At 37.2% G+C, this 127,500-nt stretch overlaps 7 protein-coding genes across 44 annotated transcripts in view; 1 reads left to right on the forward strand and 6 right to left on the reverse strand.

Moving 5' to 3' along the window:
- Nuak1 (Nuak family kinase 1) overlaps positions 1-10,901 on the reverse strand; it is a 137,172-nt gene extending 126,271 nt beyond the window's left edge. For 12 of the 14 annotated variants that reach the window (XM_067088591.1, XM_067088588.1, XM_067088586.1 and 9 more), the window contains exon 1: positions 9,323-10,901. The gene's annotated coding sequence lies outside the window, so the exon portion shown is untranslated. The remainder of the gene's footprint in view (positions 1-9,322) is intronic. The other 2 variants (XM_067088579.1, XM_067088593.1) reach the window with 2 other exon arrangements.
- A 4,739-nt stretch (positions 10,902-15,640) lies between these two features.
- On the reverse strand, positions 15,641-27,412 carry LOC136829955 (uncharacterized). Its single transcript, XM_067089130.1, has 5 exons — positions 27,405-27,412; positions 21,643-21,736; positions 20,960-21,211; positions 18,023-18,171; positions 15,641-15,881 (listed from the first exon to the last, which is right to left on the reverse strand). The coding sequence occupies exons 1-5, from the start codon at positions 27,410-27,412 to the stop codon at positions 15,641-15,643; spliced, it is 744 nt and encodes a 247-aa protein (XP_066945231.1).
- LOC136829749 (KICSTOR complex protein ITFG2-like) lies at positions 26,080-40,585 on the reverse strand. Its single transcript, XM_067088594.1, has 3 exons — positions 40,308-40,585; positions 33,222-35,147; positions 26,080-27,721 (listed from the first exon to the last, which is right to left on the reverse strand). Exons 2-3 carry the CDS (start codon positions 34,476-34,478, stop codon positions 27,512-27,514), a joined length of 1,467 nt encoding a protein of 488 aa, XP_066944695.1. The 5' UTR covers positions 34,479-35,147; positions 40,308-40,585; the 3' UTR covers positions 26,080-27,511.
- Positions 34,537-35,070, reverse strand: LOC136829956 (mitochondrial inner membrane protease subunit 2). The gene has a single exon (XM_067089131.1). It carries the CDS (start codon positions 35,068-35,070, stop codon positions 34,537-34,539), a length of 534 nt encoding a protein of 177 aa, XP_066945232.1.
- A 784-nt stretch (positions 40,586-41,369) lies between the features above and the next one.
- Positions 41,370-63,631, reverse strand: LOC136829751 (nucleoside diphosphate kinase homolog 5-like). 2 transcript variants are annotated; one of them, XM_067088596.1, is made up of 6 exons: positions 63,615-63,631; positions 54,814-55,279; positions 54,086-54,212; positions 53,211-53,396; positions 46,490-46,587; positions 41,370-45,804 (listed from the first exon to the last, which is right to left on the reverse strand). In XM_067088596.1, exons 2-6 carry the CDS (start codon positions 54,928-54,930, stop codon positions 45,724-45,726), a joined length of 609 nt encoding a protein of 202 aa, XP_066944697.1. In that variant the 5' UTR covers positions 54,931-55,279; positions 63,615-63,631; the 3' UTR covers positions 41,370-45,723. The 2 variants fall into 2 exon arrangements, with proteins under 2 accessions (XP_066944697.1, XP_066944698.1); XM_067088597.1 differs by lacking the exon at positions 63,615-63,631 and adding an exon at positions 58,400-59,379.
- A 369-nt stretch (positions 63,632-64,000) lies between these two features.
- Tim23 (translocase of inner mitochondrial membrane 23) lies at positions 64,001-75,410 on the forward strand. 2 transcript variants are annotated; one of them, XR_010850469.1, is made up of 5 exons: positions 64,001-64,218; positions 67,936-68,082; positions 70,109-70,211; positions 74,399-74,841; positions 75,069-75,410. XR_010850469.1 is itself a non-coding variant. In XM_067088595.1 (4 exons), exons 1-4 carry the CDS (start codon positions 64,134-64,136, stop codon positions 74,688-74,690), a joined length of 627 nt encoding a protein of 208 aa, XP_066944696.1. In that variant the 5' UTR covers positions 64,001-64,133; the 3' UTR covers positions 74,691-75,410. The 2 variants fall into 2 exon arrangements, 1 of the variants encoding a protein (XP_066944696.1); XM_067088595.1 differs by having other exon boundaries at positions 74,399-75,410.
- Positions 75,411-110,763: 35,353 nt separating this feature from the next.
- Hk (Hyperkinetic) overlaps positions 110,764-127,500 on the reverse strand; it is a 489,203-nt gene continuing 472,466 nt past the window's right edge. For 12 of the 23 annotated variants that reach the window (XR_010850478.1, XR_010850481.1, XR_010850477.1 and 9 more), the window contains 3 exons: positions 116,617-116,826; positions 112,549-112,705; positions 110,764-110,856 (listed from right to left, as the gene is read on the reverse strand). Coding sequence is in view for 11 of the 23 variants with exons in the window: in XM_067088608.1 (XP_066944709.1) it covers positions 112,604-112,705; positions 116,617-116,826 (312 nt within the window). In the remaining 12 variants the exon portion in view is untranslated. The remainder of the gene's footprint in view (positions 110,857-112,548; positions 112,706-116,616; positions 116,827-127,500) is intronic. The other 11 variants (XM_067088608.1, XM_067088607.1, XM_067088601.1 and 8 more) reach the window with 1 other exon arrangement.

Raw genomic sequence — 127,500 nt, forward strand, 5'->3', positions numbered from 1 at the left:
ATCCTACGAGAACAAAGAGCTATTCATGAAAGAGGAAAATCACGTTCTGGTACAACACACACACAACGGCGCCATCCATAACAGCACACGTTCATTTAAACCACGCCACAGGTGCGATACATTGGTCTAATGTTACTACTTCCATTATACCGGTAACGGGAACTCGGTACAATTATCTTCTGCTTATAAATGGAATCACTGGCGGTCAGAAATTCCCTTGTAGTGTTTCAGAACTAATATATTCAAGTCCTATCATAGGTAGGGCGAGAGTTTAGCATACTAATATACTGTGAGGTCGGCAAACCCTACCCCCAAAAGCAGCCCAACCAAAGTTGGACGCGCCAAAATATAACTTATCTTCTTTCTATTTTTTAACATTGTGACGTATTGTCCTCGTGAATTGTTTGCTTTCTTAAAGCGCGGATCTTTTGAAAGCAACCCAGTCCCCTTAATGTGCCAAGCAAGATTGTTCAACTAGGTCTGTAAACCTTCCCTGACTGCTTACTACAGTTTATTAGAATCGGAATATATTTAGGCCCCAAGGCCAAGCGCGGGGACCTACGAGGTCATTAAGCACTGAGAATGTTGAAACAACTGGTAGCAGAGGGTGGAAAGTAAGATGGAAGAATGAGAATATGAACGGGGGTATAGTAAGAGGAATGAAAGGGGTTGCAGCTAGGGGTCGTAGGGACGCTGCAAAGAACATGAAGTAATCCCTACAGTGCACTGCGGGAGGCGCACTGACGGCACTGCGCCCCTACGGAAACTTTTTAGTAGGAAACTATATCATTACAGATCTGTTACTGTCGGCATCTAGTGTCTCCAGTAATTAATACGTGTAAGAACAAATTCACGGACTATTGCAGTCCGTACATTGCCTAGCAATCAAGCAGCCAGTTCTCTAATTATTTCTAAATAAAACCAACTATATTCTAGTTTAAATGTTAGGTCTAAATCATAAAAAATCAGTTTAAATACTTCTCGCTACCTGGACAAACACACCACTTCGGCAAAAACAGATATAGCCTACATACAGCACATAGACTGGGTACCCTGGAATAAAACATTAGTCCCAAAAGTAGTGGTACTATTACCAATGAACTTCAGGAATGATAAACATGGTATACCCACTAAAACCAGCACCCGAGGCTAAGATGCTAAAACACTGCCTTTAGCGGAACCAGTTGATGGTCGCAGAAAATGCCCGCCAACTCTTGAGAGAGAGAGAGAGAGAGAGAGAGAGAGAGAGAGAGAGAGAGAGAGAGAGAGAGAGAGAGAGAGAGAGAGAGAGATTAGCAGGTCACAGAAAAATTTGTCGGGACGGATTGTGACCTAAGGCATTTTCTGACATGGACTTAGTTTTATCTATGGCGTAGCGCATTCCGATTGGAAGAATACAGACACGTCCTGTCCGTACCACGTTCTGACTGGCTGACTGGACATTAAGGAAAATTACTACAGGAAGTGTCTATACTTTTATAAATTTTCCTTTTACAAACGATAAACGCGTTGCTTAACTGTGATGGCACATCTGATTTTAAAATAGTAAAAAAAATTAATTTTACAATTATAATGATTATTGCAATGTACAGATTTCTACCAGAAGAGCGTTGGATACAGAAAGATACATATGTCTATTTGCCAATCATTCGTAAAATTCACGAGAGAGAGAGAGAGAGAGAGAGAGAGAGAGAGAGAAAAATACAGAGAGAGAAGGAGAGAGAGAGAGAGAGATGCTGATGCTAGAGTTAACATATGAGAACAAGATCATATTTTAAACATAGCTGACTTTATAGTAGGCCTAAAGTTTATTTCACCGTGAAGCATTGAAAAATAACATCATACCAATTTTCAGGGAATAGACACGCTGGGGATGGTTCGACACAACTACAAGGAGTAACTCTTTTGACACCTTGTTTTGCATAAGAGAAACCGTTAGAGATCAGTTATTTACAGTGCATAGAAACCGTTACATTTCACATTATACAGATGCACAGGAACCAATATGATTAAAAGTGAACGTTGGCAGCTGAACAGAAACCGTTACGTATAAAAATGAACTCTACAAGATGTGGAGGCGTGAGGCGCATGCGTGGGCATTTATAGGAGTTTGGCCATAGTCCTAGTTAACCTTAAATTTGCTGCCCACCTAAGTGGGTACTGACATTTAAAGAGAGAGAGAGAGAGAGAGAGAGAGAGAGGAGAGAGGGGATATCAGCCTATGTGGGCGGCTACAATGTCCTACTGAGGGCGGGAACATGGCCGGCAATCTTGCCATGAATTAGACACGGCAATATATTTAACCAAAATGGTCGTTCTACATTTGCAAAGGACGGGGAAAGTGCTCGTATAAATATGCACCTAATTCAGACATAATCTAATTAAAACGGCTTACACGAGAGAGAGAGAGAGAGAGAGAGAGAAACTTGCTTGCCAGGTGCATCGGTCATGATAACTTTCTTTGACCCATTCAAAGTGGCTTCGATTATAATGACTACCTTATGATGATTGTAATTATGTCTGGATAATCTTGGTGACTGCGATATAGCTTTGCTGAGAATAATGATGGGCAAAATATTATAATGATTAACTGAAAATTATCTTTATTATAATGATGGATTATACTGTACATACTCACAGAATAATGAAATACCTTAAGATATAATCGATAAAATGATGACCAGAATATAAAAAGTGACAATGATTATTATCAAAATATAACAATAACGAGTACAATGATCACAATATCAAAAGCTACCATTAATAATTTAAGCTTAAAATGACGACAGCTACAATGAGCTGTAATCACTACACCAAAGGTACGAGATGATTATCGATAATAATCATATTGAAACTTTTAATTAAGGTAATAATTTAGCACTTAAATAATGCCTATTGTAACTTTTTTAAAAAATAATTAAATATAACTCATTATCATTTGCTTTCTATGATAACAGAAATTTTTAAAAATAATTCATACACTAATTGATCCATTTTATAGGCCTATAATGGCCTGTTTTAAGAGAATCGAGAGAGAGAGAGAGAGAGTTTGGTTTAAATTGCAATAATAGTCAAGATCACAGTCATACCTTCAAAATTAGTACTATCATTATTAATGAAGTGAAATCCATTATTATTATCAGTATTATTTACCCAGCCGATTCGCAAAACAAGATAATTGCACCTAAAATATGTTGTTCCATCTTTACAGGCCAAAGCGAGGGTCCAGTACCTAGCTAAGCTTGGTACAACACCTAGAGTTGCCTGGGACAAAAAACAGGTTTCCACAACTAGCTTTGCCTCCTACGTGGAGGAGCAGAAATAAAGCACTTTCTCTCTCTCTCTCTCTCTCTCTCTCTCTCTCTCTCTCTCTCTCTCTCTCTCTCTCTCTCTCTCTCTCTCTCTCCTACGAGCAGTATGCATGCAATGCCTATGTTTGCCTGGCAACAGACGGGAGTTACAAGCGATTCACGTATCTTATGCAGATGTATATAAAATAATACATTAAGGCTTTATGTAGAGAGAGAGAGAGAGAGAGAGAGAGAGAGAGAGAGAGAGAGAGAGCACATACATGTTTGTACTCCCCGGCTAAATAGGCCTAGGACCTAGGAATACTTCATTTTGCATCCTTTCCATAAATAACTTAATATTTCGAAGATGTATTCTTCGCAGGGTACACCATTTACAGTGTACCTTGAACGGCCCACCGTGGACAGTACTCTAAGACCGCAGCTGCAGTGCTTTAAACCTTGTACTTCAGGTCTCTCATTATAGCTCTCCAACTTCTTAAACCTCTCGTTTAGCCTAATCTAGAATCTGCAGTTACTTCGATTTTCCTAAAACACTCATTTCACTTCGAAAGGACAGAGGTTTTCGACGAATCGATCACTATGAACTGCAGAGTTAAACTGCATCGTTAACAAGATCGACATTTTATTCAGACAAATCGACCACCTCATATTACGCAATGGACCAGACCACAGGTAAATCAGTCACCCCAGGTATCGGTAAAGGTTAGGTTATCTAATCAAGCTCCAGTTTTACTTGGCGTCCCACAAGGAACAGTTTTTTAAGACCAGTTCCACTTACTTTTTTTTTCAACCGTCAAGATATTGACCGCAATCTGCAACAGACAGTTTTATCGTCTATGATATCAGAATTTCTATGCCTAAAGAAATAACGTACTTTCATATTGTGTGAGAGAGAGAGAGAGAGAGAGAGAGAGAGAGAGAGAGAGAGAGAGAGAGAGAGAGAGAGAGAGAGAGAGCAATACTTCGACTTGGATAATTTACATGAAAAAAATGGGTAACTCACAGTTCTATCGTCTATGCTATCAGAATTTCTAGGCCTATAAAATAAAAGTTATTTCAAAATGTGTGTGTGAGAGAGAGAGAGAGAGAGAGAGAGAGAGAGAGAGAGAGAGAGAGAGAGAGAGAGAGAGTCACCAATACTTCAAATTGTATTAGATATTTTCAGTTTTTCAGAATGGGTAACTGACAGTTCTATCGTCAATATCACTATATTTTCTAGGCCTATAGAATGAGAGTAATTTCAAACTCAGAGAGAGAGAGAGAGAGAGAGAGAGAGAGAGAGAGAGAGAGAGAGAGAGAGAGAGAGAGAGACTCATAACTCCACACTGTATTTGATAATTTACATTTTAAAAAGGGACAACTGGCAGTTCTATCGTCTATACTAATCAGAATTTCTAGGCCTATAGAATGATAGTAACTTCAAAATGAGAGAGAGATAATCAGAAATCCGATATATAGGCCTACCTGAACCTGCTTTGAGATACGAGACACTCTGTCAGGTATAATAAGTCTTCCCCTTGTTGACCCGTGACGTCACCAAAGACGACAAGAATACAATGGCCGTGTAATTACCGACACTAATTAATGGCGTTATTAGCGGCTTTGTCTGTCACAAAGAAACATCCCCTGCCGGATATACAGCCAGGCGGGAAAGAATATTAAAGAAACAAATAAATTGTTTTTTTTTTGATTTTTTCTTTATCTACGTATCTGTATATAATAATTTGCAAAGTCCCTTTTTAGTTTTACTTTTTTCCCGTTTTCCAATATCTACTGTCTATCAAACTTCTACTCACACACACACACACACACAAACATACACACACACATATACATATATAAACTGCAAAAACACAAGACAAATAATTCTATAATAATTTACGGGATACAGAGACACCAATAACGACAGAAATCGCAAGAAATCACGAGCTGTCAAGGAAACAGAAAATAAACCACAATAACTGCAACCTACAAGGTGCTGAGAGAGAGAGAGAGAGAGAGAGAGAGAAGAGAGAGAGAGAGAGAGAGAGAGAGAGAGAAGAGAGAGAGAGAGAGAAATAAGTTATTTCCTCAGAACACGTCACGGTTCGTGCTTTATTACAACAGTCTAGACTCTCTAGGCACTCTGCTGGTGTTTCAGTTACTTACGAAGAATCACACGAGCTAAAATGTTTCGTTTTTCACTACATTAAAAGTAATGTTTCAAGCTAAAATTTGTAGTGTATGCAGGGATTTAAATGGATTTAAATTCTGATGAGCTAAGACTTCAAAAAAGCATGAGCACTGGTGTTAATTTTAATATTTGGATAAACCTAATTTTGATAAAAGATTCAGAATTCTTCTACAACTCGATTAGTGTACAGCAGTCTTTGAACACACTGGAACTAATTTACGAAAGGCTTTAATCTTAGCCGTTTCATGTTTTATTTATGTAAGTTTTATAATGGAAGTTACCAAGAAACAGATGTATATGTATACTGAATACATTATATAATTTATATAGAAATGTTTAACATTAATGGTTATCTTTCTTTCCAGAAAATTAAGGGCAGGCCGTTCTGCTTGTAGGCGTACTTGATAAAAAATAAGCCTAACCCTGATTAAAAAAAAAAACTTACGGGTGTCATTTTCCCCATAATCACTATAAAAAAATCTGATAGACCTACCTGATACAAAGGTCAGACTGTAACTGTATATCTTCACATTTATGCTTTAGGCCTGTTTAAAAATGCGTTAAAACAAGTCACGTAGATTTTATCAGCCTACAAACACGCCATTATGATAGCAGTAGGCCTAGCGCATAATAAACTATTTTCTTTTTTCAATAGTTTCAGTATATAGCCTACTTAACAAGGCAAATTAATTCCATATTTCTGCTAAAAAGCGACATTTTTTACGTGGGCTTACTATAAATAAGGAAGGAATATCTTGTAGTACTGTAATAATTTTAAGTTTGAGATGTCAGTGATAAGCCTCACCCAAAAAAATAAGGGAGGGGTGTGAGGGGCCACCATCAAAAGAACCCACACACACACACCCCCTCCCTCTGGGACCACCAATCCATAACACACCCGACCCATTCGCATGGATGTAAAAGGGAGAAGAGAAATTAAAAGGGTCCATATGGGAATTCTCTAGGCGTGAGAGATAGGCAAGTCTATATTTGGGGGCTGTAGGGCCAACGGGGATTTTTTAAGGGCCTACGAGGATAATGCTCAAGACAAAGTCTCTCTCTCTCTCTCTCTCTCTCAGCGCCTGTTCCGTAGGACGACCCTGACAGAAGCAACAACCTGAGGGCGGAGTTCCAAATGGGGAGAATGAAACCGCTCGCAGAAGGGCGTCAGCCTGCATACCATTTTTGGAGGTGGAGATGTAGCCCTTCGTCTACAGGAGAGAGAGAGAGAGAGAGAGAGAGAGAGAGAGAGAGAGAGAGAGAGAGAGAGAGCGCAGTGTCAAAGCACTGACATACAATGAGGTTGCTTACCCCCGTGAACTTTCCACCTTGGCTGCGTCCCACAACAGTCGACGTAATCGCTTTTCCGGACATACGCCTAAATAATTTATTACCCGGACATGGAGGAATCGATCAGGAAAAGAGAAAAGAGGATTAAATACTAATTAGGATCCGATTAGCCTACAAGCTCCTAAAGATTCCGTCGATTAGGCCTAAGCTGCTAATGCGGATTCTACCAATCGTTCACCATAATAGCATTCTTCAAATGCCAACATTCGAATCGGCCAGTGAGAGAGAGAGAGAGAGAGAGAGAGAGAGAGTAGTCAGGGAACTTACATAAGCGACTTGCTTCCGTAAGGCAAGGTCATTCTTAGTTTTTACCTTAATTAGAAAAATCTCGTTACTTTCTGTTAAAACAATGTTAAAATGTGAATTACACTGACCAAATAAACAACAATAACAACTGAACACCTAAAGGTTAATGACGTAGCCACAAAACCCGTATTATCAGTATGCTGACACTAGACTCAACTTAGTGCATATTGATTGATAAATAAATTAAATAAATAAAATTTGTCCTTCCATTGATTCTTGTCTGACTAGTGGGACTTTAATTTCTTTGTATTTTTCAAAGAACACTGCTGGGCATAGGCTAAGTGGTGTTCTAGAACTTTTGTTAACCCAGTTATGGCGATTTGTGGTAGTTAACATTCTACTTAGAATGACGCAGGTACGAACTATATACCTTAGTTAAAACACAGCAATGTTTTAAAATATTAAAATAAATTAAATCTGAGGGCAGACTTTAAACAAATAAAAATATATCCTCACAATTAGTTTAATTTAAGAAACAACAAAACAATATAAAAGTAATGACGTCAGCATTTCCTGAGAGCATATTTATGCTAAATGCCTCTGGCATTTCGTAAAAAACTCTTACTTTTATATATAAATGCTTCTTTTTATAATGTACAGGGTTGATACTGAATGTCACAAGGACTCAACAAGGCTGCAACAAACTCTCTCTCTCTCTCTCTCTCTCTCTCTCTCTCTGTGCACTTACTAAACATCTGACCTTTCCCTGGAACCTGACAAAGGAAAAACTTCACAGAGCCGCCTTCTAAAATTAGGATGTATATGTATGTATATATATATATATATATATATATATATATATATATATATATATATATATATATCAATTATGGATGGGTTCGATTTAAATGGCATCTGCTATCACCTTCCCATTAACTTCCTGTCCAATATTCGATTTAAAAAAATGTTTTTACGGATGAGTCAAGCCTTGCATGAATACTAGCAAGCGAATGAGCCTTCGGGTACTGCAAACCACCGTCAAGTATCTTTTGACAATTCCAAAACGTTACTTTTAACTTAATCCTGCTGATAAACAAACCAATAATCATAACAACAATAATAATAATAAGCCGACAATGACAGCTTCAATGACTTGACTTCAAGCGCACGGCTAATTAAGAGGCAACGCGCACACGCGCGCACATTGCTTTAATTAGGCGCCATTACGAAACCGCCGGCTAAAACTAGTAAATCCGAATAGCCGTTAATTACCACAGGAACACAAGCGGTATTACTTAGTATTAACAACAAATTCGGATGTTAAAACTGTGGGAATATCTTTATACTGTCGATAAATGCTAGGTCCATATACCAAAAATATGGTAATGGGCAAGTTACTATGCTTATGAGCTATCACAATCATGAATGTTATTCAGGAACAGCCATTCTGAAATACATTAAAAATAATATATTAAAGGCTGTTTAAAGTTTAAACCCAACTTGAATCAGTTATGGATTCAAACTAGCCTGGGTCGTCATCTAACCTCACAAAACCTAATGTCTGAATAAATATTTAATTTATACTTGAAAAAAACAGGTTTTTGAGTAAATACATAGAAATATTAACTTCCAAATACTCAAGAGGTTAACAAATAGGCCTAATGAATGATTCAACCTCGGCTGCATAGGTCTAGGGGTGTAGAAAGCCGAGCTCTTTCAGGGAAGGAAAATAAGCTGGCCTAAGGTCCTATTCTACCCCAGGGCAGATGAAAACGAGAATAATGTTCCACAAAAGGATTTTGTTAACAATAAATCCGATAGCATATTTATTCCGAAATATATTTAACGGTTGTAACGTAATTTTTTTCCTGGGGGGGGGTTAAACGTAGGAACCCAGGTAAGAGGTATCATTATAGCACACCTGTGTGGGTGTTACGAAAGTATGGGCATTTAACTTGTGTAGTTTCAATGGATTTATAAGATTTAATGTGATTTATATATATATATATATATATATATATATATATATATATATATATATATATATATATATATATATTATAAATGTTACAGGTTACTAGGCCTACAATAATTATGGCATTTTTAAAATAAATCCCTGTAGACCTACAGTTTAAATTTCTTCAAAATAAATATTATTATTTATAAAAATAAATTTCAAACCATCCAGACCATCCATCTGCTAATATCCAAAAAAAAAAAAAATAACAAACTATTTACTCACTTTAGCGGTACTTCCTTCGTAGACTCAAAAATGAAAGGTGAAGTGTAAAGAGCTTCGGGTTTCACGCTGCCCGTGCTAAGTATCTCTACACTTCACGCCCATGGGCCAACGCCCGCACAGGCCACCATTTCGCGGGCGCGCGGGCGGAGTATGCCAAGCACAAAACATCATTTGTCGAGGATGCCACTCATCGGGTGGTGCTATGAAGTCAATCAATAGACACGAAAAGCTCCCGTCACGCCTTCTTCGGGGCCTTCGTCAGAAGGCAAGATGGGTGCGAGGAAGGTGGGGGGGGGAGAGGGGAGGGGGGGAATTTAAACCGGTGCTTCAGTTATAAGCTTAATATAAACACACCTCCATCCACACGACGAGGAAACTTAAATAACCAATCCTTCCTCCTCCTACTCCTCCTCTCCCTCTCTCCTTTTCCTCACTTGTATTTCAGCACTTCGCAGAGTAGTCTCGCCGGCGGCGGCGCCTTCTGCGTGAGGCCCACGCCCGAGCCGAACCGAAGAAAAAAAGGGGTGTTCCTTCGTGGTGTTTTTTCCCCCCGTAGCACGCATACACACACAAACACACACGACCCGTGCGGTACTCACAACCTAGACTGGGTTCTCCTTCCTCGCAGCAGCACTTGGCCCACCCGAGACTGCCAAATTTACCAAGTCGGTCCCCGGGAGTAAAAATAGCCCTTGTCTCTCTCTCTCTCTCTCACTCTGCCTCCCTCAGACCACACTCCCCACACTATTTCTCCCTTGCTACTGCAACACGCAGAAGAACGCCTTCCACATATTCTCAGCTGCACTGACACCCACAACATACAATGCACACATTCGCCGGCACACGCACATACGGACAAACACACACATACACATGAAAATGTTGATGATGATGATCTCATATCGGCCACCCACACCCCTCTGATATGGCAGTATCTGGCAGCTTGCGTGCTTATGACCGTTCGGTCATTACATTTCGACTGCGTTGTTGTCCTGCGGAAAGCTTATGCCAAATGGAAACGGCATTAATTCATCGCATCACATCGACAGCAAAATTGGCGATAATGGCCTAAAAATACATCGCTTGCATTCTCGACTTAAATGAAGAATTTGGCAACAGTTCGGGTGAGAAGCCAACTCAGAGATTTCCGTGGTACAAAAACTGTTGCTTCTTGTTCGACAAGGGCGGTAACTTTCTTTAATCTCGTCATATTTCGACATGTTAAAATGTAACTCGACCCCCGGTTTGTTCGTCGTGTCCTTGCGGACAAAATTAGCGGCAAAATAAGGCAGTGAGCAAACACCTGAAGAAGGCAATCACAATGAAAGTTGCTACCTAGTAAATATTGACTCATTTCTGGGACGGGATGTGCGCAGTCATCAGAACATTCAGAAGCGTATCATTATAATTTTCATTTTTAGCATCGTCGAGCTGCCATACGTGATACAGAAGCCAATTACGCATTAAGTTTCTGTAATCTGATCCAGGGCCCACTGAAAGATCACCTTGCCACGCGAGATGTTTTTTATTCTTAAACGACTAGAAAACAGCGGACGAAGTCAAGGTTCGCCTCCATACTGCCATATTGAAAGAGGACACCTCTTATTTACGTAGTTTCTTTTTTACTAGCATACTGTGATTGCTTTGAGCTAGCTACCACATTCTAATAATTCCTCCTATTATATACACTTTAAGTTTGCACTCGTAGGAGTAAATTTACACCGTAAAACAGGAACAGCCCTTTTGACAACATAAACACGGCCGAGCTTTAGATAACGTAAAGCATTCAAAGTTTCTTGCTCATCTTGTCATGATTGCTCTCTCTCTCTCTCTCTCTCTCTCTCTCTCTCTCTCTCTCTCTCTCTCTCTCTCTCTCTCTCTCTCTCTCTCTTGGCACAACAGTGTAGGGTAGGCAATGTAGAATACGTGTGGATACTTTCAAAACCCTTTTTATGTTCGATTAATTAGCATGTATATATAAATTTTGAGAATGGTCTTAATGTCAACATTTCAATAACATTCTTTCGAGTGCGCATACTTGTTATTTTCATTTTTAGTTTAAACCTTTTATACCTATATATATATATATATATATATATATATATATATATATATATATATATATATATATATATATATATATTATATATATATGTGTGTGTGTGTGTGTGTGTGTGTGTGTGTGTGTGTGTGTGTGTGTGTGTGTGTGTGTGTGTGACATTTTAAGCTATCAATTATGAGCCCACAAATAAGCCAATGATATCTAAATAATTTTACCTTGGGAATAAATTACACCCAAAGGGAATGATGAATCTGATAAGACCCGGATTTAAACCATATGCCTCTTGTTAGAGTCGCAAAACTGCTATACATATACTTACTTATAAAACTTGTTAGAAACAGACATACCCAAATGTCACACAATATAAGAAGAAACTTCATTAAGATTGAACAAATGGATTCAAACATTTAAGAAGCAAGTTGCCATCCGGGAATGAGATGGTCCATACTATTAAAGTTGCTGGACATGGGTCCTGCTAGAATCTGCTTGTCATGGGGACATGTATTAAGAGCTACCAAACTAAGTATCTACAACAGCATCTACGTTATGAATAAGAGACTTGGGTCACTAGGTGTCTGGGACAGAAAATGATTGTATATAAGGAAGTAATATTAAGAAGAAAAACTAGATCTGACTGATATAAAAGAAAGGTTAAAGAGCCTTTGTACTATAATAAATATGAACTCAGATACACAGTCACACTATTACATTCCTACTTCTAGTTTCATAACTACCACAAAATCAATATCAAAACTAATGCTGCCACTATGAATATCTACGTAATACTGTACATCAAGTTTCTGTGTCATTTTGATTTGCCATCATCCAGCCAAAAGCCAGCATCTATTACCCTAGACCCTAAACAAGGTGACACTTTAGTATGAACTTCATAACATCCAGAAAGTCAGGATGGAAGGAATATGGAATTTTGGCCCAAGGGCTAGAGCTGGGACCTATGAGGTCATTCAGCACTGAAAGGGAAATTGATAGTCCAAAGGTTTGAAAGGTGTAACAGGAGGAAAACCTGCAGTTGCACTATGAAACAATTGTTAGGAGAGGGCGGCAAGAAAGATGTACGAAAGAGAATATGAATGGAGGTACAGTGAAAGGAATGGAAGGAGTTGCAGCTAGGGGCCAAAGGGACGCTGCATAGAACCTCAAGTAACGCCTACAGAGCACCATATGAGGTGCACTGACGGCACTAACCCCCTACAGGGCATAAAGTCAGGACCTGATGTCTCGACCCTTCCTTGAATTGTCCTCATTTTTGACGGCATGGGGACACTAGCTGTGAGACTGATCTATTAACAGAAAGTTTTAGCCCTTAAATACTTTCCAGCTACATTACAGTATATAAATCTCTTAAGCTGAATTTCAAGTGTAAACTACAGATCAGTTTAGAGTAGGAACTTTGTGGCATTGCTGTTAGCTGTAAGGTACTGTATCTAGAAACTGTTCAGCTGCAGGCTAGAGTTTTTGTTAGAAAGCCAGACGTCCAAGGTGTCAGCAAAGTTGAGGTATTATTTGCACTGACCTTGTGAGAGTTAAGCACTTCAATTTGGTGGTTTGGTTAAACTACCTGATAATACTGTAATAATAAAAGCTCAACCTTATGGATTCCTGTCCAGAACAACTGTTTTGGGGCATTCCGTATTATGAATGCAATTCACAGCTAGCCTATATTCTCAAAATTCTCCTGGAATGGACACCAGCGAGCAGTACTACAAAACTCATTCCTACTATTATTACACTGGCACTCAGACAATTTTGTTTTGTATGGTAACTGCTCATATTAAAAGACAGAAAAATTAACAATACAAATAAAAACAAAAAGATAGATATCATCAACCAGTCGTTGAAAAATGTCAGTGATGTTCATGCCATGATGCATGGGGATTTAAAAGACACATTGCTACTTCTTGCAAAGTTACAAGCACCAACACCCAAAATGCTGACAGGAAATTGTTCCACAGGTTTTTGCATAAATACAATCAGCTGTGGTATCTTTCAACAAGAGTCTACATTATGAGCACCAGTGTTTGGGAAAAGGACACTACTAAACAACTTTCTCAAAAGTGTAAAGATCCCAGCAGTTGTAGAAAAGACAAATCTGAAGCACAAGGTTTTCATACTTTCCTCTCTGCAGATGAGCAGTAGAGGATTACGTTTTAGTCGAGGTGTGAAAAATGATGCTTGGACTGAAAGGTACTGTACCTCCCAATCCTGACTTAAGAACCAGTGACTGGTTAAATCTAAAAATCTATGAAGGGTAACAACAACTTCATATGAATGGAACATGAGTTACATCATCTGCATACTGTACTCTTATTTTCAAGAACATCAATCACTTCACAAGTTAACATCACAGCTCTTCCAACAATACCAGTGGAACACAATGCATGATTGGTTTAACCTCACCGTAAATACCATCTTCAACTTCATGTAGCCAGTTAGTTACAAAACTCCAATGGACCGGATAATTCCTCTTCATAAAGAGTATTCTTTTTCAGTGGGTGGCATTTCTTAGCTAATCCATCTCGTTACCATTTTTGGACAATTTAGTCTACTGTACTTAAATAAATGATAGTCTTGTTAGTACTATATTATAATTTTTATAACAGTACTTGACAATATATAATCTTCAGATAGTTTCTCTAAGGATCAATTATTACGTATTAACTTTGCCTATTAACTTTTTATCAAAATTCAGGACTGAATTCTGTTAATTTATTCTGCTTTCTTCCTCAACACAAAAGCAGACAAAAGATAATACTGTACAAATACAAAAGGATGGCGGTCATCTTTTTTACCTTTGCTTTAAGAATTTTTTATATAATAAAAAGATTAACTTCTCTTTTTTTCTATGGTCTGTAATAAAGCTTCAATTTTTGCAGCTTGGTACTATCACAGAGGCTGAATGATTTATTTCGGGAGCTATCAGAACTGCTGTTATTCTACATTAGTTCAACCAGACAACTAAGTCAACTCTAGACATTCACAAGGCGAGGCAATGGGATTTCATCTTAAATCTCAAGTCTGAGAATGCCAGAGTTACACAGTTATCTAATGAGCATGTGAGGGAACTGTTCCCTAGTTTGCTCATGGCATTCACAAGTGGTTACCTAAACTTGCTTCTCAAAATATAAATCAAAGCAATCTGGGACTGATGTAATACACATCTTTTTCCATCATTGTATGATATCGTCACCAGTCATTTATCTTTTTTTTTTTGGGAGAGAGAGGCAAAATGTGCCATTCTTATCTAGATTTACAGAGGACAAAAACAAGCTATTTACATTTCCTACCGAACAGCTACACCTGCTGCAGTATGATGCAGAATAATATGGATTAACTCTTAACTTTACCCCACTTCTGTGGGTAGCGACGATATACTTTCAATGAAGAGATGTTCAATTAAACCAAAAGTTAATGAAGAAAACAGACAGGAACTGTCAAACAATTTGATGCCTTGTGAATGATTGAAAATAAAAAACTGGATAAAATACATTTTGCAGATTGGTATGTCAATGTATCCATAAAAGTACCATATTTTCCTCTTATAATAGCATCCCCATAATTAAGAAAAAAGGAACTCGCAGACTTTAAAACTGTTAGGCCTCATTGTGACCCCATGCCATCTACACAGACCTCCATATTCTGTTGCTCATTTGTAAATGCAATAAAATACTGATTTTGGGATGAGGTTTTTATCCCCACACCCAAGAAAGGAATTGTGTCACAGCAAAGGAAGATATGTAACAATTATTTATTCCCCAAGTATATACAAACCCTAGTTAGAGAGTATAACGGAAAGGAATGTTGATGAATATCACAATACGTATATCACAGTTTCCTTAGAAACTACTTTGCTACAATATATCACAATTCATCCCAGAAACAACCAATGCATAGAGTTTCTACACCCAAATTTAACAAAGAAGTGTTCCAGCATATATCACTATGTAAGTTTACATATATACTTTCATGTTATATTGTTATATATTCAGGTATAAAATCCAGTACATTAGATTCAACTATTATATATAACTTGATTCTTTAGCATAGAAAAGTAAGGACCCAGTAATATTCATATGATAAAATATTTTTCTTACAATCTTGATAGCTGTCTAGCTGCAATGGACATTATTAAACTCTGACTAGCAAATGTTTGGCAATATCTCAAGTGCCTGACAGTACAGGCTTCTAAATAATCAATGTTGTTCTTTATAATATTCAACAATAATCCTCTTTCCCTGTCAAAGATCAGCCTTTGTGCCAGTAAGAGCTTTGATAATCAAGTCAACAGATGGCCTGTCACTTGGTGTTTTACTCCTGTAAGCAAACAACAACCTGCCCTCCTCATCTAAGATGAAATCTCCACCCATCTGATGAGGATCATCTTTTACATCAGCATACGCCTGGGGAAGAGGCTCGTTCTTTGCCAGTTTTCCCCCGTAGTAGCTCAAAGAGGCTGCGTTCCAAACAAGGTCAATTGATCTGGAAAAAAGGAACACAAAAACTGGAGCGCACCATTAGAGACCTTTATCAATTAAGGAGGTGAACAAAATTTTCTTTGACATTCTTGCTGACCTTTTGTCTTCAAGCCTCATGGGAACTGACAGAAGAGAACACCAATGAATAGATAACTAACAGACCAATTCTAACCTGACATTTACATAAGTGTAATAGATAACTAATAGACCAATTCTAACCTGACATTTACATAAGTGTAACACTTCTTATTATTGAGTTTTAAATCAAAAAAACCTTCAAATTATGATTATTCTGCCATTTTGGGGCCATATTTCTTCTCTTCCTAATTGTCTAATTTCTGATGAATTTTTCAACTACTGTTAATCTTTGTTTTCATAAGTTTTTTTAATTACATATTATCATCATCTGCTTTTGAATTTCATTCTTTTTATCTATTTTGGTTTTCTTAAACATTAGCATTATGTGGAAGTTTGCTTACATAATTAATGGTCTTTTAGGCTTCTTACATCTGAATATAAGCACATTTTGTATAATGAAATACTAACATCCTCTTATTATTAGCTAAGTATGCATTTTCCTAAAAATCCTGTTCCATCCCCCCCCAACCAGCAGAGATACTTTACAAAATATTTACAAAATGACAAAATCTGTCAATTTAATAAAAATACTGCACATGAAAAACAACATAAGATTTGCCAGGGCTTGGAAAGCTTTTAAGGAATCTGTCCCATGCATTTAGTGTGACAGTATACTACTTTCTATAAGCTATTCTCTCAAAATTATTCTAATTAATACCACTACTCTACTACTTCTACATTATCATTACTACTATTACTACTACTACCAATACCACTAATTGGCTGTCTTCTCAGTAATCATATCTCAAATGTCTTCATACAACTCCAAGATCTTACATACAGAAATATTTCCCTATACACTACTTCTACCACTTACAGTCCTACAGTCTTCATACTAATGATTCTTTGCCAGTGTTAGACAAAGGCAACGGGAGGCAATGTACCTGTTCATGACTAATTTGTGATATATGGCCAACAATAACAAGCAATCAAAATTGTAATGAGGAGCTGTTCTGGGAAGCATGGAAATTGTTAGCCTTAAATCCTTGAATATATTACACTTCCTGCTGAATAGCATTAATGATGCTGTGATATCATTTAACTCACCTTGCTCCATCAACTGCCTATAGAGTAAAAGATAATACTGATATAGCTACGAGAGCCTTCTTTAAAATATAGTAGTGATATCCACAGGCACATTACTCTTAGGTAGTTTTACCATCTGCCAGTACAGTGACCCCTCTATAACTCACAGGTATGCTTTTGATTTTGAGATTTTATTATTTTTGCATTGTTTAACTGGACCTGTCTCAGTCAGAAACCTTCACAGCTCACTGGGCTGGCATTCAATCTGAGATAGCTCCCACAGTGACCACAAGGACGATCAGTGACAGAGGAAGATAAACGTTAATTTCGGACAAGACTAAATGGATAATGAAAATCCAAAACAAGAATGAAGAATAAAATATCTTAAAATGCAGCACTTACCATTCCTAAGAAATGTTTCTAACAATCATTTTGGACTGTATAATGCCCAAAATATTTTAGCATTTTTCATTCCAAATGACCTAAATAGTCACTCACGCTAATATTTAAATTCAAGCAACAGTGCAAGTACAGTAATCATTGGTCAAATGAAAATAACTGAAACATAATAAAAATTAATACTGTATACAATTCAGAAGGGGACTGACACAATAAAAAAAAGTACACAGCTTCCAACTACAAATTATATACATCACACGACAATGGCATGTCAACTGGAGTCCTCATCTTTCCAGTCTTTAAAACAAAATAGCAAAAGGACAATCCTAGTATATGTGGTAAGTACATTAAATCCTTCAAGAGATATATACCAAGGCTCTTGGTTACTTCCATAAAAGAAAATATAAAAAAAGTTGTACAGTAATTACTCACTGTTTCTAGAATAGTCTAGGTTTCTGTATTCATATATGAAAAACTCATCCCAGCAGTTTCTGAAAGTTACCACTGAATATTCTCATAACAGAAATAGTGATTCAAGTAAAATACTCTTCTTTATCACAAGAATGCTAAAAAATAACATACCTTCTGAGACCCAAATCCTTGTATAAGGCACGAGATGGATTAGTGAAGTAAGGGAAAGGACAGTTAGTCTCTAACATCCATCTTTCAGCACCGACAACATCTCCAAAAGTTATGACAACTACCTGACAGCCAGCTCCAGAAAGTTCCTCCTAAATAGAAAAGAAAAAAGTAGAAATCATCACCAAAGCAATTGCTAACAGATTAATTTGCTGAAAGAATGTAACACTCATACAGACACCATTCTACTTACGAATGATTTACGTTCCGGACGGCCGTTTGTACGTTGAATTGTTTGTAAGTTGGTTACTGTACTCTTCATTCCTATATAGATACAGAATGATATAAAGTCAATACAGTACTATACATTTTTTCATCCTAAAACATAATACAGTACACGTACACTACATACAGTACTGTATGTACAGATCAGGCAAGCAAAACAAAACTTGAACTTAGAGGTGGCAAAGGGGAGCTCTCTGAACACAATTTTAATTTGTAATCCCATTTATTTGCATCTCAGACTGTTTGTAAGTAGGATGGTGTGTGATGTACAGTAAATGAAGTACAATCAGTTAGACTGCCATAAACCTACCTACTTCTCATAACAAGCAACTGGAGAACTGATTACGTGTTAATAAAATATCATTAACTTTACTCTGTAATGAGAAGCAGGAATGCAGGACCATCTGTGTACTAAAAGGTATGGAGCCCTTGTTGAGATGTGTTACATTTTTCTTCTATGTTACAACTAATCAAAGCACACACTGGAACTCACTGCACACAACAAAGTAATCACAAGAATTAATGAAACCCATGGGCAAAGATCTTGTGATGTTATAAACATATGTAGAACAAATTATAACCTTCCAATATTTCATTTGATTATCCTTAAAAGTTTCACATAAACTATTTTATGAAAAAAGGGATTTTGACAAGGGAAAAATCTATTTCTGGGGGAAGAACTGTGTCACCCAGTGAAATGGTTCCAATAGCACACATTTCTAGGTATAACTATTGCTAAATATACCAGAGAAAAAGCTATCCATAACGCCAGGGTTACTACCCCTGGATCGATCACCACAATGGTGTCGGTATGCACTAGGGGTGAGTGGTAACCACTATCACAGGTCTTCATCCTAGAAATAAACTGTATTGTGAAAGGTACTCATGAAAATGGCAAGAAATACCCAGTTTTTGTTCCTTTCAAGTTCACATCCTGTCCTAGTTCATTGTCATCATAACCTAGTTACAAATAAAAGTTCACACCTTGTCCTAGTTCATCGTCATCGTAACCTAGTTATGGGATTATCATTATTATTATTATTACCAGTAAATGGTTACAGGATCTGCAAAGGAGAACTACAGGAAGACAAAAAGAGGGCTTTCAAAATTACAAATATATGAAAGCCAATAACTGTCATTATCTTCGGGAACCTGGAAATGTGACATGCAATGAACTTACAAAATGGAATGAATATGTCTTTGGACACACTTAGTAAAGTTACAGCTGGATAAAATCAGAACACCCTTCTAAAATACAGTACAGTACAAGCTTAGTACTATACAGGTTATACGATGATTAATATCTATGTGCATGTTGAATCCATGTATGGCCAAAAATATTACCAGTTAATAGCCAGTTTTAACTGTTAACTAGTGTTAATGGTGAGAACAAACGATCGCACTAAAAATACCATTACTACCCTGATAACCAAACATCAGAATTTTGGAAAATTCCAATACCTCATAGTGATGGCTAACCAGCCATTGAGAGAAGTTCTATTTCTCATACTTACCTTGTACATAGCTCATGTTTTGTTTGGTTCGCTTTACATTCCAGCTCCTCAATGAACTTGCTTTTGTTTTTAATCACCTCATCACTCTTTGACCAAAGGTGGTATCAGTAACAAAACACTGTGAAATTAAACTGTAGACAGATGTATGCCTATGACATTTACTATTTCAGTACAAGAATATAATCACACTATGCCTTCTACGTGTGCAGGTGTATTACTAAAATAAAGAGCCTACCTAATGTGCAATGCATATATATTTCAAACAAACATTTACTGGCAATATATAAAAATGAGCAACCAATTCACAATATCCTAAACCCCAATAATGTCCCTATGAATCAGGACATGTGGCAGTGAGAGAAGCAGGTAGATCTTCATGGGAACTCCCTTACTCCCAAAACCAAAGAACAGAGGGGGCATGACAGTCTCCTAAGTGACCTAGGATCAACAGGCTGGCTTCCTGATGATGAATTCATTTAGTGACAAGAGTTCCATCTTCAGCAGCTCATTCAGTAAACAGAGATTAAGCTTGGTAGCTACTATGAACAAAACCATTTACTTCGCATGAAAACTACATAAAGTATTAAAATAACTTTGTTTAAACTCCATTTGCATGAATCAATGTTTTTTAAGAAGTACCATTCATCCTCTCTTTGTCAACTTACTGTACTGCTATACCATTTTGCTTTGCAGGTACAACCAAATAACAGGACCTGAGTACAATGCAAGTGAGAGAAAAAAATGCCTCTGCAATGAGACTTTTGCACTCATTCACTAAATATATTGTCCAAATAGTGCCACTATGAGGTACTTTGGAATTCCAAGCATGCTCTAACTTCCAACTTATGACAGATTTTGTTATGACAATAATCTGTACTCAGAAAAAAAATTCTAAAAATTTCAGAATTTTATCTTCAGTATTTCTCATGAGTTCTGTAAAATAGTGAAATCTTACCTTATTCCCATAAAAAATGCAAACAGTTAAACTACCTTAATACAGCACTAGTATACGTACATGTATGCATCACTAAACCTACACTTATTCTCTTACATCTTGTTTAATTATTGACCTCACCTGTCTTCCTGCAAGCTCGCGGACATGGTTACGTCAGGGTAGTCAAGCAAAGTGCCTGTTTAGCACCAGCAATGTTGAGGTCTGACCGAATGAAGACAAGATATCCTTCAAGTCAACTATTTTATAATTTGAAGTTCTGGCCTTCTCATCACCTTGAGGGACAGACAAAGAGATGCAGTTCCCACTAATGTCTTCTCCTGCAGGGACACAAGTGAAAGAGATCTCCTTACTTATAACATCTCCTATGTTTGGCATGACATGATCTCTTTCTTTGAACTCCTTTGCCTCTACTGATCTTAAAAATCCACTCCATTCAGCCTGTAAAATAAGATTTTACTCTTACAAATGTTTATCTATATTTATTAAAATGAGTTTCTGTCATAAATTTAAGATGGCATTTCTTTTTTGTGTAATGATCAAATATTAGCATTACCAGACTACAAACAAAAGGTGATATCACATGGCTGGCTGTATGACTTCTCTAATACATTCAACATTTGTTTGAAATACTGTACTTGATCATGAAAAATTACACCAAAACAATCTGCAACTATGTTTTCTACTCTTAATTTATTACATTTCCCAATTATAACTTGATTATGTGGGATATTTGCTAATAGTTATCTTACATTTACAGACCAATGCTCTCATTTATTTTCAGAAAAAAACCCTTAGAAACTAGTACTCTCTTGCTCTGTATGTCATAACGAGTATCCAGCAATGAATATGATCTTGTAATATAAAGATACCTCTACATCCAAAAGTTTCTCAGCTGCTTTTGTGACTTCTAAACACTGCTGACCAATAGCCTTCTCCAAGGACTCTCGATCTTCATAACCACTCCTAAAAATAAGAACATTTTGAACTTATAAAAATATGATTAATTACATAAATAAGTAAATAAAGTACTGTACTTGAAAAGAAGCAAATAAAGTAATAGTAGTACCTGAAACTGGCTCGGTGCTTCAGCAATAATGCACTGGTTTGTAATCATAAAGAAAAATTCTGCAACTCATTCAAGGACCAGAGAAAACAACAGGTCCTGGAATGCAGGGGTAACCTTCATCTCAAGTCCAGCAAGGAAGAGGTTTCTGCTGAATGAAGGAACTAAAATAAACGGGAAGGAGTTGGTGGAATCACGGAAAAAGGTGGATGAATAGGAATAATGAAGCCTGATAAAGAAGGAGCAGGTAATGAAGAGACCAGGATAAAGCTCCCAGGAGTAACAGGAATTTTGTCTACAGAGGGAGACTTCCACAGAGGTGAAGCCACAGAGGTGAAGCCTCCTCAGGTGAGAAGACTGAGAGGGTCAAGAACACAGGCAGTCAAAGCCACTTACCCTGGGCAACCTTGACATGAGGAGGTGGCATTGCAGTAGCTTCACCAGATGAGACTCTAGCCTTGACAGTCATGAAAGTGTTGCAATGAGATGAGGAAGTCAGAGGAATCACCAAGTGTGGTGCTGGATGCACAAAATTTATATACCAGCTTCTGAGTGTCAGCCCCATACAAACTGGACAAGTGTTCTCAGGGAATCACTGCTGGCACCTAAATGAAGAACACTAAATGTGGATTCTTATGCAGAGATAACATAACAGCGCTGCTGAAATTACCATCCCTGCCCACATTATGATGAAGTATGAGTAAAGTTCAAGTTTCCCATAAAACTACAGCAAATATGGGAAAGGATACAAATCAACAGGAGAATGCAAAATATCTGAAAGCAATTAAAGCTAACACAAGGACACAAGGTAATGAACAATACAGATATGGAGAACCACAGGTAGCCATTACTGTGTACATTGGAAACGAAGAAAAATATTTACAAACACTTCTGATAAAGACTAACGGAAAGGAAAACTTACTCTACACAGCTCCCAAGCTAAACAAAGGCAAAAACTGAAAACCAAGTAAAAATTACATACTGCTGAAATTAAATAAATATGTCGTTAACCATGAAAATACTGACACACTGAAACCCGCTAGCATTCACAGGAACTGAGAGTGACGTGAATACCACCAATCAAAGGGTAAAAAAATGCCAACTTAGCAATAAATTCTCTAAAAAATATGTAAAACACATCAAAGAGAAGCAAAATGAGAAAAAATCTGAATGGCTACAAATGGAGACCACAACACAATAATGGCGACCAACAGTGACAATCTTGGGAAGTTCAGCAGCAAACTGACTTCGGCAAAGTCACACAGAGAAATGGTGCCTCGTCTTCCGAATTAAAGGAGCAATTTGGTGTAACTGGTAACTGTTCACACAGAGTAAGGCTAATTATCATGAATGGGTTTGTAATGACAATATGTAATGCTTTCTATAAAGCCATTATGTTATCTGTGGAATTTCATTTATGCAGTGAGAATAAAAAATATATACATTACTTTACTCTGTAACGTGTATGCAATTACTGCTCCATAAAGCAAGTCTATCAATAAAATACAAAGCATTATACATAGTCACCATCATACGGCAGTATTTCTACATTTTTTGCAAGGATCAATTTACCTTAAGACCAGGTCAGCATCATTATAAATACCCTTTACTTCTATTGTAACTTCCCTTCTGTCTATCATGCACTCTCAGATGGTTTGGTTATTAAGGCTCTTCCCTTTTAACATACAAGCAATCCCCGGGTTACCACGGGTTCGGCTTAAGATGTTCCGAGCTTATGATGCTCTTCAAATATATTCAGCAAAAATTATTTCCCGGGTTACAACACAAGTTCCAAAGTTACAATGCTGATGACACTGATCCCTTGGAAGAAATATGGCTCCAAAATGGCAGAATGGTCAAAATTTGGAGGTCTTTTTAGGAAAACTCAATGAAAATGCAGATTACATCATTTTCAAGACACTTAAAGGATTAAAAGTAAGGTTTTCGTACAATTTTCGACAATTTTCGGCTTACGACGCGGCGTCGGAATGGAACCCGTCGTAAACCGGGGACTACCTGTACATTACTCCTCTGTCAAGCCAGAGACTTCCATGTCTCCCTTTCCTCATGTCTTCCAGGAGAGCTGAATTATTTACCCCTTGCAAAAGCATAGCCTATCTGTATATTTTTCACTAACCTAGCATCCTCCATTTTCTTCTCACAATCAAACCATCTCAAAACAATAATCCATCTTTTCACTTATATTAGGAATTATACCACAAACACCCATGCAAAAATATATATATATACAGTATCTTGGCACCTTGACATTACTATGTAAAAAATGAGGAAAAATACATACTGCTTGAACAGTGCTCCGTAGATTCCTAGTCCACCACACAAGATACCAATGCCTCCACTTACAAACTGGCCCTCATTTTCTGAAACAAAAATAATGATAGTAATAATAGTAGTGGTAGTACAGTAGTAGCAGTAATAACATCAACAATAATGATGACAAACATCAAACATTACATGAATGCCCTGAAATTGGATAAAAAATGTTTCCTTCTTGGCCCCAAAAAATACCAAATGGGTCTAACCTATTCTATTCATCTTTGCTGTTCTTCCCCTCCTTGCTTCTTAGTACTGAAGTATTTTCCCTTCGCAACTAGATGGTTAAAGTTCTGGTCTAACCCCCTTGCGTTGAAAGCCTGAAGTCTCCAATTTAGCAAAGGGAATACAGAATATAGAATTTAGGCCAAAGGCCAAGCACTGGGACCTATGAGGTCATTTAGCACTGAAATGGAAACTGACAGTCAAAAGGTTTGAAAGGTGTAACAGAAGGAAAACCTCACAGTTGCACTATGAATCAATTGTTAGGAGAGGGTGTAACATTAGATGGACGAAAGAGAATATGAACAGAGTTACAGTAAAAGGAATGAAAGGGGTTGCTGCTAGGGGCAGAAGGGACACTGCAAAGAACCTTCAGTGATGCCTACAATGCACCGCATACGCATAAAGTGCGCAATGGAGAGCAAACTTATCAAGCTGAATGATTGCTTTAGCAATAGGTATCATCATTATCATTATATATAAAATGACTTAACAAAACTACTGACTACCTAAGGAAACTGTACTGCTTTCTGACTAAAAAGAAAAACATCTTTAACATTCTCTTGAACTGTCACTTTGGACACACGTTACCCAGTGTCCTCCAAGTGAGCAGTTGATTTTAGAAATACCTTTTGGAATAAACTTTTGTATATCTCTCACTTATACATTGCGGAGATGAAAGCAAATGTCATCCCCTTCCATAAATCATAAGTCCAATTTCCATCCTCTGACATTTTTAAGTTTTCATAATAAAAACATTATCATTGTCTTTTACTGTAATTTTATTAGTTTAAAAGGCTCATAAACACTTTTTACATAACAAAACCATATAACTTGATTAATAATCTGTAATCATGTTTCTCAAGCTAACTTTCATGCTTCAGATATCAATTGCAGTGCCCATACCTACTTGGCAACCAATTCATTCCTCTAGTTTTGGTTTACTGTGCAGTACTTAGTTATAAGAGGCTGCTTTTTAAAATTCAATCTGATTTTCTGTGATTGGAGTATCATATCATAAAGATATTCCTCATTTTCTTCACCTTCATCCATTATCTGCTTCGATGTCTTTTAGTAACATACTTGTCTTAAAACTTGAATCTCTAGAATACGCCATTTGCTTTTCTGTGGTATTACTTCTAGTTCCATACAAATCCTTATTGCAAATTGATAAACTGATAGCCATACCACTGTAATACATTTACTTCAATGAAAACTTTATACAGAACTTTTATTGTTCACCTTATCATGCATGTCAAAGTTACTTTAATTCTTCCTCTCCACAGATTTGTGATATAAACAACAGATCTCGACCACTTTTCTCAAACTGACCATAGATAAAAGATGAAGACTGCAGGCGCTTTGAGGTCCTTTAGCTTACATTGTACTGTAAAATTTATTACCTTTTTCATGTGACCTTCAGTTATAATATATACCCTATACAGTAGTCACCATTTGACTGAGTCACTGCTTCAGTTGAGTGGTTTCGGAAAGCATTTACTGCCTAGGATATCAAAGCAAGGAAAACTGACTTAAGAATAGTGAGAACTACTCTGATCTACTAATGTTTTCAAGGTTGTCCTCATCAGAGAACATTAGGCGACATTCTCCGAGCGGTATCTTCCACAGGTTATTCTGCATCTAGAGGACCAATCACATGAACTAATTCGAAATTGAAACTACTGCATTTCTTTGTATATAATCTTTATTAATAAATCAGACAATAACAAGTAAAAGATCTACATTATTTACATAACTACCAACAGTTGCTTCAGCTGAGAGCAACAATTATAAAACTTCACACAAAAAAACATGGCTTTGACCTTGAGGAAAAAATTACGGTGGTAATCTGGTTACAGAGAGAGCTATGGGAATATGACATTATAATTAAATACAGCATACACAAAATTTCCACGTGAACAAATAAAAAAAAACTGAGGTAATTTCTACCGAAACGTAAGAAATTTGCAAAACAAAAGACTTACAATGGCACCACTTGAAATGAAAAAAATTGGCAGAGTATCCATGGTAATTAGCCATACAATACAGTACAGGTACATTCTTTGTCGTTAATTTGCATCTTAAACTGAAAAACAACTCATTTTATTTCTTGAACAAAACATGTGCTGTCCTAACAAATAATCGTAATGTATCATGTTCCATACAAACTTAAATTCTGATAAATGGGATGCCTCTTGGAAATTGCCGACTGTTTTAAAATTTCCAGCTTTTTCAGATGTTCCTTAAATTACCTAATATGAAAAGAGTTGAATTGTTCCGGTAAATTTCTGGTTCAGGATACTCTTGGAAAATGAAAAGGTGGTTGCACGAGCTTTACAAATTATTCCTGTGTACACATATGACTGGTTAGAAGTAATGTGAAGTAATATTATACTGTATTAGGTAATATTACAGTAAGTAAAGCCATTGTTTATGGTATTTTACAGAATTGTTTAACAACTGAAGGCACTGATTTAAAACTCAGTGTGAAGTTTGAGTAGTAAAGTGGAATTTAGCATCTAATGAATCTCACTTTACTATTCAAACTTCACACTGGCTTTTACACCAATGTCTTCACATTGCCAGCATTTGAATTCCTGAAAAACTAGAAAGCTGGAAATTAATTAGAAGTTACATATTGTAACCTAATGTCATAGGCTCGTGAACAACCACTTGCAATTTTGTGACTCTCAAATGGTTCTCTTTACTATAATACTATCTCACATTACTTCTAGCCAGTTATATGTATACAACGAAATACTTTATAAAACTTTTGTAATCACAACTTCACTTTCTAATTGAATCCTGACTTCAAGCAAAAACCTTGTGAAAATATCAGATACAGAAGCAAGTTAACACACTCAGCCAACCTCTCATAAACCTGTACCACTAAGACAGATCAAAGTAAAGCATGAGTGATAAAGGACAATATTAAGGTTCTCAGTGTTTGCACTTCTTCATGGATCCTACGATACGGTTCAAGAGATTCCTATTTCGTTACCATTAACTCACCTTAGCATTATGCGCTATAAACAGCAACACTAAAACTGACAGAATGCTGCAGACTTTTGCTACGAGGCTCCATGAGACAAAATTAGTACAAAAGTGTAGTTAACTATTTACTTTACTTTCCCATATAACAAGTAATGATTAACTGCTTTCAGTTTCGACTGATCGCTAGCATCAATGCCCATTTTTTCTAGGAAGTGCTTGTACCTGGGTTCATTCTTCAAAACCTCCGTAACTGTTGTGGTGACGATATGTGGCATTGTGATGTCAGGGTACAGAAAGATGCGATTGTTGAACGTAACGTAGACGAGGGAAGGCACCTACGGGGGGAGAGTCAACCTATGAATTTATCTAAAGCAATTTCAACAAACAGTTTTATAAATATAGCAGGATGATCATCAACAAATGGCTTCATAAATGTAATGGGATAATTATTATCAAACAGCTTAACCAGTCAAATAGTTTAACCCGACTACTGTACTGAAAGTGGAAGCAATGAAAGCATAACAAAAGTTAGCTAATAACAATTTATGAGACAAAAGTCCTGCCTTATTAATTACTACATGAATCAAATTCAAAAGCTGAGCAACGACTTCAGAGTCAAACGAAACATTTGACAGATTCCTTCAACTAAACAGATTGACCCTTTTTAATAGTTTTAAAGCCTTTCTGAGTAATCAACTTGTACTTAATGAGACCACAGACTCAAGACCATTTCACAGCAAACTTCTAAAACAGCTCTGATGTACTCATTTTTATGTGCATATCATTACTTGTTTAACGAAGGATAAAGTGCTAAATAAGAGTTTATATTTGTAAAACAATTACTATTGATAAGAAAGATCTTGCTCGAGGAGGGTCCTTGCCCCCTAATCCTCCTCCTCACTAAACAAATGAACTCTCTCAAAGTGCCAAAGGCCACAGATGTTTACCAACTGGAAGAAGTGATTAAGAGCACGCCTTGTTGACTTCTTTTATTCATGTGTGAAATGTATCTCTTGCAAATTTGTTATACATCCATTCAAATTTCAAACCTCAACCACTCCATTACTTGGAAGATGGCAATCTAATTGAGACATTTTCAGGATTCACTCATCCAACTGGAAATCAAAACAAAGCTGTTAAGGGTACCTCAAATTCAGTTTACCTCCTAAGTCTTTACTTGGATCATATACATCTAATCCTTGTTGACGTTTCTTGATCTACTGGCGGTGGCCTTGGAGGGTTTAAGGATATGGAAATGAAAAGAATTTATGAAGACGAAGGCAATTAAATAACCATCCATCTACCTTCATTAACTGGCACCATCAGAAAGTGTCTGGGCCTTAGTCTTGCTCAGAAATTGACTAGTAGGCTCTGAGGAGCAATACTCTACAACCAAAACAAAAATAACTGTTTTATGCCAATTCACCCAGAGGAAGCATTAATGGAGATTAAGTCTATGCAGTTGGGTCTGCACAATCTAATACTTTTCAGGGACCTCTGGCATGTCTTCATTTTCTCCTACAGTTAGTCAGCGCAAGAATAATTAGAAGTACTTCTACAACATCTCTTTGTGGAGACTTTTTCTCCTATGAAGTCAAGGACAAAGTAGACCTACCAATAACCAGCTTCTCTCACAGAAGTAATGTTCATCTTGGTCTCTTGCACTCAAGTGTAGACATTTTAACAACCAGCAATGTGGAATTTTTTATGGTAATGGTTGGTGTCACAAAGCTGGCTTGTTGTCAGAAAAAATTCTCAAACATTTTTTTCAACCCTCCCTCAGAATGAACAGAAATTACCTTACTTCAATGTGAAGGCAATAAAGCTCACTGACCATTTTTGAAAATATCAACATGCAGACTGCCTCAAGAATAAATTCCTTGAGAAAGACTTGTCTTTGAGGTTTATAAGGCTTTGAACCATTGGGATGGGTCCCAATACATTAGTAGACCTGAAGGATGAGGTGTCTTTCTTTTTTCTCTCTTTAAATATTCAGCTGAAAACCTTCATGGACAGAGTCAACATACTATGAACCAAAGAGAGCTTTAAGAGAGAGAGATCAGAGAGAGAGAGAGAGAGAGAGAGAGAGAGAGAGAGAGAGAGAGAGAGAGAGAGAGAGAGAGAGAGAGAGAGAGAGAGAGAGAGAGAGAGAGAGGTGATCAATAAGTAAATATGAGGAGATGCAAAACAAAACCAATACAGTTGAATTCAAGAGACATCAGCAAAAATCAAGAAAGAATATGCCCCTCGCTTAAACATTTGGAGATCTTAAGATTCCCCAACTGCACTAAACAAACTATTCCACATTTTAGTTGCAGCCAAGATAAAACTTCCAGCAAACTGAATGGTATTAAACCTGATAGTATTAGAAAATGACACACTCATTGCAGCAGCAGCCTACCTAGTGTTGTGAGCAAAAATAGCTAGGTCAGGTGGAGAAGAGCATACGTAAAGGATGTTTGTCGTTGTCATATATTTTGTGCAACAAACATAATGAACTTGCTTTACATCTATGCCTTATGCCAACACTAAGAGTTGGCAAAATAAACTTAACTGATGACATAATTCTATCAAAGAGTTTGAGATGAGAGTCAGCACCCACAGACTGCACTGGAGAACAGCACTCCATACAAAACAAAAAGTCACTGACATTTATAACCATAAAATTTAAATGTAAATGAGGATGCAAAGGCGAAAGTTTTCTGAATCGACTAACTATCATATGCTGAGTTTTAGAAGGTTAAGCTTAATGCCCCAAAGCCTATTAAACTCCCCAGATTTTTATAATGAAAAAATGCTTAAGGCTGAGAGCATTTGCAAGATTCAATCATTTTAAGAATAACTCCCTGGATAGTATCTATAGCAGTAACAAAGATTACAAAGCATAGCTCAATTTACTTGACATCCATCCAAGTTCACCATGATTCCATTCTAAATTTTTGAGATCCTGTCTACAGCTGCTTGAAAAATGTCTGTTGCAAAGCAAGTTGGTTTTGTCCAAACCCAAAAGTTCAGTATTTAAACACATGAAACCAAGAGTAGGACTGATCCAGTCTTACAGCAATGAATAGAACAAGGAAAGTCCTTTTTAGAATTTATGACTGAAGGATACATGACCTGGCCAATGGTCTGGATACCTGACCAGAAGTGTTTCCTTTTAAAGGGATTGTTTTGTGATGAGAGCCACAATGCTGTTGAATGCCTGATAGCCTGAGAAGCTGAGGTATGAACCCATCACTTTGCTAAATCTTGAGAGAGAGAGGAGAGCGAGATAAATTCCTACACTGCAAAGATTTCATATATTTGTCCTTCTTCTTGTTGAAAAGGTAAAATCTTTTTAACCAAGGACAGCCCTAATGGAATGTTAGTGATGAACAAAACTCTCCTCATTATTGCTGGCTGACTACATCTCTCTCGGCTGGAAATTGACCAGTTCTTAGAAGAGGTCTTTCCTTGCAGCGCAAGTTATTCTCTCATGTTCAGCCTTTCCTTTTCTGATGCACAGCTCCTGCACACAATCACTATGCTCACTACCTTAAATCCATGGATACTACTAGTCTTGGTAACCCTTCAAAGAACAGACTGAAACCACTCAAAACAGGGAAAGTGTCTTCCCGATATAACTTTACAGTCATTGTTACCAGTCAGGTATCATATTTTTACATTCCCAAATATGGCCAAACCTCCAAAGGCTCCAACACTACCCAACTTGGGGCCTACATGCAAGTCAAGGAAAACTGCAAGGTAAATTTTTCTGACACAGATGCCAAGGACACTTTTTCCCCTCCAGTTACAATAAGTTTCAATGAAGGTCTTGAACTTTTTTGCATGACTTGTCATCTTCCAAGTCATTATGGGGATACATGACATCTACACTTCCTCCGAGAAGATGCCACACTTGCTTTTGTACAAAAAGAAAAACAAGATGTTATGATAAAGGGGCAGAACAGTATGAAGTGGCCACACCTTAGCCATAGGAAAATTAATCCCAAACAAGACCATGCCTCTTGAAGAAATAAATAAAAGCAATCCCAAACCAAATGGTATGGTAGAGACACAAATACATACTCATTGCAAAAACCATGCACTGAACCTTGCACACCACATGATTTTTACTGGTTGGCAGCACAAGTATCACAAACCAACACTCCAGGATACATGTTGGAGTCTCACAAAAGCATAATAAATGATGAGAAACTGTACAACAAGCTCCCTAGTACCAACAGTCTTTTGTGAAGTTTAACGGGTGGGGTTCCTAAGAGGAGAAAAATTAACATTTTTACCTATTTAAGTACATAAATATTTAATAAAAAAGCTGATGTACATTTTTGTTTCTCTGATCAAATTTTTAGACATTTGTTTGGTATTTCTCTGATCAAATTTTCAGGCATTTGTTTGGTTGTAAGTGTTGATGGATGCAAACCAAGTGGGCTGTCAGACCAGGTCAATTTCCAAAACAGTCACCAAACCAATCTAACCACATTTCTCATCACCTCATCACCACTGTCATAAATGTATTTATGTTGGCTTTGCCCTTTACACTGTAGTGTTAATAAGTGAGTTAAGAGGGAACCTATAACCTAACCACTCTCCTACAATCTCATAATTGAGAGCAACTGAAATTAAAGAGCAATGAAACAAATCCATGAGTACAACATTAGCCTAACAGCGTGAAAGAAAATGCCACTTGATGAAAAAGAAAGAGAGAAGGCTCGCTGTGAACAAAAATCTTTTTCCTATAATGTGTTGAAACATTTTCAAAACTGTCGTAGAAGAGGTTTTAAAATATTTTAGGCCTTTGAGTTACAATGAAGCTTTCCATTACTAAAAAATTACCAGGCCTTTCAATAAAAAAAAGTTTAATAAGCTTTGAAGAAGAGAGAGAGAGAGAGAGAGAGAGAGAGAGAGAGAGAGAGAGAGAGAGAGAGAGAGAGAGAGAGAGAGAGAATTAACAGTAAAAAAAACCTTACAGGTATAACCATTTTTTCAAAAGATTCAGAGACAATATAAAAACCTGGAAAAATCAAGCTACCAATGACTACAAGCTTTTAAAAAATATTTGTGTATGGTTTTTGGACTCAGATAAACTAGAGAATGTAAAAATAAAGATGATATATGCCTGAAGAGTACAGTTGCCCTCACTACATCCGGTCATAGCACATGTTATGTTGAAGATCCTGTTTTCACCTAAGCAGTCTACTGTATAAGCAATACTCAATGGCAAGCACCCTCCCATGAAAAATAGCAAAAAAACTACAAAAACATATTACTCCATTGCATTTGCAAATGACATGATAAAAAGGGACAATTAATCAAATATATAGGTTCTTACAAAAGCATACAGAAAAGCACTACAAAATTTCCAAAAGAGGACAGGTTTATTTTTAAGTGTACAGATATACTTAACCCTCAGGGGGACACAACAGGAGTGATATGTTGATTCCGGAAACTTCAAGGATGCGACCAAAATTTCTATTTTTCTTTCCTATTATCCCTAAACTAATCTGAGGGCATGAGTGGCAAGCAAATTGGCATGAACTGATTCAAAGCAGTGAGCTATGTTAGTATCCTCATCTCTACTGGGAAGAATCACAAAACTACAAAATTAATTAATAAGAATCACTAGTGTCTCCTCTCTCTCTTTCTCACAGAAATGCTTTTGGATATTGAATTCATGACTACAATATTTTAGAGAGGACCTGTAGTGTCTGAAAGGTTTAAAAGTCAAAAGGAAGGAGTGTCTCTACCTCAGACAGTCTGAGTAATGCATACAGAAAGTCAAGCAAAACTGCTTATACAGTACAGTAAAATGGTCCCGATACACAACGTACATACCTGTTTTCCTTTGATCCCATACAGGCCAGCCTTAAAAGTGTTGACGTGGTGTGGGAATGTAAACCGCACGCAGTACATATTGTCGTACACAATGTAAGTGTTGCCATCCCATGCGCAAGCTATCACCTCATCCTTGCCATTCTGTGTGACATCCATTGCATGGACAGCAAACAACTGATGATCCACTTGCAGATTCCACTTGATTTTGCCATCGTGCACCAGCATCAAGGTGCCATCTAATGTAGCTACAGCAAATCCGACTGAAGGCTTTGGAGAGTGTTCTTGGTGATTGGATGATGAAGCACCATCACCCCCTTCCTCGTTAACATCAGTGGAGTGCTTTCTCTGGCCATACCCAGAACTCAAATGAGACTTCACAAAACCAAAGCTACTGGAAAACTCCAGGTTATTTCCGTCCTCCCCAATGGCTTCGAATTTACCACCTCCATTCCCTTCGCCATCCGAGTTGTATCTAAATCTATCTAGTCTTATGTTGCCTACAATCTGGGTTTCAATTTGGGGATTACGAAGTCTGGCTGAGCTTAACCCATGATAAAAGACAGACATTTTTGTCAGCACTTCCCACGGCACATTTTCGTCAAAGGGATCCTGGTCACTATCTTCATGAGTTCGCGCTTTAAGGGTGAAATAAGTGCCCCCCGGCTGTGCTGCAAGAACGGAAGGGCTGCCGTCACTGCACTCACTCAATGAAATATTTCCTATCTGGTCCACTAACTCCCATTTGCTCTGCCCAACTAGTTTCCCATTTAACTTTCCTCCAACTACATTGCCTATATTAATCCAACGGTATGTGCGCACAACACGGTCAGTCAGCCCCACGACCATTTCTGCTAACCCGTCGCCATTGACGTCCCCAACTAATATTTCTTTAACATTAGCAGGAATGTGTTGAACATGGACAGGCTGCAATTCTCCTTTATCCTGCAATGGGTCACCTAGCTGTACATTCTCAAAATCGTAAATGTAACATATGCCACAGCCAGTGGCTGCAATTAACACGTTATGACCAAAGTTAAAGATGTCCCCAACCGCCACAGCTGTTACCATCCCTAAATCTGTGAAGACATGGACTGGCCTGGACTTTTCACCTTTGAAAATAGCTAGGACCCCCTTCACATTGCCTACAATGAGTTCATTTTGGCCATCATTATCAACGTCACCAAGACAGATGGCATTCTTGCTAATATTGCCTTCAAACTCAAATTCCATGTGATTAACAAATGACACCACCCTCATGTTGCCGACCTACACTACTGAAATTTCCAAAATCTTAAATATCTAATCTAATCAAAGGTTAATCCTCAGTATCCAAACATTCCTGTTCATCTATCTCAGAGACATGACCTGCAACGCCCAGCAGATTGAGAGGTATGCGTTCATGGGGGAGCTCACTCTCGAGCCTTTTCCAGCGCTCTGGTGGCCAGACGATTCTTGATGCTTTCGCAGTTATCAGTCCGACAGCAACTGGGCCGAAGAAATTTGAGTCCAGTGAATGACCTGTGTGGTCCCCTTCTACCCAGCAATGGCCTTCAGGAACTCTCACATACCTACTCTTGTAACTCAGCGTACGAATCAGATCCCCCTCCAAGGCGATGATGCGTTTTATAATTTTCTGACCAGGGTCTTTAGGCGAGATGAGTGACACCATGTCACCACGGTTGTAGCTGAATGAGCGAGAACTCCACCGACTCAAAAACACAAAGTCACTTTTCCCATTTTCAGGATTTAAGGCTGGTTGCATAGAAATACCTTCCACTTTGGCTACATACCCAAAACAGTCTACAAAGGTGACACCAATGGGAATGCCAACTGCCACAGCACGCAACATTAGGAAAACAGTCCCCAATGCCCAATAAACTTTGTGTTAACAAGATGGCTCACAAGTAGTGCAGAAGATTGTCTAACCTGAAAGAGAAAAGAAAAAGGACATGAGACCATAGGTTTATTCATTCTTGTTGATATAACTGCACAAAATGCATTAATTTTTAAACTAGTATAGTATGATAATAACATAAGGGACAAAGACATAAGCTATATGACACATGATGCAGGATTCTAATGTGGGTATTTCTAGTAGGGGGTTCCAACATCAACCCTACAGCTAAAAATGCCTAACTGATAAAGTTACCAATATACTGTACTATACACAACCTCCACCAAACTATCTTACACCTTTCACTTAAAAACATTACTCTTTAATCAGCATTTTCTTTGAAGCTTCAATTTCAAGTCAATGGCCCCTGTGGGCTTGTTCCATATGAATGGGTTCATCTTCTGAATCTCCACTTTGAGAATACTTCTGGGGTACTTGGCATCAATTAAAGGGATGGATCAATAATCAAAATTACAGCAAAAGTTATAACATTACTGGTTCCTTGTTGGTTACTACTGCTAGGCAATGAAGAATTAGAGGAATTTATTTCATAGAAATTCATTTCTCGTGTATTCCACAGTAAGCTGTAGGTCCCGTCGCTAGGTAACCAATTGGTTCTTACTCTATAGCCCTAATCAGCTCAGTGGTCTGGTTAAACTAAGGTAATCATAAACATTAATATTACAGCGACAGTGTACATAGGTCAAAGACTCATGCTAGGTTTAAATGAATCATTGTGTATCATCTGAGCTGCAACACTATTCCTATAAAACAAAAATAAGTTAATAAAATGGACATTTTGGATTTTTGCTGACAAACAGAGCATAACTGCTTTGCTAACATGCTCATAGCCTTACCCCAACAACAAGAGCTAATAACTTAACCAATTTGTATCAGTTTGCACGATGCTAAAACCTGGTCCTATTTGTAAGCACATGATGTAACATAAGCAACTACAGGCTGTCCCCAGTTAACGGTGGGGGTTCTGTTCCCATCCGAGCGCCACTAACTGACAATTGCCGCTGACCGAAAATCGGTGATAATGGCACTGAAAACCCCACTTAACAGCACCATTAACCGGATATCGGCATGGATAAACCACTTACAGCACTGAAAATCACTTGTAGGCACCGAAAATCGCTTACTGGCACTGAAAATCCAGTTAATGACATTGCTAGCCAAGCGCCTTAACACTGAAACACCGTTAACCAACGCCGCCAGTAAGCAGGGACTGTCTGTACAGTAACTCCCAAGCGCCATAACACTGAAATGCCGTTAACCGATGCCGCTGGTAAGTGGGGGCTGCCTGTATAGCAAGGAGTTACATAAACTATATCTGGTTTTACAACTTCAACAATAACAAAGTTAAGTAACAATGATAACCTAATTTTTGGGAATAAAACCACTCACAGCCCTTTGATAAAAATATGAAGTCCTTACGAGTATGGCAAAAGATGTTGCCACATTTGATATGTGCCTGTCCCCTACAATTCCAGGTGCATTTATCAAAATTCATTATAATACGCAATATGGCCCTAAAATGATAATAAAAAAACTGACATAACTGGGGGTAGTTTTGGGGATATCATAATAAATCAACCCACCTGAAAATGTGGTAGTGCCTTTCTCATAATGAACACAATATGACATGCCTTAATTTTACATACATATACTAGGGCTGGCACAAAAGTAGGCTACAGATAAAGAAAACCTGAGTGCATTTTTGGTGGACATAAAAAATGGGCATCAGTTTCAATAGAATACTTCCAGATAAAGAAAACTTGAGTGCATTTTTGGTGGACATACAAAATGGGAAACAGTTTCAATAGAATACTTCCAGACAAGACATAACAGAGGTCTGCCACCAGCTAAGATAAGCATCAGTTTACTTTGTTATACATGCTAGGCTTATTTGGTAAATGCAATTTACAAGCAGCCATTCACTTTTCTGGTTCTGTGGCTTTTCAGCACCTCTTTGACTAAAATAAGTAAAGGCTAGTAAGTCCTCTGCATGCCACAAAATGCACTACCTGTACAAAACAACATAACTTTTGGGTACAGTCAAATTACAACCTAAGCATAGTAAGAAAAGCTGTTTTACCAAAGAGTGGGTAACTGAAAATTTAAAATGCAGAAGATGTATGGAATTATTTTTGTCACAATAATAACAAATTTGGCCTAACCAAATTGAATAAGCACTATAAAGCTGCGTTTTTAAAAATGAATTAACATAAAACCTTGAAACAGGCTGAAGAGTGCGCTCTGAATAAATGGGGTTTGCCAAATTCCTTCATATAAAGCATTCATAAGAATTTTCCACATAGGCCTAATGCTTTTTGCAAATTGCATCCTGGCCTATCAATCTCCATCACAACTAGGGCACCACACCCTATCTGACTCATCTTTACACTCTGTTCAAAAGGCACAGGACTTTAAGTCTGGGAAACCCTTAGAATAGGCAGTGAATCAATCTTGAGGAACACATCACTAGTTGGGCTATCGTAAATTTCTACTAAATTAAGACACATGACTAGCAGGGTAACCTACTCAAACACTTCAATTGGTGGAATCCAAGCTGGTCCTCACAGTGTTTTAGTGGATATTGATAAATACCCCAAATTCAGTTACCACAAGGGCAAACTGGATAAGAACTCACAAACCATCTCAAGAATCAATAACATCAAACGGGTAAGTTGCTGAGGGGATTTGGTCAGTGAAATCCAGCTCCCTCAGACAATTTATGTCTGGCAAGGCGCCCTAGGAGCTATTATACTGAGATCGATGATCTGTTAGGTTAGTGTGTAATTCAAGTTCAGCTAAACAGTGCAGTAGAATAACTTGGCAAGTAACTTGGAACAATTCTATTTCTAGTTGTTGAATGATAGGCTAGGTACTGGTATCTATTGACACTGATACATATTTAAACTGAGAATCAATATTGCTGCTTATGTGATAAATCAGTCACATATTTCAGGATTATCACATGACAGCATAAGACTAGTTGAGTTTTGCAGGAAAATACTGGCAGTCATTTTTCAAAGTAATTTAGTTTACACTGTAATGCAGTGTTCAGTGACTCATCTTTCACTTATTTTTAAAGACTGAGCTTATCATTCACACAGTTTGGTGCAACTTGTGACATCAATATAAAGCTGTGAATATGCTCTGCTGCATGATTTGCTCTAAAATGTTCTTCCTGGGTTTAATACAAAATGCTGTTCGTTCTTTTGCATGTTATCAGCCATAAAAGTGCAAGTAGGGTCAGTCTGGTGGTGGTTACATGAGACTTCCATTCAGTTTTTATATGGGTGTGTGAATACATTATTAATTCACTAATTCAACCTACCCAAAGCTACGAAACGACACTGCCATTACAGTGTCATCTATAAAATTTAGTTATTTATATCATTGACAAAATCTGATATTCATTTCTGTTGGAAATTGCTTAGATAACCACTACAAAGCCTATGGAGGAATCCCAGTGAGAAGCCAGTTTTGGGGTCAGGTTAAGTGAGGCAGGATCCAGCATTTTTATTATACTAGGTTGCCGAATATCCTTGTTTTTTACTCACTTTTGTTCCTTTGATTTCCTCCACACCCCTGGTTTTCTACTGGTTCACCAATCATCATTCGAGATTGGGGGTGTGGAGGGCATTTATAGTGGGTTAGCAAATCATTTTTGAGGGAAATTAATATCCAATTTGTCAGAATCCCACCAAACCCTGTTAGAATTCCCATATTTCAACAGTGTTTTTAATGAATGGTTTAATGACCAGTACCTTGGCTATACAACTCTTTATAAGCCTAGCTGTTGTCTTTCAATGATGCACCAAAAGAAAATTTAAATAAATTACAAATGATTTACTATTAGAATTGAAGGCAGAACTGCAAAGGAGTTGCATCCATTAGGCCCACTTCCATGGATCACACCTTGGTTAAAAGCAAATCAAAGATATTTCAACAAAAATGCATCCTAACCTATCCAAGAGTGCCATGCTCAGTAATTCTACAGATGAGCTCCATGCAGAGATATTGTTCATTAATAAAATTTTATATCTAAAAAAAAAAATACAATATGGTGTATAAAATGCTGTACAGGTGAAACCGTTTGAGAAATCTACAATTTTTTGCCTTCATTTTTACGTTCATCCCCAAGGGGCTGGTAGTATCTAAGGTGGCCCACGGAGCTTTCCTGGAGAATTATCCCACACCCAGACCAAGCTGGGCTCAGAGGGAGGGCTTTGGCCCCTCTGGAAACCCCAATGTTAGTTCATTCATAGTAGAACTATTCTGCAGTATTAGCGAATTACAAAGCTAATTAATAAAAAACATAATGTCTCCTCAAAAATTCAACAAGGTCAGTTGAGGACAACGGACACAGGTTCCGTCAATGAAAACACACCTAACCTTTCCTAAGATGTTGTGTCCTCCTATTTATGCAGCCTAGCCTAAGCCTGCAATTTGTGTCTAAGCCATGCCAAGCAGTAATAATAACACCAAGTGGTAATCCTACAGTTTAGGGGTCCAACGGGTAGTTTGCAGGACTGCGGGACTACCCCCGAACGGAAGCTAGGTCCATTGTCTCTGGTGTTTAGTGTTCCTTGGGTGGGGGCCTTCAGCCCCCAGCCAGGCCAAGGAAGAGCGCCCTAAGTGAGATTAGGAAGGTAAGATCTGGTTAGGCCAGGACCTGGCTTTTAGGAAAGGTTAGGTCTGTATACGTATGCAGAACCCGTCCCGTCGTTCTACACTCGCCCGAGTCCAAATACACTCCATATGTAAAATCAAGATCGGCACACAGATTACCCAAATATTTATTGAATCATGGAAAACAATGAAGAAAAATGAGCAGTTTATCTGCTTACAGAAGCAGAGATTGTAAAAAAAAAAAAAGGGAGGGAATGTAAATATACATCAACATGTCTTAAGGGATATGGACCCATCGAATTTCGAGAAAATCGTAAATTTCTGCTTCTGTGGGGTAAGCAGAAACCAAGCCTAGCCTAGGGTGGTCCAAGCAATTTCGATATTCGGCTGGGATAAATTCAATCTAGATGGGTTGGTTTTGGGCCTATTCAATAACTGAAAAGAAGTTTACTGAAGCTTCTGCTTAATAACGCCAATTTACGTTCGTCTAATTGATACTCGGGCCACTCAACATGGCCAGCCTAATAACGTCTCTTAGGTCATCTCACCTTGAAATTTCTGCCGTGCCCTTAATAAAAGGTCTTCCAGGTCCTGCGATGCTTTCTCAAGGGCGCCTCTCAACGACGCCGCATCAGTCATAGTGAAATAAAAGAAGATTTAGTGGAAACTTTTACGATTTCTAAGCAAAACAACAACAAGAGATATCTGGGATCTTCTTCTTCTCTCACTTGGCAACAGAAACTTTGGCCTTGGCCAAAGTTTGTTTATCTTCGCGTTTATCTTTCTTTTTTCTTCTCCTTCTTCTTCTTCTTTCAGGTTGCCGTTGTTTTTATCAGATGAACAAAGTAACGGATTAATAGAATGCTATTTAGGAAGGTTTAATAATATATATTAACAGCGTAATAAAGCCAGACCAAACTTTGTTTATCTTAGTTTTATCTTCATTCTTCTTCCAGGTTGCAATTATTTTTTTTTATCAGATCAAAAAAAGTAGCGGACTACAGAATGATATTTAGGAAGGTTTACTGAATATCAATAGCGTAATTAAAATAAGGGTGAGGTTAAAATTGTATGCGGTTAAAGAGTATTGCATATCAACAGTTGCATTTTCTATCATTGAAAGACTAACTACGTAGAATATAGGTTAATAAAGCCAACTGATTAAGTCTACAGAGGATTAGCTTGTTAAAGACAGTCTCAAGTTGTTATTTGAGCCAACATGCACTTCGAATGTTAGCTTTAGACCCTTTCAAGTTGCCGCTCCACGACTGTGCAATAAGCTCCCACTTGAATCAAGACTGAAAATGTCAAGCTTTTCAATAGAAAATTAAAGACTTTCTCTTTTGAGAGTTATGGCGGTATAGATTTGACACTTCATATGGACTACGCTGTATAAAGCTCAGACTCCCTCTGCGTTATTATATATATTGAGTGGGACTTCAGAGGGAAAAAAACAGTAAACAGTAACCTGTTTTAAACTGTTTAATTCACTGGTCAACATATAATAATTGGTAATGGTTATAAACAGTAGTATCCTCGCCTCACCAGCGGGAGATCAAGAGTTCGAATCCCAACAAAATCTCTAAGTTTCAGGACAATGAAATTCATCAATTTGTTTATATTTATTCATTGTGAGGCACAAAAGGATTTATAGTATTAAATCAAATAGCTTTTACGATAACTACAGTTCACATTTTTGCATGCATACAGTTAGCTTGACAAATATACAAATATGCACTTTACGTACGAGTATATATACTAGATATCTTTATCCACAATCATGCATATATATATATATATATATATATATATATATATATATATATGTGTGTGTGTGTGTGTGTGTATATTGTGTATGTGTATGTACGTATGCTGACATATATACTCACTTAAATATGTAGATAGCATTGTCAGTTTATTCCAGTCAATCTTACATTGTACTGCGCTGCAGAACTTAGAATAAAATTCTAGTAACAATGACAAACGATATAACTATTGTGACATGGTAAAATAGTACAACAATCTAAAACAGTATATAGAGAGAAAGAAAGAAAAAAATAATTTTTAAGAGAAAGATGGGAAGAAAATAATAACAAATGATAACAGGAGAAAGGGCAGAGATTAACACTTAGAGAAAGAAAGTAAATAAAGAATAGTTAAAGTTAACACAAAGAATATTATAGAAAATACGAAAAATAGAAGTGGAAAATATTTTTGAGAAAAAAATAACAACAGGACTTGGAAACGAGAGAAGGGGGGGAATGTATTTATAAAATTACATCTAAAAAAAAACAATAAGTAACCTAACACCTACCAGGTACTTACAAACAAGCCTTAAATGATTAATACATAATCTTATAACCTTAAATTATCATTGTTATTAATTTTCTTTAATGAATCACACGCACACATATCTTACGATTTCATATGATCATAATCCAGTAGTTAGATTAAGAGGGTTTATACTAGCAGTTGCCTGCAAGAGAGAGAGAGAGAGAGAGAGAGAGAGAGAGAGAGAGAGAGAGAGAGAGAGAGAGAGAGAGATCCCAAGTTCTAAGTAGGCTTGTAGGCTTTGATATAACTCAGCCCAGCCATTCGACAGTTCAGGTGAGAAATCTTGACTCTCTCTCTCTCTCTCTCTCTCTCTCTCTCTCTCTCTCTCTCTCTCTCATATTCCATTCTCCATTTTCACTACCCCTAACCCTACACAATCGATAACTGATAGTTCATTGTGCAATCACAAATAAAAAATAATTCTTTTAAAACAGTACGATAGTTCTACAGTACGATTACTGTCAGCCGCATCCAACACTTTCAGTTAAAAGCATTCATGTCAGACTAGATCATTCCACTTTATTCTAATACACATCAACAACATTTGCTAAAACAAGTTTTTTTTTATACTGATCACTTATTAAATATTCAAAATTCAGTCTGATGTATAACACACGTCCTTCGATCTTATCACCATTTCTTCGTTTTAACGTGCTCTTTTCCCATTTTTATATGGGGTAAGCACGGTGCCTTCATTTTGAAGGACTTTGATTCGAAAATTAAATAACAAAAATAATCGTATTTACTTTGGATTCGTTAAAATACCAGTTAATTGCATAAGTGTTTTTCAAATGATGCGGGAGAATGTAAAAGTTATTTTTTTTACTTTGACCACAGCAATATGCGTAGGCCTATAAACCTGCTTAACATCGCCAGTATTTTATGATATTGGTACGGTCGCCTATTAATATTAGCCTAAGGTCAGCATTTAGTCTTTGCTGTCACCTTCAAAATGAATTATTATCTTACTTAGAGAAAAAAAGCCTTAATATTAGATACGATTTGGGTTCGAAAACCGTTGGAACAGCTTTGGACGGAGTGAATCTTTCTGGTCAACGGCTTTTAAAATTTTTCCTTTTAAACATCTTGTCAAAAAAAAGATATCTTGCTGTTGTTATTATTATTACTACTATTAAAATTATCGCTATTAAGGCTAGAAGGGATTGTTCTGTGATCAATGAAAAGGATTAGTAACAGGACGAAATCTATTGATCGCAGCAGCCAACCAGGATGCGTTCTCGTAGCACCTAAGAGACGTAAACGGGACTGTTCTTGTAATGCACAATACCTAGGAACTGACGTCATCAATGGTAATTCAGCACTTTGGTCGTGAGTGAATTCTCACATAAAACATTTAAAACATGCAATTTCTACTCTAACTGTGACATCTTACTCTAAGTGGTCAGTCTTAAATGCTAATTGTGTTTACTTCCGTGGTATACCAGGACACATAAGATATAACTGTATTCGATAATCTTGCTGTGTTGAAATGATTCCAACATACAGATTCCTATCTAGTGGGGGCGTTTCTTTAACACTAATATTTAAATTTCATCAAAATACCCTCTTGCGGTGTTTTGTATAGGCCTAAAATTTAGAATCCAACAAATATTCCTACCTAACTTTCATGTTTCAAGTCTAAGATTTAGGGTACAAATATATCACGTATACAAACAGAAGGCGTGATGACATTTGAACAATAACAATCTTAAATGAAATCGTATTCTGTAGCTTTTTGTAGAAACTAAGTTCATCATTTAAATCTCTTGGTAAATATAAATAACTCTCCAACTTTCAAGACAAAATCTAACGATTGCTAACCAAACAATAACTAATAAGGGATAATACTTTGACCTTTTAAACTGACTAAAAAGAGCACTGTTTTCAGACAGTTCTGTATCTTGGACGGTAATGGCGGGAGGACAGACACTTTCTGGTAGAAGAATGTGTACGTTTTTCACCACCTTGAAATTTATTCAAGAGCACCTCTGCTCATTCATTAAAAATTGGCCTGCTTTACAACTGTAAAAATTCACTGAACCCAAGAAATGAAATGAAAATACACCCACATTAAAAAAAATGTCAAAATCTGCTAGTGCCCTGAAAAATGTATTACAGATCCGACAAACCAACTTGAACCACACGATAAACTTCTTTTGAAAGAGCAGTTTTGAAGTTAGTGACTGAAAGCAGCTAAAGTAACATAACATTACAATTTTTAAAAATGGTAGATCAGTTACTGAGTCTTCTAGCTAGCCACTATGTGAAGTAGCCTGAACAACCTTGGTATTAGATTTTCACAGGGCTAAGTCAGTTAGCTCTTGCATTATGCAATAAATTATGCGTCCATTGTAATTATCTGACAAAAGTTTTGTCATTGATAATTACTGTTGAGTTTGTCAACTCATAAACAACAGTTAGACCAAAATATACAACTTATTAAAAAAAAAAAGCATTCTTAGAAGCAATGTTTGTTACTTTCAAGCAACTGTTTAAACAAAGTTTGCTCACAGACAAACAGTCATTAGACACAAAGGTCGTTCACTGGCAAAATACTCATCGGATGCAATGTTTGGGCACTGGATAATACTAAACGGATGCAAAGATTGTTCAAGGAGAAACAATCATTACAAGGGGTTTTGTTGGGACTAAGTTCTGGAGCTATTGGGAGCTCAGCTCAACTAAGCTCCACTCTATCTCGAACTGGAGGGTTAACACACGGATAGTGTCTAGGCCTAACAGTGGAATCATCAGGCGGTAACCTTTGCACTGTCTGTCTGTACTCAACTGTACTGTTCAAGACTGATACAAGGGTACTGTCAAGACCTAAGTATGAAATCGTTATGAGCTTTGACACTGTAATGAAGTTTAAACGATTGAAGTTGGGATACTGTTGCAACCAAGTTGTGGAACTGTTGGGAGCTCAATTAAACTTCACTCTGTACAAAACAGAATAATTCGAACTGATACTGGGCTATTGTCAAGTGTCAAGACCAAGATGTGGATTTTTTGGGAACTACACTCTGTTATCACCTGTAAAGTTTAACAATATTGATACTGAGATACTGTTGTGATCAAGGTCGGAGTTTCAATCTCCTTCACTCTGTTTCAGACTGCAATGTTTGATAGATTGAATCTGTAAAATCTTAGAAAACTTTACTCAACTCTAGTCTATCTGCATTAATTTTCAAATGGGAAAAATACTATTCTATAAAATAAGCCATCTGTGCTGATCCTGAATAAATTCTAACGACATTTCTGTAAATGATAGTAATTTTAGTCAATTATCAAGTTAATTATTAAAATGGATGAATGTAAGGGCCTAGTACCAAGCACCTCTGGTACAACTGTTAATAGTCTTTGAAGAGTTGTTTATACGTTCAACCCATAACGGTAAACCTAATTGTAAAATCTCTCATTTAAATACCTTCCTTATATTACAAGACGAGCAAGATATTTGTACCTTACAGTATCACAACAACTAGGGGTGATTTGTGGCCGACGCAAACTTCCCAAAATGGAGTTTCTAAACTTGTCCAGTTTGTACAGGACCAGGACTTGGTTTGACTCTGAAAGGATCCTGGTCAGAGTTACCCCTTCTGGAAAGGGGTGGACTGAACCTCTGGGTTATTAGTGACTAGGGGCTGGTTTGTTTGGGTTGTTGACAAGCAACCAGTCAGCTAACCAGACGATGGGGTCATCTGGTCTTACCTGGAGGAATAAAATGGCTGGTTAACAGAACTGATATTGTTTTGCTGGACACCTTTCCAGTAATTTTACATAAGACATATCTATATTTTCAAGTGTTAAGACACAAATAGCTCATAACATTACTCAGAAGATGAACCCTATTCATATGCAACAAGCCCACAGGAGACACTGACTGGAAATTCAAGCTTCCAGAGAATATGGTGTTCATTTGAAAGAAGTGGCAGAAGGTAATAGGAAATACAGAAAGAAGTGACTACTTGTCAGAAAAAAGATAAGTGAACAAATTATTAATTAAATTAATAATAAAGTCACTGTACCTGGGGAATAACTTACACCCAAAGGATATATATTATACATGATTGGTGCCCTTAACCAGACCAAAATTCAAACCTATGCATCTACGGGTTAAAACCAGGTTGTCAAGTGATCAAATTTACTCACTGCCTTCAAACCTATGTACTTATGGATTAAAACCAGGTTGTCAAGAGACCAAATTCACTCACTGTCTTCAAACCTATGTACTTATGAATTAAAACCAGAGTGCCGAGTGGCCAAATTCATTCACTGTCACCCTAGGTCCAACCCCAAAATCGCATAGGTTCGAATCATGGTCTGCGTAGGGCCATATATATTTAATTTTCTGTGGGTTATATGTAAACATGTAAACATTAGACTTCCCCCTTACCTTGCACAGTTCAGTAAGAGCCCGGACGAGCGTAGGCGAAACAGCATGACTCAAATATTCTTTAGCTCCCTCCCCTGTCAACCCGGCTTCCAGAGTTACTGTTCGGAAAAAGAAGAAGAAGAAGAACGGGAAATCGATAAGACCTCATCAATAATTCGTTGTGACGACCAATACGTGAGGTATGGTTATGAAACGCCCACCCAACCCCGCCCTCCCCTGCTTTTGGTGACGTGGGACGGGACACATGGACGTTGATGGTTCTCCTGGAATGCGAGCTGGAAGAAATCAATCAAAATTGGCTGGAAGAATGATAGACCTTTAATGTCGCCGGCGAATGGAGGTTATATCGGTGTCTGCTCCTCGCCGCGTTGACGTCATCTGGGGGGGGTCATAGAGTCTACGAAATGATACGTATAAAAACAAGACATAATAATAATAATAATAATAATAATAATAATAATAATAATAATAATAATAATAATAATAATAATAATAATAATAATAATAATAATAATAATAATAATAATAAAAGTCCAGCCTTCTTTAGAACCAACTGTACTTCTTCCAAAGAACGGCGACCATCCGCCAACAAGCACAGCTCATTTGAAAGCAAGCAAAAACGATTGTCTGCAAGCGAGAGGCAACCTGAAACCAACAAGCAAAGAGCATCAAGCACCAATCAAAAGGCAGTAACCTGCAAGCAACAAGAAGAACTTTCATCCACAAGCAAAAAAAGGAAAATCCACAATCTGCGTCAGAAACTGACAAGCAAAAGCCACCATCTGCAAGCAACAAGCAAGAAAATTACCATCTGCATTCACCTGGAACCCAGCAACAAGCAAAATACACGCAGTGTGTCAGTCGCAAGCATCGTATGTAAACGAGAATCACCCCCTTCCCCCTGCTCCAAAAGCAGCACTTTAATGCAAATTGATTTCCCGAAGGAAGAGAGCGCCAAGTGGCCCTCTCGTCAAGTGGCAAGCGACTCAAGGTCGAACGATCAACGGAAAGACGCGTGCGAATCGACCGTATGAACAAGCAAGGCCGCTTTGAAGTGCAGGTTTGACAGAAGAAAAATGTCATGAGCGAAACTCCTTCTTTTGTGAGAAGGTGTCAAACAAACATTATTATCTAAAGACGGTCATTACTAGGCCTTTGAGAGAGAGAGAGAGAGAGAGAGAGAGAGAGAGAGAGAGAGAGAGAGAGAGTACCGTTGCGTGTGAGGCTTCAATCATCACGGACTTTTCTCTAATCAGCAAAGTTAAGGAAGGGAGATCTTTCATATTCAATCAATGACTGTCGTGACTGGACATTCCCTAAGTCTAGCTAAAAGAAGAGAAAAATCTTTATATTTACAATATTCAAAGTCTATCGTGAATCAATGTTTTTCAATCGTTGCAAAATAATTACTATCATCAAGGGATATTATTTTATTTTGAAAGGAATTTTAATTCCTTACTATACACATCTTCATAAAAAAATGGGTACCTTGCTTTATTGCTTTTACGAATCTTTATTAAAGTATCATGTCAAATATTAGTTTTGTCATCAAAGTAAATGAAAAACTGGTGAGATACCATTTATCTTTAATGTAAAATATGTGTTCTATCTCAATAAAACTTTCAACAATTTTTAAGTAATATTTATGATCTTGAAAGTAATTCTTAAAATTCTTTGAATTTAAGTTGTTTTCAAATAGCGGCAAACTTCATTAGTAATCATATTTCTGTAACTTCTATTAATACAAAATCATTGCTAATGGTTCCTTTTAATGTATACAACAGTATGCAAACGATGCTGACATTTACTTAGACAATTTGTAGCTATGGAAACAATCTTGTTTTTTATTCTTCTACCCTAAATTTTAATGAAACCTGGCAAGTAAATTCCGTAGATTAAATATGCAAACTTCCCACTTCGAGTACCCTTTGTGTATCTTAAGTCAATAGCAGGGGGGTATGCCCCTCTCCATTCTCTCCTAGGGCCTTCGACTTTCTTTTCTTTCTTAAAGATCATTTCTCTGATGAGAAACTGGGACTATTCTATCCTGACCAAATATAATCATTTACACACACACAAAATATATATACAGTATATAGTGTATAATATATATATATATATATATATATATATATATATATATATATATATATTATATATATATATATATATATATATATATATATATATATATATATATATATATATATAAAATTTCACCTTTAAAGGGTTGCAAACCCCATGCCTTTCATAATCCCCTGCAACCCACCAGTCAACTAACTACCAGGAACACAATTCAAAGCTTGGGTGAACAGAGTTGCAATAAAATTTTTCAGGAAATAGGCCTAAATCATCATGGGATCAGTGTAATTTCAAAGGAAGCATTACAGCCATCTTTTCAGAAACACAGAGGTAGAAAATTCCGAAGCGTGGTAGTAGATGAGGAGCAGCCAAGGTTTTGGGGACCTGGGAAAACGGAAGCAGATGTAGATTTCCAAAGTTTGGCAGCAGAATGGACAGAGCATGTTATAAGAATGACAGAATACTGACAGATGGGTGGGAGAGAGGATTCCACAGCCTAGTAAAGGAGGAAACGGAGTAAGGGAACATGCAAGTGTGGATGGAATTCTGGAGCTTGGTTACATGAAGCAGGAACACAGAAGAAAGAAGGGGAATTCCTCAATGCAAGAATCATCCAGGGGGGTTAATTAAAGTCCTGTTATCTGCGTGCTTTATTGAACGAATTACAATGTCAGCCGACAATTGAACTGTGACAGATATTGCATAGAAGTTAATAAAGTGTACATAGAACTCTCTGAAGTTCACATAGAATTCTATAAAAACCACAGAGAGTTCTATGAAGTGTTCACAAAAACCTATAAACTCATATAAATCTATGTAATGTACAAAGATGTACTGACACAGAAATCTATGAAATGCCCATAGATTTTTGAGGTGTACATAGAAATCTGATACAACAGGCAGAAATCTGTGAATGTACTTAGAAAGCTATGGGATATATATATATATATATATATATATATATATATATATATATATATATATATATATATATATATATATATATATATATATATATATATATATATATTAGTCACTCAAGTGCACATAGAAATTCATGAAAATGCATAAATATCTATGAACTGCACGTCAATGACCGTGAAAATTGCACAGGTAGCAAGGATACACCATAGAAATCTATGAAGAGTACATAGAGATCTATGAATTGCACACTGCAATCTTTGAAATGGACATAGAAATATACTAGGTGTCTATAAAACTATGTAAGTTATACACGGTAATGTATGTAATGTCAACTGCCTAAACGTACATAGAAGTTACTGAGATATACATGGAAATCTATGAATTTTACATGTTATTTCATTACATTTGGGTCATTTGAAGCTAAGAATTTTGTTTTCATAGGAAATTATCTACAATAACATTTACTAGGAGGAGATACAATTATCTGAGAGTGATAACAATAAAATGAATAATTTTGACAAAACATTATATTCAATAATCAAAAGGGATACAATTAAATTTTTGGTTAATAACTGTAACAATTACAATTGACAAAAACATCTAAGCATAAAATTCTATTTTCTATTTCACACGTATCGGTCAAGTTGGCCTTAATGAGAACAGTGATTTTTGTCTACAAATGCCAATTATTTGTGCACAAATAATTCTTGTATTAAAATTCTGGTTGGGATGGAATAACTTTATATTATAAAAATTAGGTTTTTTGTATGAAATTAACAAATTTTTGAAATGGAAACTGAATTTACAACAAAAAGGTAAATAGAATTTGCATAAATTTTCGTTATTTAATAGAGCAAAATAGCTAATCAAGTAATCAAGTGTAATATATATATATATATATATATATATATATATATATATATATATATATATATATATATATATATATATATATATATATATATATATATATATATATATATATATAGAGAGAGAGAGAGAGAGAGAGAGAGAGAGAGAGAGAGAGAGAGAGAGAGAGAGAGAGAGAGAGAGAGAGAGAGAGACTTAATAAGAGAATCATGTACCTAGTAGTTAGGTCCCTGTGATGCAACCAGGGTAAAAAAAGGGCAGTAGTGAAAGCCCACTGGTCCTCGCCACGATTGGTAAAGGAGAATTTGCAGATATGTGGAAAAAAATAGATAAGATTTCTTTAAAATTCATCTCTAGAGTGAATGACCAAGTAAAATAGAAAGATGAAATGGCGAATGATTGAATAAATATACAAAATAAGAGGAGAGACCCGCTAACACAAAGGTCCACTTTTCATCATGTATTCATTACGAGCCGTTGCAAAGGCGCATCCCCTCAATTACTACTGCTATCCATAACCATCGACCGGCCACTCCTCCCAACCAATACAAGACAATGACGTTGCAAAATCAATAACATGAGGAATAAGTAGAAGAAGAAGAAGAAGAAGGGGAGAAACATGTCAGGTGAATAAGAATCGATAATGGACTTACATGCACCTGAATAAAATATGTATTCCGAGCTCAATAAAAGAACGTAATTTGAAATATTTGGAATGCCTCTCTAAGTCCCTAACTCTGACAGGTATTCAATTCACGACCCAGGCCAACAGAGACTCAATGGATTTTAATGAAGTGTGGCCATATTGCTCCACCCTTACCTGGGATTCGAACCCAGTCAGACCACGACAAGTACTTAACTCTAATTGAGAATGTCTCCTGTCATTACAATTTTTTCTCAAAATGTTTTGAACAAAAATATGACCCTGGTGGAAAAGGAGGGAAGGAAATGCAATAAATAAGTAAATAAATAAATAAATATGTAGTTAGCCATAACTGGAATAAAGATAAATATTAACTTCTTATTCCTCCTAACTTCATGCAACAGTCCTAAGAAGTCTGGTGCGAGCAGTAATGCCTGACAGAAGCTAGCATTAAGCGTGAACGAGCGAGAGGTGAACTTATTTCAGTGAAAAAAAAAAAGGTGTCAAGCTGTCTTTTACAAAATGCCTTCCGCCAACTAAGTGATGTTGTGAGTTAGCACATTCTAGTGCAAAAATAAGTGACAGTGCAAAAGCGCTCCAGTGCGGTTTAGCTGCAGAAAATTTTTCCCATTCTTCTGTGTTTATGGTTCCCATAATCTTCCCGGTGAAGCTAAACCCCACCCCATAGTCTCATGTCCTTCTAAAAAGATCGATGAAGACAAAAATTACGATCAATATCAGCACTAAAGAAAGATGATGTATTCGCGTGTCACATATGTTTAGAGAGATTTACAGTAATCCAATAACGTCTATTTACAGAAATTTCAGGAGCTACAACACACAAATAGGGGTGATCTTTGGTATGACTACATGTTTAGGATGAAACAGCGTTTACTTTCATCTTAATTATTTATTTACCACATAGTTATCCGTTAATGAGAATGCCAATTATGATAAAAAGGCTGAAGTAAAGCTTCTTTCAATTAAGCACTAAAATGCGCACACAAAGGCAGACCACAACCCTCAATGCTACAAAGTGGCTGGCTATATAGGTCTACTATGGGAGTTGGGTTGAGTGCGCTATCCACCTACAATACCGATTATATCTTTACGTGAGCTGCGGATTAAGCAGATAGTTTTAAAGCTATTTAAAGCTACTGAATAAAATTGTGTATAAAGACAGTTTCCGGATGTTTCCGTCCTTATAAGCCGAATAAGAAATCATATCCAATCTTTAGAATTTGACCTGTGCTTACCATCGCTGTCACAGCGCGTGCACTTAATGTATTCCCACACAGATATATTAAGAAAATTACGTGTACGAAGTGACAGATGCCTATATACTATGCAATCTATCTACTGCAATTATAAAAGTTATCTATTGTAAATGCAAAAACGTAAGAGAAGGCGTTCTTTGTAGGTTTCAGAAGCGTAAGAGAAAGCGTTCTTGGTAGGTTTCAGAAGCGTAAGAGAAAGCGTTCTTGGTAGGTTTCAGAAGCGTAAGAGAAAAGCGTCCTTTGTAGGTTTCACAAAGATAAGTTTGTCGTCTAATTGTAAACAAAAAGAGCAAGTTAATTCAGTTTCTCTACATCACACAAGTCCTCCCTTTCTTTGGCAAATTCTTTGGTATTAAGTCTTTGTATTATTCGTATTACAAACATTCATTCCCATCGTCCTATCAAGTTTTATTCTAAGATTCTTGAAATCGGTCTGTTCCGAACTTTTGGTTACTCAGCCATAGACCTATATAATACACCATACAACATGTACTGCAGTGAACAACAATATATCTTTTTCATTAATTTTTATCATGCAATTCCAAAGCAACAGCTAAAAAGCTATTGAATTACTATTGAAGAGATAGGAAACATTATAGCGGGAAAATAAATTGATGCCATGGCCTGAGAAAAACATTTGGCAGTGTTCGATAGACAAAATGCATTTTTATTCTGTGGTTGTGACACTGTATTTGAAAAGTGCCTTTCGGTGGAAGTCCAGTGAAGAGATTCATTTTAATAAGTAGTGGTAGCAATTAGTAGAAGCAGTTGTAACAGCAGCAGAAGAAGATATTGGAGCAGACACCAAATCTGTCCAAAGCGAACACCTCCGGTAAACAATGAAAAAACGAAAAAGCTCCAGTCGTGCGCATGCTCAGAGCGTTTCTTCTTCTGCCATTCCTTTTATTTTAATCCGAGTACTCACAGTCAGGGAAGAAGAACTTGATCTCTCGCTGGGCTGAAGTTACGGAATCGGACCCGTGGGCTGCATTGTGGGAGTCGTTGTTCGGGTCTCCGAATCTGGCCCGGATGGAGTCTGGTGCTTGTTGGCGGGCCTGTGACACCTTCGTGGGGCCCAAGACGCTTCGCCAGTGCGTGATCGCATCGTCACCTGTTGAAGGAGCTGGTTTAAACATCGACGATCACTTGAAGGATTCAATGGCTCTCGTTACCAATTCCCACATCTCGAAAGAATCAAACCAAAACTAACTCTAGAGCACATTTACTGCTGAAATAAAATCTTGGATTCAACTGAAAACCTAACAATCCCTACTTATGCTTTGGCCAACAACTTCTCCAATAAATTTCTTTGAAGTCCATAAATTTCTCTGGTAGATTTATTTTTAGGCTGCTTTATGCCAGCACGGATTCTTGTTTTCAGGCAGCCCGCAAAATCACTTTATGAATATTGCTTCATTTAATTTTAATGCTTAAAAAAAGGCTGAAAAAGCATGCCAAATAAATTAGCGAGAGCTATTATACATTTACAAATTACCACTAAGAGCCAATAATAATAATAATAATAATAATAATAATAATAATAATAATAATAATAAATAATAATAATAATAATAATAATAATAAGCAATTAACATTAACCCTTCACGGGGTTATTCTTGCTAATAAAATTGAAGAGAACAAACTTAATTTTATTAACATTAATCTCAAACAAACACAAACACATCTAGAAATAATAGACCAAAAAACACACACACAAAAAAAATTACTCAAGTATTTTGAAATATTTACAAGAAAAAGCCTCCACAGTACTAAGTGAGCAACAACAACAGCAAACCCTACCAGCCAGGATGAACGCCAGGACCTCTCCAGAGGACATGTACTGCACCAGGGACTCGTAGAAGGGCTTCCCTCGGTGCTCGGCGTAGAACTCTTCAGCCTCCGGGCGGGAGAGGCGCGTTCGCCGACGCTGAAGGGGGAAAAAGGGCATATGGTCGCGTTTACTCAATATTAAGCCCCTTTCTATTCAAAACCATTTGAACACTTCTATCCAACACTTTCTAGGTATTTTCTTTCTTTCCTCAAGGGAACTATTCCGAATTATATACTTTTCGTTATGTACATTTCATCAATCTACATTCTGCCATTCTCTCTACATGACAGAACCATCTCAAGACTCTGATCTACTTTTCGCATAAGCTCATCTTATGTATAAAAATCTGCAACACAACATTAGGTGTTACTGCTTTATGTAAAGATCTTGAATGAGATAGAACGGCTTAGCTGAAATAATATGAAGTGAAAAATTTAAAATTTAAGCTAAACTTTATATACCCTTCAATATTCAATTTTAATATTGTGTTACTATAAGATATATCAAAAAGAATACAGAGATTTATTTTAAATAGTCAACTGGAGGTGTGAAGTTGATTTAAATGCTTTACAAGAAATATTACTAAGATATGATGAGAGAGAGAGAGAGAGAGAGAGAGAGAGAGAGAGAGAGAGAGAGAGAGAGAGAAACTTCAAGTTGCTAACACCAAGAACGAAAAGTAGCCAAGACTTCTCACCTCGACTATTGTAAACCCCTCCTGCTGGATAACTTTCTCGATCTCCGCCGCCCTGTTCATAGCATCTGGCTTAATCATGGCCAGAGTCCTCTGGATCTTGTCTGTGGCCATTTTCATTGAAGGTTGGTCTTATGGACGGCAAAAAATGCGAGGCTTATCTCCCGGTACCTGGGGACCACTAGCTAAGGGGAAAAGGGGGCGTTTGTTTTTGGTTTACGTTCGAAATCTGTCGATTACGACTCTGGCTTCGGCGTCCCAGTTCACGCTGTTGCGAAATGCTTTATAAAGTGTCTGTTCCTCTGCTGGATGTGCTCTGTCAAAGCTATCAACTGCTTCAGATTTGTCTTTGGTGTAAAGAGGAAGTTTTGTTGGATTTTCTTGACTCTTGTTACTACCAAACCTGAACACACCAAGTATTGCTGCTGTAGTTGGTCTTTCGTGTAATCAACTGAAATGTGTAATGAACCTGTAAAAGACAAACAAACGTCAAAAGGGCAAGTAATAGCAAAATAAACTACACGAAAAAAGAAAAGCAATGAAATCACACTCATGCCATAGATTTAACACTAAAATTTACGTTTTAATCAGTCTCAATCCTACTTTCTTTTCTTAACATCTTGAGCATAACTCGGAACGCTGATACCTTCAGTTCCTACCTAGCTTTTGAGCTTAAATATTTACATGGCTACTTTTTGAATTTCTCCTCGCCAAAGCCATTTCTTTTTAATTCGATTTGTCATTTGACTTCCCTTTCCTAATCTTTATGTCGAACATTTTATAAGACAAAATCTGATTTCTCTAAAACTAGCAAGTCAAAGGCAAACAAATATTGTCAGAAACAGTCAAAATATAGTAAATATTACAGCAATTTTCATTAACTGTCATCCACAGCGTCACTTTGATTCGTCTCCTTCTTGAACCTAAGGAACACCGCTGCCCAAAAAAAGGCCCAGAGGCTATGCAAATATTGAGATAATTGTTATTCTAAACTGGTTAAAATGGCACGTAGCAAAGTTAAAGTCACAGGAGTTGGACAGCTAAGAAACTAAGGGCTATAAATGATACGTAAATACCAGAGATCAATGCAGAAGGAAATCACAGGCTCTGGAATGTTCTTCCTGACTACGTTCTCTCTACCTCACTTTGAACATTTGCAAGACCTCTACGTTACCCCATACAGTGCACTCCACAAAGTTTACAGTGCGCCACAGTTAATGGCCAAGCACAGGTCACCATACAACCTCTAAATCACTCCATACAGTGCAGTATGTAACATTCAGGTAACTGCTCAACACAGACCACCATACAACCAAATTTTCCAGCGCCTTCACTCCTCTGTATGGTAAACAGTTGGTTAGCTGGCTGGGTAGGGTTTAGCTAGCTTAAGGCAGCACGGGCGTACAATGAGGCGAGGTTATGAGCAGCAAGTATGGCAAGGTGTTGGAGGGGGGGACCTTTGGACTCTGCTCACTCAAGAGAGATGTCAGGTACACCATTCCTCTGTGCTGAAAGCTAGAGAACAAGACATTCTGTCTTGTTTCTTAAGAAAATGCACATAATAATAATAATAATAATAATAATAATAATAATAATAATAATAATAATAATAATACACAGATATGTTAAGCCTTAGTTTAGAGGGTATTGAAGTTTTTGGACGGCAAGATCAGAGATCCATAAAATAAAGGAAATGAAGTACAAAGATTTAAGAAGTAACAGTTAGAGGTGTTGGACAGCAAGACTGAAGAGAGGAAGCAGGAATGGATGAAAACTAAAGGCTAAAATGTGGCTGAACCTAGGGATCGAAAGGACACTGCAAACACCCTGCAGTAATGCCTGCAGTGCACCACGTGAGATGCATTGAGGCTCTAACCCACCACGGGGACTCAAGGACGCTAAAGAATGTTTCCCAACTGACCTACCTTTCCATAGGATGGCCCCGTAGTTTGGTATCCTGACGAAGGATGCTAACTGAAGAAGTACTATGCAAATTAACAGCTGACCTAGTCTGACCTAGCCTTTCATCTTTACTGACTCTTGGGTCAAAGGCACGAGAGAGCGCAAGAAGTATTGAATAAATTTTAACACATGGAAAGGAATATTAAGAATGTACTCCATATAACGTAACCTTTAATTTTTGGCAAGATGGATTTCATGGCTACTAGGCATCCAAATATCATTTGCTTTTGGGGATAATAATCCCTTGTTCCCTTCAGCACAGATGACCACCACTTTTGTGACACCGGTGTCATACACCAATCAATCAATAAATAAATTAACTATAGTCTTAGTTGTTCCTGTCAATTCTATTATTTTATGACTGTTATTAGTCCAGTCAATGGCAACAGTTAATTTACTGTTCCTCTCCTTATTTATATTACTACAAACAATACTGAGCAGCAGCAATAGTAATCTTTTCCTAATCTCCTCAACTAGTCCTATACGCGTCCGCCGAACACGGGATATACCTTATCCCAGGCCCCTTGGCAAAACGGAATGGTAGGGAGCAGCTGGACAGAAAGGTTGGACCTAACCAAACCTGAATTCTACGGCAGCCCCTTAATAATATTACGATTATAATTATAAATAAGGGAAGACAGAATAAGCCGGCAAAATCCAGAGCACGTGATGCATACGTCACGGTGTTACGTCACGACTCGGAGGCTAATGTATAAAAATTCAGGAGAATTTCGGGAAAACAAGCTAGACTAAGAGCGTAAGACGTTACTCTCTCTCACACACACACAAATCTATATGTGTGCGTGTGTGTGAGTGTATGTACATTATTATCTTAATAATAACCAGAATGCATTCAGAACACTAAGCAAAATCCTGAGAGAGAGAGAGAGAGAGAGAGAGAGAGAGAGAGAGAGAGAGAGAGAGAGAGGCCCTAAAAGGGTAACTCTTAAAGCCTAAAGAGATCAACCCATTTGAATAACAAATGATTATCGAATCAAGATTAAAAATATATAACAAATAACACTGGCTAGGCCAGTTCGCCAGTCCAAGTCGGCAGTCACATTAATAAATTCAACAGTTCAAATAATCTGACTGTTGCTTATTTTCGTTGAATTATTAGAATACAGGACAGGCACCCCTAACTAGACCAGAGTGACTTACAGTCAAATGAACATTATTAGACTGTCCAGTCACCGCGTTCATCATTAACGTACGAATCCCTGGTTGCTATAAATACGACAGCACTTTTATATCGTCAGAATAAGAAGGTAAATAAAAAATGGTAACCTTGCGTTTGCATGATGAACCAGCCACTCTGAATAGAGTGTCATTGCACAGAGTTGAGAAGCATGACTATTATATTTCGGCGGAAATTTTCTCACCCACTGATCGAATTCACGCCACGAATCTTCTCTCAATGAAAAACCCGATCACTTTAATACTACCGTGCATTGCTTGAAAGTGCGTAGTCCGTGTTTCTAAAGAGCCTTTTCGCTTTTTTAAAACGAACGGATATTTTGTCCTTTATTGCTCGCGACATCGAAAAGCGAACGCAGAAAACGGAAGGGGCGTAATGACATAACACTTCTAAGCTAAAAACACCAGAGAATGGCTCGTATCAACATACCTAAAAAAAATGGAATTGATTTGATGTATGTTGCGAAGGGATGACACACATCCACTTTGCCCAGTTGCTCCACTACTACCCCGTAAGACTTGGGCTAGGCGACGATCGTGGGAGTTGCCATCGTTCGCCTGTCCTTCGTCGAGAAGAATTACCTATCGATTTTTTTAGGCTCCTCCTGTCTCTTTTCTATGTAACTCTCTGTTATGGATCGATTTATTGATGACGATTCACCAGGCATTTTATCACGTCCGCCATTTCTGCAAGGAGACGCCGCTAGGAGAAGCCTTATCAACTCCCTTGCTTGCTGACTTTAATTATCGTGACAGGCAACTGCACCTATCTCTGAGCGCCGAATTTTTCGAACGGTTTGCGATAAATAATGGTAAATGTTGCATTCCCATGGGAGTCGTGTTTTCACTATCATTATTCAGAGGAATAAACAAATTCTCGCATTAAAATAAACATGTTTCGACAATGGTTCCCGGATAATGTAGAGTACAATGTCCAAACTTGTCGTGTCCAAGTAGGCTGATGAATTCTAAAAACGGACGCAAGCGACTGAAATGATTCCGTTCACGGAAGCCGTAGCATGCAGGAACAAAATTCTTCACTCCGGGATTATTTTCGTTTCTTATCGCGTCTTAATAATATTGCACCGATTTGTCGACGCTATTTAATGATCATTGCACTTTACTCCCTTAACAGAATATGCTTCTTCGCGCCGCCAAACGGTGGAATGCCGCCCAGGGCCTCTTCAGAGCAAAGTAGATCTATGGATAAAAGGCTAATTACCACTACTTTCAGTCACCCGATATTGCAAAAACCGATCAAATTTCGGAAGCCTTGACGATGATGTGTGGGTCCCTCGGGAGGGGATGCAACGAAAAAATCTGCTTTTTCAAAGTATCCTTAAGAACGAGTTTAGCCTAATCACACTCGCCTGGACGTTTTCAGCCGAACAACCACTTCAGCGCTTCAGGGACACAACTTCATTGTATGCTTGATCACCCGTTTCCAAGGCAGATTATGACTAATGCACATGTCGGTCTGGGAAAAGAATCTTTATTTTTGTACGTTGGCGGAAATTCCTCAGTAATTTCTATAAGCAACAGCTTGCTCGTGGCGTTAGTAACTTACAGTTCTGTGAACTTTATCTGTCCTTATTGAAAAAAGGTGGGTGGTGGGGGTGAGATAAGATAATAAGCAATATGTGAGGTTTGGTTACCCGGCGCTACCGAACACGTGTTTAGACTTTGGAGGACATTCCTCATTTTATTCAATTCGAGCAACATACGATTTTGTTTTGTTCAGGCATACAAACACACGCATATATGTGTATGTGTGTGTGTGTGTGTGAGAGAGAGAGAGAGAGAGAGAGAGAGAGAGAGAGAGAGAGAGAAGAATTAAATTTAACACGTACGGCCATGTTTGCTTGATCTAATAAGGGTGCCAGACATATATCATAAGAAACCCTTAACTGCTATATAATTTGGTCGTCCATGAATCCGTAATCGTTAAAGGAGAGAGAGAGAGAGAGAGAGAGAGAGAGAGAGAGAGAGAGAGAGAGAGAGAGAGAGAGAGAGAGAGACGATGGGGAGGGGGATTATAGGAAAACAAAGTATTTTAATATAACATCAATGCTTGTAAAAAAAATATAAGAAAGGAAATGACATGCAGAGAGAGAGAGAGAGAGAGAGAGAGAGAGAGAGAGAGAGAGAGAGAGAGAGAGAGAGAGAGACGAGACGAGAGGGAGGGGGATAATAGGAAAACAAAGTATTTTAATGTAACACCAATGCTTGAAAAAATAGAAAGGAAATGACATGCAGAGAGAGAGAGAGAGAGAGAGAGAGAGAGAGAGAGAGAGAGAGAGGAAATAACTTTTAATAATTGCACAGACCAATATAACGAACAGTGTTGGTCTTATCAAGTGTCAAGACCACGTGGTAATACACACATACACACGCACAAGCTATATATATATATATATATATATATATATATATATATATATATATATATATATATATATATATATATATATATATATATATATATATATATATATATATATATATATATATATATATATATATATATATAGCGACCACGTGGTCTCAAGTTCAATTGTACATGCATTGCCTGTGGCTTGTAAATTTTCGTGTTAATGTTTTTAGTTTACTTTGTGAAATTATTTTTTTTACTGATCTACCCTCGTGCTATGTGTTATACAAATACTTAATTTACTTGATTATAATAAATGGTCACCTTTCCTCTCAAAAATTTCCACTGATCTATTCCTTATTTATGTAAATACACACCCACCCACCCACCCCACACATGCACACATGCACATATTTGTGTGTGTATATATATATTATATATATATATATATATATATATATATATATATATATATATATATATATATATATATATATATATATATATATATATATATATATATATGTATATATATATATATATATATATATATATATATATATATGAATATAAAGAAGGATCAGAATACTGAAAAAAAAAACAAAAGGTAAGGTAAACATTTTCAATTAAGTAAACTGAAAACATTAACATAAATTAGAATGAAAAGCATAAACAACCCACAAACAATGTTTGTAGACTAAGCAGTAGTTCAAAACTATTTTTGCACATGCGCACAAACACCGTCGGCACACGCGTCGCATGCAGCGAATAAACACTGTTTTAAGAATGACAAGTAAGAAATACGAAGAAGTTTCTTCGGCGCGATCGAGTTTTCTGTACAGCCGCTACAGCGTGTAATCAAGGCCACCGAAAATAGATCTATCTTTCGGTGGTCTCGGTATGGTGCTGTATGAGGCGCGGCCCATGAAACTTTAACCACGGCCCGGTGGTGGCCTATCCTATATCGTTACCAGAAGCATGATTATGGCTAACTTTAACCTTAAGTAAAATAAAAATAAAAAAAACTAATAAAAAAAAAGGGCTGCAATTTGGTATGTTTGATGATTGGAGGGTGGGTGACCAACATACCAATTTGCAGCCCTCTAGCCTCAGGAGTTTTTAAGATCTCAGGGCGGACAGGAAAAGTGCTGGCGGACAGACAAAGCCGGCACAATTAGTTTTCTTTATAGAAAACTAAAAAGTAACTTGTAAATAAATATATATAAATATATATATATATATATATATATATATATATATATATATATATATATATATATATATATATATATATATATATATATATATATATATATATATATATATATATATATATATATATATATATATATATTTTATGCAGGTTTCGTTGAACGATTAATGACCGGGAACTTGACCTATTTTGATATTGGTTCTTTCCAGTGTTCTGTATTCACACTTTACTTCACTACTCGAAGTTCGTAGAATTATAAAAGAAAGCCACTTCTTAATCATTTCTTTTATTTTTGTCTCCGTAGCGAGCTTTCGGACTATACTTCGTCCATAATCATGCTACTCTAAAATATTTACATCATATAATGACCAAACATAATAATTACAAATGAGTAAACAATTGGTTAAAACATTACAGTCATCATGGAATCATTGTTACCATGTATAACAAATCAAAGAATAGGTAACTGTCAATGATTAAAACAACGGAACGCCTATACAAAGAATTGGGCTGTTTAACAAATCAAAAATAAACGAACACATATCTATGTACTTTCATGTATGGGTATAAAACTAGAAAAAAAAAGGTCAGTGCTTAAAAGGAAGGTTTCATGTCTTTTATCAAGATGGTTTCTGTAATCCATCAAGTACCCTACAGAATTGAAACTACATAGATTTTTTGAACATAGATTATTTACACATTCAGTAAGCGGTCTTTTCGTTATTTCTGTTTCGCCGTGAAAGTCTACTAGGCGATTTTTTATTGATCCTCTCTGTGTGTGCATGCGAAATCTCTCTCCGGCAGTGTAAGTGGTTTATCCAATACGAGCGGAGGAATTACATCCTACCCAGCTGCAGGAATATTGATATACCACGTGATGACTGTTGGGAAACTACCCCCTAAAGCTGGTCTGTTGCGAATGAATGGATTTTTTAATTTCTTATTTTTATAGTAAATCCACTAGCCGATCCAGGGCGTGGGTGGGGGCCACGTCCCCCACCCTCATGAAAAATAACAAAATAATAATATTGAAGATTTAGATAATAAATGATTAACATAAAAATGGGAAAAAAATTAAAAAATCTATTATAGAAATATGTATGTGTATATATATACATATATATACTTTATTCAAAAAGTCTTTTGCAGTTTCATCTGTGACTTCCATAGGAGAAATATTATTTGTTATTTGTTTTATTCTGGTAATTTCATTGTGGAAGGAATCCCGGTCACTGCTAACCCTATACCCTCCATGTAATAATGTCTTAATTACTCTCATTCTGTATTTTTCGGGGCAAACACCATTGAAATTAACACAATCTTCGAGATTAGTTGATTTTACATACACCGAAATGCTGAACATTTTCTAATTATATGTCTATGCATAAAAGTACATATCTGTATGTTCGTTTCTTTGTGATTTGTTAAACATCTAATTCTCCGTATAGGTGTTCCGTTTTTTTTTTAACCATTGACAATTACCTATTCTTTGATTTGTTGCAAGTTAACAATAATTCCATGACAATTGTAATATTTCAACCACTTGTTTACTTATTTGTAATTATTATGTTTGGTCATGAAATGATGTGAATATTTTAGTTTAGCATGGTTATGGACGAAGTACAGTCCGGAAGCTCGCTATGGAGACAAACATAAAAGGAATGTTTAACGAACACTCGAACAGTTAAAAATAGAATGTTCACTATTCACACAAACACTTGCAAACTTAGGAAATCGAAAGCACATGACTTCATAAGTGATATCATGCAGTGCATTACAGTATAAAGCAGGCAGTATTTTAAAAGTAAAATTTCTTCAGTATTCCAAATCAAAATTTCATCTTTCATCATAAACTTGGTTTTAAATTTATTTTAGAAATAATTTCTATATCTGTATTCTTGTTTCATGAGGGTCATTATTGGTATTAGAATCATCAAGCACTCAGAACTTCAGAAGTTCAAGCAAATATGCAGTGCATTACTACCTTAATACTACTATACTCTTTGCATTTTAATACATTTTTATCCAGGTAAGCAATTAATTTAGAAACTAGCTACGTACGTAATCTACAGTAGAACACCGTCATGACGGATAGCAATATTGCGATTACGTAATGCTCCCGTGATACCCCATAGAGATTGAGAATCATGGACGCTCGAGTCTCCGGCCGGAAACTAAGGTCTGATGACGTAACGTAATTCCATGTGTCGAAATAATCATTTTTAACGCGAAAATTAACGTAAATTAGCTTAAATAATTAATTTTGTTGTTGTTTTTTAACGTTGATAAGTAAATTAACTCATTTTTGCCAGGCGAATGAAAGCAGCGAGCCAATCAAAACCCGGAAAAGAAAGTAGCTCGGGGAATCCTCGCTCGTGATTGGTCGTGAAGTTGCCACACAGCCCCAGCCGACGAGACTCTTTTATGAATGGGGGAGTCGTCCATTCAGTGTCGTTTACGCTCCTTGCGTAGCAGACGGTCCCCGAAGGCGCTCCTCCGTTGTTTTGATCCTGGCGCCCCACCAAGCCGACGAGTCTGTCCTTGATTAATAAGTGTGAAATAGGAAGCTAGATTTAAAAAATGAATATGGATAACAGGAGCGGAGGGATCCTGGGATTAGTCAGACCATCCTACGGCGCTTCAGACCCCGGGATGAATGTTCCACGTGAGTAATTAATTTATTTTTTTTTCATGTTGACAATTACGTGTGCGTAGTTTCCCCCCCCCTGCGATGAAGCCTTACCGTAGTTTTCCTCTTATTTATATTTCTTCCTAGTTGAGGCGTATTTGATAATACTGTTAGGCAAAATATGACGCCAATTACAATCGCCTCATAATTCTAAGTCGGTGTTTTGTGCTTCTCCCACCCTGAGGCTATAGCCGAATTTCCCTAGTTACCGGACCTCAGGGGGGGCGAACCTTAGACACAGGGTGGGGCGAGAGCAAGATACGGGCTAATTGTACAATTTAAAATCATCTTAAATATATAAAAGAAGATATAGACCAAGAAGCTGTAAATTGCAAACTACGTGATTCTTATCACGTGTAGGTAAGGTGTAGGTATTCACGTGTAGGTAAGGTGTAGGCCTGTAGGGTAATCAGTTCTCTAGACCTGTCATAAAACATGATGAAAAAAAAGTCGTAAGGCCAATTAAAGCATTGTATCGTAACCTTCATCTTTACAAACCTAACTCGTGTATTAGGTAGCAGGTGTTACCTAACGTAGACACGTCCTAACCATGCGTGACTAGGAGCCTCGCCTTCTATATAGGCCACATCCTCAACCTTGAACTCATTGTCCTATTGTGTCCTAGCTCTTATCGAACAGACAGACACTGACGAACGCCCGTCTCATGGACGTTTAGCAAGTGGCTTACACTACCAAAACAATATTCCAGGGTAATTCTAAGCCGGCTGTCTGCGGCGAGCTAGACTATGGCAGTTGACGTTTTTCTATGTTATTTTACTTGCTTTACAATAATTTACAGTAATATTTTGTCGGCCGGCTGTAACTAAACCGTAATTGACCTTTGAAGACTACACGACTTGAATTACCTAACGCGGGGTAGGTCTAAGACGGCATTCCGCGGCGAGCCCACCACCCCCCTCCATAGCTAATATGGCAAAATTGTAGCCAGAAAACAGCCCTACGGTACGTGAGGTTGGTATCTGTAGGGGTGTTTACTGGTTACAATTTTGCCTTATTAGCTATGGAGAGGGGTGGGGGGGCTTGCTGCGGAATGCCGGCTTAGATCTACACTGTTGGTAGTGTAGCCTTCAAAAGTCAATTACCGTTTAGTTACAGCCGGCCGACAAAATATTACTTTAAATTCTTGTAAAGCAAGTAAAATAACGTAGGAAAACGTCAATTACCTTAGTCTAGCTCACCGCGGACAGCCGGCTTAGAATCACCTATTCCAGAAGTGAGAGAACACTTTGATAAAAGCCAATATTACATTGTGATGTAATTCTTCACAGTTTTATAAGTAGGTTCATTTAAACCTGAAAGTGGGGTAATGCTGTCGGGTCTTGGCCGTTTCGGCCGTAAGTCATTTAGGCTGTAACACCCAAACTGGCAAACGGCCAAAATGGGTATATGTATTACTTTTATCCCTGAGGGGTAGTACTAAATACGGCGTTACTGGGAGCTTCCTCCATGTCTTACCTCCATGTCTTACAGCCTAAACTTCATAGGGCCCAAAGTTGTGATGGCCTAACAGGTTCACGGCCTAATCGTCCCAAAATTTTTCCATCAGTGTCCCTTGTGCGGTGCACTGTAGGCATTACTCTAGGTTCATTGCAGCATACCTTCAGTCCCTAGCTGCAATCTTTCTTTTCTTTAACTGTACCTCCTTTCATATTCTCTCTCCATCTTGCTTTCCACCCTCTCGTAACAATTGATTCGTAGTGCTGCTGTGAGGTTTTCCTCCTGTTACACCTTTCAAACCTTTTACTGCCAATTTCCGTTTCAGCGCTGGATGACCTCATAGGTCCCAGTGCTTGGCCTTTGGCCTAAATTTTATATTCAATTCAGTTCAGTTAATTGGTTTAGACTAGCCCCTTGCATACTGTGTTAAAAAAAGTAAGTTTTAAATGGCCATCATTCAACAGTTTGCAATTTTTGAGGAAAAGTGTAGTATTATCTACATGAATACTAATGTAGGCTACAGTTTATAAACCTTGATATTCAAATTGTTTAGGTGTAGCATACTGGAATTGTCAGCTAATCTTAGCAATTGCTCAAGGTATTCTTAAATTTTTTGCTGTATAGGCTAGTCCTACTTAATCTTTACTTAGTAGCAGAATAGCCTGTTATGTATTATGGGCCTGTATTTAGATATCAAAATATTGGCCATTGCTACTTGGATGTCAGGATACTGTCTTCGTATTTGGCACTTGGGTAACTTAGGACCCCTAGCCTACCAAGGTAAAGAGGAAACGTAAGAATGGACAATATATAGAATGATTTGTGCCATTTAAGACAGGGGAGCAGTGCCTGTGCAGAGTTAAATATACCTTAGTTTAACCAGACCACTGAGCTGATTAACAGCTCTCCTAGGGCTGGCCCGAAGGATTTAGACTTATTTTACGTGGCTAAGAACCAGTTGGTTACCTAGCAACGGGACCTACAGCTTATTGTGGAATCTGAACCATATTGAATTTCTGTCACCAAAAATAAATTCCTCTAATTCTTCATTGGCCGGCCGGAGACTGGAAAGCGGTCCCAGCAGAGTGCTAGCCGAGAACTATACCGAACTGTTCAATGAATTATATACCTGTGCAGGGTGTATATCATATTAAGTTATTTGATGATGCCAAAATTTACCTTCCTCTTCTGATCAAATTGAGGTGGTTGTGATATTTTTGGAATAAATTTATAAAGTCGTAACTTGGCTTTGAGAATTTTGTTGAATATATTGGCACGATGAAAGTTGTAACAAAACTGTATATTCCCTAGATGGGATTGCCCTTTAGGCATGGAGTTAACTGTAAGGAAAATTATAATTGAAAGTGGTTAAACCAGGAGGGTAAAAGTTCTAAAAATTTGCCTTTTATTTTTTGTAGGCTACATGCAATGAAGTTCTTTGTGGTACTGTAATTTATTCTCATTTTGCTTTGTATAAATCGTTGGAATGGGCTGTGATGAATATGGCTATCATTTTTTAGTTTGAAGGTATCCAAGGGTTCAACTTTTTAGGGATTCATGTGATATAGCATCTTTAAATGGAATCACAGGCCACAGCCTGTCATTCATATCCATAGAAATTTCTCATTGTCTGTTTTTTTGTAAAATACATTAGGCTGGCCCACATGACCCAGTCCCTAAGTTGAGAAAAAGCAGATTATCGCCAGCACACCAGCAGCTTAAACAGTCTGTGTACAGTAAATTAATTTTAACCAGATGGGCACATATTGACAAAAATTCCTTCAGGGAAATGTCAGTCAACATTTGTGAGGTTAAATTTGTTGCAATATAAGTGCTGTTGGGTTAATCCTGGGAATGAATAATTTTTGACTGCTGGTACTAAATGACAATAAGTTTGATGCCAAGTAATCTTAGTCTTAATAGTAGGTATTTAGTAGAGTACTGTTTGCAGTTTTTGATGTTACCCAGTTGCAGTTAAATGCTTTTTAGATTATAGGGGGTACAGTTTGGTTCGTTACAGACTGTTTAAAAAAGGTTACTTCAACTTACTGTGTATGTTAATTTTGAAGATTACATACTACCTTGTTAGTAAATATGACCTTTCAAACCATTTTACTGTCAATTTCCATTTCAGTGCTGAATGACATCATGGGTCCCAGTGCTTGGCCTTTGGCCTAAATTTTATATTCTATTCTATTCAGTTCCTTTTACTAAAGTTGCATTACTTCATTACAGTAACATCCAGTCCTGGAATGTCACAACTCTCTCCATACCTCAACTTTGATCCTGCGTATCTACAAACTAGTCAACCAGAGTTTATATCCTTAGAGGGAGCGTCACAGAAACGAGGAAGATTTGAACTAGCATTTTCACAAATAGGAGGTAAAGTATGGTTGATCTGTTTACTATGCAGCTATGTTTTTTGTCAGATATAAAATTTGTTGATTAATCTGGTGGCTAGCAGTTTTCAGATTAGCCTCTTGACAAGATACCTAAATGGTCAAGGTGTTGTGGTCACAGAACATGACAGCTAAGTTTTGTATCACTTTGCACATATATTGATATGCATTAAAGCATCTTTGAACCATTTTCTTGATCAATTAGTCCTTGGTATCTAAATTGAGATCGCTTGAAGCTGATCTGTGAAGTTCAAACATCTTAGAGGAAAAATGTATGATGAGTTACTTGTATGCTGTAAGTTTACTTTGCTCCATGATGTGTTCTGGAGATTCATTGTGGATGGTAAAAAAAAGTGTTGCCACACTTATAATGCTGTTGCAAGCCGATTCAATTTATTTTGTAACAGGAAAAGGGAACTGCTTGTATCAATAACTGCTTGCAGCTTTACTATAATATAATTTGGGAGTGTAAGTACTGTTGGAAGACATTGAAAACACGAGTTTCCTGCGATGCATGGTGACCCCACCAGCAGCTCATTAAAAATTGTCCTAAAGTTTCTACCTACTAGATGCTACAAGGAACACTGTTAATTGAATGCTCTGATAATAAAGATTAAATACTGGGCAGTGTTGACCCTCTTGGTACAGCAGATTTTGCCTACTGGTACCCTTCAAATGATTAGTGCTTATAAACTCAGAACACAAGTAGAGATGATGATATGGATGTAGGTATTGAAATTGAACTTTGAGGAGAATTACAAGTTAAGAAATCATCCAGTGATACAAACTTGATTCCATTGTTGAGTAAGGTTGACTCTTGGTTCAGGTAGTTTACTTTAAATGATTAAAACCTGGAGTGCACAGTGTATCAATCACAAGGAAATAAAAAATTGTAAACACTGAATATTTAATGTTTTCTTTAGGAATGAACACTACTTTGTTTTGTTGGCAGCATCCGAAGGTACAAGGGTTAACCCAATTCTGGGAAGAGTGCTTGAAAGGCAGCTGTGATACTTGGATGGTTATTAGATACCAGATGTAAGAGTGTCAAATTGTTTAGGCTTTGTTGTCTGATATAAAAACTTTCCATGCATAGTAAGATGTGATGAGTATTGCATCAGATAAAGAATTGAGTTTTTGTGAGGTATGGCCTCGTGCCCCGTGTATATACCATTAACTGATCTGTAATAGTTTTTTCCATTTTATTTTGAATTTGAGAGAAGTACTTTTACAACGTAACTTAGTAGCATAATACTATTTTTCCCTTTCTGTTTTTGGAGTAAGTTAGGTTAGGTTCATCTTACATAAAGACTAAATTTTATGAATACCTGATGGGAATTTTTAGGCTATGATAGTCTAGGGGGTATAACTTCATAAATCCCAATTTAATTAAGTGCCCGTAATGAGCATGGAATTCAATGTAATCTTTTATAGATTGTAAGCAGCAGTCATAGCTGAGTAGCGCTGTGTAGGAGCTGAGTTTGTGCTGACTTCGTCTTGTTGCTTTGCATGCCAAAGGATGGGATAGTTTAGGGGATTTGTTTACTCAAGAGATTAGGGAAACCTTGTTAATAATGTTCATATATCAGATTTTACTGGATAGAGGGTTTGAAAATTGAGTTTTCTCCATTCCTGTTGTAACTCATCAGGTCTAGGTCTTTGTCTGTGCCTTTTAATCTTGGTAATCTGGGCATTCATACTGGTTCTCATCCTGCTGCTCCCATATGTACATATCACACTACTCATTTTTGAAGATTAAATATTTTTGATGATTGTTTATGCCCAAACTAGTACAATAATAGTTTTAGCTTTAGGTATCACATGTCTTCAAGATATTTGGAAAGTAGACGCTGCAAAGTAAAGTTAGAAATCTAGCAAGCACTTATTGCTGGAGTTTTCACTGCACAAATATATTGGGCTGTGTTGATGACAAAAATTGTAATTTGCCTAGTTTTCCTTGGAAAATTTTACTCAGGTAGAGTGAAGTTTTAATTTTTCTTCCTCTCCAGGTATGTGTTTAATTGGAGCTAGTTTAGGTGGCACTCAAGGATTATATAGAGGTATTCAAGAAACTGCAGCTGCTGGACACACTGGGAAGATTAGACGTACACAGTAAGTCAAAATCCTTTTCCTGTTATGTTTTTTTGGCTTGGGACGTGGCTGCTTTTTGTTATAACATTCTGTAGTACTGCTTTAAATCTTGTAACAGTGTACACTACTTTGCCATTAAACAGGGGATAGTGCTGTTTTCGTTGTTTATTCTTGACTTGATATGTCCAGGCATTGAATAATCATTTCATCTTGCGTTCGTTGTTCAGTCATTTAACAATCACTTCTCTTGTGTTGGGTCGTTGATATTCACTTATATATGGAAAGTGGATTCGGATCATGTCCTTCCATAAGATAACTTTAGGGGAATTAAGTATGCTAGTACTATATATAATTTTTATCAGGATATAAATTGTATACAACATGCACAGCTTTATTTTAATCTTTTTGTGCCTTGATGGCGTTGTATTTGCAGATTTTGATAGCTTTTTCCTTTCCTGGTTGGTCTGTACTTATTTTTTGCATCTGGAAAGATTTTGGGCTTCTAAAAAAAGGAGTAATGAGCTGGTGTGTAACCAGTACAGTACTATGTTTAGCCTGTTCACTGCATTCTTCCCATGGAGTATATTTGGCCCAAAGCTTGCCATTGAAAGATTCATTTACACTGTTAGCTACTTTTTGGATGCCTTTTTAACAGTTCATCTAAGGAAATTTCTTCAGATATTTAAAAAATTGTAATTTGTTTTTCTGAGAGGTGGAAGTGTCAATTTCACCCCCTTGTAACTCCTGGTTGTTAACATTTTGATAACAGGCCAGTATCAAACTTTGAAGCATGGAAAATCACATATATTTGTTCTCCAATTTGTGTGTTTTTTTTTTTTTTTATTTCGCACCAAGTCTGTCTCTCTCTCTTGTTCCTGTTTTGAAGGAGGAAAAGTCCCGTTAAACTTTCCTTGATAAAGTTTCTTCACCTCCCTCACTCTTTTTATGTTGTATCACAGTTTCTCCATCTTCTTTCTTACTTTTCAAGAGACGGGTGGAAGAACAGTGGTTGAAGGAAGACAACTTGCCATCGGAGCGACAGCCAATGAGCCACATTTGGCCAGTTGATATTGTTTCAGAGGTGTGCACTTCGTTGCTGTGTCATAGCTTCAAGAGCTACTTCATCACCACTGGCTTTCAACATTGGATGTGCAGAAGTCGAGCTCTCTCCTTCGTCTTTTGCTGTAGGCCACAACCATGTCTTCCCTGGACGTACGTCTCCATCTGTGCATCTGCCATCAGTGCTGTTCCCACCCAGATCGTCGTCTTTACCTTCCTTCCGGTCCTTTGGGACACGGACGACCGTATCTTCAGTGCCAGAGTAGTTCTTAGCGTACTTGGACTTCTCATCCCTGCATTTTACCTTTGAGAACAGTTCCTGGTTGCTGTTTTGATCGGTGCCAGCGCAGTTTCTGTATGTCTAAGCTGAAAATAAGGAATGAAGAATTTGCAGCTGTGCAATGTTGCATAACCATGTTTTTGCTCCACATTGTACGAGGAGGAAGGAGAGGCCCCGGTAGACAGATGTAGCCGTGCCCTTGCTGCAGCGTTACACGACTGTGACTTTTTTGGTATTGCTGCAGTTTACTGAATGTCCTTAGCCAAAGATTCGCTCTCCAAAGATGAAGATGCACGGTCATGCAGATGTTGCACTACCGTGTCCTTTCTACAATTGCTGCACAACTGAGATACAGCTCTGTGTGTTTTTGCTGTTTTCTTCCCTCCCATGTCTATGGACATAGTCTTGGAGATTTCTTCTACTTGCCAAAATGAGTCAAGCATATGGATGTTTCTTCATTCCTTCACATTTACGCTCGGTAATGTTACCTCGGCAGGGCACAACTGGGGCTGCGTCCCCATCCACGTTCACATGGAGGTTTAGAGAAGAACGAGACTGCTCATCTGAGAGTTTCTTCCCTTGTTCATGTGAAGGTTTCGTAGTGGATAGATGGGTCTTCAGAGAAAGTTTCCCCACACAACAATTGTGTGGATGGTTAGCTGACATTCGTGGGACTTCTGTAACAGCCTGCCCCCCCCCACGTTCACGAGGTTGTGATCAAGATCAACACCACCTCCGTGGCACTGCAGGCAGCACCTCCACTCTGCCTTTCAAGAAGAGTCCCCTGGTGAATGAGAATGCCCTTCCAAGAGCGGTTCTACCTCTGTGGTTGGGTGAGTGGCATCAATGGTGTTTCCTTGAACGTCATTGGTGGGACTTAGTGAACGTCTGGCACTCAGCACCCACCCATGTTCTTGACCACAAGTTTGTTCCGGCTTGTTGAAGTTTTCCCTGCGGGAAAGTTAGTTATTCTGTATGATTACGTTGTGGAAATTGTACAGTCCGGTTCCCAATTTCTACACCCCTCCCCCTCTTAGAGAAAGTAATGGGTAATTAGAAATTAGTCATAGAACTTTTCATCCCATACCCATTTCAGCAGGCTCTGTTCAAGACAGATCCCAGCCCGAGAAGAACCCTAAAAGAGTTCAGAGGTCTGGTTAAACAAATCATTTATAACTAACTGTTCAAGACAGAAAAGACACGCTCCGTTTTTGCAACCATCAAGGAGTCTGACTTGATTTCTTTGTTGGGTTTGAAGAGCTAGTATTTCCAAATACTTAACCGTCAACCTACTTACCCGTTAACCCTTCTGCAAGCTCCTCTGCTTCATTTCCCAGGAGACTTCATAACCTCTTCAGAGCAGACGACACCATGCCTATCTCTGTTGTAAGCTTCTGACCTCTCTCCAAGTTTTTCATTTAACTCTCTACCTTGGCTTAGACTAGGGCATGTTCATTAAGGGTATGTCTCCTGATGTTTAAGCATCTTTAGGACAGGACAGACTTCTCGGATTTCGTCGCAGCCTGAGAGTTGCGTGTTTGAGAGAAGTCTCTCTCACCCAAGCAAGAATAGAGTTTTGTACCATAAACTAGCATAAGGAAACATTGAGGCAAGCTTGCAAATAAAGGTACAAAGACACTCGACTCTTGATATAATTATCAATATGAATACAGATTCACAAAAAATTTTTTTAATTTGATTGCTTCAAGTCAACTAAATTGTAAACGAGGAATACTGTCATAAGAAAATGTCATTTTTATCAAAAACTAATTTTAAATGTCTGTTTTTCCATTTTTCAAAGCACCCTTATAAAATAAATGGTCCCAAGTTCAATGATTGTTTTTCAGATTGACTGGAACCTGAATTTTTTTATTTTTTTATTTGTATCTAGTTCTCAAAGCTAAGAGTAGCATGTCGCTGATTTTCTTTCAGGTTAACAGGATTTTGTGCAATTGTAGTGCAGTTAATTTACTGTTGGCATGGCATACTATCTGAAATTTTACATCTGCTATAGAACTTGAAGCACATTGTACTACAGTAGTATGAAGTTTTTAGTTATGAAACAAATATTTCATACTTGTTTGTTGTTTTACTGTCTAATTTTCATTATACAGTACAATGTGTTTTCTCAATGTATTTACAGTTGGAGATATGGTATTTTATTTTATAATGACTTACTTTTACATGTAACCAGCCATTATTTAGTAATATGAAAATTTCAGATGCTATGGTGGTTTTAAAATTTAATACTGCCAAGTGTTTGATAATTTTGTAGTGTTTAACAGTTTCATGGCTGGTTTGTCGGTATGTTACTAGACAGTAATGCCTTAGACTTAAATTAGTGTCCAGGCTCTGGTGAAAAAGTTATCTAGGTTGAGTCACCCTTTAAAAAATGACACCCACCCTAGAAACTTACTTGCAACCCCATAATGTTGCTGAGGGCTAATACTCTACTTGCACAATAAGTTGTTGGATAGTTGAATATTCTGATGTTTTTAAAATATAAAATTTATGGATAATTTTACAGAATGCGAATAAGAGAATATTTTTAATTACATTATTACTGTACATTTCATTACTATGTGTTGTTTTTAATATATATAAACTTTTTTTTTGTCATTTGGCACATTTGATTTTTTTAATGTTTTTTTTAATACTTGTTGCGGACCGAAATAGATGCATAAACGTATAGAAGTATCTCTTAATTTTTAGAAAAGAATGTCATTAACACCAGAAAGCCTAGTGCCAAAACAACTTGGTGGTAGATATTACTGAGTAAACTTTTCGTATGTTGCATTTTCCAATTTCTTGCTGGTTTGCCAGCATGTTCTTATAAAACCTAAGAAAATCAATTTTTTGCTCGTTACAGATTAATTAATTACATAATGAAACGGGGCTCTGCATCTGCTAATATGCTGGGAGTTGTTGCCTTCATGTATTCTGGATTAGGATGCTTGCTTTACTATGCCCGTGGAAGTCACGAAGACGAGCTCAACACAATTGGCGCCGGGACGCTGACGGGCCTGCTCTACAAGTCAACGGCTGGTCTAAGGAAATGTGCCGTTGGTGGTGTGATTGGCCTTGCATTGTCTGCTGCCTTTGTGGCATTTTCTTCAAGAGACAAATTGAAGGAGCAGTATGGGGCTAGATATAATTACTAGTACTGTATGTTGGAACAGTGGTAAATTTAGTTTCGGAAATTTTCCTTTCATATGGAACCAACGAAGTGGCAAGCATTAGGACTTCTAACTTTCAATGTTTAGGAAACAATTTAAAAATGTAACTACTGTTTTGTTTATATCGATATATAGTGTAAGTTATTGGCGGTTTAGATGTTTATCGTATTTTTAAAGTTACTTTACAACATATTCCTAGTAAAAGATTAAATGTTTTGAATTGTTAGAGGAAATGTGGAGCGATATATCTTAAGGCTTGAAAAACTTTAAATCTACCTAGCTAGTTCATTCTTTCTGAGATACATCTGAGATACAGTATTTATTCCCCATTTTCAAGATGTTACAAATGCTATTATTTTGCAGAATGGTTGTCGGTGAAATCCTAAAGGGCAACAAGTTTTATCCTCGTTTGCAGTGCACTACACGTCTAGACGTAGTTGCTCTTTATGGATAAGTTAACGGTGCTTTTATAGATTTCCCAATAGCTATTCTTGTTGAAAAATTCCATTGTTTTATTTGAGAGGGAAGGGAAGAGCTTTCTATTCCCATTTTTATTTTTCAAGGACAGTATCCCAAATAAAAAAAAGATTAGTTGTACAAACATGAATTAATAAAAGTATATTTTATTAAGTTGACGTACATATGTTGTAAATATCGTAGCCAGGATTTTTTATAAATGGATAAAGTAAAAAAAATAGTAAATTGCTTGAGATTTTGATTTTAACCTTTTGCATAATTTCAGAAGTGCATTTTGATGGTTGTGTTTATGAAATGAGACTGGGTTGGGGGGAAGGTTTTTTAGCAGTGGATTTTAACTATTAAAAAGTTTTGTTGAATAAACGTAAAGGGCTTTTCTATCAAATTATAAGGGTTGCGTATTTAATTCAGTGCTGTAGGGGTACCCTCATAATGCACTAGATTTTGATAACCCACGAGTTGCTCATGAGTTCGTAAATAATTGTACTAAACCATTTATTTTATTTCCAGTATCTGAATGTGCGGCTTCTGACCATCTCTGGCATGGAGGTGGCTTGTTTTTCTGTCTTAAAAAACAAGAAGTTTCCACATCACACTTAAGAATATTAATAGTGCTTTGTTTCCTGGTGATCAGGGACTGAGTATTCAGGAATATTAATAGTGCTTTGTTTCCTGGTGATCGGGGACTGAGTATTCAGGGACTAAGTATTCATGTCAGCTTTACTGTGAAACACTTTAGGGTACTGTGCTCTATAAGTGAACTGAGGCAGGTAGAATTGACTACTAGTTGGGCTGTGACTACTTAGAGCTTTGTCCTAACAGTATAGTTTAGATGATGGTGAATTCAACGGTCTTTTTCATGCTCTACCACCAGCCAGAGGTATAGTTAGTCCTCCCCATAAATTTGAACATCTACAAAGTTGATGAGGGTGCTGTATACTTCAGTATGGATCAAGTAGGCTTCGTAGGCTTCATTTTTGGGATTACAGGTCTTGTGACAAGAGGTATTGGCCCACACACCAGCTAATGTTTTTTAATTTTACTGTAAGTTAAACCCATGAAAGAAATTTAGTGAAAACTATGAATACACAAAGTGTTAGATCCCAACTTTGTTAGTGAATTCATAGTTTTTGCTCGACATTTCATTATGTATAGGATTAACTTCGTCAGTTGCAAACTGGCTGGTGAGTTGGCAAGTAATCATTCTACAGCAAACCTCAAAACCAAGGTGAAGCTTATCTCATACAGTTTTAAGTACAGCAATAACTAAAGAAGCTGTTTTTCTATGATAATGAAAAATTTACAGTTTTACATTTAATTTAATTATATTTCTGCACTGACGGTATACATTGTGAAAATTAAAATACAATAGAGAAATTGTTTTATGTAAATGACTAAACTAGAAATTCAAGTGAACCACATTATACTTGTTGGTAAATATTCTGGTAAATATTCTGGTAAACTAACAAGTTTTGAAAACTTGTATTAGTCATAATTGTCTACAGTGACATCCTCTTCAATGTTGCTTGGGGAAGTTTCAACATCGTCATCCATTAAATCTCTGAAAAGTAGGTTAGTGTATTTTTTAGTCAACATAAATACAAGTGAATTTTAGTCTTGTGGATAAAAGCTCCAAGTTTTAAAGTTATTTGGCAATGTAACATAACTGGATGCTGTGAAATTCAGTGTTTATAATTCCCACCCATGTCTCTCATTAATTTCTGTAATTTTTTACAGGTTTAGAATCCAGTTTGATTTAATGCAGTTATGTGCTTGGGTAATATTACCTGATGAAGTGACCAAGTTGGCAGTACAACCCCTTCTCAAAATACTATTTAGCAGTTTGAAGTGAAAGGCAATGTTTTTTAAACCATCTTTGTCATGGCCTGTTAATTTTTTCTACAAGCTACACAGAGGTTTTGCATGGCTGGACTACTACCCTCTTCTATCCTGGAAGAACAGAAGTTTTAGTCATGGTAGGAGGCACATGCAGCCCCAAGCCGAAAGAGGTTTGAGCAACACTGACTGCACTGTGTCCTGCACTAGCGTAGGTAACACTTAACCAAAACTTGCAAACAAATATGGAGGCAAAAGTCCAATTGCCTTCCCATGGGCTGGTCATAGCCTCTGCAGGTGGTTCTGCCACCGAGACATCATATCATGGAGTCTATATAAGGTGAAAAGAACCCTGAGGAAGTGGACTTGAATGTCATCCAGCTTGTAAACTGACTTTGACAATGGAACTTTTTCTCAAGGGTTTTAAGACTATCTGCTCTACCACTACCTGGCCCTTAGTGGAATGAAACTAAGAACTGTGCAGCAGTCAACAATCCCACAACTTCCCTGTGTAGGTGGTTTAATATCAGTATGCTGTCTGTGTGGTTGCAAGGTCAAGACAAATGATTAACTGAGGCAACAACTTCTAAAGAGACCCTTTGCTTTAAGAAGTAAGAAGTACACAGACTGATGGTTTTAAAGCCCAATAACAAACAGAGGCAGGTTGGTCAAGGGGCTTTGGTAGTCTGGCCAGAAAAGATATGAAGTCTCTGGTTCAAGGAACGTAATAATTATTGACTTTTTTAGCATGGAAGAAATCGATCCCGTTGCCAACATATCACACATCTAAGTCCTTCACCAAATATGACTGAAGTGTTTGGTTCATCTGATATTCACGAGATTCTTCTTTTTTAAATCAAATCTTTAGTACTGCCTGACTCAAAGGCAAGGTCACAGCTTCTGGAGGAATGGCAAGTTAACAAATCACTCTTAACTAAAATTGTTACTCATTCCCTTACCAATAAAAAACTGAAATTTATTCCTTCAACGTACAGGGCTGTTATTTTAAGTTCATCAAGGCGGGCCACATCCTCATTAATCTTCTGGAACAAAAAATGATGGCAGGCTTCACCAGTGACTTAGGGGATGGTCATTTTAAGCCCTGGTACAAGTATATGGTGCAGTAAAATTGGATGACAAGGCAACCCACTGAATTAAGATATGCTACAAAGGCATGTAATGGATGACAGGAAGTAATCCATAGCCAATGTTTCACCTTTAACACTTAAGGCATTGCTGCTCAAGTTTGTTATGAGAGACTTCAGCATGGATGGAGATGGAAGCAGAATGATCGTGGGGAAAGAAGGCAATAGCACAGCTAGAACAAGACTGTCCCTAGTGCAAAGTACTGTATGCGTTCCAACACCCAAGTGTGTGCCAGTCCTCCTTGATAAGTGTAGCAATCATTCCTGTCCTTGCTTGGTAAGAAGTGGACCCGTGTAAGGAAGCAGTGTAAAAAAATTGTTGCTTATTAACAAAACCAAATGTGGCAAGTATTTCACAAAACAGACCAGCAAAAAGATCAATTCTAGTGCAACAAACCACAAGTGTTTCCACAATCACTGATTACAGTAGTGTAATACATGAACACATGAGATAAAAGGAAAGACTAGCTCAAAAACCTTAATATTTAATTAAGGTAATAAAATGAATGAAGGAAACAAAGGCCTCAGAAAAGCTGAGGAAAATAACCCTAGGAATAATGAATAAATGTGTGTCTAACTCTAGGTCTCCAAACAGATACATACCTAAGCTGTAAAAAATGTCTAGATTCCAACTGAATCAAATAAAGATGTATGGGCCAAGAACACAAGACATACTTTGGCTACCATACATGAACACAATAGATACTTTTTTCTAAGGTTCTAAGGTCAATCATAGTTTATGGTGATACAAGTTCTCTAGTATTTCAATCAAGTTGTTTGCTTAATTTTTTTCATGTCTCTATTTTAAGCTCTTAAAAACCAGACAAACAACTGAGCAACACTTGAAGGTTGCAGCTGCCATTAAAAGCAAAAAGTGTAGGATGCTGCAGGTAAGCTGAATTTCTCTGGACTATTCACATTACCCAAGTGGAAGGGACAACATTATTTTTTCTCTATACTTCTTCCCATGTTTTCTGTTCAGTTTACTAAGATATCAGGATGCTGAATGATTATTACATTGTCTATAAAACAGAATGCTTAAGGGCAGAAAAAAAACTATAAAAATATAACAAAATATAATGCAATTACAGGTAATAAAACTGTCTACAGTTAAATGAAATTTTTAGAATTGCTAATTAAAAAGTTACACATTGACAGCCCAAAAACTAGTTTGTGTCCATTTAATTTGCTCAAACCTCTTGCTCTTGTCTTGATCCCTGTTATAAGGGGCGAGTTTTAAAAGCTCACCTTAAAACTATTAGATATTAGAAAGTAAAAACATATATGAGGTAAATTACACCCTGCAATCAGAAACCTTTCAGCTTTAGGGTGATATTAAGAGTAGTAAAGGGTTTCTATCTTAGCAGGACATTAAGTAATTATAGGTCATGACTATGGGTCTGTTGGTCCTAGTAAAGTAACATTTTTATAACCCAAGTTTTGGGAAATTGTGTTGGCCCCAGTTTAAACTAAAGATGCTATTTTAATATTCAAATTCCTTGCTATGAAGCAATACGTTGGAACAAAGAAAAACCATTCCATTAAAGACTGGAGATCAGAGGCCATTACTAAGAAATGATCAGAAAGACTGGATAATTTTAAGAAATGATCACTTAACCAGTGCATTATCCTAGAAAATCCAGCCAGGTTGCTCTCAAAATTACCAAATCTGGCATTCGAAGAGGAAAAATTTAGAAAGGAAACATGGGAGTTTGAATTGGGAAATGGAAAATTGGACGATCATAAAACCAACAGGAAACCCTGACTGGCAATTAATCTTGTCCATGAAAAAATTGAAGCAAAACCCAATACAGTACTTTCCAAATAAGCCTTACAATAAGCAAAGCAACAGAAAAGAACATTTCACAGATTTTTTAAACATTCAATACTTTTGCCTCTTCAAAAATAACAATACCATACAAATCTTCATGAATCTGTGCAGTTCATCAAACAAACCTTAACAAATTAATCCGAGATCAAGCCCAAAGTTTAGCATCCACTGAAGATTCAGCTATCAACACAATATAACTATAAGGGTCCATACTGATTTACCTTCTCATGAATTAAAAGTTTTCATTACTGTAACTCCAGCATGCTTACCCTTCCATGATATTGTCTGAAAACAGCTGATTTGGCAGAGTCAGCGACACAGTAGTTGTGAAATCATTCATGGGTTGCCGGGCTGCAAGACGCCTTTCTACTTCCTCGCGACTGAGCTGTCCATCATTGTGCGTTCCTCCTCCTAAACCGCCTGCTTGACGACGCGCAGACAACTGTGAAAATAAAGGATATAAAATTTGATTGACTGGGTCTAAATAATTATTAGCAAAATGAATTTCATATAACCAATAAAACAAATTGTTAAAAATAAAGCTACAGAATTAAGTCTCCATCCTCTTTAATGACTTTTATTGCCTGGTTCCTATTAATATCAAATATACTTTTTGCTATTTGTAGGACTAAAGTTTGAGGAAATAAGACATTTTAAGGAATTTGCATTTTTCCAAGGAACACAAATCATAGCCTTTCATTTACGAAGTATCCTACAGTGCATGCACTGGACCAACTGTTACCTGGACAACAAGAAAGTAATCCTGATGGAGAGGGGAGGTTATTCACACACTAGGGCCCAAGCCAACAAATGCTTCTTAGCCAGAGATGATGCAACAAAAAAGTAGCGCACTGACTGAGGCAAGTAAAACCTATATGAAAGGCTACAATTTAAGTATTTTCCTCTAGCCCATCAAGTCAGAATATACTGTACTGGGAAAACTGCTGACTTTGATGCTTTCTCTACAGGAACATCTAAAGGACTATGAACTTTCTTCCTACTCATGAAGAGTCTTCTGTTTGTAACTCCTGGCCCTGCGACTTTACTGAACACAGATAGGAGTGGTGGGTTCTTGTCTTTGGCACTACCTCCCACCTACTGAATGAGATGAGTCTCCATATGTGAAAGTTGTATCCCCACAAGAACAAAGGACAATTTAAGAGTAATTTGCATTTTCCCTATATATACAAACAGGCAAAGTAGAAGGGTAAAAAGTAGGTGAAACTAGGGTCAGGAAGGACAATACAAACACCTTTAGTAATCCCTACAGTGCACCAAGTGAGGTGCAATGACAGCACTAACTCTCCATGGGACTTTGACCCTAGGGTTGGTAAACAGATGTAACTCAATAAAAAAACCAGAGATGGGAATAATAAATGTGCCAGGGAATATGCTCAGATCTCTATTGCATTTTTAGAAAGTTCCAGTCATGAAAAACTTGAAAAAGTTTGTAATGGAAGAAACATAACACATGGATCACAAAAAACACTACGTAATCCATGGCAATAATAAAAAATACTTCTTCTTGGTGTGGCAACTGGCTACTTCTCTGCCAAGATGAATGCTATGAAAATATGGAAAACCTGCTTCAATATACACACTGATAATTATGTCATGACAAAAGTTACCAACTTTCTACTGAAGACTGTTCTCCACTGCTGTTAGTAAAATTCTAAACCGACTTGGGCAATATCTTCTGCATACATACTAAAGAGGAGTAACACTCATTGCATTGTTGTGGCAGCATGACGTTTACAATTAGTTAACTTTCAAGTAATTAAAATTTCAAAGGAATCAAACATGAAGGTAGCCAAGCTCTGTTCATTGAAACTTGCACCTTCAAGCCTCGTCCATTGTTCACTGAAACTTGCACCATGAGGACCTTAACTCACTTGTTACCCAAGGGCCAAGTAAAGCCTAAGTGAACTTTTTATCAGCTCAGTAGGATTGAATGGTTGTTAATGGGGCTTGTACTAAAGCCTTTGGCATGCATACTCAAAAAAAAATCTATGTAGGCCTAAAGTTGCCAGGTTGCATCCAGTTCCCCTTTCAATGGAACCACAACCTTCAGTGACAAGATAAATCTATATGTGCTACAGTGCAGCCACTGTAGTTTCTGCCTGGACAAATTTGGCATCCTCTTCTGCCTGGCTACTGCATCAACAACGAGGGCTTTTTTCTTTTTATTTTTTCCTTTCCCTGGGGAAGATGCCTTAACTTCTGACTAAAGAGTCTTCCACATGGGAAAGGAGTTGCACCTAGAAAGTGAGGCTTACAGGTTGTAAACCTTGCCCACAGGTGGCCAGTGTGTACCTAAGGTACAAGGTAAACTCACTGTCCTTTAGACAAAGCTTGGTAACCAGATAAAAGTTTACTGGTCACATGACAAACCCCTATAATTTTCCCTTTCACAAAGAGTCAAAGACAAAATAGAGTCAAATATTTGTAGACTCTTGAATACACAATTACCTGAAGCATTAAGGTGCATCCAAACTGCATTATAAAATTTCATAGACATGTTGGATACAAGAAAATGATTTATTACAAGACTTGACTTGTCTAGCAGTCTTAGCTAGTGTTTCACATAATTATCCAGCATTTGCCAAAAATTTTTTTATCCACTTACAATAATTACTTGTTTTTACAGGTACTCTGTTTATTATATATATATGAAGTAAGTTGCCCACATGTGTTTACGACATTTTGCTGCAATGTGGACATACCCTTAGGCATACATAAAAACAAGCTGTGAACTAAACTAGGTTACTAATAAAATCCCTTTCCCAACAGGAAAATAAATCAAGAATCAGACTTCAAGAAATAAGATTCAATAGCAATGATTTAGTTCAAAGAACTACAATTATCTGTTAACATTCTAATCTTGCTAAATTTACAAAGTACTGTATTCAGCTTCTTAAAAGCAGAAGGGAAAGTATATTACCAAAGTTGTACTGCATATACTGTACCATACGTATATAGTATAAGATATGAACTGTATAAAATAGAAACAGGCAAGAATTGTGAGCATTTATAAAACCACTGTACATAAATACTTATGCTAATCTGAGAAAAGTCTACATGTCTACACTGGCAGCTCATGAGTTTCCACCAAAATTATCCAAAACATCCAAAAATACACATCAAAAGTAATGTTCACCTTAAGTACGCAGCATAATGCGTATGAAATGGAGAGCCCTTGTAAAGATGTTTAAGAATTGGACTAACAATGTGAAACTGCAGAATGTTTTAGTTTTATTATGCAATGAAAAACCAAACAAACCCAGTGACTAAATATTTCACCAATAACAGAAAAGACACTACACTTGAACCATTCTAAAATATTCCCAAAACTACTAAATACAATTAGTAGGTTTGGGAATATTTCAGACTAAAAAATAAATATTTTAGAATAACAATAACATAAAAGCACGCTTGATATGAACCATTCTAAAATATTCCCAAAAATACTCAATGTATTTAATAGTTTTGGGAATATTTCAGAATGGTTCATGCCAAATGTACTTTTATTTTATTGTTAAAATATCGACTTAATTAATTAGGACACCTGAAAGTCTGCAGCTCATTACAGTAATCGAGAACCATATTCACAGGGAGTGTAAACAAGCACTATGTTCTAAGAGTGTGAAAATAATTATTTACAAAACTGCAACAATCTGACAAAGAAAAAACAGCAAACTTACAGCTGCTATTGCTCCTGCAGAAAGATTGGAACCACTAATTTTGGGCAATAAAGCTGCTGGCGATGATACACTTGTGGAGATGCTAGAAGTTGCCTGAACATCACTTCCAGCGACGCCAGAACCTAAAGTAATGTGCGGAGATGAAGTCTGTAAAAAATGATTTATATTAGCACAATTTCTAGGATAATTCACAGATACTGTATAAAAGATATTTTTGATGATATGCTAATTTTTGCATGCAATTTCAATCTTTTTGATTTTCAAACCTTGTTCAGCCTGCCCAATGTTTACTTAGCCTTTTTTTTAGTCTACCACTAACTACACTCCAACTTAAATCTTTAAGGGATACCACACAAAGAATGGCACTAAATTTCTTGGTAGTTACCCTTCAGCCCTCTGCTGCATTACTTTCTACCCAGTATGTCAAAAATTGCCATTTATTCCCAATAAAATTTTTTAACTTGAATACTTATTTTTGATGTATTTCATTTAATGAAAAAGTACGTTGATGTGATTGTTTTGCTCCACAGAAGAAGTTTTTATTATATTAACTATAGCAATGAGTTTGTATAAATTAGTACATTAATATTTAAAGTAGTAAAACACCTTTTCGAAATTTTATCCATCTCTATAAAATTAAATGACGTCTGATTGCAGTGTTGTCAAACTTCTTCCTGTGGAGAATGTATATGTTATTTCCTTGTTGTAAGGGCACATGCCAGTAGTTTATGTTAGCTGGACAAAACCCTTTCTTTTTGTATGTTGATTACGATTAAATTACTTTAATGTTTGTGTTTTAGTTGATGCTTTGTTTTAAAACTAGTTTTGTAGATGTGACAACTGTTATCCAATACTACTGTTTCTGGTTTTCTTCCAGGGTGGAACATGAAGCTCGGCCTGTTTCGCAAAAAACTCCAGAAAGGCAAGTTGAGAAGAAGTTCTGCGTAAAATCCAGCCCCATCACCTCGTGAACTGTCGTTATTGCAGTAATTTCTTCATAAGAATATTGATGAAATCCCTTTTTGGCCATTTATGTTTTTCCTCTATCGAAGTAACGTAACGTTTTGTCAATTTTTGCTAATATGTTAATGTTTTCTTGCTTCTTAATGTAACATTGGATGATTGTTGTGTCCTTTAAATATTAATTATATGTGTTAAACTTTTTAAATGCGTATTTGTGAACCCGTGTGGCATCACCAAACAAAAAGAATTGGTGCAGGAAATATAGTTGATTGTTTCTCAACTGCACTTTGTTGGAAAGAATATAATGTTTCTTGACTTCATGGTACATTTAAGTAAGTTAGTAAACTCCTCAGCACTGTAACTTGGTCTCATTCAAAGCTAAGAACAGGAGGGCTTAAGGTTGAATGAAATCGTAATGTGGGCCTAAAACTTTTTTTAACATTTCACCAAATTCTTTGCTGCAGTCATAGTAGTACAATGTTTGAAATCCTTCAATAACCGGATGCCATAACGATTCACAAAGTGTTTTGGATGTTAAAGATAATTTGCATCAAAGTTCACGTTGGTGATGGATGGCTATAAAGTCATTTTAGTGTTCGTGTCCAAAGTTATTTGGTGAGCAGGGTAAGGTATTGAATTACTTGGAAAAGTTTTATCCAACAGTAATCTATTGTTTATGGAACATTATTGTTCGTATTTAGTGATTACTCTCTGTGAAGAAATTCTTGTTGAATTTCACTCATTTTCTTAGGTTTTGTGACCAGATGTATTTTGTAAAGTGATGAAGAGCACAGTTTTCAAATTATCTATCATTCAGTGAATGTTATTCGACCTATGAATAAGATTAGTTATATTTTCAATCTTTTTAGATAATTTGCCAAAACATTTTTGATATTTGAGCAAGTTTTTATTGATCCATTAACAAGAAAATGGATTCCAAGATTAGGTAGTTATTGAAAGGAAATTATTTCACAGGCAAGATTTGAGATGAGACAGATAACTGATTGGTGATACTGATACACCAAAATCGACCCTTGTAATGTATGAACGTTGTCTTATTGAGGGTCTCTACTGACGTTTTGAAGATAGTTGGTCATAGAATGTGACATTATTTCATAGTGAATATGATAGTTTATGTAGAACATAGAGCAATAACTAGATGTGTAAGGAAAGCTTAATGCTACTGCACAGAAAACTATGAGCTGATTGACACCAGATATAAATCAACATGATTTTATCCTTCAAAAGTTAACCCTCTCCCAAATCCCCTAAACTCCCAGCAATAAGATACCTGAATTTAGAAAAGAACAATGATATTTTTTTGGGATAAATTTAACAGTTTAGTTCACGATCGTACCTGGATATTTCCAATGTGATTAAGTTTTCTCCCTCAGAGCTAGTTTAAAGGATAACGCCTTTAAAGCCATAAAAACACCTGTCACTAATCCCAATTATTCAGTAGCTATTCAGACCTCTTAAGGTAAGTATGATAATAAGGACAAAATTGAAACGTAGACTTATGTCCAAATTAAGTTTTAGTCCCTCCCAGTCATAGGAATAGAGGATTTGAACACGTTCAAATTGGAATATGAGAAGATTATCTTACAAATAAAACCTTATTGAATTTAGAAATGTCATTTTTACTTATGGAACCCCTTTTCTCTAGTATAATATGCGCTGAAATTATCACCTTTAACACGGGTGGGATCTATGTAATAAACATAATAGTATGTCTAGAAATTTAAAACAAATTTTAGGTTTGAAATATGTTTGGAATTAATGGAATTTTGTTACTCTGTAGTCTGAGAATTCTAATAAGAGAAAATAGACAGGATATTCTAAAGTGATTCCCTCAAATGTGCAAAACGTGCATAGAGCACAACAAAGTAACAGTAAGCCTAGTAATAGTAGTTCTTACCATAATTGTGTGTTTTGCTCATCGAACCATGACTCTCAAGATTGTAAGACTTTCAAAACCATTGATAGTAGAAGGGACAAATTAAAATTCAAGATTGTGCTTTGCTTGCCTCAAAGGAGGTCATTTATTCTCTGAAAAAATAAAATTAAATATTTCAACCATGAAATGTAAAAAACAGAAAACCCTGTTAATCCTGCTAAACCAACATTGAGTGTAAATAGTACTAATGTTAGTAAGTCAAATGTTAACTCAATTTCCAACTTCAAGGTGCTGTAAAAAGTTGATTCCCAGGATAGTTATGACTCTTCTCCCCTATTGACCATTCTGACTAATAAGAGTTCTGTTTCGGCCTTCCTAAGGTAATGCCATTGTGTCAAAATGGACAGTCTTCCTTTGACAAGCACTCTTTGATTCTGGTGCACAAAGATCGTTTTACATCGCAAAAAGTAGCTCATTCACAATCTTTTGCCTAGAACAGTAGCCTGAAAACCATTTGAAGTGATGCCATGGAAGTCAATTATCTCATAGTAAGAGTTGTCACTTTCAGAGTTCCCGTGTCTGAGTCATGAATGCAATTGCATTCGGGCTAATGAAATAATTCTCTTTAGAAGAAAGCAAGCTGCATTCTTGAAAGTGGTCTTGAAATTTCTCAGCAGAACATTTAAAGTTCTCCGAAGTGCCCCTGATACCTTTTGTCATTGGAGCTGAATATAAAACTTCATTCTCACAAACACAACAAATTTGTTCTCCTTCTACAAGATCTTGAATAGTTCTGGTGCTGAAAGACCTCTTCCATGGTCTTATGACAATGTAGAATCTAATGAGTTACTACATCAAATGTAAGAACCTAAGAATAGAAGAACAAACAGCTTTTTCTTGTTGTGAAAGAAAATAGGGATTTGTCCAGGCATGAATTCTCAAATCACCCTCCTGAAAGCTCAGTTAAGTTTTACTAGGAAAATAGTTTTGACAATAAGTCAAGTTTCTCCATTTAAAGATGCATTTGCCAAAGGCTAGAATAGCCATCTGAACAAATTCCATTTAAGGACATATGTCCAAATTCCATGCTATTTGTTTAGATTACTTTCGATTACGTTCAGTCTGGGTTTATAAAAACTTAAGTAAATCTTATTTAGATCCTGATTGTTTGAAGATGTCAGAAACAACTCTTGTGTTTTTAATGCTTCTTCCAAGGCTAAAGGAGAATTGATTGTTTATTAACTGGTCCTCAAACTACAAACCTTTCTCCTGTTGAAAAAGGGATAAACCCAGAACTTCGATTTGATTTAGAGAGGTTTTTAGAGGATAGGCATTTCATGACTATTGCATTATTGCAGGTTTCTAAAACTGATTCCATCTGAGCCTGGTAACTACCGGTTTTGTGACTTTGTTTGGGAGCTACATGCTCCCCCCCTTTCCTTGCAGCAAACCCTTTTGCAAAACCTCTTTCCTGATAATCCCTTGCATCATCTGCAGATGAAGAATTTCTATGCGGACAAGTTCTGATGGAAAACTTACAGGAAGTGTGGTTGTCTTGATGGATCTTTCCAGTAATAAAGGATCCTTGAAGATGCTAATATGCCTCTACAAGAATGGGTCAGGAATGATTCTGAGTTTAACCCATAGATGTTATCAAAAGAAAGAGTGAACGTTCTTGGTGTTTTGTGGTTCCTGAACACAAGACCTTGTCACTGATAATTTTGAAGTAAATTGTGAGTAAAAGATCTTTAACAATCCCAACTCATTGTCATTAATCCAACTCAAAGTGCCTTGATCCTCCGGATCTTGGGAGCAATATAGGTGGGAGGTAAATTTTTCTGTCTGTTTGCAAATAGGTAACTACTAGCGGGATGACAACCCCCAGATTCATTATGTTCGGTTTGATGAAACCTTGCAAATGTATTAGGTCCATTCCGAAAGTTTAAAGACTTGATTCTTCCTACATTAAAAGATCCCCTGTTACATTCCTTTGCCTTTTATGAACCTGGTCAATAACGGACCTGTTCTCTTGTGACCATTCTAAAAGTTCCTTGGTCAATGATACTGGGAGAAGAAGGAATGAGTTGCCCCAAACCCCAAACAGATATAAGCAAGAGCTTGACGCCTTGTCCTTGGGTGAACTAGAATAATGCAGAATCACTGATTTGAAATTGTATTCAGGGCTAGATGTACCGACTCCAGTTCTCTCACATTTATGTGCAGTTCTTTCTGCTCTTCCTGCCACAGGCCACTGAACATTCCTTGTTGTCTAAAGTTTCTCCCCACCCCCTCTGATAATCCAGCTGATAAGAGTGTGAGTCTGGGTTCTTGATAAAAGAGAAATTCCCTCCTGGTGCCTTTCCCTTGAATGGCTTTTTAACAGAACAGCTCCTTCTTGATCTGAAACTGAGATCTTGAAAAGAAAGGAACCCGGATGGGTTTTGACATCCCATTACAGTTTGTAGATAAAACTGCAGAGGCCTCATCTTGAGTCTCCCAGTTTTGCAGAACTTCTCCATCGAGGCTAAGGTCCCCAGTAAGCTCATCCACTGGTTGGCTGAGCAAACCTTTTTCTATGTACCAAAGTGTACTATCATGATAAGACAAGACTCTACTCTCCATGATGGAGAAGCCTGTAATCAGAGAGTCCATTCTCACTCCCAAATAAACTATCTGCTGTGATGGTGACAGGGAAAACGATTTCTTATGAACATTGACTAATGTTAGGCCTAGTTCCTTTACCAGAGATAATGTCTTTGCATTAGGTCCTCCACACATTTGGCTTTGGAGTGTGCTTGTTGAGAGAAACCAGTCGTCAGATACATTGACATCCTTATTCAAAGTGTGTTTTGTGAAGATTCTTCAAGCCACCGTTGACAGAACTCTTGTAAACACTTGAAAGGTGCAGTTGACAGTCCGAAACAAAGAGCTCTGAACTGGAAAACTTTGCTTTGGAAAACAAACCTCAGGAGAACTTTTTGATTCCTGATGGATAGGAACGAGCAGGGCAGTTCATCCTGGAGGTCATTCCATGAGACCATCCAGTCGCCCGGTTGAAGAGATGCTATCACTGACTCTGTTATTTCCATCGAAAATTTCGTCTTTTTACGAAAACGTCTCAATGAAATTGTGGATGAACCAGAGAACCGCCTTCCAACCTCCGACGCCTTTGAAACTAAAAAGAGACGGTTGTAAAACCCCGGTCTGGAGCATGGGGTCGGCACTAACTGGTGTTCGATGGGATTGTTTCCAAGTAGTGCTTCTATCACAAACTCCTTTGAAGGGCGAAAACTTCTGAGAGTCGCTGGAGTATGTTGGAAAAACGACTGGAGCGTCCGATCGAGGGGGCTTTTGTTGGAATGGGATGGAGTACCCCTCTCGGATCACCTGTAAGGTCCAAGGATCTTGAGTGACCTTTTGCCAGGCTTCCGAGAACGACTGGAGTCTGGCACCTAAGAACAATATTTTAGCTATGTGGAGGACAGCACACTGATTTCTTTTGTTGAAAATTGGAAGGTCGAGTAGAAGATTTTCCTTTTATCTCTCTGCAAATTGGAAAAGGGCATAGTGAAGCAGACTTGCCCCTGAACGTCTTGGAAGTGTCCGAAAACACCGAAGTTTTGGTGGAAGTAGCTACCGGAGTAGTCTTCTTCTGATTCTTTGCTGACTGAGCCAACAGGTCCTGTGTAGCTTTTTGTGTGAGAGCTTCAGCAGTCTCTCGAACTAATTCCTTCGGGGAACAAGTGGTCCTTCGACAAAGGAGCAAAGAGGAGAGTGGTACCCTCTGGCTGCGGGAAACACCCTTCTGCCAAAAAAAGAGCACCAGAGTTGTAATTTCTTGGAGAACTCCGGTGTATGATTTAAATTTTTGATGTGTTAAGATGTTAGCTCCAAGGCACAATCGCAATACCCTTGTCTATGCAGTCGACTGGGTGCAGTTGTGAAATCCGTAATTATGATCCGAGAATCCGAATTGCCATTTGACTTTCCCTTGCCAAAATTTCCACTTTTCAATCAAGGAAATTTTTGATGACCTTCCACAACAGCGAAAATACTCTTGAGAAGATGATCCAACTCTGACAGAAGTTTTTATTATCTTAACTATTGAAGAGCTTGTGATGACTTAATCCACTAGACTGGAAGAAGTAAAACACCTTTTTCGGAGGCAGACACACCCAAAGAAAATGACGTTCTCCAGTCTCGTCAAACTTCTTCCTGTGGAGAATGAGCCAATCTGGAGGGTGGAAGACAAAACATACTCTTGCCTTGCTGGACTCTTGTCTGAGAGCCAGGAATTAATTTTCTTGAATAGCCTGTCTTTAGTTGATGCCGAAATCGCCAAAACTAGGCGTTTTGTAGGAGCTGACAACTGTGCCATCCCTCTTAAACTGCGATCTGGGAGAAGCTTCAGGGTCGGAACATGAAAGAGTCCCAAAGTTTTCAGCAAAAACTTGAGTAACTCAAGTATAACCCAAGATTTCTCCTGATTCCTGGAAAATCACCTCTTCTATTTCTACATCTTCTGCAGTAATTTCTTCATAAGAAGACACAGGAAACAATTGGTTTTTGCACAGGAACAGTTTTCCTCTATCGAAAAGTAGGTCGTAACGTTTTGTCAAAGTTTGCACCATATGTTAATGTTTTCTTGCGCTTAATGTAACTTGGATGATTGTTGTGTCCTTTAAATATTAATTATATGCCGCCAACTTTTGAAGTGGCGCTTTGTGAACCGAACGTGGCGAATCAGCCAGAGAAGAATGCTGCAGGAAATGGTTGAGCCTTGTTTCATTGGTGCATGCGAAGTTGGAAAGGCTATAATGTTTCAAGACTTCATGGCGCATTTAAGGAAGTGTAAACTCCTCAGCACTGTAACAGGTGCTCATTCAAAGCAGCACGAGCGCCACAAAAGAACTGAATAAGATCCGTCAATTTGTCCGTGAAACTTGAAAGCACAAAACGGGATCTTGTTGACCGGGTAAACTTTAACTAGGAACAGTTCTCATTTAAGAGGCTGGACGAGATGTAGACGCTCCTGGAACGGAAACACGCTAATTTACGGGCAATAGTACGCCGTAGGTTCCTTCCGAATTAATTTATGATCTACTGGAAGAGGAGGAGGAAAAAGGTTCTAGGATCCTCCCAGAAGCTACAGCCCAACAATGATGATCCGTCAACGATCTTTTCTTAGGAATCGCTGCAGGAGAGACGGCGCATACCTCTTGAAAGGGCGAAAGAATGCTTTATCCCACTTTTGTTTCTGGGAAGAGTCAACGAATCATCACCACTAGAAGACACATCCCCAGCAGCGCTATTTTCTATTTACTGCGTGCTGCTGCATCCTGGGAATGCACAACAGGAATACTTGACCCGGGTGACTGCAGAACAAGCCCCATGCTCAAACGCTTCCTGCAACTTCAAACATTTTTTATTCATTGCCCTCTACCTGAACCCCAAACATCCGACAGAGAGTCTAGACCTGGGAGAACAGACCCTAGTTCGGTTACACCTACCCACTAACACTTCACATGCAACAGGAGCCAATTTTTTTTTTTAATGGCTTGGCCCATCAGTCTGGATGGCTGAAAGCACAGCTGAAAATTTAGTGTCCATTTTGACAATTTTAACTTGACACTGTGTGATAGGATTTGGAATCTGAAGAAGGTCTGGACAAAGGATACTTAATAGAGAGGGGTTAACAGGATTGAATTACCTGTCCTACAGACTTAGCAGATGATGACCTCTGTGCTTTGCGTAATTCTTCTTGGAAACACTCATTTTCCTGAGATATTTTTCTAAGGCTGACCATTCATCCGTTGTTAAATGCATACATTCATCAGTTTTTTTATTAAATTACAAAATTTACCCCTCACAAAAGCAAACTGAATGGGGTCGATAGCCGCCTTAGCAAAAACGAGTCCTACAGCCTAAAATACAATATCTGATTAAACCAGAATCAACATATTGTAAAAGAATTAATTGAGAAACAAATATTTCAAAGGCAAATTGAGAAAAAACCACAAAGAAATACTTATGATAAGATTGCAGACAAAAAATTCAACCACAAAACGATGACCAAATCTACAACTCTCTCGGCAAAACTTGTAAGTTGGAGAAATTGTTGGGATAGTTCCTTAGTTAACAAAGATGGCGCTGGTAGAGGATCACCTAGGTGTTTTTACCAAGCTATCATGATCTGCAATTTACAATAAATGATTTTATGTCAGAGACATCCAGCTATAACAAATAAACAAAGAGGTAAATCCTAAAACAAGAAAAATTATTATTTCTTAGTTAAACTACAAAAGAACAGATGGTTATCAATCTTCCAAGGCCATTCTGGAAAATCATGTCTAAAGCAAGTCAAGCATATAAAATTACAAATAATGTACACAAGGAACACAAAAATAAGAACATAACAAGGTACATAAATATAAGACCTACAACTTTGTAGGCACTGACTTATTATAAAGGACAACATAATGTACATGTATCAGAATCAAATCTTAAGACTTACATATATCAATAGCTTTAGCTTCCTTTTCAGAGTTTTGTACTTGGTCTTATAATCGTCTGGGCCATCTGTTTGAACTGGCATCATCAATGATGAAATGTGTCAACCTGAAAAAGATATATACTGTATCAGTAAATGAAAATATATTTAAAACTGGCTAAATTTAAGGAAGTCGTGATTAAGTGCAACTGATTCTACTTGGCATTTACTCTTTTGATGTGAGGAAAATTCAGTTAACTGGCAACCTGGCTGATATCAGTAACCCAGCTAACCTAGGGTAAGATGCAAAAACAAATGAAAAACATCAGTAAATGGTTTAGTTCATGTGCACCACGGGTAACACTCATTTAATTGTGACTATGGATCACCTATACGTAAACTATGTTTCTGGATGTGTCAATAGTTATTACTTACTGCAATTAAATACTTTTATAAAAGTTATCAAGATACTTTCAGTTAAAGAATATGTGCAACACAATTCTTCACATATTTAATTCTTGTTTTCATGAATTTTGTGAAGGGCACTCACCAAACTTTACATCCCTTAAAGTAACCTCACTCAGGGTGCAGTCTGCCTATCCCTCAGGTATATGAGAGAATACCTAATTTGTACAAGGTATGTGTACTCTACTGTACTCGAAGGACAATAATGATTTGTAACATTCTAGATATAACTGATAATCTATAAAGCTACCTTCAACAATTTTTGTGCAGGTATAAAACTCCACAGAAAATACTGATGCTGACATCATGCTATATAGTACTAATTTGGGGCACACTGCAGGTCGTATACAAAAACCAAATTAAACTTACACCATAAAAATGTGTAACTGCTGTCAAAATTACCATTTGATACTGAATAACAAAATTTTCCATAAATTTACAATATCTAACATTTACAGTTATTGGTGTGTATGTTAGATATTGTAAATGGCTTGTGTAACTGCTGTGAAGACTAACATGAATAAAAATAGCAACATCAAAAGCCCTGATGATCAGTATGTGAAGATACTGAACAAAAAATTTCTTCCTAAAATGTTAAAAGTTACAATTAATGCCTCTAAAATGGAATGGTTATGAAGTTTATTTTTATGAAAAATTAAATCAATGATAAAATAAAATAGAAAAACACAACTTTGACACTGGAAAGATCTGCTACATTCACTGATATACTATACAGAGGTTTTTCAAAGCTCTATATATATCATGAGAATCCTGTAACCCATAAATGACAAATTGCTAAGCTCGACAAATTCCAAGAATAAAATAAAACCATATGATGCAAATAATTTTCATAATTCAACCCTTTTTTGGTTTTTTGTTTGTTACTGGAATAAATAACTTCAATTCTAATGAGAACTTAAAATTTACATCAGGTAATGACATGCCATTAGTGAGGTAATTACACCATTTCTTCACTCCTGCATAAAGCATGGCAGCTTTATGCAAGAGATATTGGTGATGGAGCTCTATGTAAAAAAATTTTTTTTAACCTACAGTATAATAAATGCTAACTTTGCGGTGGTCACAACATACAAATCCCTGATTTTACTTCAGCAAAGTACCTACAAAAAGAGGAAACTAGCTTTCAATTAAACTATATCAAATGGATCAGCCACTCTTGGCTTAACACCACTTGATCCAACTCGAGGTCACAGATCTGGCTAAATTCTTCCCAAATATAAACTTTCATTGTGCTGTTGTCTGAGTAAGGCTTGTTGTCATGACCAAAGTCAAAATGGTCAAGTGAAGCCTAGATCATGCTGACCAATAAAAAATGGAGCATGACGCAGGCAAACCTGTTCCTGCAAAGCGGTTCATCGAGCCATTTGACCTGCATAAGAACAGCCAAGGAAAGAAATCTGTGGGTTGTGTTCACATCAATGAGGAACTTATGAAGATTTATCACAGTAAAATATATTTAAATCTCTGATTCCTTGGAGTCAGTCTGGCCAGCTGCCATGGCTATCCTTCAGAGGCTTTAAATTTCCAAAAGTAGCAAATTACCAATGATGAAAAATTGTGATAAGCTAAATCACATATAAGCTTGCCTGGCAGGAACTAAAAAAATTACATGACAGTACATGGAGGTATACACAAACAATGGGGTTATGCTAATCTATGATAAATAGTGTAGGTCATAGGGCTAACTGCAAAACTTCTTTAGAAGCCATCCAATCCAGTAATACTACAATAAATTCTAAAGTTATTCAGTGTGTTCTAAAACTCTGTAAAATGTCCTTAAATGTTCAACTGTAGCTAATTCTGAAATTGTTAATTTTACCGATATTAGAGGGAATCAGTACCCTGTCCAAGAGTTATTTTTTTTGTTACAAAATTGCATTAACTGCCTGATGCATAGGTCATGTAAATCTTAACACCTAGCCAATCACATATCCAGGTCTACCTAGGTAATGCCCTAAGCTTGGGGGATTTTTAATCCAACCAATCTGAGTGATTTTGGGAATAGGTGCATACTCGAAAACTGCGGGAATGTGGTCTTTCAGGCTACAGCTGCTAAGACAGCAGGCTACTTTGTTGAACCTACATATTGAATTGATAACTGCATCAAACTTAACACAGTTGTAAGACCCAGCATTCTATAATTAATATAATTAAACAAGGTTGAGGACTTAATTAAATTCATGTATCAGCAAGGAGTTTAGAGGGATTTCCCAAGGCCATACGAACATTGTGATCTGGGCCTAGAACTTTTGCCATTACCACCTGCAAAACAAAGGTGGGGTATTGATTTATTTTAAACCATTGTTAAATTTAAGACTTTAAAATACCAATTCTCTAAGTTTCCATGTGCATTTTTGACATTTCTGACCTAGGCTTGTTAGCAAATGAGTATTTTTAAAGATAGTGGACACCACATTTATGTCCTACAATTCAGGGACCACAGAAGGAACAAGGTTTTTGATAGTTCTCATTAAGATTAAGGTAAGTTCACTGAATGTTTTCATAATATCATGCACTAGGGCAGGACCTGGTACCCTATTAAGTTAGGTGTAGTTGGTTATGTCATTTTCTAATGAAACGAATGTGAGAAACATTCAAAGCAACCATAAAAACATTTGAAATTGATATTTTCATTCCCAAAATGCAGTAATGATTTAAAAGTAAAATTTCACCTACAGATAGTTACCCGCTAGGACGAAGATTAAATTTCGTACGCTTTGATAACATGTAGCCTAGTTGGTTGTTTAGTTTGGAAATAATTTAGTCGAGTGATATTTAAATTCAGCAGGAAGGAAATATGTTTCTAGGATCTCATATTAGTCTTTCGCACCATGAGGCAAGTATGAGCCCCACCTAAGAGGATTGGGGGGGGGGGGGGCAGAACCCTGACAGCCCTTAAGGGGAAAAATTTTACTTCCAACCATTATCGTATTTTGGACTTGGAAACATCGCTATCCCATGTTTTAATGTGTACTCTGAATGTTTCTGACATCCGCTTCATTAGAAACCAACCTAACCGATCACACCTAACCTAACCTTGGGTACCAAGTCCTTACCCTGGTGCATGGCCTTAGTTTGATAACGTTCCAAAAACTTAATCTGAATGACAACTATCAGTGGGATTAAGGTAACCGTATTTTCCTCTGTTTTCCCCCCCTCCCAAAAGCCCCTCTTTCCCACTGTGGTCCCCCAAATTGCAGGATAGCCTATACCCTACGGGTGGGGTCCTCAATCTCGAAAAGTCCTCATTTGCTACCGAAAAGAACGTGAAATACGTTCAAAGCTGTCATTATAACACAAATAAATTATAAATTTTCATGTCTAAAATACAATACTGGTTTAAAATAAAAATCCCGAGGTCCCGAAGCAAAGAGCCTACGGGCAGTCTGTCTAGCCTTCATAAGAGGCCTGTTTTTCCAGTTTACTGTAGGCTATACATCTGTAATTACACTAGAGGAGAGGACCAGCAGTCATGCTTTTCCAATTAACTATATGTGACGTCTGCAAAACACAAAATTATAACGAAAGTAAAACACCTTGACGTTCCTTTACCTTTGTTTATGTTCCGACGATCGCAGTCTTCTCCTTCCTAAGAACTCCACGAAGTAAACAATAAAGCGTTCTTTCTATAAAGTTGTGTGTAAATACTAAAAAAAATCGACTTACCTATCTTAAAAATACAATATTTTGTACTATAAACATACTAAAAGCTTTATTATCTTTTTTAATAGGCACAGGACCCTTTCATATGATTACTAAGAACTAAAACTGAATTACACTGCTATTCGAATTGCAGCGAACAATCCCAAAACAAAGAAACAAATGACAACTGCAGAAGGGTTGATGATATTTACAAAGTGGCATCGACTTTGTGATAAGTAATCGCATAGTCAATATGATTTGTGCTATATTATACAGCGGTGTATGTCGCTTCGTTACAGATAAATATATTATGACAGTATATCTAAACCCTGTAAGCTCGAGGATATTTGTTATCTTAACCTTTAAATCTGTTTATTTATCTGCTATTTCCGTATTCAATGTTAAGATTTCAACTTCATTATATTCATTTTATATTTGTATATTGTATTATTACTTCAATCCGTCGCTCCTGCTGCCGTAACCATAACTCTCCTAGCAACTTCTGAGAGAATCATCTTTAGGCCCCATTTTACAGTAAATCTATTACAAGTTACTTCGCATTACGCAATATATAGATGAAATAAACATGCCGACGGAACTGCCAAATTAAGACGACCTTGACCTAGTCCAGGCCTCAATTGATGACTAGGATCTGTTCGTATGAGAAATCTTACATATTTTGTTCTGGAAAACTTCGTTTCCCGCCAAGCCCTTGGTTTTCAGTATTTAAGTTCTACATATATTCTGCTATTATTGAAGGGGATTGAAATATATATATATAATATATATATATATAAATATATATATATATATATATATATATAATTATATATATATATATATATATATATATATATATATATATATATATATATATATATATATATATATATATATATATATATATATATATATATATATATATATATATATATATATATATATATATATATATATATATATATATATATATATAATATATTGCTCTTACTTCTATCATCCACATTTTTTCAAGACTTTGTTTTTAGGCGATTTGTTCTTGCCAACAATTTGTCCCTGATTGCTACTGCCAATCAGATCTTATCCCAAATGTTAAATTATGCATACAACTTATACTCAAATGCTCCTCGGTTAGATTACATCAACAACACTATCTATACTTGAAGCTCGATTTTTCAAGATGTAGCTCTTTTTTTTTTTTATTGATGTGAAACATTTCTGTTCAAGGTAGTTGCATCATCACCGTTAAAAGATTAGGTATACTGAAATTTCATATGTAATTTCACAATACGCTCCTTATTTAATAAGTATGATCGTTACTATTGCATAAAACAACAAATTGCGTGGGAGTGTGCAAGTGTAGTCGAATCTATACTGGGCAACTGTTGCCTAAGGTACGATGATGTGTTTAGATATTGCCACCTAAGAGTTTGTGTAACGTTTATAGCTTTTTTTTTTTTTTACTTTGCTTTAAGGTCCACATATACTTATTAAACAGGTAATAGATCACTACCTTCACCAGTAAGCTGCTTCTGAACTACAAGGGAAACTATTCTATAACAGGCAATTGGTAATAAACTATCTCGCTGGAATGAGAAAATTTTATTGTGAAGGTCAGTGAGGGATGGCTTTGAAAAGGATCCTTTTTTAGATTACATCTAGGGGACAAATAAAAGAACGATATTTTCCTTATGGAATCACGGGAAGAAAAGGTACTACTTTTCCGGAGCCCGGCAGTCTGGGGGCCCCGTGACAAGAGATTATTTATTTTAACTTTCTTTTTTAGAGAATAAATAAAATCAAAGGATGAAGGATGCTCATTATTATTATTATTATTATTATTATTATTTCTATTTATATTATTTATTTTTATTATATTATTTATTTTCTATTATCTGATGATCAATTTATATTTTTATATTTCTTCCATTTATATTATTTATATTAATATTATTTATATTATTTATATTATTTATATAACCGATATTTTTATATTTTTATATTTTTATATTTTTTAATTTATATTTATATTTATATGGATTTATATTATTTATATTTATATTTATATTATGGGAGGGATTTATATTTATATTTATATTTATATTATTTATATTTATATTTATATTATTTATATTTATATTTATATTATTTATATTATTTATTTATTTATATTATTTATATTACCGGGGCCTGAAATAAAAATGCTTATATAGCCCTGTCCTTATGTAAAAAATCAAAGACTTTCGCACACTTGATTTTTTAGTTTGAAATATTTACTATATAATTGTTTTTACCAGATTGTTTTTCGTTAGTCGTTATGCCCTTTTATAGTTTAAAGTTTCAATGAAAAACATATTTTTTCTTCCACTTATGCACAATTAAAACTAATTGTGTCTGATGTATGATCCTTTAATTTTTAGTTGGACGCCATCCTGCCATGGAGGTGATAGTATAAGTCCAGGGGTAGATCGAGCTTTGTTCGACGAACTTTTCACACTAGTTGTCTGGTTAGTCGATGCCCTTTTATAGTCAAAAGCGGGCAAAAGTTTCAATGAACTTTGACTTTGCCCAATTAAAACCAAAATATCCTCTTCGGTTTCTCCAACATTCTACCATGATCGAGCTTTGTTCGACGAACTTGTCTGGATCAGACCCGCTGTTTCATTCTACCTGATCGACGTCACCACTGATCAGAATTCATAATCTATTTTTATTTTGTAATTACTACAACCATCCTCTCTGAAAAGGAGGACTTATCGGAGCTAAACTTTCTTTATTAGTAGGTATGGTCTAAGTACAGACGGTCTAGAACATTCAGTATGGCAATGATTGTGGATAGGTTAATCCGACTTGTGATTTCTTCCCTCTTCTAAGAACTTTTCAAAGAAGTGTTTTAACTTTCATCTGTTTAATTTCCGTCCTGGCCTAGTTAAGGGCAGGGTGATCACTTCCATTGGCTTTCTTGATAAATTACTAAATGGATTTCAACAAAGTCCTCTGTAGGATCATACTATTTTAGGATCTAGCAACCCTTTCACAAAGCGGTCACGCTCTTGATAACGTTATACAAAGCTGTTTACATGTTTTGTATACATCAACAAATCGAATTCTCAACTCTTTTGTACCGCTTTTGGTAATTTTTTTCATTTTTTTTCCTTCATCAAAGCAGTCCGCTCTGTCTCGCAAATCACGGTACCAGCTTCGCATGTCAATTGTTCTCCGTATTATTGTGAGCGTTCCAAGGCCGCTGTCGGCAAACCTTTATTCAGATAAAATAAACACTACATCAAACGCTCACGAGTTTTTGTCATTTGCTTTTTAACACCGAATTGTTTTGACCTCGTGAAGTCTTTTTATTATACCAATTTCACTGTAATTTCAAATAGGTGTAGTCTACTTTTTTTTTTGTTTTCAGTGTTGCTTTTCTGCCCGAGCAGAAACAGGCACCACTTCACCTACATTGTCCTTTATTTTCTTTCTTTAATAAAATAATTTCTCCAAGACAGAAATTAACCTATAGAGCTTCACCAGTTTCGACGAACATTTCTTGCATTGCTACGCTCTAGTTTAGCTTTCCTGTCCCCATCCTAGGCCTACCTAGCCAGTCTTAAGCTGAAATGAACTAATCTTCCCTATTACACATCTGTCTCATACACACGGTAAAATTTTCACCTATCCTAAGAGCTTATATTTATCAGTAAAATCGATAAAACAATTTTGAAATGAAGTTGTTCTGAGCTCGATATTGATCTCCGTAGCTTTACAACCAACAGACCTGGTAACAGACCGTCAATAATGAATGAAATTACTGTAATGACTTGTTTGTGGAGCCAACCCTATGATAAATTAATGTCTCTGGCGGGATTTTCGCTTCTTTAAAATTTGAGGACCATAAGAGAATGAAATATATCCTTACTGTACTATAAACAATTGAAGAAACACCATAGTCTAACCAATAACAGGCAGCTAGGACACCGGAGAAGCACTCTTCTCTCACCACGTACTCCCGACAAATAAACTCCCCCCCCACCCCAAACCCATTCACCACTACCTCGTCAGAACCAAGGATCACAAAACACGTACTACCACTTGGCGTCTTTCTAATTATTGAACTCTGTGCTTAGTTGTCCTTGGCGTGTCCCTTGAGACGAGTTTATGTGGTCTAACGATATTTTGATAAATTCAGGGATACTGTGGCATTATCGATTAATGTACTCATGAAGGAATCATATTATGCTTTTGCTTTAATTTTGTTCCTACAGAATTGCCTCAGAGATTTACGTTCAACAAAATTCTCATCAATTTCAAAAGCTACATGGCTTGTCGATTTGGGGAAATTAGTTTAATTCACAAAGTTAAATTTTATGCGGAAATTTTCCTTCATTACTTAAACGTTAATAATTACGGAAATGATTAAACTTTGAAAGCTCCTGTCACACACGAGACTTAGTAACACCTTTTACAACTCCATAGTCATCGAAGATTATGTTTAACGGCAAAATACAAGACTGTGGTCTTTTGTTGGATGAAAATGGTTTTGAATGAAGCTTGTAGGATATATCTCAGTGTATATATATATATATATATATATATATATATATATATATATATATATATATATATATATATATATATATATATGAATTTTTTTTCCCCTAACACGAGGTGGTTCCAGAAACAAGCACACACTCAGTCTAGCTTACCTCTGTTTTGCATGTACTCCTTAACCACTCAGCTATTATGACCCTCCCTTACTATTTCCACTTTCATAAAGTCTAAGCAGTACTTTCTAGTCCTATTCTTCTCTTCTCTTCCCGACACTTTTACCAACCTGTCATCCTCCATTCTTTCTCCCTGCATAAACCTCGAAACATTTTGATCCATCCTTCATCTCTGATTGATCTATTCACAAATTCTTCGTCTGCACATTTCTCATCCTTTCAGTTCTTTTTACGGCAAAGATGGCTCAATACCAGGACCCACTAAGTCTTAGTGGGTCCTGCTCAATGCTCAATACCAACCTTTTATCTGCATTTAAAATTCACATTTGATATCTCTAGAGGAAGGGATAACTAAACAGTACCTTCATATATTCACCTTTGGCTATCAGAGACGGGAAACCTCTTTCCAGCGTTTTGCACGTAGGCCTATTCATCCACCTTCCCTGCTTCACCCCTCTTGTGACGCGTCTATTCTCTCAGCCTACTTTCCATCATCCGTTATAACACCTGAAGTATCTGAAAATATCTTTGTAAACGGAGAGCTACTCTTCTTCCAAATCCAGACCACATGGTACTATGCCACAGTAGATTCCTTCACACTAATACTTTTTAGAAATTATAGTACATCGCGTAAATCGTTGCACTCATACACGGTACGCGGCCATCTGCAACGTAAATTCCACGACACTGCAGAGCTTCACACAGTAGCTTAAAGCAATTCATGTGAAACTCTTTGGCCTGTGAATTCTTTGTCATCTACAGGCTTAAAGTGGTACTATAACACCAATCAGGCCATCTGTCTATTCTAATCCTTTCTATTGGAACTTGTTCCAGAGAGAGAGAGAGAGAGAGAGAGAGAGAGAGAGAGAGAGAGAGAGAGAGAGAGAGAGAGAAGAGAGAGAGAGAGGCTAGTAACAAGGTCATCCATTTCTTTCTCAAAGTATGAGTATTCTTTAAACCTATAACTAGCATCCATTTCCAAACTGTGCTTCCCTTGGGGTTCCAGTAGGCTACTTTCATTAAAGTTGCTTGAGATTTCAAAAGAAAATTGCTGGCTGACCTTAGCCTAAAGCCGACATAGAAAATCCTGCGCAAATCAGGCACCCTTCAGATTCCAGGAATGTAACAGACAGGGTACTTGGGTACTTACCACTCACTTCTTCCAATAATCTCTTACCTGTAATTCCTTTACATTTCATTCAGCCTTGATTGAGTTATACTCCTTTCATTCATACTAATGGACTTGACAATGGTACTATAACAAACGTATTAAACACTTACAATGGTACTTTCCTTTTTGAATACTCTCCACATTTAAAGAATTGTGGTAATTCTTTACCATCAGCACTTTCTCTCCCAACTCAGGTTAAAGAAATGAACTCTTCATTCCAAGGAAGTTTTTATTAATGTCAGTAAATGGTATCAGATATGAGTATCCTAAGAAACTTAACAATATTTGGAAAGAACAGTAAGGGACTGATTTGCACTAAGAGTATTTATGACACTTTGATATAAAATAAACCTCTCTCCCAAATTGACCACCTCCTGTACTGGTATAAAATCTCCTGAATGATAATTTCACACGTACGAAAGTGTTGTAGTACCCAAACAAACAATAAGAGTAAATAAATCTACAGGACTCAATCTAGTCGGAGGAAAATGGTTGTTGATTGGTCTGGGTCATACCATAAGTGGAGAACGTCTGACGTATTGCCTTAAACAAACGGTCCAGTTCACCACCAACAAAAAAGCTGAAGAGGTTTGGGTTTGCAGTCACATAGAGAAAACTCCCAACTGCCAACCGAACATAAACTGTTGAAACCTAAGTTTAAAATTCGTGCGATGTACATTACTGTCCTTTCTAGAACCTGGATAGACATGCTGTTATAGAAAAAAAAAGGGCTGTTTCTGAGGCATGGGGGTTCTATTATAAAAAAAACAAAGAGGCGGAGGGAGAGAAGAAGAGGAGAAAAAGATGAGCATTGTACAGTACACTGATTATGTACATAGTGCACAATGGAAAATTGCAGGTGTCTCCTGACTGTGTGGGTTGGGGAAGGTGTGGGGATGGTGTGTACTTCATACCCAAGATCGTGGAATACCTATAAAAAATGGACACACATTAGGGCTGAGGCAAACACGCTGTTGGAATGATGGTAAGAGAGAGAGAGAGAGAGAGAGAGAGAGAGAGAGAGAGAGAGAGAGAGAGAGAGAGAGAGAGAGAGAGAGAGAGAGAGAGAGACGGATGTTTTGGAAAGATGGTCATGTGAATTAGGAAATGGCCAGGGTTATGGACTGCAGTGTGCCTTATATTTTCTGTTTCAGGGAGAAAGAAGAGATTCTTTCTCTTGGCATGTGATATCCAACAGACCTCATCTAACACTGTATGCACAAGTGGTATTAAGGAGTCTCAGTTCAGAGTTTGTTCACTCTGGGTGCATTTCAGATACCACCAGAAACCGTCTGATGTTGACATTTGTTTCATTCGTACTTTACTTGAACCGTCCCTCACTGATATGTTGTTAAACATTATTAACTCCTGGCTTAGTACAAGAAGGTTTTACATATACGAAGAGAGAGGAAAGTTATTGTTTATTTCCCATTTGATCTTGTCATACACTAATTTGGGAGAACTCACTCTTTTGTACTTTATTCTAAGTGGACTTGCTAAATAACTTTCTCACGTGCGTAAAACAAATTGCCCATTTCTGTAGCAAACATTTGATTTGTGTTTGAGTTTTTAGCCAAATGGTTTTTTTTTTTATATTTTGTCTGAGCCCACTCCTTGTCTCCTTGAACAGCTGTGTGTATGCCTCAACACTGATGACTGTGATCCGATCCCCCAACATCAATCTTTGCGGGGGGGGGACGCTTGTGACTGTAGTGTGTGGAAAAGCCGTAGTGCAATTCATTAAACAGCCTCGAGATATATGTCGAAAATATATCGGGCCAAGTCAAACTGAGCTGATGATGGACAGTGAAGAATCAACCACAACAATTCTCAACTTCTGCACGATAATCCACTTGAGTGATCTAGACCTATAAAACAATGCCTTGACAGCAATATGATAAGAGAGAGAGAGAGAGAGAGTTGCACAGGGGAAAAAATGAGTATCTTTGTGTAAGTATAATGCACAAGCGTTGGATCTTAACGATAAAAATGTTTCGAAAAGGATGTTAAGTCCTGGAATATTCTGGATTTTTGTATTTTCCAGTGACACTACTGCTCTGAGGTCAGTGTCGTTCTGTCCGAAGGATCTCAGGGCATGAAACCCAGCAGGTGCGAGAGTCCGCACCAGAAGCATGACCGCATGCCAGGGCATTTTGATTTCAGCGTGGATTTTGGTCAAAGCATCGAGCCAGGAATTTATCATTACCATATGAAAAAAAAAACGTTGTAAATTACTTGTGGCTTGTTTCAATGCGATAAGGTTAAGCTGTATATAGCTGGCCTTCTTAACAGGACTGCTAGTAGGTCCCGAAGTATGCACAGATTTGCCACACGCAACTTCTGATGCAATAATGCAACTGCATTCAACATATCGTATGTCTTTCTCTGTGGATTCATACTGAAGTTATATATATGTATAATATTTACAGTATATACTGCATATGAGCGTAAACACATATGTACTGTATATGCATACATACGAGCATATCTGCACAAAGAAATCTTATATATATATATATATATATATATATATATATATAAAATTGTATATCATCCTGATAGTTCAAGCACATACATATACTGTATATACCTAGCTGTATTTTGTCTTTATTACCATTTCTTTAAGTACGCATCAGTATATCATACACTCGTACATATGTGAATACAACCATAATAAAGATAATATTAATAATGGCAAAAATATCATGAGCTACAATGATCATCCACGACTGTTTTCACCATATGCGAGTCCTTCCTTCCACATTGCGTGTTGCAGTGAACTCACCAATAACACGAGCACCATTTAAATTTGGATTTCATCCATTGGTGTAAATATATAGTATATTTATATATATGTATATGTATATCGTAAGTCATCGCATATATACACTCTGGTACTTCTCTCGACGCCTCCTGTACAAAGGCATCTTCCGAGATTCTTGGAAAACAACTCCCGATCGATGGACAATGTCATGATTGGCTCTTAACATTAGGGAAGTGTTAAAAATTTGAAAAGTAACTAACATGGCTTAACAACAGATAACCGTAATCCTCTTCGAATGCCGGTGATGATAAAATCCTACTATATCCTAGCAAGGATGAGGAACCGTCAACTCCTGAACAACTTTTATATAGTAACGGACTAACAGGTCAACATAAAGGGGGTCGCGGCTGTATATCTATATATTTATATATATATATATATTCATATCTATATACATAACAAAGAATGTTAACAGATATTTAATGATGGCGGACAGGAATATTCAAAGAGCAGTACTGACAAGGCATGTCGCCATCCATAAACTGCAATTTATGGAGATGGAATTTTTGTTCTTTTCGGTCATTTGTCTACGAATTCTCTCTTTAAATCGTCCTCTTTCTCAACTTGTCCCAATTGGATAATATGACGGCACAGGGACCTCCCTGTAAATTACAATCATTATTGCTATTTAAACAGTTAACTGATGATGGGGAAAACATCCTCTCCACTGGTTTAAGTAATGATTTAATACACCTCAAAATGTCAACCCAATTCAGCTACATTTACGATGCAATGTCAATACTACTCTTTTGTTTTCACCTATTATTGCATGGAAGTTCCTATCATTGGTGCTTCGCCAAATAGAAACTCATTTTGTAATCTACATTAGACACACTATGTAACATGGCAAACTCGATGCTAGAATGGCACACAACTAAACAAAGAATGATAGAAAATGACAACTACACGATGACGACCTCCTAAAAAAATCTCGAGACGACCCCCGCATAATGTTAACCGCTATTGCCATTCATGTGCTCCTGCTGAAGTGATCAGTGAGGTGCCCTGCAAACTGCCTCGCTCACAATTTCGGGTCTATGTTGTCGCCAACATAATCTAAATCCTCGTATGACCTGCAAGGAAAAAACCCCCCCTTCCAATTGTAAAAAATCTATAACCCTTTACTAGACGAATAATCATTGAACGCAATTAGCTGTTTCGTGAAGAATATAAGGGCTGAGCAGTATGTCAAACTGTATAGAATTGATGCATATTACTTTATCCTTATTACACCAAAAAACACTGAGGTTCTTTTGTCATGGCGGCACCTTTACTGCCCAACTGACATAAACTCGCGGTCCAATCTGGACAAGAGCTCTTGAACACTCGCAGACCAACCAGGCTACGAGTGACTGCAAAACAATCGTAGACCAATCTGGCTACAGGTGATAGAGAAACACTGATTAATGAACCTGGTTATAAGAGACTGCTAACCACTCCAAGGCCAGCTTGGCTACGAGTGAATGTCGGGCTCAGGCGCACCGCGAAGCACATCATTCGCTGGGCACCTCACTCTTTCTGTTCTATAAGAACAAAGATTATACCATTATCATACAATATCAGATATAAATATGATTCTTATCACAAACTTTGTAAAGCACATACTTTTATCTGGTGACGACCAGTTGCGTCACCAAAAAATTGACAAAAAGGGGAAGAGGTAAGCAACCGTGGTGGTTCAATTACCCAGCTTAAAATTAACAGCATAATGATGGCTTCCTTGAACGAAGGGATCGTGAAGGAACGTGAAAACAAGGAGACGCAACGGGAATTGAAAGTAACATACCAAAACAATACGATGACGTAATGTAACATACGGGACAAATTTGCATTTGATGAATGGCTCGTGCCATCTTATATATATATGTTTAATTTTTTTTTTGTATTTTTAAATTTATAATAATAATGAGGCAAATGAGGAAACTGGAGTGAGTGAACACAAAACATTCCTCTGTTGTAGGCATTAATCTTGTGTGTGCAATATATATATATATATATATATATATATATATATATATATATATATATATATATATATATATATTATATATATATATATTTATATTTTTTACAAGAAAAGACCCCCTTACAGATTTGTAGTTACTCTTTGTAGGTCGGAGATATTTTTTTTTTTATAAATCTTATTACAAATCTATGAGTTGCTTTAGAATCTGTTAAGACTATTTGCTCCTGAGTCTCATGGTAAGGAATTATTGATCAGTTTCTCAAAATCATATTCCTTTGATCTCTGGACCAAGTTTAGCTCAAGTGAGAGAATGCAGCCAGTTGCCAAGTTGATTAGGCAGAACCATCAACTTCTGAACTAATTGTAAACAGACTGAGGTGTGTAAGGAAGTGGACAGCACCTCCGACTGATCTACTGACAAACAGCTGTTGCCAAGGTGAGTGAGAATTTAAGCACAGACTGCCACCCATACAGAGAAGGTGAACTTGCTCCATTGTGACAAAACAGAACAAGGTGCCCGGTGGAGTGTGAGGGTAGGCTAGCTTGATTGTGACAGAGTAAAGCCTATGAACTGGTTGTATAAGACTGCTAACTTGGCTGTGATAGAGAACTAGTCATTCACCTGTAAGGGATGGGGGAATCACTTTGAGGAAAGCAATGAGGATAAATGGCTAGGCCAGTTTATTTCTGTGATCAACTAGGGCTTCAGAGTTTTCAAATCGCAGAGCTAATTTGTCTTGAGTGAGAGATGAAACCTCAGGATTAATTGTGTTTAAGTGAAAAAGGATTGTTTTTTCTTCAACTATGGACTAGTTCTGAAGACCTACAACCTGTCTGATAGAGAGACAGTGATGGGGTGATGCACACCAGATTAATGCTGATACAATCAGAGGGTTCAGTGTCTGTTCAGCGAACCGCCAAAACCAAAGTAAGAAACTCAACAACACCCTAACGGAAGAAGAAGAACAGGGCCGTTTTCTCTGAATCGACCCTTGCAGCGTAAAAGAAAATGGGACTTGAAGCACTTTACCTCTTGCTGAATCGATCATTATTAGTTTAATAAAAAAAGCAGCTAACTGAAGTCTGCGGACCTAGACTTTGGTTGTGATTAAAGCTTTGCTGATATGAAGACAACTCTTGAAAATAAAAGCAAGATTGTGACCTATAAATGAGAAACATACAAGTCAGGAAGCTACACTACCTAGTTATTCAACAGCATTAGACAAATGGCCTTACAGCTGCCAAAGATGATCTTTTTATGCATATTTATGCAACCTCTTAAACACTACTAAACTATGAAATCTACTTTTGTCCATAGGATAATAATAATAATAATAATAATAATAATAATAATAATAATAATAATAATAATAATAATAATAATAATAATAAACCCAAAATTTGCTCTACTGTAAGTACTTAAAATCACTGAGAATCTAGGGTTGAACTTTCATGATGAGTACATATATGTTCTTTGAAATCTTTCGTGTACATCAAAACGCTAAGTATTTTGTTTTACCTCTTGAATTTGATAAACCATGCAATAGCATAATCAAATAATAGTACCTCTACACTACCCATTAAGTAATTCTTAAGTTTAGTGGCATGCTATTTTTCATTAATAAGTTTGGCTTAATTCATTACAAAGGGTTAGTAAAATCGACCATATCCGCGATCTAGGTGTCTCATGGAGACTCAGTGCGCGCACTGCATTGCGCATGCGCACCTTACACCACCCGTCGCTCGTACTGGTTTCCAGAAGATATATTTTGAAAAGTTTTTGAATGTTTTTGGTATATTTCTACCTGTACATCACTACTAATCAAACCATGACTACTCTGAAGCACTGGAAAAGTGTTATCTAGGTCCAAGGCAGTTTAGTTACGGGAACACCAGCGATAAGTTGTCCAAAATGGAGAGGCACAGATGAATAAAGAAGGCCTATACAAGGAGTCCAACGGGTGTGGACGTCTCTGGTGCATCAAAAGCAACTGTCCTGCAGTCGAAAGAAAGCTCTGACACTACAGGACATTTCAAGGGATCAAATGAAAAACGTGGGTTGTTCCTAGACTTTTTGATGCTCTTTGTGGTTATACTGTACGCACACTTCTTGTGAGAGATTGGCAGGGCTTAAAAAGCAATAAATGGTGCTAAACTACTGCCAACCATTGCTAGATTAGTCTAAGACAAGAGAGTCCTGACCATTTCGGACAAAGCCATTGAAAGTTCCCATATCACAATATTGAAAGTTGAAGGCTTCCCGCCATTTTTTTTTTTTTTGGATTCCTTGTGACGCCACAGAATGATGTCGCCATCTTAATAACTATTGTTGTCTTAAAAGGTGAAATTGAGGATATGCTTCATACACCAAAACTAAACCAAAAAAATCTCGCTCTTTTTGATATTAAGAATGATCACCATGAACTTTGAAACAGTTGTTTGAAAACAAACACTGTCGTGAGTATATTACCAGTATAGTACGCGTATGGTTACTTCTCTAGCTGACTGTGAATGAGGCTAACTTTTTTTTTAAAAGCTATCATAACTTTTTCTAGATTATCAATCTCTATTCATAATATAATTTTAGCAACTTGAAACATCCAGAGGCCTGGATAATAATAATTTTACAACTACTCATTTGTTATAACAACAACAACAATAAAAAGGCATTTTGATTGGCTGTAATATCATTACGTTTGATCATTTTCAATCATTCTCTTCAAGTACGATGATATATTTTCCAGTGACCGTAATTTCTAGGTCCAGTTACGAAGGTATAAACCAATCTGAAGTTCTAGTACACCACTAGCTTCTTCTTGTTCTGAATAGAAGTATTTCTGTTGCATACACGAATGGTCTTCGTTCTTCTTCATCTCCTGTATTATCTTGATGCAATTCGTCTTCTTGATTTCTTCTTCTTGAGTTATGGATTCTGACTTTCACGCCGCAGGGGTTGCTGCAATTCTTACATGATGACGCAGAAGGGAGTCTTAGCTGGTTCCTATAGAGACGGAGGGAGGGAGAGAGAAAAAACGAGGTCATAGTAAGGCTGTCACTGCGAGGCTTTCGACACCTACCTCAGACTACATTTAAAAGCGAGATCGAAAGGACAGAGAGGGAAATATCTTACAAGACAAAAGGCAGGAGGAAAGTTTGTGGCGTTAGAACTTTTCATGGCCAAAGCGGAGAGGCGCTGGAAAGACGAGCTCAGAAGTAAGAGTGGAAGAGGAAGAGGAAGAAGAAGAAGAAGAAGAAGAAGCTTCTGCAGTATCTCATGCACTTCGGGATATTTATCATGAGCGGGCAGTCATGGTTAGCATGCTTCGAAAAACTAAGGAAAGGCTTGGCTAAGGACGAACTTCCAAGATGAAAAATAAAAACTCTAGTAAAAAAGGCCGTGCTACATCTACTCATCCACCTTCATATGCATCGTCTCGCTCATACTTCTACTGAAAAGCAGAGGGTAAAAAAACTGGACACAAAGAGAAAATGGAGCTTTAAGGAGGTCTTATTTTGGTTGGAGAACTTTTTAGGTCATTCATACCTATGGTCAAAGTCTTTCCCTAAAGAGGCAATGAGATCTGTGAAGATTTAGTCTTGCAGCATTGGTGTCACTCTCTCACTGAGGAGTGGCTGCTCCTGGACAGGCTCTTACTTAGAACAGTCCACATGAGATAAGTACGCTGTGACAGTTCTGGAGAATAATGGTCATGCTGCCATAGTGATGCATTCTGTATGCATGTACTTCATGCATGCATACATGGCACATTGATATGTAGGCTCAAAAACAAAAGTGGTGACAATACTCCTTGCATTTTACAACATTACTTGAGAGCTCAGATTCATGAACTGAAGGAACTGCTCAATTCATATTCTATACCAATATCAGCATAGAAAAAAAGCTTGCTAACTTGATTTGGAAGTCTGAACTTGGCAATAATTTACAGAATACAAGAAGCAGCATCACTCTTTGACACCTTTGTTCATAATGTTTCTGAACCCCCATAAATAATACTCCATCTATAGCCTTTTGCCGCTTACAATATCAGCTATCTTTGTTGATTCAGCTGACAAAAGTTATGCTACTCTTTCAGATTTCAGAATACTTTAGTACACATCTTAATACATTGTTCTTATATGATTTTATGTCTTTTAAACATGATTTATTTAGAAAAAATTACAGAATTATACTTTCTGATCAGGAAATGACAACCGATGAATACTAGTTGTGTGAATAATGAGGGCCCACTGTGAACATGTACATATACTGCAGACATACTTTATCTCGTTTATAATCCAAACTTGATTTAACATTAACTGCCTAGAATATTTCTGAAATGTCAATTTTGGCAGTTTTATGGGGATACCTTGGGAATATATACTCATTCCTGCCTCTTTTAGAGAAAGACAGTGAACACTGTAGTGCTTGAAAATGTGATTTCTTTGAACCATAAAAAAAGAAGCCTTGATAAGAAAAATAATAAATGTGAATTCAATGTATCAAACTTTTGAAAGAACAAAATCTTATTCAAAAAATATGAAATGCACCATAAGAGGTAGGTTATACTGAATAAATTCATTGGAAAAAGAATGGAAATACCAAGAAAAATATTTGTTGGTACCTTTTTCGCCCTTCCACGCCCTTTCACTCTCCCTTTGGCACATAGAATCATTAATTCTCTCACACACTTACACACTACCTCCTCACTCTCTTCCTCGACGCCTATCCCCTGCGCCGCAAGCTCCTGTCATCTTTGCGCAAGAGTTGATATCATGGGTGGGCGCACAGGCTTGTTGTCGAGAATGCGCTCCAGCTCGCTCATGTGTTCCGGTTTCAGCTTCGGGACAACCTGTGCCGATTAGATAGAAAAACATTTTCATGATCCAAGTGACTAGCCGCACGCAGCAGTGCAGTCTTCAGCTCTGGTGAGGTTTGCTGAATAAGACAGACAACCGGATATGACCCTTGTGGCTAGGGCTACAGCATTTGGATAACCTGCATGGTCTAATACTAGAGGCTTTTCAGTACCTAGTTTGGCTTCACACGAAGCTTTGAATTCACCTACTACAGCTACGAGATAAGCTTGGTGAAGACCTTTGTGCAAAGAATAACACTATGCTTTGGTGCACCGCAATCTATGTGGGCTTCAGTAGCTTCTGCAGTTTGTGGATACCTACAACTAGCAAGAATTAGAGGAAAGAGTTCTGATTTTTCCTGAGGACTTGAGCAAAGTTCAGGATGCGATACCATCGTTCTTAAAATATAAGTGTAACCTTCAGACTGACATACATGATTAGGCAAAAACTCTGATGTGTCAACAGAGGTAGATGAGCATTCCAATATCATCTGTGTGAAGATAAAAATATTAATTGTTATGTAGAATTGTTAAGTGTAAAACATGGTGTAACTACCTAGTTATAAAATAGGGTACAATCAGTCAGTTTCAAAAAACCCTCAGGGTTTTCTACAGAGCTGCTCATTTTATTTAGAATGACTTGTAAGACATTTGGGATGACATGTCAAGCTGGGATAAGATTTACAAAGCCATGCAAATCTAACTTTGATGTGAAAAAATATAAGTAATGTGCCTATAGCACAATGATACAACTTTAAAATGACTTAAAGCTGATATATGGAATGAGCTACTGGCTGAGATAAAATGAGCAAAGTTTAAAAGAAGCAAAATGACAGTTACCTGAAGGAACATGAAAAATTTGTTCCTGAAAAGATAACTGAGGCATGGAGACTGAAATACAAATGGGTCAAGAGTTTTAAAATTGCACAAAAACCAAGCACACACTGTATAATGTTCTGAAAAGACGTGGGAAACTTTAAACATGAACCCCAGGAAGACTGTCTAAGAAACAGTGACCTGTAAGGCTCAATACCAGGCTTTGCAATGGTCTGAACAGTCAAGTGTGAAATTAAGAGCTCTAATATTGAGGAAAGTTTGGAACAGGTGACATCTCAGTGAAGCCTTGTTGAATTTTGAGACACTGTACACTGGTAAATACTAGCCTACATGGCAAAACTAAACAAAGGCCTGCTGCATCACCAACTTCTTATAAAAACAATTCTTATGATTCGCAGGTACTACTGCTCCTCACACATACCTAAAAGTTTGAACTGCACATTAACACTAAGATAAAAGCTACAGTTTTCTCTTTGTCTGAAAACATCAATACTGATAGAGAACTACTGTAATTTATAAAACAAATAAATTTTCCAGATTAAAGAGCCAAACTAAGTTGACCCAGTTTGGCAGTGTGACATTAATCACTTTATGGGAAGGACAATACTCAAAAAGCCCACAGTGTGTTCATCATGGTCTTAAAAAGTCTAAACATGCAAACTTCTCTGACTAAACCCTCCTGGATATGTGGGTATGGTTCATCACGTTTACAAGACCAGGTTTGATGAATCTGTGATATACAAAGGATTCGTTACCTTACAAAATGTTCTTAGATCTTTATAAATTGATATGTTGAACGCATAAAATACACTACAGCGGACCCCGCCTATTCACGGAATTCTCTGTGGAACATATATACTGTACACATTATTCGCGGAAAATTCGCATATACGCGGTATTTTTCATGGCAAAATATTCACAAATTACTGTATTTTCATATTATTTTCATGATTAAATGCACTTTTTGCATCCAAAGATTAAAATATTCAGGTATAGGCATTTTTAGAAAGGCTTTTTAGTGTTTTCAACTATCAAAATAAGCAGCTATGAGCATTTTTAGAGGGGTTTAAGTATTCGCGGATTTGAGCTATTCGCAGCGGTAGTGGTAAGCATCCCCCGCAAATACCGAGGGTCGACTGTACATCTAATACTGTGTGATATATGTACCGATGGCATCTTTCATGATAACTCTAACATTGTTCAGAGTGGAGCAAAAAGTTAAGAAATCAAACTGAATATGAAATTTACAACTGGAAGTACCCTAACTTGGTAACAGGCCACGAGACTGGGAAGTGTGCTTTAAAATGAACATGCCAGAAAGGACAAACAACAGCCATTTCTGATAATCCACAAATGTATATTTCCGTCTTGCTGATCCAAATTAAAAGACCGGCGTTTGTTAGCAAAGGTAAAACCAGCCTCCAGAATGCTAAGACATCATTATCCAAAACCTTTAGATAAATACGTGTATATTCAGTCCCCAAAAACTATACTTAATTATACTAACAAATGTGCTAGAATCTAAAATATGTATTTTTAAAATTCTCGTTTACTTTGCCATGGGCCTACACAAGTTACAATAAAATATAAACAGTTTGGATCCCATAGTAATTCCATTGAACTGCGTAACCGAAGGCATTTAGGAAGAAAATGATTGTGCTCTATGGCACTGCTTCACCACACTGTGACTTTGAAACAAAAACTGAAGCTGATCCACCTGAACACGATCTGTCCATGAATGGTGCTCTCCAGTTCCGTATACAGTACATGAACACCTATATCCAGCCTTAAAATCTTGTATGTGAAAGGGTTCATGCAGTAAGTAAATGTAGATATAGGCTTCATGCAATATGTGAGTGTAGATGTGAAAGGGGTCACAAGAGACAGAACTTGTATTTTGAACCCATACAGCACTGGCACAAGTTCTGCTAAAATGAACATTCTGATGGCTGACAAGACTTCGTGAAGCACATATGATGGCCTCATCTATGATCAGTAAAAAAAAGTTCTGTATCTGTCATTCGACTGAAAAAGACAATGATAAAAATCTTCATACTCTATGTGAAAGTTGGTTTAATGTGCACTACAAGAAAATTCACAGGATGAAGCAGAGTATTGAAGCACTCCAACTCAGCTAGTAGCTTCTATGGTCTACTACGCATCACTTCTCTAACATGCAATTTGACGGATGTTTCTGAAATGCCTTTTTCCTTACTTCCATAAATACCAGAATCAACCAGTGGTGTGTGAATCACAGAGCAGCGGTAAATCTTTGCAAGAAGAATAAGAACAGAGAACCTTTTGAGGTTCCTAAGTAAATCATCATTTTCTTACTCTGGCTATAATGTAGGTACATACAACTAGTTTTGACAAGGGAGATACATCAGAAAGGTACAACTTTAGTTATGACTGTTATTATGAATGCAATGGTACAAGTAGTTTTGGCTGGGCTAGGTCTCACTAGCGAGTGCCACTGCCCTTGTAAAAAAATTCCTAAAATCTAGATTTGAGTTCTTTCTTCAGTACTAATCACTGCAGCCATAATAACGTACACAACTACAGTAGTTCCCTTTTTCCAGGCACACATTAAGGTGGATGGTTCCAATGTCGAGTAAAAACACTGCCAATGAAAATCACACATGAAACGGAAGTCTTTTTGAAGTCAGTCATGACTCAGAGTTGTGTTTTATTGCTGCTAGCTGTAAATCCTTCATATCAAGAACAAATAAAAACCTTAGCTTTACAAATGCAGATTAAGAGAGGCAAAAGTATAGTGGTAATGTATTAAAGAACATTTTTGTAATAGATGTTATGACTTAATAATGTAACTCCTAAGTTTGATTATAATAATCTTTGTACAGAATAGTTAGTGTAATGAGTATAAAAATCTATTACAGCAGTCAATAATGATCTACCTCTACTGTGATAGTGTTATTACTAACACACACACAGCCACCTGAATCAGATCAACGCTTAGTGACAAACAGAACTTCGCAGCAATTCACAAAGACCTCATTTAAATGAAAAGAACACTGAAAGGTGCCCGGTTTAAAAGAGTCACTGCTCACCTGAAGTGAATTGATGTTTTCGAGCAACTGATCGACTGTGGCAGCGCCAATCAGGACACAGTGTAAGTTATCGTTTTTCATACTCCATGCGACGGAGAGCTGTGTCAGGGTGCATCCGAGCCTCTCCGACAACTGGGCCAACTCCCGAAGTCGAGTCTGCTGTTTGCGTCCTTCCTCGGTGCCAGCCTTGTCCTTCAGCCATGTGTAGCCCTGGGAGGAGTAGTAGTAAGGTGCGAAGTGAATACGCAGAAGGCAAATAAAGGGCATTGCTTCTTGGTGGCGTTATACCACTGACTCTGGAGCAGAGTGGACCGTACCATAGCTGGTTCATGAGGAGATTAACAACTGGGAAGGTGTGTAGTATTTTTCTAACCAAGGTACATGTGTAGTAGTCTGGGAATAATTACTGACAGGTATCATGACGATCTTGAGTCATGTGTGACAGGGTAGTGTAAAATGGTTTATAAGGAGAATTAAAAAACTGGAAAGATCTACAGTAAGTGTTTCTGAGATGAACTACAGTTGTGTCCTGTTCTTCCTAGTAAAACTACTTTGCTTTATGCTGCTACTCTAAACTTGGTGACATGTGCTCTTTTCTTGAAATGTCTAGATTAAATATTCAAGAGAGACATTGGGAAAGAAACAAGGAAGTAATATTTGATACATTTAAAGGCATCAATTATATACATATCACAAATTAATTTTCTCTGCAAAGCTGCAAATTCAAAAGGCGAGGATGTTAATACCTTAGGGAACCTGGTTGGCTGGGAATTTTAGGGACAAAGAGAAGGAACAGCTTAGCTGCAGGTAACATATTTCATGATATGACTAAGGATACGAATACAACATGTGCCACAATAAAATTATTCTTAGCTCAACAACAATCCCAGATGACACTTGTAAATTGTGCTCCCTCCAACGGAGGAGCTTCTTACATAGCTCTTGTTCCTGAATGGCTTGGGCCTTAGCTGCGTTACATGAGAAAAATCAAGTTCAAGTGAAGAAATAACCTTGATGGAACTGTACAGGAAGGGGCAATTTACCTGAGTATCTCCTAAGAGATGCATTAAAGTCAAAATTAGGTCTAAGACTTACTTTCCTAAAGAACAAGCGAACTGTCTATGGAGACGTAAGGATTTCGAGTCATGATGACTTATTTGGATGACTTTCAATATCTGCTATAGAAGCAATGCTATCAAACTGATATCAGGAAAACAGATTAGAAAACTATAACTGCCTATTGAAGGGAAGAAGAGCTGCCACAGGCCAATTTTAAAACAGAAATAAGTCTGTGAAATGAGACAAAAATAAAATACAATCGACGGCTTTAAGAACACACCTGAAAAGGCACAACAGTTAATTTTATGAGCTGGAGGAGGGAAATCAGTGCGAAGTTGTACCTAATAAATTGGTACCAAATAAAACAGAAGAAAGAAACAACTAGATGAGAAATGAAAACTCTGTGAGAAGACAAAATGTTAGATGACTGTGTGAACAGGAAGGGACTATGCTAGAGGCATGAGCCAACAAAGAAAAGTAGAAGTTGTTATAGTACACTGGCAGGGTTGCTGTAATTACGAAGGCAGAAAGACAGCAAATTAAGCCTATGGGTATCAGGCAAAGAGCATTAACCTGGGAAGTGGTGTTTTAATACAGTAGTTGTAGTGGGATGACACCAAGAGGCTGTCAACATAACTAAGTAGAGCATCTAAAGTTGACGAATATTGCTTTTGAAAACCCCAGAGAGATTGAGGTAGAACTTGGAATGCTGTGGATATCTGGCAGAAGTGTTAGAATGGATATTGTGAAGGTTAAACTGGAAATAAAGCTGCTTGGTTCTCATGAAAAATTCAGAAGATTGCGACTCTGGTGCCGGACCAAAATTGGGAAACATTACAAGTCATTTGTTTTAGTTATACAATCCACTGTCACTCACATTACACACCTTTATATAATGTACATACACCTTCATACACACGTTTACACATTTACTTTTTACAAACTTGCCTAGTAAAGTTTCGAGTTTGATGTGGAAGAACAAATGAGTGTATATTCACAGCACCTTCTCACTTGACCAGCCTTACAATACATCTAATACACATGACAACTGCACGCTTCTGGAAATGCCAACCTGAGCTTTTCAAAATGGTTATTTTCCTTATGAGTAATAAGATAACGGTATGATCACTGTACAAATGAAATCACTACTAATAATCCATAATCTACTATAGAAATAATGCCTGTCAAGGTGGTCTTTCATGAATGATGACCTTCATAAATACAGAGGATGACGGCAACAATAATTCAGTGTCTGGTTCAGCTCAGAGAAGCTGTTCTAAAAACCATTATGTGTGAAGAATGTTTGTCATGAATGAGACTGCTACACAGCTGGCTTCGCTTCAATTGGCACGCCTTTTTCAAAAGAGTAACAGATCTGCAAAGATCTGTACAAATGTGATGAAAGTAGATGGCATTTGTTTGATACTGGTACAACAAAATTGTTCTTACTGAACAGTATCTTACTGAACAGTAGTAACAGAGTGAGTTAGTCTCTGCAACAGCTCCCTAGCTTGGTTTAGCTAGCTGGCAGATGCATTCAAATAGTGGTGGTTTAAGAGTTGTAGAAGAAGAGGCAATGGAAGTTATGACATTACAGGAAGATGTCCTGACAGAGCAAGTTCTCTCAGTTTTCTCTTCTAGATTCCAGTTGCAGGTTAATGCCTATAAACAGTGCTGCTTGTTAAGATGCAGGTGGTTTCATAAGCCATGTTCAGACATTAGATGGGCATTTGTCCATATTACCCTAACAAACTCATATACACACATGTGGACATATTCTTCTACCTGATGACTGCAGTCACACATGGTATTCAAGATCAATCTAGCCACAGAAAGTAAAAACTAAGGGGAAGCCCTTTTGGGGAAGCAAATAAAACACAAGAATTTCATCGTACGTATAAACTTGGCCCTCAGTCAAGTTCAGAAAATTTTGACTGACGGCTGAAACTCTTGGACAACTATGAAACCAAGAATAAGGGGAGAATCAGTCACAAGAACTTATCAACTCTAAACTTGGTGAAAACCCTGCTCACTGAAGGATGAAAGGCTGTGGCCGTGACGAAAAGTCGAACCAAGAATTGGGTTTCAACTTCGCCCTCAGTGAGGAAAAGAAACCATAACCAGATTGACTTTTTGCCCAAAGAGTAAGCATTAGAAGAGGTGGCCTGGTGGGTATTATGCAGCTGCCAGGAGAGAAGAAGTGACTGACTTATCGAGCTCAGTGGAAACACTAGTCGAAATAGTACTTGTAGAGAAGACGCAGAGAAGCCACCTTCACATGGTCACTACTCAGAAACTTTAATAATTCTTACCAAATGTTCAGACTCAGGAATATATATTTGTAATTTAATTTTAGGAGGAAAGCTCTCACAAAGGAAAGAAATAAAGTGCAGACGGAAAGAGGGGGCAATTAATCTACTTGATTTTAAATAAATATTTAAGAAATTGTATTCCTGGTAAAATATGAGTACATTTTAAATAGATGTTTTGACTTACATTTCCATTATCAAATCAAGAGCCATGACAACAGTTAATATGAGATTGGGCATTAAGAAAAAGTGAGAAAAACAAAAAACAAAATGGCGTACGATGAGTGAAATGAATGAAATGGACACAAGTTTCCGGGAATGTTTTGACAAACAACTTGCTATAAAGTTGAGGCAACAGTCACAACAGGTCGGGTCAGAGCAAAGTCTACGAAATGAAAAAAAGTTTATACAAAGTTTAGAAGAGGTTTCGACTAATGGATATCCGGAGAGAAGCAGAAGCAAGGACACCGCAAAATTTGGTTCCTTTGAGGAAGTCTTTGCTGTCCTTTCCATTCATGTTGTTGTTGTATTTGTTGTTGTTGTTGTTGTTGCTATTGGTGCCATTAGACAGGTTTGATCTTCTGGCGTTGTTGCTCTCGCTGTTGCAGTCTTCACCATTTTTTTTTTCAACAAACATTTTCCCAAGTGAGTTAAAATCATGTAACAACAGTTTGCATGTACCGTCAAAAGTGAAGGCAGTTTAAGAGAGGATCAAGACAGTAAGTCCTGACCAAAGGGGCGTTATCTATCACCCAATGCTCTGACAGAGAAACTTCCATTCCTCATACTTGTACAGAGCCAGTGGTGAGAGAGGCTAGCCATAAACTGGACGAATTTCGTCACATCCAGTTTTGCTAGTTCATACTGGCTGTGTAATTAACACAGACAAGTCTCCAACATTCCAGAAGTCTTTGGTTTTGTTGAAAATCAAAACTGCAGACTCCCGAACAGTCAGTACACCTACAGGAAACAATGAAATACCCACAAGAAAGTTCTGGATCTAAACTACTGCAGTGCTGCCTGTGACCTGGTTTACTTTAGGACTCTTATATATGAACTTCAGAGCTTTGGTGTCATGTTATTAAGATACCTGAGAGCAGGAGAGAGCTGGTGGTGTCTTCAGTTAACCTAGACTTGCCTCGTGTATTCCATGCTGAGCGTTCTGAATTGAATGGAATATAGAATTTAGGCCAAAGGCCAAGCACTGGGACCTATGAGGTCATTCAGTGCTGAAAAGGAAATTGACCGTAAAAGGCTTGAAAGGTGTAACAGGAGGAAAACCTCGCAGTTGAATCAATTGTTAGGAGAGGGTGGAATGTAAGATGGAAGAAAGAGATTATGAACGGAGGTACAGTAAAAGGAACGAAAGGGGTTGCAGCTAGGGGCCGAAGGCACGCTGCAAAGAACCTTAAGTAATGCCTGCAGTGCAACCTTCTGTTGCTTGCAATTTCAGTTTTTTTTTCGGGAACTTAAAAATGTGCCATTTAAGTGGTATTACAGCCACCTGCTTCCAACCTTCTGTTCTGACATTGTTGGAATATTATTCTCAGGTTATTTCAGTTCAGAAATCTTGCCTGACCTTTTTGGTACGGAACTGGTACTGTTGTCTTGACTGACAAAACCTCCTCCAGATAAAGATAAATGTGCTGTTCATCATGCAGATCCTTCTGGAAATATTTTCAACAGAACTAACATTCGGAATACAAGCAGGAAGTTCAACTCGAACTGCTTTGTTTGCCAAATAAATATATCCTTTCGAGATACCAGGTTACACACAGCTCAATCTAGTTATTACCAAATGTCTTTTCCACTTTACTGGGGAGCAGTGGAACAGACATTCTTCTGGGGAACAGTAGAACAGACATTATTCTGGGGGAGAGTGGAACAGATATTCTTCTGGGGAAGAGTGGAACAGACATTCTTCTGGGGAAGAGTGGAACAGACATCCTTCTGAGGAACAGTAGAACAGACATTCTTCTGCGGAACAGTGGAACAGACATTTTCTGAGGAACAGTGGAACAGACATCTTTCTGAGGAACAGTGGAACAGGCATCCTTCTGAGGAACAGTGGAACAGACATCCTTCTGAGGAACAGTGGAACAGACATTCTTCTGGGGAACAGTGGAACAGACATTCTTCTGAGGAACAGTGGAACAGAAATCCTTCTGGGGAACAGTGGAACAGAGATTCTTCTGAGGAACAATGGAACAGACATTCTTCTGAGGAACAGTGGAACAGACATCCTTCTGGGGAACAGTGGAACAGAAACTGTTGTAGGTGTTGAGGCTCTTTCAATGCTCACGCTTCGAGAGGCCTACCTTCAGGCTCTATGCCCACCAAAATCGGTTGTACAGGTTCTTTTTTATCACCTGGCTTATATTTCCGATTAAACCTGTTTGTTTGCTAATAGTTTTTACTACGACTTTTTTTATGTATTATACTTTAATTCTCCTTGTCTCTCTTCTTTCGTCTTTTGTTTACAAGTGAGAATTTAATTCTCTGGACGTTTGCTTAGTAAATAACAACGAGAGTGTTCATTACGATGACAGATTTAATATTCTGATATATTAGATGTTACTGTAGACCCTCAAATCTTATTTCGTTGTTGTCAAGCGAATGTACGCATGCAAATACGAATGTATGTATGTATACACAGAGATATACACCTTTGTTCCAATTTAACAAAAGACCCAATAGCGACGGGACCCAGATTATCAGGCTACCATCGGAATGCGAGGGTTGGGCCAGTACCTAAATATGAATAATGCATATTGCAGTGGTGTAGGCCTTGGGAAGGTTTCAAATGCTAATGAGGCGCCGAAAGTACAGTGCGGGACTGCATTGATTATGGTGACAAGGATGGTGATGATGATGATGACGATCCTATTGATTATGGTAAATAATGATAATAATGATTAAGGCAATGCGGAGAATATCTGTCAAAGTAGGGGACCATAAAGGTAATAACTAAAATATTGGCAGTTTTAATTATTTGAATTATTGGACAGGAATATATTAAAGAGAAAGCTGATGTCAATTATTAAGGAAAACCTAACAAACAAATATCAATAGTTTTTTTAATATTAACATTTTTTAACCTTTTTCATTCAGTTTGGAAAATAAGATACGCGAGTGGTTAACATTCTCCATTTAAGATACACACACACACACACAAATACACCTCTATATTGTCTAACAAAGGTTTCCCTTTCAGACAATTAAAATTCGCGGCAAATAAAGTAACTGATCTCAATCAGTTAATGTCTAACAAACTGTTAATGACGCAAGAACAAGCATTTATTTATGCATTTGTGTCTAATTGACTACAGACAAACACTTAATTATCAACAGTGATTTCTTAACAGAAAATTGCTAGAAAATAGATACTCGCAAACAATAGCTAACCAAGAATAACTTGTAAACAATGGATTACTTATTAACAAATACAAAAGTGATTGACACGCAAACTAATCTTGGCGAACAATTAATTACTAAGAACCAGTAACTACGAATGACTATTATACAACTACAGTAGGCTACAGTACATGTGAGGTGATCACTACAGCTGTAGAATAATTAAAAAAAAAAACTCTGACTAGAAAGCTTGTGCACTCGAGCCGGTCCCAAGCCCGGATAAAAGGAATGGAATGGATTATAGAGTTTAGGCCAAGGGCCAAGCACTGGGACCTATGAGGTCATTCAGAGCTGGAAAGGAAATTGGGAGTATGTAGGTCTGAAAGGTGAAACAGGAGGACAGTATGAGCATGTAAGAACCTTGTGGTCAACTGGAATCACAGAGGAATCGGGAAAATTCTGGAGTAGAATTTTTCCCTTCTACAATTTTTGGAGTTCTTAAACACATTGTGTATGGCCCCTTTACAATGTAATTATTACTTCTGGTTTCATTTACCTTTCTTTTTTTAAAACTCCAAGAGGTTAGATTCGTGTTTTTCTTTCCTCTCTCTCTCTCTCTCTCTCTCTCTCTCTCGTTTGCACAAATATAAAAGAACAGGAATTTTATTTGTTCGTGTATACATATATCATCCCAGTACATTCACCAACTACAAAATCAGTTGGTCTTTACTCTCCTAGAATATTAAAATAAAATCTATTCCACACTCACCACTCACCCTCTTTCTCTCTTTCTGAAGAATCACACACACACACACACACACACACACACACACACACACACACACACACACACACACACACACACACTCTCTCTCTCTCTCTCTCTCTCTCTCTCTCTCTCTCTCTCTCTCTCTCTCTCTCTCTCTCTCTCTCTCTCTGTTAGCTGAAAATATAATTGCACCATGATGATGAAAAGACGGTAACTTATAAATAAAAAAAATTGTGTACACGCACATACATAAAAACCACAGCCAACATATATACACATAGCTAAATCACCCCAGAGTGTGTGTGTGTATGTAGAGAGAGAGAGAGAGAGAGAGAGAGAGAGAGAGAGAGAGAGAGAGAGAGAGAGAGAGAGAGAGAGAGAAACACTCTTCTTTCCCAAGATGACGATAAATCTGGCCTCACTCACTAGGTCAGACAAATAAGTTTTTGGAAACACAAGAAGAACTAGATTCCCCCGTCTTAATCCGTCAGAAAGATATGTATACAGTATAAAAATTAGGTATACAGTCAATCCATGATGTATTAGCAGTACACACCGAAGAAACAAATGTCTGAAATCAATGCAAAAGAGAAAAAAATGAAGTTTGTTGAAAGCGACACCAGCATAATCCCCTTCAGGTGAAACTGACATCTTTGAAAACCAAAGAATACATTTCCTTAAAAAGTAAATAAACAGGTTGGTATATATCTTAAATCTACTTAAATGCACATTTGGAAATTATGAATCCAACAGATATACGCCACAAAAAAACAGGTACGTATGCGTTTTCAAACCTGTAGGAAATCAGACAAAAAGGCGATTCTGCTAAAGAATAAAATGTGATACTTTTCTTTGTTATTTTCCCTTTAGTCAGTTACACATTTTCATCTAAAAGTTTGTAATTTAATACAATAAACAACACTCATGTATACATAGTAAAATTTATTATATGCCTCACACACTAAACATTCGTATGTATACATACAATAAACAGTAGTTATAATAAGTCTCGCGTACTGACACTTATATGTATACATAATTAAAATAACTGTACAATAATACAAAATTATGTATCCTAGATGTACACACCTTCCAGTATGCGTACCATTTCAAAACAAACACTTTTATATACACACATTGGCACTAATACAATTTAGCCAACTCCAGGAAAAAATTGAATATTATCACTGTAAATATTAAAATGCTGTTATGCATGACCGAACTGATGCTTTCTCTCTCTCTCTCTCTCTCTCTCTCTCTCTCTCTCTCTCTTCTTCTTCTTTCTCTCCCTTTGTTGGTCAAACACCTCTTGTTTTTTTCATATGCTTACATTTTACTCTATCATATTCCGTTTGCGTCGTTTCTTTAAATTGTACCTCAGTGTCTCTTTTGATATCTCTTTCATCTCGAATGACTCCACCTCTCTCTCTCTCTGTCTCTCTCCTCTTCTTCTTCTTCTTCCTTCTCTTCGAAGCAATTTCTTTCATTCTATTTGTCCCCTTTCGTCCCTCTTAGAGATCTCTCATTTTTGTTCAAAGTACACACTCTCTCTCTCTCTCTCTCTCTCTCTCTCTCTCTCTCTCTCTCTCTCTCTCTCTCTTCTTCTTCTTCTTCTTCAGAGACATCTCTCTCACTTTATCTGCCTTCCTTTGTCTCCATTACATATAGCTCTTACTTCTGTTCAAATTATTCCTATTCTCTCTCTCTCTCTCTCTTCCTTTCAAACAGTCATTCCTTGTCCCTCTAAACGCCTTCTTTAAATAAATAATCTCTCCATCCCTATGTCTGCCTTACTCTCAAACACTGGCATTTCTCTGTCCCTCTGAAATGTTTCCCCTGAAGATATATCAGAGTCTTAAAGCTAAAGCGTTTGATAATTCTACGTTATGCACCAGCAGGATCTGAAAACATCGCAAAAGAAAAAAAAAACATGCTTTATACTAACCTAAATAAAGGCCACATTCGGGTGGCCTCATTCCTCAATCCTTTAGAGGGGGTTTCTGGGGGGTGGGGGCTAACCTGAATGGATGGAGGGGAGGGGGGAAACGGTGGGATGGGAAGACGAATCCTTAAAGTCATCCTACGGTAATCCTTGAAGCATTACACCCAAAGGATTTGAAGGAGTTATATGTTCTTTCGTGTCTCTCTTGAGGTCTACTTTTTTTTTTTTCTCATACGTGTCCTGTTCAGGACACCTTTTTCTTTTATTTTTTTAATCTTCTTTAATTCATTTTATTTCTGCACGTTTTTCTTGACTGATGACTGGGCAAAATGACTTTTCGCAAACTGATTTCATTTACTTACTTCTGACAACAAACATAATTCTGGAACCAGTCACTTTTGGTAACCATTTGGCAAGAAAGTTTGGAGGGTCCTGAATGGAATCAGGGAGTTTGCCATTAATTTCTGTACATTTTTGACTGGGAATTCGAAAATGGAACTTATGAGTGCCTTGTCAAACGAGAAACCTTATAACCCTGCAATGATAAATCTGCCCTAAATTGGAAGACTGAGTATCTGCAAAAATACAAAACTGAGAAAAATGGTAGATACTCTCTAGCCTTACTACTGACTTTGCAGATACTGCAAATGGAACCCCCCACAAATACTCGTGGAAAAATGGTAGATACTCCCTTGCCTCACTACTGATTTTGCAGATACTGCAAATGGGGCCCCCTAAATACTCTTGGAAAATATTGAAGAATCATTCTGAAAATGCAGTAACTTGTGTATTAGTGCAAATGGCCCCCTAAATACTCGTGGAAAGCATTGAAGTATCATCCTGAAACTGCAGTAACTTGTGTATTAGAGTTTCACGAGCCCAATGGGCGGCATATGTCAATTTCGAAAACTTTGCAGATACTGCAGTCTTCCATTTTAGGGCAGAAATTTGTATGCTGGGGCAAGTCTGGATTGTGAGAGCAGGGGCCAGAGGGGGACACATGAAAATGGACATTCTACAGTTGTAAGACTCAGATACTGGGACAGGCAGATGGCATGGATATTTATTATTGAGAATCGAAAGCCAAAAAAATTTGGCGTCAGTATATTTAGATAAAGGGTTGGACACACTATCTGGACTGCTGACTTCTGACAATAGATGCTCGAAGTACGCATGGGGAAAAATGGGGCTGAGACTGATTTTCTGTCTTTGACAAACATGGATAACCTGAATCGTACCACTGGTTTGTAAGGCAAGCATGAAACACTCACATACATTTCTTCGATTTTTTTGTCTATTTTGTTAAAAATGAGTTTGAACTATATCATTTATGACTCAGGAACAACAAATCAGCAAATGCACCATTCAATTTTGTAAACCTCTGATGCGAAACGAAGGCAGGAGGGATGCCTTTTAATGTAAAAAAAAAGAAGAAGAAAAGATGCAAAGTC

The sequence above is a fragment of the Macrobrachium rosenbergii genome, chromosome 45 (genome assembly GCF_040412425.1).
Source record: "Macrobrachium rosenbergii isolate ZJJX-2024 chromosome 45, ASM4041242v1, whole genome shotgun sequence".
NCBI classification, from domain to species: domain Eukaryota; kingdom Metazoa; phylum Arthropoda; class Malacostraca; order Decapoda; family Palaemonidae; genus Macrobrachium; species Macrobrachium rosenbergii.

What these genes read in the sequence shown, in the direction of transcription:
- LOC136829749 (XM_067088594.1), bottom strand. Translation starts at nt 34,478, where the DNA reads ATGAGGGTGGTGTCATTTGTTAATCACATGGAATTTGAGTTTGAAGGC. An exon ending in ATGGGATCAAAGGAAAACAG is followed by an intron (nt 27,722 to 33,221) that starts GTATGTACGTTG and finishes CTCCCCCCGTAG; the next exon opens with GTGCCTTCCCTCGTCTACGT.
- LOC136829956 (XM_067089131.1), bottom strand. Translation starts at nt 35,070, where the DNA reads ATGTTGCGTGCTGTGGCAGTTGGCATTCCCATTGGTGTCACCTTTGTA.
- LOC136829955 (XM_067089130.1), bottom strand. An exon ending in GTCAGACCTCAACATTGCTG is followed by an intron (nt 18,172 to 20,959) that starts GTGCTAAACAGG and finishes TTTTCTATTTAG; the next exon opens with GAGGAACTTTCTGGAGCTGG. An exon ending in AAGGATTTGGGTCTCAGAAG is followed by an intron (nt 15,882 to 18,022) that starts GTATGTTATTTT and finishes CCTTTTTTCCAG; the next exon opens with ATCAATTGACCTTGTTTGGA.
- LOC136829751 (XM_067088596.1), bottom strand. Translation starts at nt 54,930, where the DNA reads ATGAAAATGGCCACAGACAAGATCCAGAGGACTCTGGCCATGATTAAG. An exon ending in AGGGGTTTACAATAGTCGAG is followed by an intron (nt 54,213 to 54,813) that starts GTGAGAAGTCTT and finishes TTCCCCCTTCAG; the next exon opens with CGTCGGCGAACGCGCCTCTC. An exon ending in CAAGTTCTTCTTCCCTGACT is followed by an intron (nt 46,588 to 53,210) that starts GTGAGTACTCGG and finishes TTTTCCGAACAG; the next exon opens with TAACTCTGGAAGCCGGGTTG.
- Tim23 (XM_067088595.1), top strand. Translation starts at nt 64,134, where the DNA reads ATGAATATGGATAACAGGAGCGGAGGGATCCTGGGATTAGTCAGACCA. An exon ending in CCCCGGGATGAATGTTCCAC is followed by an intron (nt 64,219 to 67,935) that starts GTGAGTAATTAA and finishes ACTTCATTACAG; the next exon opens with TAACATCCAGTCCTGGAATG. An exon ending in GGGAAGATTAGACGTACACA is followed by an intron (nt 70,212 to 74,398) that starts GTAAGTCAAAAT and finishes TGCTCGTTACAG; the next exon opens with ATTAATTAATTACATAATGA.